At 38.4% G+C, this 138,450-nt stretch overlaps 4 protein-coding genes across 7 annotated transcripts; 2 read left to right on the top strand and 2 right to left on the bottom strand.

Moving 5' to 3' along the window:
* Positions 1–5,810: 5,810 nt before the first annotated feature.
* On the bottom strand, positions 5,811–8,569 carry LOC139734762 (uncharacterized). The gene is made up of 2 exons (XM_071645558.1): positions 8,077–8,569; positions 5,811–6,286 (listed from the first exon to the last, which is right to left on the bottom strand). Exons 1-2 carry the CDS (start codon positions 8,567–8,569, stop codon positions 6,072–6,074), a joined length of 708 nt encoding a protein of 235 aa, XP_071501659.1. The 3' UTR covers positions 5,811–6,071.
* Positions 8,570–12,290: 3,721 nt separating this feature from the next.
* On the top strand, positions 12,291–38,629 carry LOC139734740 (transcription factor MafK-like). 4 transcript variants are annotated; one of them, XM_071645535.1, is made up of 4 exons: positions 12,291–12,384; positions 21,751–22,097; positions 37,350–37,586; positions 38,044–38,629. In XM_071645535.1, the coding sequence occupies exons 2-4, from the start codon at positions 22,065–22,067 to the stop codon at positions 38,296–38,298; spliced, it is 525 nt and encodes a 174-aa protein (XP_071501636.1). In that variant the 5' UTR covers positions 12,291–12,384; positions 21,751–22,064; the 3' UTR covers positions 38,299–38,629. The 4 variants fall into 4 exon arrangements, with proteins under 4 accessions (XP_071501636.1, XP_071501635.1, XP_071501638.1 ...); XM_071645534.1 differs by lacking the exon at positions 12,291–12,384 and having other exon boundaries at positions 21,638–22,097; XM_071645537.1 differs by lacking the exons at positions 12,291–12,384; positions 21,751–22,097 and adding an exon at positions 27,579–27,724.
* Positions 38,630–62,736: 24,107 nt separating this feature from the next.
* Positions 62,737–110,224, bottom strand: LOC139734739 (TBC1 domain family member 16-like). Its single transcript, XM_071645533.1, has 10 exons — positions 110,144–110,224; positions 96,304–97,734; positions 93,368–93,547; positions 75,700–75,848; positions 74,140–74,274; positions 72,915–73,101; positions 70,746–70,840; positions 69,542–69,770; positions 67,184–67,344; positions 62,737–64,084 (listed from the first exon to the last, which is right to left on the bottom strand). Exons 2-10 carry the CDS (start codon positions 97,630–97,632, stop codon positions 64,042–64,044), a joined length of 2,508 nt encoding a protein of 835 aa, XP_071501634.1. The 5' UTR covers positions 97,633–97,734; positions 110,144–110,224; the 3' UTR covers positions 62,737–64,041.
* Positions 109,274–137,950, top strand: LOC139734761 (uncharacterized). The gene is made up of 11 exons (XM_071645557.1): positions 109,274–109,297; positions 112,946–113,221; positions 113,635–113,793; positions 125,829–126,113; positions 126,557–126,715; positions 127,676–127,767; positions 132,321–132,455; positions 133,059–133,382; positions 134,073–134,314; positions 135,063–135,207; positions 136,558–137,950. The coding sequence occupies exons 1-11, from the start codon at positions 109,274–109,276 to the stop codon at positions 136,688–136,690; spliced, it is 1,974 nt and encodes a 657-aa protein (XP_071501658.1). The 3' UTR covers positions 136,691–137,950.
* The last annotated feature ends 500 nt before the right edge of the window (positions 137,951–138,450 follow it).

Here is a 138,450-nt window from a genome sequence, read left to right as displayed (position 1 = left end):
CTAGTCCCCCAAGAGACTGCCAGCGCTGAAGTAGCACCCCCTCTCTCTCTTTGCCAAGGTGTCCCTGTGCAAGATTATTGATTATACTTGAGTGCAGTACCCAGCCTAAGCAGACTATGTAGTCAGTGGCGGACCAAGGGGGAGCGCAGCGGGTGCGCCCCTCCCTTTATTTATTTATTTTGTTGTTGTTAAAGCAAAAGAAATAACAAGAAAAATGAGGGGGGGGGGGGGCAGTGTGCCACCCCCTTATAATGTTGCATAGGAACCCCTCTTTACAGAATTCCTGGATCTGCCCCTTGTGGTTGTTGGGAACATGCTACTATAGAGTTTCAGGACATTACAAAACAAAATGTCACACCTTTTTCCAGTGCTGTATTTTAGTTGGGGATGCAGCAGGCAGCAATGTATAGAAAGCTACAACAAATAAAGTAAGGTGAAGCAGGCAAGTGTAAATTGATTACACATGTGCAGTGGAGGTACAATGTATCTACGTGTAGTACCATGTGTGCATTTTACATGTGTGCTTGTTGGATATTGAGTATGATCTATATGAGAATAATCTGCCAGTCCTAAAAACCTATTAACAGGGCAGTTTGCATGAATGATATAAGATCATTTCATCTTCAAGGTCGTGAAGATGTTACCAGCAGTTGGATCTATAAAGAGTGCAAATTTCGCAGCAACCCTTTTGTTCATCCAACTCAATAAGTCTGAGAGGTAGTTAGTACATCCACATGATACTTCTGTGAAAAGTGGAATGGCTGCCCTATAACAGAGGCATCGACTGAAATTAAATCTGTCATACACAAGAAATATATTGATCTCATCAGTTCTTATGACTGAAACACACCCAGATGGAACCCCCAAAGAAACAACTACGACAAAATGGAGGCAATATACACTCTTAATATCTTGCCTGTATTCTCGGTACAAACTTATCATGTGAGCAAAGTTCTTGGAATGAACTGTCTTCTGTCTCCGCACCTTTAAATGCCGCTAGGAGTGTATGCCAAGAAATCACTGCAGGTACCCACAGACTTAATGTAGAATGTGTTTACATTGTTGCAACAGCTTTGCAAAATCCCTCTTAAGTGATTGGAATGGTCAAGTGCTGTCACCAATTTAACTCACATTTGATATACACTGTATTCACCTCCAGCTTCAGAGCTATCAGCTATTATAGTCATTTCATCATGCAATGTATCAGGCTTTGAATGAAAAGTATTCTAAGGAGGAAACTGACAAGAATTCTCCTTGAATACTTCCAAGAATTTACTCAAAACAGATTTATTCAGGTGTTCATAGTATTTAAGCCGTTTGTTAAAGAAAAAGCCTTTTGATAACAACAGCAAAGCGCTTCATTGCACACAACATGACATTTGTATTTTTTGTTGCTTGGGTTTTTATATTTCAGTAAAAATAGAGATGAATGGGTGGTATATGTATCAATGTATCAACAAGCAAGGAGATACAAGGGATGATTGACTTTCATAACCAATTGATGTTGCAAAATTGAAATTGTTGGAAAAACATATCTGCATTATTTCTATATTTTGTTCAGTGATGAGGCATCACACAGCCGGGTGACATGATTTCTGCATAAAGCCTTTGCCACTCTCTTTATGCCAAATATTGTTAGCTTTGTTGGCTGATGTCTTTCTTGAATGAAATGAAATTAAACGTGGACAGAATTGCTGATCTATTTCATGTAAAATATTCTGAATTGTAATTTGTTATTTGTTTGTTATATTCGTGATGTGGAAAAGGGATGATCTGAATCAGACTTTGTAGTGGTGACTTCCAGACTTCCAGCAACAAGGAATTGTAAAAGGAAAGACATTATTTAGATATACATGTACATGTATTCTCACAATATTACGATTATACACGTAGGTTCATAAGTTCATTATTCCAAAGGATTGTTGATCGGAAAATGAAGAGTTTTACTGGTTTGAAGGTTTGTTAGTCCAGAAATGGAAAAAACACAACAAAAAACGTATATTACTTTGAAAGTTTCTTAATATGAAAACAAAAAAAGGTTTGTACTGTAATTCAAAAAATTTGTTCAGGATAGTACGCACTTTCTTTTTATTTTTGGATTAATAAACCTTTGGAAGTACAAACCTCATTTCATTTTTGGGATTAACAAACCTTTTTAACAATGAACCTTGTTTCATTTTCGGAATAACAAATCTTTGGGATAACAAACATCACCCCAAACTATAACACAAATTATTTTGAGAGTGTGGATAGACAAAAAGGAGTCCTTGCTCTGGTTGGTGTTCAGAAAGAGCTGATAGGATAAGGTAGATGCTTTTGGCACTACCTTTCTCTTAAAGGGGAAATCCAGTCCAGATATATTTAAGTTTGTCTGATAATGTAGAGTAAAATCTTACGAGTTCAACAGTAAAAATTTGACTGAAATCGGATGAAAAATAAGTAAAATAAAGATATAAAATAAAATATTTTTTGGGGGAAACAGTTCTTGAACAGTCAATATGAATATGCAAATTGCAAAGTGAGCATGTCATCCTCTCACAACTTGCCATATAGTTTTTGCATAAAATTGTGAAATTTCCAGTTTTTCATTCAAATGCAATTATGCCCAAGGCTCAAGTCCTCATATACGGTATCTAACAGATCACTATTCTGAAGTTATTCAACAAGAAATAGCATCACGTTTCAGACTTCAATAACAGAAAATTGAATTTTCGTCATTTTTTTTTTTTGTACACGATCGATGGAAAATTGTGAGGTTATGACACAGTTAGCTCACTCACTCATATCCACTGTACAAGAACTGTTTTTAAGAAATTAGCAGAACTTCAAAATGTCATAACTTCCTAATTTTCCTCCCATTCCGATCAAAATTATACCGCTGAACTTAACTGAACTCACAATACTTTACTCTTTCTTATCAGATTAACTTATATTTGGACTGGATTTCCCCTTTAACAATATAGTATTGTAGTCTGCACTTAGCCATGTGTTGAATAACACTCATAGATTGTGACCATGACTCCCCTCTCCGAATTTAAAATTAATGCTTCTGTCATTTCCTGCAAGCCATTAACATTCAAATTTCCAAGAGATACATGTACATGTATTCAGCGTTTTTCAATTGCAGAATGGTGTCATCATCTCATTAGCGTATGACACATCTTTCAGAAGGAAAAGATTTTTTTGTAGTACAGGAACAGTGTGTGTGGGTGTTGACTGGTAAGTTAGAAAAGAGCACTGAAAAATCAGAAGGGAAGCTATAAAATGTCGTTACAGGAAGGAAATTCAACAGTGGACTTTGGGACTCGTCATTTTCCAAAATTAGGTATTTTGACGCCTACCTCAGCTGACAGTTTCCAATACGGCATGCATTGCTTTGCATTACACACAGTGAAATGATAGCAACAGACAAAGGGGGAAAACTTAAGAAAATTGGATAGATTGCTTTTGAAAAGAAATTGGTTACTGGTACGAGGATAGCAGTCCAGTCGGCCAACATGACCCGGCAACTGCAAAGAGTTGTAAGAGTAACATTGGAAGATGACAAGCATAATGCTAAGTTTGATCATGAAATTCCACTTGGTGATGTAATCACATGAGAATTAATGACTATTCAGAAAGTGTGTTCCATTTAATTGACAAAAGGTTGTGCTCATAAGTTAACCTCAATCCTGTGTCACTGATTTTCTCATCAATGTTTAGTCATGGCGGTCTAGTCTACATTGGAGATAGCAGCTTTTCAAATCAACCCTCAAATCAACTCTCTAGGAGTGTGGAATGTGTTAACTCTTTATGTGCCATGGTGGACATCCACCGTGTGCCACATTATTCTGAGAAACCAACATTTTCATGTGTTGAGAACACATTCTGTTTTTAAAATCTATATAACTTTTATAGATTTATATCAAATTATAGACGAAGTGAGTAAAGTTGTAGAGAAAATGCTAAGCTTTGCATTGATGTAAATTCTATGACAAATCTATGATCGCTTTTCTTTCAAATGCCCAGTAGCTACATTACTGTAAATGTATGACTTTTGCACACGAAGCAGTGCAGAAACTTAGAATTTGCATGCAAATCCAGTATGAAACACTGTTTGTTAGTCAATCACCACATAAAATGCAAGCTATGGACGAGAGGAACGGAATCGCTATGGAAACGCTTTCATTGTATTGTGGCATTTGGCGATTTATCGATCGGTTTGGGCGAGTTTGTGCATTTGAGCGGAATATGTGAAGTTAAATACACATATGAACACACAGTGAACTCTCTCTAAGTGGACTTTGATGTGACTTGAGAGTAAGCTTCAATATAGGCTACATTAGATCCGAAAATAGTATAAGCACACTCATCAAATTTCCACACATGATAATATCCTGGAATTCTACTCTCACAGACTGCATAAACATAAGACAAGCATTTTGTGATCGTTCCTTTTCAGTCAAATTTTTAACTTTTTTAACTGTTCTCAATGACACAATAATCAGCTGGTACACTGTAGTGGGTTGACCACTTACACAGTGTACAAATCTATTGAGTTGCAGAAACAGCAAAATAGGGAAAAAAAACTTCAGTCAAGGCTTAATGAAGCAGCAGAGCTATACAAAAGAATGTTATCTCTTTTCCAACATGCACATCCTCTGTGATAAAGTTCTTTCTGTTTGCTACATAAAATGCTAGATAAATACTTGCATATTTCTGTACAACACAAAATGATACGATCTCAAATGTTAGAATACTAAAGGCCTATCATATTGCTGAAACAATAATGCACCAGTCAAAAAACGATATTTGAAGAAAAGAAAAAGGAATGTTGACATTTTGTGTGTCTGTTCCTCTGCCTACATACATGTTACTTTGTATTTTTATATGTCATGCACAAAAATACATGTTGATATCAAGAAAGACAGCTACTGGTACAGGCTTTTGCCCATTATCATTTACAGCTCTCTAACTCAACCTACACAATATGAACTCAACTTTTTCCCATGCATGCAAGACTGAAAATGTATTTCTATCATGGAAATATTTTATTGATTGACAAAAAATCTTGTACTTCTAAGATAACATCCCGCAAAATGAATTACTGTAAAACAAGGAATGTTCACAAGCATTTTAATTTTGCAGATTTCGCGAGGGCTAAGATTTGCGAAATTGCAATGCATGCGAAAGTTCTGGTCTACGCTACATGCACTGAATGCCAGTGGCAATTCACGTAAATTTCATGCCGCAAAAAAGGTCATCGGCTCCAATTCGCGAAAATTTCATCCTGCTAATACATGTACAATGTATATTATGTTTTACAGTAGTGATTTAATAGTCATCTTACAAGACTGGTATGACTTGAGTATTGTAACTTATCTTGAAATTTTCAGAATTCTCAGCTTTCAAATGATATATAATGAATTTGTCAAACATTATTTCATAGAACCTTCACACCAACAGTAAAAATCAGCCTACATGTAGAGACAATTTTGAGGAAATCAGAGTTGATGTTCACGAATACATACAGTCAAGTGCACTGTAGAGATTTGGCAAGTTACCAGAATAGGTAATTTCAAACACAGTTGATGGTCTTCAAGAAATATTGGGAGTGTGTAGTAAGGATCACTGTATACATGTGTATTTGTCTTTCCATACTGGAATGCTACATGAGGAATGCTTTGGATTTAGCACAAATTGTTTTACTGCTTGTTTAATACCATGTGGATTTTACAACACCAACAAAAAATGTGTCCATTGCCAATGCATGCTTATCTCCTAAATGTAGAAAGTTGTTAGCACTGGTATCTTCAATGCTGGTGATCTTTAAACAGCATCTTATCAATCCATTCCTCAAAAATACATCCTCACTCCAGCAGACGTATATGAAATAGGCACCATGGTAATACACACTTTGTAACTCTGTTTCACAGGAGCTTATTCTTCAGATTCACTTCTCGATGTATGCTTCCTTCCAAAAGTCAGCAATGCAGCATAATACGTGTATCATTTTTGTCTTGTCCCATATGAAATCCGCCTCATACCGGAGAGATGAAGGCAACCATACCAAGTCAATGCCACAAAGGCGATCATGCCACGGAATGGCCAAAGTCCTTCCAGAGGCGGTCAAACTCGTGGACGAATGGTTGCACTATGGCGGGGTTGTCCGTTATGATCATATTCTCGTTGTTTGCGGTCGAGGCGTGGCTGGTCCAATTGAAGGATCCTGAGAGAATTTTCTTTTTGTCAATCAGCAGAAATTTGTGATGCATGAGGTAGACCCGGTTGGTTCTGACCTGTATTCCTGGCAAAGAATTTCAGTCAAAAGATACAGATTTACACCAGAGAAAATTTGTTCGTATTCATTCTTTTTACTTTCTCACTGTGATTCCCTATACCAGATGCAAACAAAGAGACAATTCACACATCTTCATACCTCAAAGAACATGATTGGTTTCAGTTCTTCTCAAATAATGAGATTTGTGAGGCCCCGACACTACCCCCTCATCTTGATATACTGTAGTTGCTACTTATAGGGGCCTACACTGTTTCATAAAACACACTGCAAACTTTAGAATGTCACGACTTTCTCGGTTGTTGTTGTTTTTTGGGGGTTTTTTGGTGTTCAACTTTATTAAAACACTTTAATGTCCATTCAAACATGTTGTGGTATTGCAATGAAGAGTGTTTTATTTTATCTTCGTGGTCATCAGCGCAAGTTCCTGCTGAGCTCCATGAACAGGACTATTAGGCAGAGTAGGGAGAAAATTGAAACAGCCCTGCACTCCTACTAGCAGGAGTGCAGGACTGTTTCAACTTTCTCATTAGATGTGTAGGGTTATTTTCCCTTTCTCCCTGCTCTTGCTAATAATTATGGTCACATCCATGAATCACTCATATCCAGCCCCCCCCCCCCCACTCTTTTCCTTTCTTCATCCCTCTGTTGTTCCTCATCTTGTTTGATGTTGCCTCCCTATTCATCCTTATCCTTCAAAGGTTGCCCCCCATGGTCCTGAGGATCATCACTGACCCTCCTCTGCCTTTTGTCTGTCCACCCTCCTTTAATCCCCTTCCCTTTTGTATACCTGTTAGGCTCCTTGCCCATGACCTCCAACCTTCCCCTTTTGTTTTCTTTTTTTCTGTGTCCCTAGCCCTCCCCTGACTGTTCTTGTTGTGTGTAATCCTTATGTGATTGCTTTCCCTGCCCGTTTGTCATTTTGCCTTTGACAAAAATTCTGCCAGGATCGAAAGCTCAAGCCCCTTTTTTACTCCATCCATGAATCTTGATAGGAACCTGCTTCAAAGGTTGATTAGATTGTCTGCCCCTACATCAGCATTGGGACCATTGAAAAAGACTTACTTCAAGTATTCATGAGAAATTCAACATTTTAAGACCACTCCCTTGACTTTATACCAATTCTGTCACACCCCTTTCATAATTTTGTCTGTTCTAGCATAAATAAATTCTTTGTAAAAGCCCTCTTGTTGCAGTGATTTCAAGCACAGCAAAATGAGGGCAACCAAACCCAAAGAGAGGATCTTTGTCGACCTGTCCTTCCTTAAATTATGCATTTACTTCATTGTTTTTATCAGTATATATATGACTTTTGCGATCAGCTTTGATATCAGCCAATCAGCAAAGGTAAATTCATAGGTGCTTTTGAATACAAACTGAGTATGGAAAGGATAAAGGCTAATTTAACAGCTACATGACTTGAACTGGCTGATAATCTCATCATTAAAAGTGGTGGGTGCACACTCATGTTTCTCCTTAGATTATGGTAAATCTTTACTTTAGATACCGTACCTGATGGGTGAATATTTATCTTAACCCGTTGAGGACGAGTCCTGAGTATACTCGGGCAGGTGTCTATGGGAAATGCACGTTGTAGCTAAATCAAATCGTCCTCAATGGGTTAAAAGGCCTCTGCTCTGATGCTCATGACTGTTGATGGTGCATAAAAAGGCTGATGTTAATGTTGAAATTGGTTCATAGTCAAACACTGCTCATATCAACCATACATTGAGCCTTTGCCTGTTTCACAAAACTTCAAGACCATTTGTAAACCTTAACCCAGTCATAACAAAATTTACCATTGGCGCGGAATCTGCCGATCTGTGTCCCTGTGTAATTCGGGGCCTCTACATTGGTGATGACTCGAACCAGGACACCCTTGGCTCTCATGCGTAGCACAAAATCGACCAAGTCGGTGTCTGTAATGACGTAGACGCAGACATCAAGCGTCCTCTGAGCAGACAGTATGTGGGACAAGAAGATGCTCATGGAATTCTCCTCATGTGAAAATAAACAGTTCTCCCTCTGACATCCATTCCCCCAGAAGAAATACTTGCAGGCCCGCTTCTTGTCAGGATAGATGAGGACCTGGTAGAGGTAAGAATCCTCATAGCCACTCCCTTTTGTCGATGGAGCATCGTTTGCATCTTCTCCCGAATTTCCCATGGTGGCTCCCGAACTGTTGATGATGTTGCGTAAATGTGACAGCAGTTGCTTTCTCCAGATGAGGTATGCTGCCCTGCCCACCACTCCAGCTGCCAGAGTCATCCCAAGAATACGCTTCCAGTCCATGATGCTGCTTGCTTGTGCTCTTCCAGATGGTTGCAATGGCACCACCTGCAAATATTTGCAGAAAAACTTGAAATGTCTACCACATGGTCTATTGAACTCCTGACTTGGTTTGACCGAGGTCTACACACTATAGAACATGGCAATGATCCTGTCTTTTCAGTTAAAAGAAGCTGTGACTGCAAGTTTGCTCAACTAATGTTAGCATTTGTTTCATGATTGATCATTGATACCAAATTCTCTCTCCTTTTTTTTTAATACTTTTTATTTCTGTCAAATGCTACTCACCCTTTCAAAACATTTTTTTAAATATTGATACCATAACTTTATTAGTAATGTTTACCGTTGGCGTTGGTGGTACCTCAACAGTCAAAAGTACCAGTCCACACATCCACTGGTACAGGCACAAGTGAATTTTTACTCAGCATTTCTTCTTAATTTCCTTTTGGGCTTTAGAGTCTAACGTTAGTTCTGATAATTCAGTTGCCAGCCTACACTACAGCTAAGATTTGAGAAAACACATTGCGGCAGAAAATACATGAACTTACATCTATCTTGCACAAACTACACACTGCCCAGTCGCTGTATACAGCGACTGGGCTGTGTATAGTTAATCTTGCGTTGCACGTCTGCACTAGATACAGTGAGTAGCAGAACAGAGGGGATCACGTACGAGTAAATTACTTATACTTCCAGAAACGCAAGAACCTACACGTGGGACTGAATATAATATGGCAGCATAAGAATGTGTATTGGCTGCCGGCTACCTACCAAACGAAGTCCGACGGACGACTTACACCTGATAAGGCAGATTAAAATTCAGGCAAATGTAAAGCAAATTTATTTGGCTTCTGAAAAATTAATTCGTACAGAAATATCACAAAAAAAAGTATTCTACTACCTGGTCGTCAATTGCGTGAACCGGGGCCGAAATCGTAGCAGAAGACGAAGAGAGATCTGAACGAATCTCTCGTTGTAAGTGTAGAGGGCAGCAAACAGGTTTGTACCCACAGAACTTTTTTCTGCGCTTGTACCACTACCTGTGTCTGAGCACCAAAGAGATACAAGGGTATTAATTTCTCCTCACCACTCATTGTAGAACTAAGCTCTTTACATCTGCCACATTTAACTAATTCAATTCACACGTTTTCACAATATTTTGTCTATAATGTTACAACGTGTGTGGCAATGAATTATCATTTTGACTTCTGAAGATGTGTGCTTATTAGATTTAGTAAAAGTTCACTGTGTATTTTTGTAGCGGTAATTTATGTAATGACTAAATTAATTTCTAAAGTGAATTCATATAAAATGTTCGTTAAAATGAATATATTTCATCTTATGAGAAAAAAAACTTTTGTAAATTGCATGCTGCGTGAATATCAAAACAATATTGGTGGTCAAATATTTTGGTTAATGCATAATTATTATGATACTCATTTTGATAAACTCTTATCATCAATGTGATTAATTTACACGATATAGACTCTAGGTCTACTTCTTTCATATTTTTTATTCAACAACTCTTTTACACAATAACAATTTAAAATGATACGGGTAAGACTTTCTTCCTCTCCATAAAACATAGGCTGCACTCAATATCAAATTCTATCATGTCTAGCGACATAGATTCTTTCAAATTATTGAATTGCCTGATCTTATGGCATTTCACTCCTTTCATCAATATCTTCACAATGAAAATCTTCAGGATGTCAAGATTTACTGTCATTACCTTGCAATTAATGTATTTGATTTGATATCAGTTCTTGATATGAATTAAAATTTCTGGTTTTCATCAATTTTGCAAAATGAAAATAAGATCGTTCCACTTTTATTTCAATTACATCCAAGGTGTTCATTGAGTTCTTGGTTACGTATCTAAGGTTGTTTGGGATTTTATCAATCAGTAACATAGGTATCGCCTGTTTCAGTTTAGAAAAGGAAAACTAACAAGGATCTGTATTTTCCAATTGCTGACATAATAAGTCAATGGGCTTCCATTTTTTACCAAAAAAATAATTGCTGCACGTATACAAAAACATCATTCTAAAATACAAATCTTGGCAAAAAATAAAAAATAAAAAATAAAAAATTGATGTTATTGTTATCATATAGATCTCATTACCGATATCAGTCTTTTGCTTCAATGATATTTCATGCTATGCCATTAGATGTACGTATTATTATAAGGGAATCCATTTTGTTGATGTGCACAAAGATAAAAGAAATCTCTGTGTGGACACTTGAATCTAAAACACAAGGTATTACGGGCCTTTTTGCTCAACCAATGATTCATAAGGATGTCCGAGGTTCTTTACAATGTTTAATGGATCCATGATAACGTCAGCACTGACAAACTTTTGATTGTTAATCTGTACCATTTTTATGATTCCCAGTTTTCATACGAATTTATACATCATATATGTTTGACCTTTTCCCTTCTTGATACTCCAAAATATAAAAATCTATATATCCAGTAACATTATTCAATTTACCACCCCAACAACCTACGATTCTGTATATGATGACTTTTATTTTCCCGAAAAGTTTCACTGTTCCTCCCATTCCATAAATTTGTATTTTAACCAATTTCATGTCCCAATTCAAATACCCTATTTCAATTCCCCGTTACTAAAATAACTTCCATCGTATTTCATCTTTACTATTGTAGTCTGCTGACCATTATCAAATCATTCAAATTTTCAAAGTTTGATGAGGTATTGATGTTCCTTTTCTTTTTTTTTTCTATGTTCAATTCGGACCTTCCATATTATATCAAAATAACCACACTGCTTGGACAATATTACAATCAACAATATAATAGTATCATCTGCAATCGAGGAAACTGATAAGTAAAATAGAGAGGTAGTATACAAAAGTGTTTAGGACGCTCATTCATATTTTAATGAACAAATGTATTACATACCATGACCAAAGAGTTGATTATATTCACGAATCTGTACAAGATATCGACTACCCCATTATCTCATTTCATCTGTCATTTGATACCCGAGTGGTGATGTACTACTCGTACTTCATTGAACATTGTACTAGTACTCACGGTACCAGCTTCCTGCTCTTGCAGCATACTGTACATAATTAGCATATTAATTACTGCATATTCATGATCCTTCCACTCGAGAAAGCGCCCTGCAACATGTACTTAGTACGGGATACATATTTGTAAGTATCCTATATCTTTTTTGAATAAGTTTAATTTTATATAAATAGAAAAATAAAAAAATAATACTAACAAAAATTATTTTTAAGGGTGAAATAGACATAATAATATTTTATATAACAATTTTAGAAAAAGTATTTTTAATTTTACAGAAAGAGGATGTAAATTTTTGCTGATTCAGCATTTTTTCCGAAGCTATGATGTCAAGGGAAAGTCCAAGAAAATTCTGGATCTACGTTTTGTGACGAGCTGAAATCTACACGCCATCTCATTGTATTACCGGTGAGTATGCCCCCCTGTTTGCGGTATATGGTACTTTCATGTCATTTCTTTTCACAACTAAATACTGTAATCACTCTTGAAAGAGTCTGTTTATGCTGTTGTTGCTTGAACATGGCTTTCGCCCTTTGCAGTCATGCTGTTATACTGCACTGTATACTCGGTAGTTGCGACCGTCGCTCTCGTAGGTCCATGGTGCTCGCATGAACACGCAACTTGTACTTTATAGTCTATGCTTTGGATCGAGAGTGCTTAGTCATCGCACGGGAAACTTCCGGGTGAGAGAACCACCAGCGAATACGGAAGTGCGTCTGCGCATCAGCTGTATTTACATGGAAGATAACATGTAACACGACAGGTTAGTTCGGCATGACTATGTAAAGTGGAAGTGCAGCCAAGCAAATAATATATCCGGTTTTCATGATCAGAGAAAAGGTGACGTCGAAATTAATGAAAATTGTTCAGTTATTAATTTGCTAAATTAAACTGTGCTGTGGCTGTATCTGTCTGTCAACAAAGTAAGTAGAGTCTAGATCTAGTGAAGTTAAAATTTAGTGTCATCCTCAGTGTCACACTGTCAGAACTTTATAAGGTTGGTGGGTGGGTGGATCCGATGGGCCGAATGATGTCTGACTCTGAGTCTGAATCCTCTGATAAAACATCCTGATTCCTGGTGTCTGCCAAATACCGGTATCAGTCATATCCCTTCTTTGACTGGGAAGATAAAAATAAACATATAGAATACCTATTTATAATTAGACAGTCTATATCTTCTTTGAGTAATAAAATGAAGCCACATCAAAATGTCATCTTCATCATACTTACACAATTTGTTTTGCCAATTACATGTCATAGGTCTAACTTAAATTCTACTCTATCTTACTAGAGTAACTGCGGCAGTAAGCGGCCGTGCAGCCGTTCGCGGCAGGTACAACATACACGATACAATATACCGCTAAACACAGCATTGCACTGTTACATGCACACTACACATAGACTAACACACTAGCAATCAACAAAAACCAAGTGATAAAATGGGCACAATCTCTGACGAAAGTGAAATTTTCTCACCTAAATGACAACATATCGCATCCAAAATAGAATTTTCGGTACTTCTTAACATAACAATTAAGAAATAATGGTCCAAGAAACTTGATTTTTTGCCGTTTTCCCGATGCTCATGGATTTTGAAAACATATCCTCACATAAAATAGAACTTTCGCGAGCCGATGTGGGCCGCCATTTTTGTTCGGAAAGTGGATGTTACCATCGAAAAAATTCAGAAAAACACGAGATAGACATCAACAACATCGCCAGAATTGCGATCTTGTTTGCGGCCAATGCATGTGCGCCCGCTATTTTCACGTGCTTTCGCAATGGGAATTGGCGCGTACGCAATGTTCACGAGACATGTGAAGGCGTTCAGCTAAAGATCGAGGAGCACGCGCGTATTGCATAGGGATTGTACGTCGTGCCGCAAGCAGAAATAGTACGTCGCATATCGCCCTTATCGGCAAAAATTGTGCCGGGTTTTGCCCTGGTAAATCATGAAAACTGCGTTGGTCAATGGTAAATTTCTTTTATGAAAACAATCGCGTTAATGAATAATCCTGTCTATGATATATGAAATGGTTGAAAATAATTTGCCTGATTTGTTTACAAGTTGGAAAAACCCTTAACAATGCTTAAACTGCCGCAAACGGGATATTTTACTCTAGTACTACTAGTCTAGATCTAGAGTATCACCACCAGTTTTCTTCTACTCTATCCAGCCACTTATCACTAAATGAGAAGCCAGCAAATTCTATTGTCACAGCATCACATCATTTCATGGGTAATTTACAGAATACAGGCAACCAATCATGGATAGCGCAAATCGCTCTGAAAAGAGCATAATTAGGCTTGCCGATAGCAACCATCAAAAATATTAATCCAATTTGCGATATGGTCCGTGATTCGGCTGACGACGATGGCATTTGTTTATGTGTGTTTTCTTTGGTCTGTGTGGTGAAAGTGTGGTTTTCCTACGTGGTTTTCGGAGGTTTTGGGGGTGTCCCCCGATAGCGATGATAATGTAGTTCTAGATCCTGACAATGCTAGTCTAGACTAGCCGTTAAAATTTACCAGAATTTACGATGTAGTTCTATATACTCACGTTTTTAGGAGTTGAGGATAGTCCGTATCCTAGAAAGCGATAGAAATTTAGGTGAGACGAGAAAAACAATCACTTATCTAATTGCTGGTGCTAGCTTACAGTAGAGCTTTAATGCGCACTGTGTGGGTGCGCTTGACAGCCCACCATGTTGACTCTATGCAGTCAAAACAACAGTACACCTTATGCGGACGTGTGGCAGTGGTAGCGCGTATTGAGTCTGCAGAACGCGCGCATGTTTACTAGTACAGTGTACTGTATGTATGGCAGTTGAGCGCGCAATTGTCTCTTGACAATACGCGTCGGTATACACACTGCCTTGCTAAACTAGTGTAGTGTGATTGATCGTGAATGACTTGTGTTGAAAAGAGTGGAAGGAAGAAGGGCTGCCAGCTGTGATGACGTCATCACGTTTAAAATATTTCCATCAAAGTCGGCTTGATTTTCTTTATCGTCGATTTACTCGAGTTATCTTGATTTAGAGCAGTTTTCCTCCGAAACCACTCAATTTTCATTTAAAAAATGTGGTCAACCTACTTTTTGACAGCTGTTCCGTTCCCGGGCTTTTTGGGGGTAGATAACGGGAAAGACGAATTTCAGCCCTTTGGGCTGAAATGCATAATCTCTAAGGGAGAGCCGCTGGAGGCTCATATATATGCACCAATATGCTAATTTATATGAAGCAAAACCGGATTTCTGGAATTTCCCCCATTTCACTTACTGGCACTGTGGTTCACGACAGGAAAGTCGGTACTAAGTCACCTTCAACAATCCATCCAAAATCCCAAATTTTGCCATCAAAAATGCAGAATCGGTGCAAACTTTCCAAAGCGCGCTTAGTAAATCCAGTGTTAAGAATCAGGGTTTGCCGAATAAGTGCTAAAAATCGAGAAACATGCTGTTTTGTTGCGAGAATTTTTTTTTGCTGATCGCAAGCTCGGAGTATGATGGTATCCTCAAAAACACAAAAGAAAAATAAAATATGTGCCAATGCTGTGACTAAATGTAGCCTACAGGGGGTTGAATGCAAGTGCCGACTCTACAAAATTCAGACACCAATTTAGTTTATAGCACACATAAATTTAGAAAAAAAAATACATGTATATATACACTGTTAAGTATTGATATTACTCATATTTTCAGTTCTATATTCTAATTGCTCTATTAGACACTCGTGCAAAGCTAAAACACACAATTCTGTTCAGCAGTTTCCAGCCATATAGGCTCCATAGTGTAAGTGTCCAAAAGGTGTCGTGTAATGTTGAATGCCTAAAGAAATATAAACCATCTATCTATACGTACACCTGTACTTGTACCCAGTTCATTGTAAAATAAAGCAAGATTTAGAAAGTTAAGGAGTGAAAAGTTTACTTGCCTCACTCCGTATATAAAGTGTAAGTGTATGAAATAAAATCAGTACATCATGATATTTTGTCTATTAGATTGTTGACTGTATCAGTTTTCTTGTCTTTTATTTGTTGATGTACAAATTTGTGTGTGTGTGTGTTTTTTTTTTTCTGCTCTTAATGACACAGCACTTCTACGGTACATTGTGGGCTAGGTTACTTGATACAGCTTTTGTCTGCCTTTGTTTTAGATCGATGCAGGGTAAATAGCCAAAATGATTGACTAAAACCCTAAATTTAGATTTTTCAAATGAAACATAGTCATGATAGTGGCCTACCCAGATTGGAAGACACATCAAGCAGTATTGCATGAATCTACCGTAGGTAAGGGTCAAATTTAATCAGTGATCATTCATAGCTGAGGATGTTACCTGTATGACAAGGACACAGGAATTGGTACTCTCCTCACACGACATCCTTAGGGAATACCTCACAAGATATTGTTCCTCCAGTTAAAGTTCGTTTCATCCATTGAAATGTTTCAGCCCTCGGCCTCACCGTCTTCACAATTCTGTAAGTCTTTTTTAAAGATGTTTTATGCTTGAGCATGGCGTATCTGCCAGTGTAGTATTAATTTCATGACATTCCGGACAAGGACAGCAGAAATTAATTGTCTCTTTCTTAACACTCTACTCTCGGGGAATACCTCACCCGCTGACAAGACTGTACATAATGTTCTTTACACAGACAAAATAGTGGGATGTCAGTCGTGATCCAAGTGGTTTTAGTCTCACAATTAGTGGGACCCATTTAGTGGGACATTCAGACTGCAAATTAAGTTTTGTTAATTAAATGCAATTTTATTATTTTCATGTAGCCAAATATGTGTTCTGTCATAATTGAAATGTGAAAAGGTAGGTTAGGACCATCTTTTCTTTCTGTTGGACCTTGGATCACCATGTTCACAAAAGTGAAGGTACAACATGGACATTTTGTACAATGGAACTCTTCTGGATTTGGTTTTATAGCTGATTTTTTTTAGAATGCTGATTAGATTTCTGACACTTGAAATGTCCCATTTTCTATGCCTGTTTTACTGCCTAAATTGATGTTTGATGTGATATAACGAAATATCCGCCAACTGAATGAACTCAATGTTATCTATACTATCTCTTACACTTAGTTTAATCAAGAAAATATATAATATACACAAGGAAGCAAATCTGAAGAACTTTTAGTATCAGAGCTCAAATATCAATAGTCAAAAGGGGAATAGTTATTGTGGGATTGCTCAAATACCAAGTTTTTTTTGTGCAAGATCAAATGGACAAACTATCCCACTAATTGCCGATCGCAATTATTTGTCAACCAAACAGTGCATGCCTGAAATCTGCTGAAATGGCGACTCTTGCCCTTGTGATTAGTGCACTCTTGTTCGGTGTGTTTTGAGAATGACGGGATAAAAAAGTGTCGAGACTATTGTGCCCCAGCATTACCACACTTTCCATACTTAGAATTAATGTTTTTTTGTATTTCTCAAATTTTAAAAAATTCCTAAATAATCTCAAGATTTCTGTGGATTCGAATCTTGATACAAACCATGAGATTTGCATCCCGCTAATAAAACGTCAGAACACTATATATTATTTTTACACTCATTCCATTGCATTCCTCACATGGAAACATTAATAGATTAGTACACATCAGTCAAGTTAAAGGAAAGATATACCACTGTAGTATATTGAAGTAAAAGTAAAGCGTCGCATTTCAAGTCTTGGTAAAAGTATTCCATTGTATAGTAAAGTTTAACACATACCTACCTACGGCAGTACTCTTGGTATGAATTCTTTCTTGAAAATATGGCAATCTTTTAACCAGTAATATGATTGAATAGAATTTGTTTATGCACACCAGATGAAAATAATTGCAGTGAAACAAGAACAACACCTGTGAGAAATTGTTATGCTGTTTTAAAGACATTCACACTTCACATTTATTTTCAAGTGGATTAATGTGATACCCTTTATCATTGCACCAGTTGGCACTTAAAAGTCATATTTACATGATAACATCATTAAAGGGATCGCATAGTTTTGGTTGAGACCTAATTTCATGTTTCTATCATCTATTGGTGAGATAATGACCTCTTCTGAAATATGAAAGAGCATGTGATTCCATGAGGAATCCAACGTTTATTTGATGAAAATTGGTTTTGAAATGGATGAGATATCCAAAACATAGAGATTGTAATAAAGTGTGGGACCCACACTTTATTACGATCGCTTTGTTTTACTTTGTTTTTGGATGTTTCAATCATTCTAAACCCGATTTTCATCAAATAAACTTTGAATTACTCTTAAAATGGTATGCTCTGTATTATTTCATAAGTGTTTTCTTGGTATCTTGCAAAAACTTAAAAGCCCAATTCTCATCTCCACCAATACTGTACTATCCCTTTAATGTAAACTACATGCCATCTTTTAGTGTTGAGTGAGCTCTGTGAGAATCTTTGCTTCTCTCTTTCTCTGTGTAAAAAACACATAATTTGTAAAAGTGTTTCAGGTATTAATTTGAGTTCCTAGTCTTATTTTGTGCTGCTCCTTCAACTGAGATTTCGATGTAAGATTTCTTTGGAATGTTGCAGAAAATATGAAATAAGTCTTTCTGTTTAATTTCCAATCTACATTTAATGGTTAAAAGAATAATAAAGAACATGGTTAAAGAATAATGTCTCCCAACATTGAGTATGAAATCTCACAGTAATACGCCTCAGATTTTTTCCCTTTTTTAAAGAAAAGATTTACCAAGTCAACCCCCAGTCACTTAAGAATACACTCCCCTTTTGTATGGAGAATTGCAGTTTAATTTTTTTTTCAGGGGTTTTCGAATAAATTCACTGGAAATCTTAAGTTGTTTCCCCTTCCATCATAAAGAAGTTTCCAGTTGTATTTTTCTGAGGTAGGTCTGAATTACCTACCTCTGCAACATACCAGCTTTATGAAAGGAATCTTATTTTCAGGGTGGAAGAGGGACATACAAACTTTAAAGGGTGTGTACAGTTCTGGTTGAGGTGAGGATTTAGCTTTTAACGTTTTGCGAGATATTGAGAAACCACTCTATGAGATGTCAAAGAACATGCAATTTTAAGGGGTATCAAAAGTTTATTTGATGAAAATCGGTTTTGAAATGGCTGAGATATCCAACAACAAGGTGAAACAAAGAGATCCTAATAAAAGGTTTGGCCTGTCGCCTTTAATTATTATCACTTTTTTGGGTATCTCAGCCATTTGAAAACCAATTTTCATCAAATAAACGTTGAATCCTTTCTGAAATTACATGCTCAAAGATTCCATATTTCATTTAAGAGGTTTCTCATTATCTCACTTAGGAATGTTATAAACCTGAATCCCCGCCTTAACTACATGTGTAGTACTGTACAGTCCCTTTAAAGCTTCCTGTAATTTTAGCAACGCTTGCAAGTTTGAAGAGGGGATGATGTCATCATCCCTTAACTTGCCTATCAGTAGTTAGTACAAAAAAAAAAGAAGAAGATGGAAATAAAGTAGGACCTATGTCATTGCTAGATGGTTTAGCAAAGTTGGTAACCTCTTTTCCCTATAAGTCATCAGTGCTATTAAAATTATTGCATGACCACAATATCTTGATACAAAGTATACCAGTATGTGCGCTGTATACTACATATTGTTAGCTTGTTCTTATTTATTGTACATCAAAAATGAAAAGCTTGGGATGATTTGTGTACAATTCAATGTTAGTTCAATGAAATGATAACAATAGGTAGCTATAATTTAATCCTGGTCTTCGAGCTCTCGGTGTCTGTGGTTTACACAATTGTCTATATTTATTCACACCGAGTTTGGAGGGTACCGGTAGTCTATGTATAGAGGCACACACATGATTTTGCATCACGGAAGTGGTTGACATGCCTTACCAAGTTATAGCAAGTGTTGAGTAAAGTTCAGCATTGAGGCAAGAATTGCCTAGTCAGCATAAAATGGTTCCAATATGAGTAGTACCCATTTTTAGTAAGTACTCCAGAGCGAGCAAGACCTTACCAAACAAACAAACAAACAAACAAAACCTTTACCCCCCCCCCCCCTTTGCTTCTGTCACAATTAGAATCCTTCACAGTGAGGGTGTGATTGCAGCGGGAAAATTTTATCTTACTTTTTGCCTTGTTCTCCACAAACTTTCCCTCAAATTAAGCATGTATATATACCCACACACATACACACAACAGATACACATACAGATATATACAATGGCAATCACACAAAGATGAACAAACATCTTGAGTAGGCCCTATCATGTATCTCCAGTAGATGTGTCATGGTATGCACTATATCCTTGGCTGACTTCCCATGTTGTCTACTCCCCTCTACTTCCCCCCCACCCCCCCCCCCCCCCCCCCAACTACCCTGATATCTTCCTGTAAGCTCACACTTCTTCCTGGTCCATGCAGTCAGTCTTTTTTCCCTCTCTTCAATCCTCCATTTTGTCTCCTTTCATTCATTTATCACCCACCTTGTACATCAACGGAGTAGAGAAAGTACACACACACACACACACACACACACACACACACACACACACACACAGACACACACACACACACACACACACACACACACACACAACAAAAAATCAAGAAAAACTGTGTAGTACCTAGGGAGAGAGAGAGAAAAAAAACCTACAAAAAATAAAGGACGGCTTGAGCTCATGAAGAGATAAAACATTGGTGCGGAAGTTATTGATTGTTGTTCATGCAAAGTCGTACAGGAAGTGGGATCCCGAACGTACTTTCCCCAAATAAGGAAAGCAGTTTTGAACTCTCATTGGTCCATTGTTTGTCCCCTTTTCTGGTATGGAAGCAGTATTGCTTGTTCACCGATGAGGTAATAAAACTGTCACAGAACAAGTGGTAGGCTATGTGTGCATGTAAGTGTGTGTGTGTGTGTGTGTGTGCTCTGTTTTGTTCTTTTGATTAAGGGAGAAAGTTATCATATGTCAGAACTTGACGTCAGTTTTCTTTTCCCGTTGCAAGGCATTTTGTTGCATATGAAACTTAAAAAGACTATAAGAAGGCTGTAACATGATGAAGTTTCAGTGAAAGCTGTACACATATCCAAGGGGAGTTGAGTGGAGGTAGAGAAAAAGATAGTGAAAATTCCATCATGATTCTCACGGTGTCTGACATGAGTGATCTGTTAGGCAGACTTTGTAAGTATTCACACAATGTAGGTACAGTAACAGAAACTTTGTTTTTTTTTTCTAAAGTCAATTGAGTGATTTTGGGGGATAAATGCAAAACTTGTTTTTGAAATAGTTGTACATGCTAATTGTATTTTAGGAAAATGATCTTAAAAATTGTTTTTTTTTTTTAAAAGAAGTATTCTAACACCTCAAAATATGATGTACCCAAAGTATGTCATAATGCTTAGAATTGACAGAGATAAGAGCTTTTGAGGATTGATTTTAGTGAGGCAATATTTTAGCTTGAACTGTCATGACTCAAGTACGTGCATATTTTTGTGTGTAGAAGTTGTGTAATTGCTCTTCATCATTGCCTTTTAATAAAGGGAAAACTTTTTTTCTCTAATTCATCTGGTAATTTTTAAAGAAGTGCAGATTGAAATGTTGCTGTCTAAAAGCAGGTAATGCTGCCAGCTGCAGGATGAAGGAGTACAGACAATGTTGAATCAAAAGGTCTCACTCTTGATTTGATTTATTGTCAGAATATTTCTGATATAGACTGAACTGTAGCACTTTGTATAATCTTCCTCATTTACTTTATTGTGACTTAAGCCGCAAGCCAGAAGGACACAGACTGTTCACATAACTCAACCTTTGAACCAGAAGGCATGTTGGATCCTTGCACAGAATCCTGAAGAACATATTTTAACTCCATGCCTACAATTGCATGGCAGAGGCGTGAACACATTCAGTAAACAAGCCATTCGGCAGGCAGCCGCAGCAAGGCATAGAGTGGCTAAACAGTCTAGTCAGCACTTTTCAGCCTTGCCTGGCAGTCTGGCGGTCCTGTGTTGACACAATCCTTTCCATCAGATATCCTTCAGACTGCCGCTAATAGGCCGCCGCACAGCTCCCTCGTGTGTCACGTCTTTCCATTCCCTTTCCTTCACATGTTTCCCCTGTTCTCTCTCTCCCCCCTTCTCTCTCTCTACATCCTGAACTTCATTAACAGCTTGGCACGAGGAAGAGGAGCAGCCCCAGCCCCAGCCGCAGTTCCCGACAACACCGTTGCCATTTGTCACGAATAGTAGGAGTGCCCCTGTGAGGTTCCACCACTTTGGCCCCTTTGCCGATCAAGGGCCTACTAGTCTCCAGCCATTGTCATTGTCGTCGACGAGCCAGGGGCCCTGCCTCCCCTCCCAGTCCCAGGGTGTTCAGCAGGGGCTGCTACAGCAGCAGCAGCACCACCACCAGCAGCAGCAGCCGTTCTCATCACCGTGCCGTTTCTTCCCCCTGAGTCCTGTGCTGTTTGACGCCAATGCCACCATGGTGCGTAAGGCAGGTCCCACCAACCTCAAGGTAATGACCTTCACATCATAAACTTAGCTTCAGCATCATTCCTGTGAGACTCTCTCGTCAAGAGTTCTCACGCTGTTTGGGTTGTTAGCATTTTTTAGACATCGTCTGTGAAGAGATGGCTGGTCTAAGACTTGGTCAGGTTCTAATGAACAGTGATACTCACTTGGCAAAATATGCGGAGTGGAGCTTTGCTTATTTGATTCAAACCTTTTTTTTTAATCCCTTCATGACATTTAGAATATAATATTATCTCGATAATTGTCTGTTTTCAATAAATGCTAATATAATGTAATTTTAGCTTGTGAATCGTAGTAGCCTAACATGATATGCTGATACCAATGTGTTTACACGATATAAATTCTGTACCATTTGCAGAAGTTGTATAAAACAGCCAGTCTATACGGACCGTCTGAAATCTGATTCCATTTTTATCTCAAATTTTGTATTAAATGCTTGACAGAGAATAAGCATTTTCGCTTCGAAAATTCTGATGAATTTTTTGTGTCTACTGCAAGTAGATCACAGGAACAAGTTCAATACTTCATGAGTCATTTCCTAAAGTGTAATACGTTTTCTGTGCTTCCTCATATACTAGTAGTCTGAATTATTTCTGTATTCAATGGATCTAATTCTATATAACATTCTTTTGGTTAGATGGTGAAATTGCAGAGCAATCCATCAAAAGTGAAATACAAGAGTTTCCTGTAATAATACTCAGTAATTATACTGTGGAATCAGAAGAATGCTAACAGCCTGAACATGTTTAAACAAGATCATTCTATTTTTTACTTTCTTCAAATCTGTTTCATACAAAAAGCAACAACGAAAACTTTTTTGTTTTGTTTTGTTTGGCTTCGTATACCTTTGCGTATTTCCCAGAATGCAAGCACTGTATTGATTTTATTGTGAGCTGTTTTCAAACTATCAATGTAACATTAGCTATATTATCAATCAAACTTTTACAGAATGGCACGTACAAAGTAGTAGCAATTGTAAGCGCAAAAAGGTGAGTGAGGGGTAAATGTACCAGTACGTTGTATTTCAGAACAAGTCAAATGAATTGTGCTTTGTTGCAGGGATTAAGCTGTCTTAATGTCAATTCACGGTACATGATTGTAATTTTTTCATCCAGTGGCAATGTCATTGATCTTCATAACAATTCACATATTACATACATCCTTCCACCATGCCATGCATATATTTACATATTATTATGTGTCTAATGTTAGGTCTGTATGAAAGAAAAATATTATGAAACATATGTATCTCTCATGATGCCTGATGATAATGTATACCCATCTCTGATTTTCTGCCTGTAATGTCATTTATTGACTTACATCCATGCTTCTTGACAATCTATTGTTATCCAAAGTATGATTATCACAAGCTTAATTATCAGAATTTATTCCTGCCGTGTTTTCATGTCCACAACAGTAAATACATGTACTGTGAAAGTGCATACTTTCGCGCGACTAATTTTTAGCGCTCGGCCGGGTAAGAAGAGTTTAGCATGTTTTTTATTCCGCGGAATCAAGACATCAACTACTGGAACACACAGCAAGCAAAAATATTTGCATGCTTTTATTTTCGCGCTAGTTTCTGGTTGCGCGAAATGCGCGAAAATTTCCACTTTTACAGTAGATGATTTTGCTGCATGTACAGCATTCCCATTGTGAAACATACATTTATGTGTATTTCATGTGGCTGATATGAATGGATGACCATATTTCATACTAATTTCCTAAATCAGAGTCTGACTCATGAGCATGTAAAAATGTGTTCACATCACAGTACATACACAGTGGCTATCATTTTGAAGCTCAAACTTGCGTTCATTGTGCCTGTGTTCAAAATCTTATGGTATTTTTGAGTCAGTCCCTAAAAAGTGATCTACATTTGTGCAATTGAGCACTGTCTATATTTCATCATTTCCAATCCTGACTTTGATTCATCTAAAACTGCAAGAAGTGTCTCACCATGTCCATTGTGTTGAATGCAAGACATCCGTACATTGCATTACACTTGTTGCAAGCCGACGTGTTGTTTTTAAGTGATGTATAAAGCGACGTTCTGTGTGTACGATATTCGGTAATGAAACCCTGCAGTCATCCGCACAGAGCGGGCTAACGAGCGTCTCCCGATATCTGACACAAAGTGCTCCCCGGCCCAGTCAGTTTGTTTCCCCTGATATCCTCCACACAGCTGTGGCTCCCTCATTGCTGTGACAAACGGGAAATCAGTCAAATTTGCCTGCAATCCAATCCCTCCAGAGTGAGCATTATCCCCATTCCAGAGTCTTAATAGCAGACATTCTTTGCTACCGAAAAAAAGGGAGCACGCTGCCTTGATGAGGGTTGAATTAGAGCTTCCTCTACAGGCCATGGAGTGGAGAGAGTCAGGTACGTCTCATAGCTGGTGAGTTTAGGAGAGGGGTCCAGGGAAAATGGGGGGGGGGGGGGGGGAGAGGGAGGGATTTGGTAGGATGGGGATAGGGTCACATTTATGGGCCTTGTAATAATGATATTGATATGAGAATCGACAGGCTATCGGTCAACTATTAACTTTACACAGGTGTCATCAGTTGGCTCAACCCAATTATTTTGAATTTGGAGAATCTGCAAGAAAGGCATGTCCAGTTCAGACATGTTAATTATCTTCCTACCCACACTGAAATACCATAAATGTTTTCCAGAATGAATATTGTAATTTATAAATTATGCAAATAAGAGAGCACATTTCATCTTCCTCAGGAAAGTTTCATGATTCTGATATTTTGGATGTAAGTAAGAAATTTGTATTAGAGTTTTAAAATTTGTGATAAGTCTTCGTTATGACAGCAGGATTTGAAGTGGATTTATTAGGAAGGCTATTATAACTCAGTGAGGCATATCAGAGTCATTTCTCTTCAGAGAAATTGCGCATTGGTATGTGTAGAGATGCAGAGATTTCAGCTACTGTTATGCGTGATGGCACTATTTTCAGGCAGATTGTCTATGTGCACATGTTCATTTGATAACGTTTATTTTTGGCTGGGTGCTAAAGTGAGTCACTACTGATCAGCAGAAGCATGCAGGGTGGCTGGTTGAAGAATGATTCCAGTCTACAGTTGCCAATGCACTGCAAGGGGAGGTGAGCTTTTAAAAACAGAAGGAAAATGAAAACAAAGCAAAACAAAATATTCCATTAAGGCTGTCAAACACAGAAAAGAAAAACTTATCCTCAAACATGATCTGAGTGGGAAAAAATGGCCATCAGATCAACTTGGTGTTTTCTACAATTTCTCTTTCCGCAAAATGAAAAGTCAACAAGGGGCCTACAAAAGCTCAGAGCTCAGCACTTGCTATGTTTTAAACTCTCAGTGCACTGCAGAATCTGAATGTTGCTTTGTGAAATGCCGTACCCGTGAAGTAATTGTAACAGAAGCAAACAGAGTATTGTCACATGAGACAAGCCACTGACCAGAGTGTCTTAAGAAATAGAGACCTACATGTATCTGCGATTTTGGAGCTTAGCAGCCACAAATTATTGTATTATATGCTCCTAGTCTTAAGCAGCAAAAAAATGACAGCCGATCAACAGAAGCTGTATTCAATGAAGAATTTTTTAACAATAAGCATAGAACTGTAGACATAAATTTGCATTGATAGCTGTTGGGTGAATCTATCGTTTCCATTGTGACTAACCAATTTATTAAGTAACAATGGCTTGCTGGTTTAATAGACTTTTTCCAGGCCCATGAATAATAATTGCATTCACGGATCTAGAAGAAGAAGTAGAAAAAGAAGAAAAACCTTTTGCTGGTGCATCTCCCTCCTTCTCGCTTCGCTCATTATGAATTGTTTTCTCCGACAATGGCATTTGGGAATTTAAAAAAAGGCTAAATTCAGAGTAGAAGTACTAGAATGGGGATTGGGATCGGGGGAGGGGGAGGGGAGGAATTTGCCATTGGAACAGAGGGCGCTGTGAGCACATGCACTTCGCCAGCCAGCCACGTGGGTTTTCCTGCCGACCGAGGTCTTCCGGCTTTAATTAGCACTCTCTGGCGCTGATTTAAGGACTTCTGACAGCGAGTTGCGATGATATTGAAATGTTTTTTGAGCCCAAACTGGGGTTTGTCAAGCTGCGTCTGAAACTGCGCAAAGGAAGCTGCAATTATTTCTGTTGAAGCTGGAAATCTGGCAGTGTCTTGTGTCTGTATATTAAGCTTTACTCTTGGGAGGAAAATTCTATACCTCCATGCTGTTGTTTTGTGTTCTTTTTGTTTTCTTTAAGAATTACCCGTGATTGCTATTTTGATAACAATGTAATATTATGTGCCTGTATGGAGGAAAAAAAAAACTGGAGTGATTTGAAATACAATAAATCTTAATGCCCTGCCTTAACAGACAAATAAGAATGTGCATGCAAACCTGAAGGCAAAATTGTTCTTTTTTTCAGATAAAAAATATGCTACACAAGATTTTTGGATGGGGCTGCTATGAAATATAATGTACTTTTGTACTGCACACACACAAAATAATAATGATAATAATAATAAGATTAGGGTTCTTTGAACTGTAAAGCCTATTAGCTGCAATACCTTCCAATATGATAAGAAGCACCTCTAAGAAAAATTGCTTATCACTATACATTATAGCACACACACACACACACACACACACACACACACACACACACACATTTTTGGGATCAATAGTGGTAACATTAATTACTGCATACGCATACTTTGTGAGCATGAAATTTCATGAAGTGGGGCTTGTAAGACAATTTTCGGGAGTGGATTGAGTTGAGTGAGATACCAACAAGTCACGCACGTGAAAGATCCCACTTCATTCATTCATTGCAAACCCGGTGAAGTGGTCCCCCTACCTACCCACACAAGAAAACAGGCAAATGATGCCGATCCCTCGTGGTTCGCCCCAGGTGACTAGTAAAAGTCAGCAACAGTATCATCCCGGCACATATATCTCATTGTGCCATACACTTGAATGAATGAAGCCCGGCAGTTGTTTGCTTTTAAGCATTGAAATTGATTGAAATCAGTTAAAATCAAGTGGATTCAAACATGTATAGTGCTAATTCAAACCTAGATCATGTGAGGGAGTTTAACTAAAATTGTGCCTAGCAAAACTTGAAACATTGATTAGGGTTGGCAGTACATAATTGTACTCTTTGCTGAATTATGGGATGACAGTGAGAACAGAGTTAATGGCTTGAACGTGTGTATGCACTTGAATATTGATCAGTGCTTTTACAATCATGCTTTATGATGTGCAGAACCTGAAACTACATTGGTTTGTCATCAAAATACCTGAACAGCAATGCAAACAAAGAAAAAGGGGAGTGGAGGGGATATTGGTGGAGAACGTGCAGTCGTACAGGTATTTGAGAAACAGAAACTGATGACTCAGCAGAACACGTATCGCACCCAGATATTGGTCCTTGTCCTATGTGGGCATTTATTAGACCGCACAATGTCACCTCATGGTATTTGACGCCGTCCGTGTCAACACGTGCCGCAGCCTCCAGCGTAGGACAATCAGGTTTGCCCAATCAGCCTCTTCCATGCCAGCAGCTACATTGACATTGGCACTACAGGATCTACCCAAGCTAGCACATGAAGAGAGGTAATATGGGAGGGGGGGGGGGGGCTTTTAGGGTTGATGGTTCGGTTCATAGTCCACTCATTGTGTAACTGGTGGGTTGGCTGGCTGGCACAGTCCATACTTTCAACACGTGATTCAGTGGCATTGCTCAAATTCAGCTTGTTTCTGTTTAGGTGTGTAGTGCAGTATTCCAAAGGTATACCAGCTCTCATTGTTGTTTTTGTTATTTTTTTTATTTCGTTATGATTATGACTTCTGTTACAAGCATTATTTCTAGTATTCTTATAACCTTATTTTATTGTTATTATTGTTAGCATTCTTTATTATACTTTGTGATTAAACCTGGGATTACAGTGACACAGAGACCCACTTGCAAGCTTGCTTCATAATGTTGGTCTCTTTCTCAACACTGCACCGAGTACTCATGATTTTTGACACCTTATGTTGAAAATTAGCTTAAAAGCATGGAGCTACAGCTCCATGGCCAGAGTAAAGCCCAATGCCCACTGTGCGACCTGAGCCTGCGAGCTGGTGGCAAGCTGGTGCGAGCTGTATAGGGCGCCAAGTATGGCATGGCCTGTTTCATTACGAAATGACTGATTTCATAACGAAATAGGCCATGCGATACTTGGCGCCCCATACAGCTCGCACCAGCTTGCCACCAGCTCGCAGGCTCAGGTCGCACAGTGGGCATCGGGCTTTGGGATAGCATGCACACTAGCCAATAGAAAGTGAGCTTGTTAATGATTGGCATGTATGACATATAAAAAAGACACTTTAAAAGCAGATCTTGAAAGCAGACTTTGAGGAGATTTTAATTACACGGTATGTTGTGGAGCTGTCCATCGAAATGTGAAAAGGGCAAGGACATAGGTGACGGAAGTTGTCTTTCTACCCCATTGGAAGGGAGAAAGAGAATTTGTATTTGAATTCCCCATGAAAATGGGGAAGTGCAGCCGGGATAGAGCAATTATTGTAGTTTCTGAAGTCGAAATTAGATTAGGAGCTGGCTGAAAGTCAGGTTTGCGTCGCAGCCTCTCACAGGAATTGACTCACGGCTGAATGTTGTATGACAAATTTCGCCATCAGCCTGGGCTTCCTTCCATTTCAAGACGGCCCGGTTTGTATTTCCCCCCCAAGAGCTGCACAGCCGGTGAGTTTATCACTGTATGCTGACGTGCCGTATCTCCCCTGCACCCACTATGAAACTGGCTTTCTTGCCTTTAGAAGTCCTTCTGTTCCCACAGTCATCTTTATTGTGCAAAATGCGTGGGTCTGGAAATAGTATGTGAAGACTAGCTCTCGACTTTGTCCCCACCCCCTGTTTGGGAGGGGGGATAAAGAAATAGATACATTTACATGTAGGACCTACTTGCATGGAAGTGCCTTCCACTCTCTCTCCCCCTTCTTGCACTGATTTATGACTGTAAGCTTTTAAGACTATTTTTGAGACCATGTATGTGATCTACCGTGAGAGCAAATTGGGATGGATTTCAAAATGCGATGAGTTTGGATATAATTCAAACTAAGCTACAACTTCACGATTATGAGCTACAACTTTATGTGAATGTTCTGCAGGAAGAGATAGTCATACAAAAGGGTGCAAGGATGACAAACTGAGTTTCCAGGGGACACTGTATTAAAATCAGAAATGTAAATTGTTGAAGATCATTTTTTTTTCTTAATTTTATAATTTCTTGTGTGTTGCAGCATTATAGCACACCTTGAAATATTGCTAATAATTGACTGTTTTGAAAGAACACATTTTTGCTTTAATCTACTAAAAGAAATAAATTATGTGTGCTCATTTCATCTGTCATTTTTTTCTATTTCTCTCAGTAGAGTTACCAACTGTAAATTCTTTTACAGCTCTAATATATTTTTCCTCATAATAATATGAAAGTGATATTTTTTGTAGATTTTTGAACCTGGTTTTGTAAGTTGTAGTAATTATAAGCATGCTCAATCCATGCAAGTTTCTTACATATTCAACCAAAATATGGTTTTTGCCTTCAACTTTTTCTCTCATTATATTATCATTTGTTTGTTTGTTTGTTTGTTTTGGATCAGCAGAGTATGACAACCTAGTGTCAATTACTTTCACAATATGTCTCGTTTCCCAGGACCTTTCCTGTTGAGTCAAAAAGGGGCGTTCCCTGCAAGGGAAAAAGAGTAGGACCCGGAAGTTTGACGTCACAATAAAATCATCACCCTTCCCCCAGCGGCAATGGCCGAATAGGTTTAGGTTTTCACAGTCCCTGCGATTGATTATGAGATTATCTACTCTTCAACCAGAGTATATACTAGGTTTCTGTTTTTATGCCTCCGCCACGAAGTGGTGCCGGAGGCATTATGTTTTCGGCTTGTCCGTCCGTCCGTCCGTCCGTCCGTCCGTCCGTCCTTCCGTCCGTCCGTCCGTCCTTCCGTCCGTCCTTCCGTCCGTAATGAAATTTTGTGGACAAGGTAACTATCAAAACGTTTTGAGGTATCCTAATGAAACTTGGCATGTATGTGTATTAGGGGGTGAAGTTGTGCCTATCAACTTTTGGGTGCACATGCTCAAGGTCAAAGGTCAAAAGGTCATGGTCAAATACATAAAATCTCACTATTTCCATCATAACTATGCAATGCCTGAAGATATTTTCTTGAAACTTAGCGTATACATGTATTACCCAATTAAGATTCTCTTGTGAAAGTTTGGGTCATGAGGTCAAAGGTCAAAGGTCAAAAGGTCAAGTAAAAATATTAAAACTTCACCTTTTTTCTCTGTACCTTGGAAATTGTTCAAGGTCTCTTCATGGAACATAATATATATACATGTACTGACTGGCAGTCGTTATCTAGAGAATTAAGGGTTCATGGGGTCAAAGGTCAGGGGTCAAAGGTCAAGGGCAACACTTCAAAATTTTACTAAATATTTCCTCATGTTTGTGCAATGCCAGCAGGATTTTTTTTTTTTACACTAGGTGTATGCATGTTTAACCTAATAGAGATTCTCTGGAAAGTTTTTTTTTTCTTTTGTTTTTGCCTCAAAGGTCAAAAGGTCAAAGATCAAGTGAAAGTGCTGAACTAAGTTTTTCCTCCATATCTCTGAAGTGGCTCAAGTTATCTTGAAACGTACTACATATTTATGCATCTTCTGCCTGACAGTGATTATCTTATGAATTTTAGGGTCAAAGGCCAGATGAAAATGGTAACAATTTACTATTCAATACAGAAAGTGCACTTTTTCTCCATACCTTGAAAATTACTCAATGCATAAACATAATGGGTCAAAGTCAAGTTAAAGTCCGTAAATCCCAAATACATGCTCTCCTATTCATCCAATTACACCTAGGTCATGGAAGGTGAGCATTCAACACATTTGTGACAAACCTGTCATTTTAACATTTTGCCAATTTTGTGAAAATGTAATCTCACATTGTCCACATGTACTATTTAGACCTATTAGGAGAATCATGCATTATGGCGGAGGCATACCAGTCGCCATAGCGACATTTCTAGTTGTTTTTTGTTTTTCTGTGAAAGTTGAAAGACATTGACTGCTATTGGATGTCATATTCAGTTTATAGTAAGACGTAATGCTCATGTGTGGTTGAAAGTTTTGATACTCCCTGTTGTCAAGTAGTCCAATATCTCTGCTATATAACTTCTGATTCATATGATACTTGGGTGTATTTCTGTCTCCATTTTTGCAGAATTTTGAGGGAAGCTGGGGGCATCTTTAGTCACATCTGACATGTGCAAGTCTCCTGTGACATTGCCCATGCCATGGTGCAACCCATATATATTTCTCTGCATTGTTTATTTTTTCTCAGTTTTATTTGTCATATCCTGTCTCCCGTTCTGCTACGGTAGAGAAAGGAAAGGGGAGGGGGGCAAAAGCTGGGAAGAAAGGTGGAATGGGTAAAGGCCAGGATCGATAAGATCTCTTCCGACCCTGTTTGCTCCCATTCAGAAGGAGCTAGAGAAAGGACGGGTCGTTGGTTGTTTGAAGGGATTAGTGGACCAATTGCTCCCCAGTGGGCCCCCTGTCACCCGCTTCCCCCGGAGAAAAATTGTCTTTCAAGTTTTACAATCAGCATCCTTTTTCTCTCCTTCCTCATGCCTCAGAACATTAACCCGTTGAGGACAGGCTGATATTGCTACAACAGGCATTTCCCATAGACACCTGCCCAAATATTCTCAGGACTCGTCTTCATTGGGTTAAGACTTCAATTAAACAATTCTTGCAGTTCCATTCTGTTCTGCGTTCAATTCAATGAAATGAGCAACACACGTACAACATTAGTAAACAGTTCCAAGGGTTTATTTTCTTTGAGCGTGAAGAATTATAATTGATGTGAATTCCCTGCACAAGTCAGTGTGATATAACAAGACTGAATCACCAACTGCATGCATTAGGCTGTGATTACATAATATATCACAATCTTTTACATTCAAAATCTTTGATTAACCATGATTGATGTTGTACTGATTTTATTGCTTTGATTTGGTTAGCAGGAAACTTCAAGCAGAAAATATATAAGTATTTATTGCCTGATAGCCCTCATAATTTCACTAATATTTCCTGGCTGATATATACTTGCATCTAGGTCATCAAGTCATAATTTTGCTGCTGTTGCCCAAACCTTTCTTGTTTCCCTTTATTTTGAAACTAACAGTATTATCAGGACTGACAAGTCTTAACGTGCTTTGAAAATCTAAAAATTCTAATTCCAGTGCAACTCTGCATCCACCCCCAAAATAAATAAACTTCAAAAGAAAGAGAAAAAAAAAATATTCCCTATTAAGAATGATTCAAAAATGACAAAATTGGATAAGAAACCAGGAAGATATCCATTTTGAAATTTCACAATTTTTTGGAAAACATTTCTTGACCAGTCCTTATGAATATTCTAATGAGTGAGTCGGTGATGTCATACCATCACAGTTTTTCATGTATCGTGTTATATACATGTAGAAGTTTGAAAAAATTTGTTATTTGTAGCTGTTAAATAAAAGTAAAAGCATGTTCCCATACCAGGATATATCAGACTTATTTTTTTTTCTGGGTGGTTTTAAGATAAGTTTTATATTCATATAGCTGAAATAGATGAGATTATTTTTTTTCTTTTCTAACTGTATATGAAATGAATAAGAAATTGTGAGAGCATGACGTCGTCAACTCCATTGAAACCTATAATTGAATGATAAAGTCGTGCAATAAAGAAGCTTACAATGTTATCATTGTCCTTCATTGTTCGATAAAAAAAATGATGTCTTTATCCTTTGCTGTTCTGTGTTTGGTAATGTTCCACCAATGAATAGCATGCTTCATTACCACTAATTGTCGCTCAATCACCAAGCATTGGCTGAAGATGAAACAGATGTAATGTAGGCCCTACATACATGTACGAATGTGACCACAATATCTTGCATTTCACGCTTTGCTTTCTCAAATCAAGATCTACAGTAACACAGCTCAGAAGTATCTCATCAATTCATCCATCCCTCCATCACTTGTTGAAATCATCACCAAAATGTAGCTCATTTGCTGCTGCCCATCCCCACCCCACCCTCCATAAAATACTCCACCACCCCTTGTTCGCATGTCCAAACTTTGTCAATGATTATTGCACTACATGTTTTCATCTTTGCTCCACAGTATCAAAGAAGCTTTAAAAAAAATCAGAGTAGATGTTTGTTAAATCACTCTTTGTCCATATTAAGTCATAAGGAAGTTGTAAAGTGCCTTCTCTTTCCTCTCAAGGCATTGACGGAAATTAGGATGTGTTTTGCTGAGGTCTGTTGATAAAGAAAGGCAGAAAGAAAGATATAAACAGACATACTGACAGAGAGATACAAGTAGAACTGTTCATGTTACCTTTTGCAACTCTCGATATCAGGAAGTCAGAAGGGAAACTTGCTTATCCTTCCTGAATGTTCCAAGTGAAACTTTCACAGAAATGAACAATCATTGAATATATTGTACTATGTACTTGTATAGAGTAGCATTTGCAATGCATGTAAAAGGTTTTGCCTGAAACGTGGCAAATGTGACAATGATATGTGATTGTGGATCACAGTCTCTGTCACTTGAAACAAGCTGAAAGCTATCAAGAAGAGTTTCACATATCTTTTTCACGATAAGAAGATGAGTAAATAAAGGCTGGATTTCACTCTATTGAGGAGAATTCATTGCAGTGGGAAGTTTGTTTTGAGTGAAGGCAGTCATTTGTGGAGCAATATATTAGTGAAAATCTGATTTTGAATAAAGAAGGCAGGAATTTTTTTTTTTTTTTAAGAAATGACAACGTGAATGTCTATTTTTGTTTAAAAACATGACATCCTATAGGCTGATTACTACAGCAATCTTGAGAAATGTGAAATGTGTTGTATGGTTTTCTGCATTTACTTTGCACATTGATGAATAAGCTTTTTTGCTTTGATATTTGCTGTGCTGTTTACGTGTGTTTGGAAGAAGTAAAACAGATAGTCACATCAAATACACTGTATGCCTTGAGCTGAGAGATGAAATAATGTTCCATTCAAGAAAAAGAAAGATATGCAAGGTCTGATTTTACAAACCATACAGAAAGTATTTTAGGAAGGCCTTTGTCATGAGGCTGTGGTTTGCTACGGTTTTGATGTCGACATGAAAGAAAAAAAAAATGTTCTGAAGGCAATTTATCTGGCCATCATGTTATTTCTGTTATTTGTCCAACCCTGCTCAACTGTCTTGCTTGATTTGATATGCTGCTCACACTCAAAATAACATTGTCCCCCTGTTGATATCTCCCAACTGGGCAGCCATAGTTTTTTTTTAATGTGCAATTGTCTGACCAAATGTATTTTGACTACCAAATTAGTGATGATAAACGCTGATACTATTACGCAATAGGTGTGTCACCTTGCACTGCATGGTCATTGATCAGTGCAGTAGTAATCAAAAGTCTAATCAGAGGCAAGCCTCTGTTGAATTAAGGCAGACCGCAACAGTGCAAAGTCTGCCAGTGGTACCAGATTATCACCAACCCTGAGCTTACATACACGTAGTGTGTATGTAATATCTACAAATATCTCGACAACCTTCTGATGTTAAGATACTCAAAAGCAAATTACGTTCAGAGCTATGTTTGCACACCTAAAGGGTGCTTGATTATCTTGTGACCATTCCCCCAACCTTGTTCAAGAAGTTAAAGTGAAACTGAAGCAAAGAACCAAATTGCAAAATGTTGCAGGCTTGCAAGGGGACTTTTACAAAGGTTTTTACTTTCAGAAATGCATGGTGTGTAGTCCTAAGCAACCAACATGTGGTGGATTGCATCAACATTGAGTGTAGTCCCAAGTGAAATCCCCCCCTTATGGTTCACGGTGGAGCCCGTAGTGCTGTGCATGTATTTTGTTGAGAGCCTCTGACAAGTTTTGCAGTGGCAGATAGATACTGTGGGATATTTGATGAGGTAAATTGTTGTGGATTGGAGTCATAGCTGAAGCTTTCTCAGGTTACAAAGGAAATTTAATTGAGAATGGGAGTGTGAGATAGGTATACCTCAGCCAATTTTGTAGCGAGTGCCATTGACATAAACTGACGGGATGTGTGCATTGTATATTCAGTAATTTCCAACAGACCGACGACCGCTTGCGTTCGCCCCGCTCCCTGTCCCGCCCTTAACACCGGGATGGCATCTGGTTACTGTGGCAACGCAGACGACCACTGGGGTGAACGCAAACAACCAACGTACAAGTAAATTATGCGTATCTAAGTGTATTGTGCCCTTTCTCATTCTCAGTTAATGTCATGCTTGTAACCAGTAATCAAATGACAAGCGTGTAACACATGTTCTTTGAATTAGTGTTTCAAATCAAAACACTGTGTGTACAATGTGGGTTGCAACATCATCTGTATCAAGTTTAAAGTTCAGTGTATTTTCTTACTGAAATGAGTTTTTGCCGGTAACATAAAGTTTCACTGAGACATCTGCAGCTCAAATTTGAGGCTGTGCTGGAAATAAGTGCAGACGTTGCTCTTAACGACAATTTACACAGTTTTTACCAAACTCTTGTAATTGTACTTCATCACTTCATTTAAGCCAGAGTTTTTTTTTGCACAGTGATAGATAGGCAGTGTAAAATAATGGTATAACTTTTCTACAAGTATACAGTTTGATGTATGTGTATAACAGTGGCAGTGAGATGTTGTGAGATGCCTTGTAATATTAGAAATGCAGGCATTTTCTTTCCTTGTGAAACAGTATATTAATCATCTACTGTACAAGCTGTTATTTTCGTGCACAGATATTTTCGCAAATTAGGAGGTCACAGACGTTTTTGTGAGATGTTGTTTTCGCAATTTAACACCAACGATATCTTTAAATGCATTGTTGGGATACCCTTGTGCATGGCGACATTTTCGCGTGTTGTTACATTCATGATCCAACTGTGATGCACGAAATTTGCAAAAAAATTAAACCCCATGAAAATAACAGCTTATACAGTAATTAATCATGAACCACAGAGAAATTTATATATTTTGATACCTTGAGAGAAAATTGAGATGCAACGTGAGACCAGAGGAAATTTGAGCAAAAACTCTGACCAAGCAAAATTTATCACTGTTGAGATTTATAGTGTACGGTAACCTGTTTGTCTTCAAAATAAGCTTGCCAGTCATGAAAAAAAAAAAATTATTAATAATGAACTACAAATTTTATGCTGAGTCATCGATGCTGGCAAAGCATTACTGACAATTTGATTATCTCTACAAAGAGCGTCGCAAGCAATTAATTGAACAACCGACTACAGATGTACAATTTATCTCTCAATATAGTTTTTTGTTCCAAAGTCCTGTGAGAAAATGTTGACTGTTTTGCATATGGTTCATGGGAAAGAAAACCTCTGCATATACTGTGCTAGGCTGAGACGTCTCTATAGGGCGTGTCGCTATAGTTTGGATCGAACCAGCAGGTGCTGGTATCTGTTTGATACCTATATCATACAGCTGTCTGATTGCGTGATAGCGTTTTTACAGTTACTTGATATGGCTGCTTTCCTCAGTCAAGTGTACACTTGCAATTTGTAGGTGAACTTCTTGATGATGGTATGCAAGTATGAATGAGTGTGTGTGTGTGTGTGTGTGTGTGTGTGTGTGTCTGCCTGTGTGTTTGATGTTTACAAATGCCTACCAACCAAATGTGCACGTACATGGATAACCTTTTCCCGGGTTCTCTTCATATACGGGTACTGGTCATGTGATTCAATGTACATATGTATCATGTGACATTGTAGCCGTTGCTTCTTTTTCTACAAAATTTATCTAAATGTTCAATTTGTCAGACCCTTTGCCATGTCTTTAGTGGTTTTACAGCACAATCTCTTTTTTCTCCCTCCATATGATATATTCTCAAATGCTCTTGTCACCAATAGTCAGAAAAAGAAGGACATTTTTGTTTGTTTCCCCCTTGCACAGGTTGAGTATGATCACATTGTGCGATTGGGCATACTCATACAGTAACTAAAGTTTGCTTTCTCCTAGCTATCAAGTGAGGAACCAAATAATCTTATACGATATTAATGTAAAAGCAGAATGAGGAATCAAGCAGATGTTTGGATTTGAGTTGTAATGCACTGTTTCTTTTATGTAATGTCATTTCTCCCATCACAGATGCGTCAGGAGATCTCGCCCCAGCCCCCAGAGCAGGTCATCAATGATCGCGAGCTCATGAGCTTCTCGGTGCGTGAGCTGAACCGGCGGCTACGCGGCCTTCCCAAGGAGCAGATTCTCCAGCTGAAGCAGCGGCGACGCACGCTGAAGAACCGTGGCTATGCCGCCAACTGTCGCGAGAAGCGCGTGACGCAGAAGGAGTCGTTGGAAGGAGAACAGGAGAGGCTCAAGATGGAGGTGAGTAGAGGGAGGGGGATCTTTACCACTTGACTGATTGTGAATGGAGTCAAATCAAACAGAGAGAACATTTGCAGTGTCATTGAAATCAGACAAAAATTTGAGAACTTCGTCATCTTGCTCGTCAGGGACTGGGTTACTAAAGAGAGCCCATCTCTCCATTCCTGTGGTTTCGATGACGATTGAGGGTGATTTTAGGGTGTGATTATAGTAGAGATACAAACTCAATAATTCATGCAATAATTTGCTCTGCAAACACATGCAAGAACTAGAATCACTTGTTTGAATATAACCAGGGACCTTTGGAAGCGTTTGAATTTTTGCATACTTGTTCACAATTTGCTTATGATTCCCAATGTAGCAGCCAGCAAAACTTCTCATAGTTTTGAAGGCAAATAAGGCGATGTATTCAAGATTTAAACATGCAGACGTTCTCTGGGTGTGTTTGGCATGGCAGGTTGAAAAGCTGGCTTCGGAGAATGCCAAACAGCGAGAAGCTCTGGACGAACTCCACCGCCGCTACAAGTCCCTCCTCCAGTTCGCCACTAAAGTCAGTCCGGACAAGATCAAGATCCTCTCGGGCCCGCTGACCGCAACTGACCTCAACAAGGACAGCCCCGGCCTCAACCCTGGCCCCAGCCAGAGGCTGGAGGGAGCGGCGGCCAGTGTGGCAGTCAAGCAGGAAGCTTCTGACCAGAGACTGGGCGACTAAAGAGAACCAGTCTCTCTCCCTTCCTCTGGTTTCCATGACGATTGAGAGTGAATCCTGGGTGTGTTAGTAGAGAAAAGGACTCAAAACTAGGCAATAATTTGCTTATCACCCTGGGTAATGCTCTCAAGCTGAGATATACATGTAAGAGTTTGTAGCATCAAGTCACATTTCTACAAATCTTGTCATTTCTCTTCAGTTTTGAAGTCACTCAGTTCTTCCTGTGCAAATTGTCGAATTAAATGATGTACTTGTAGGTTTAGCGAGTTGCGGTCTGGATTGTTACATATGAGTTGTAAGATAGATGAGTTGTAAGTCCAAGACTGCAATAAGATCAAGCAGTCAGTGAGTTAAACTAAATAGAGATACAAACAATGAGGAGACCCTAGCATTTGCAAATAAATGTAAAATTTGGCCCAGAAGCAACACACATTTTTTTTTTTTCCTCCCGTAGCTCATTCCCATTTAGAATGCTCAGTAATTGTTCCTATTAAGCATTGGATGAATTACAAAGGGAAAAAACACAGATATTAGAACTATCCTTTGGAGATGATTCATGGACTTGTTTTGGTGTCGTTGCTTTTAACCCGAAGTTCTGTCTTGCACGTGCCAAATGTAAACCTTTTGTGTTAACTTTAAACACAGAAAAAAATCTTTGTCATTTCAACCATCCAGCTCGTATGAACAAGATCAGGTAGCATCCCATGCCTCCGTGATGTGTGTTTACACTCATCCATATCTGGGCAGTGTGTTGCTTTAAGATTGTTTAAAAGAAGACTTTCATATGTGGCTCTATATGTATATATCTGTTTTATGTAGCTTAGGAGGTTGTACATAAAGTGAAATGTCCACTTTGTTTTTCATAAAGTGTAGCCCAGGTGAGAACTTTTATCTCCTACATTTATACCTTTGGAAAATGCTACATTTTATTTTTCTCTTTGTTACATTAAAACATGATATTTTTTTTTAGCAAAATCAAGTTGGTGCCTAAGTATTTATCTTGATTTTTGAAATAGGGTACATTGGCAGAAGACACAAATGAATATATGATGATGTTACAAATGGTAAATATTCTCATCAATAACCAAAATAGCAAAAAAAAAAAAAAAGAGGGAAAAATAAAGAGGAGAGAGCGTAAAGCCAAGAATATGATATATTTAATTTAGTTGTATACAATTTACAGTAATTTTTGTGTGGAGATAAAATGAAGGTATATGGTTTATTTACATTCTTAACTTATGTTTCAGAGAATTTTTGATATACCGGTAGATTTATGGGTTTTGTTGTTGTGTGTCTGCTGAGGACTTAGTGTATGTTACCGTGTGACTGAATTGATGTTGTTGCTATGTGACATGGATTATTGCTGAACTGGTGTATGTTGACAAATGTGCATTTAGCTGTGACTCTTTAGTTGCATCAGGAGAAACCAAAGTGTTAGATAATAGCCGTTGACTAGCTATGTGTATTTTAGTTGATATTCTGTATGACAGTGAGTCTTTCCTGCTTTGAATGTTCGATTCAGGTGAGTGTATGTTGCTTGTGTTTGTTTGTTTGTGTGTGTGTATGTGATGATATGCATGTATGTATGTATGTATGTTTGTATGTAAGTGTATGTGTGTGTCTGTGTCTGTGTGTGTGTGTGTGTGTGTGTGTGTGTGTGTGTGTGTGTGTGTGTGTGTGTGTGTGTGTGTGTGTATTGAGGACATGGGTACCATCCCATGGGCATTTGTATTATGTGTTTTTTAGCTATTTATGAATGTGGTGTTTGACTGGTATCTGACACATGTTTTGTGATTTAAAGTAAGTAGAAAGAAGTAGTGTAGTATAAATGGCTTAGGGATAGGCAGGGCCTGACATTAACTATTAACTATTTGTCTGGTGGCCCATTCGGGCCACTAAATCTTTACATCTGAAATTTTGGTGGTCCGAAAAAGATGTGTAGTGGGCCAAAATAAAAGCAAACGTAACAATCCATTTTGAATTGTAGTTACCCAACAGGGCCACAAAAAGATAAATTTGGTGGCCCAACAACATTTTTTTACTTGCCCCGGGCCACCACCGAGCTCTTGTAGGGTTATGGGTTGGGTCATATCAGCATGAATGCATGTTGTTTGCTTGTGTTGAGTGTGTGCTGGAGTGTATGGTGAGACTGGAATTCTTTTTTTTTTTTTTTTTTTTTTTTTTTTTTTTTAAAGTCATGTCTTATTTGCTTCTGTGTACTCTAGATCAAAAAGGGTGCAGCCTCTAGTTCCAAATCATGGACGTCTTGTGTTTTCTCTGCTTTAATAGAATGCAATCTACCAACCTTACCTTCTGCATACAAACACATTATCATGCTATACTAGTTTGTTTAAGACCCAAGACATTTTTGTGTCTTAGGTGTCTTGTGTAAATGTCATATCATTGTGTAGTACTATCTATCTGGCCACTTCGGTTTTCCTTTCCTTTTTCTTGTCAGAAAGAAACGTTCAGTATTTGCGAAAATTTGATAACATACTGAAGACAGCAAGATTTGTTCTATCAGAGACTATACATAGGTATATTTGCAAAGATGATATTGATGCAAAGTTGTCTATTCTATCTAACAAATGGTGATGAGAGCTTTAATAGTGATGTGATGTTCAGTAGCAATTTTTTGTCAGGTGTCATGTATTTTGTTTTGGTAAAGGCTTACAGGGATCTTGCTCACGAGTATAGCCTGAAGTGAGTGACCCACATAGCTGGTATGTCAAGCTATTCATAGCTCTGCTTGCAGTAACCCAGCCCCAACCCAGAACGAATAGTACTCCTCTATTCTAATGACATGTGAGGCTTGCACCTGTGGTGGTTTGGGAGGGGGTGGTGGGGCAGAAAAGAGGCGCACACTTTGGAGCCAAAATAATGTGCTATACTAGAACAAATGTATGAGGTGGGATGGGGATTTAAGACTCAAAGCCATTTAGTATGGATAACAGTGCTTGTCCCACTTGGCCCTTCAGAAGTTGATACTAAAAAAGGGGAAAATCCAGTCCAAATAAAAGTTAGTCTGATAAAAAAGAGTAAAATCTTACAAGTTCAACAGTAAACATTTGACTGAAATCGGATGAAAAATAAGGAAGTTATGACATTTGAAGTTTTGCTAATTTCTGCAAATTAGTTTCCATACAGTGGATATGAATATGCAAATGAGTGACCTAACCACGTCATATCCTCACAATTTTCCATTGATCGTGTACAAAAAAAAAAAAAAAAAATTAAGAAAATTCAATATTTTTGTCATTGAAGTCTGAAACATGTTATTCTTTGTTGATTCAGAATAGTGTTCAGTTAGATACAAGGATTTGAGCCTCAGGCATAATTGCATTTGAATGAAAAACTGGAAATTTGCAAATTGTATGTACAAACTATATAGCAAGTTGTGAGGGTATGACATGCCCACTATTCCATTTGCATATTCATATTGACCGTTCAAGAACTGTTACTTGAAAAATTAGCGAAACTTCAAAATGTCATAACTTCCTTATATTTCATCCTATTTCTATCAAACTTTTACTGTTGAACTCGTAATATTTTACTCTTTCTTACCAGACTAACTTATATTTGGACTGGATTTCCCCTTTAACACCATTACCATGACAGAGTGCACTGAGGGGAAGTCCTTGGAAAATCCATTTGATACCAGTTTTTGATCCAGAAGAGTACTTTTCTCAATGTGCCAAGAATGTTAGTGCTTTAGATGCCGAAGGATAACGCCACACTTTTGAAATAGGTGGCTCTGTGTTTATGAAATTAAAGCATTCTCTGAGATTACAGCAAAACATCGATTGAAAAGCTTACAGGAACAAGGAATCAATATTGATCATGTATTAAAGGGATGGTACAGTATTGGTGGTGATGAGAATTTGGCTTTTAACTTTTTGCGAGATACCAAGAAAACACTTATGAAATAGTACAGAGCATACCATTTTAAGAGGAATTCAAAGTTTATTTGTTGAAAATCAGGTGTGGAATGACTGAAACATCCAAAAACAAAGTAAAACAAAGTGATCGTAATAATACTTTATTAGAATCGCTCTGTTTCGATATCTCGGCCATTTCAAAACCAATTTTCATCAATTAAACGTTGAATTCCTCATGGAATTACATGCTCTTTCATATTTCATAAGATGTTTCTTATTATCTCACCAAAAAAATGTCAGAAACCTGAAATTAGGTCTCAACCAAAACTATACGATCCCTTTACACAAGTTTGCCTCTTCGACTACAGCCGCATTTGGTACTTGTATGTGATGTTCAAGCTTGTTGATCACATATTTGACTGTAGTTTACCTTTGAAGACTGGTATATCTAGCCATGGACCTTGTCTGCTGTATTCAAATTGTACACTGTACCCATGTTTTTATCATTATGAGATCCCACTAACAACAAGGTCGCCCCAAGTCTTGCTGGACAAAACGTATCGACCAATATTAATTCTCGCATATATGAAAAAATGTTTAATAGTTTTTGGTGGATTGTTAAGTTGATTTGGACATTGATGGAGATGTAAACATGCATTTGCATTTAATGATGATAATGATAACAATAATGGAGATGAATAATAATGTAGTAGTGATAATAACAAGTATTTCACAATGCTATATTCACCTTAGCTACATTGTAGGTGCCCAGACTGCAAATTTATTTGTGAAAATTTTGCTTGATATTTAAAGATAAATACATGTATACCAAATTCCAATAAACAGTTTGCCTGTTGGCATATGTGCATGTAACACCTGCTGGCTGTAATGTTAGAACTTCACGTCATAGGGTTTCACAAATTCACTTAGAACAATCAAAAGTCAGTTGGGCATGTCAAATGTATGGGTGCTAAAATCTCTGTTAAAAGTATGGGGTCCTTGGAAGACATAATCTACTGTAAAAGTGGAAACTTTCGCACAATGAAATTTTCACATTCAGCCAGGTAAAGATGAATTTCACATGTTCAGCACTACTCCTTTGCCTAATGGTTAACTGTATTAAAAGGTAACTGTTTTGCATTATGACAGCAAATTAACTCAAGCTACAGGACTAGCTTACATGAAGAAAAACTAAAATTTACTTTAGCAGTAATTAATACCTCTTAAATGTATGTACCTACTTTGAAATACATTAAATAACTGCTTTAAATCAAAGATATGAAATGATATTGAATATAACAAGCAAAAAATAAGCACACTTTTATTTCGCACCAGCATATTATTGTATGAAATACATGAAAATTTCCATTGTTACAGACCCCGAGTCACATCATGAAGTTAAAGGTAGTGGAGAGTCAATCTTTGTTGCCATTTAATGTTTTGATCCAAGGTAAAATGCTGAAAACAGCATATATTACACCATACATTTCCTTTGTATGCATGCATGTCATCCAAAAGCAAAAACGGTTTCAATTCTATTTTATGTGATGTTCGTTTTTTGGCCAAAAACAGCTGGGAACTGTTCCAAGTGAAATATGCCGGACACTTCCGAGACCAACGCAAATCTGTTCACTCTGCGTGTCTTCATTGTCAAGAGAAAACAACAAATTAGTATGATATTGTTGTATCAGTTTTTTTCTATGAAATTTTACTCTTGTCATACATTTTCCTTTTTCATTTTAAACATGAATATTGTAGAACAAGATTCAAATATTTTGCTAAGAAAAATTCCTGTGTTCTTGAGTCTTCATTTCAGTATGTCAGTCAGATCATGATCGATTCGCAACTGTGAAGTGTCTTGCTTAGCTTGATATTGTCTTAAAAGTTACCGTTTTGCCAACATGAAAGTTACCAAATGGGAACTTCTAAGATAAGACAATGTATTGGGATTCAATGGTGAAATTGCATCTGACAATCACTGGAGGCTATGAAAAGTAAATACTTGTATAATCCATTTTCAAAAAAGCAAAGTCAGCAACTTTCTTACTATGCACATGATATACTGCACATTACATTTTTGTCGACTGGAGGCAATACATTGTCCTTGATTACTATCACTCAACTCCCCAAATTTACCTACTTAAAGACCTAATAAAATGGTTTAGGCATTTTTTTCTCAATGATGTAATAATATTAAATGTTAAATTCTAAGTAATTCTATGGTTGTGCGGGTTTTTTTACTGTTCTGAATTTTGTTCTATATTTGTTAGCATAATGGATGCGATTTCCTCGGTTTTGGAAAACTTTCTATACTTTCGCCGCATGCGGCGCACTATCACTTCTAAATTGTGATGACGTCTAAGAACGGAGTCGTCGATATTGATTGTCCGACCAGTCTAGCCGTAGCCAGCGAGCTGGCAAGGCTATGCTAGCGCAGCGCAGCGTTAACGACAGCCGGCCGGAGGCTGCACTGGCTAGCGCTGGCGGGGGAGCGAGCTAGCGAGCGCATAGCAGGTGCTGCGCTGCACTATTGTCATTGGCTAAGCCTTTAGACAAAAAAATATTTAATGAATTGTATCGGATTTAATACTGCCAATAATACAGATTACAACTGTGGTACGCTTGGATATCCATTATTTTCGGCAAACTCGTGAAATAGGCCCCACCACTGCGTGTCTGTACTTATTATAGTAATACTACGGCGACTCGCCTGTTTAAATACTCATGAATTCAGCCCCACCGTGTGGCGTTCATCGGTAGGTAAGCACGGGGGTGGGGCTGCCTTCCACAGTCAATACTCGTGAATGCGGCGAAAATGACTTCATAATATGGCCCTCGACTAATTTAACGGCCAATTTAACCATAAATACAACCCTACCTAACCCTAAACCCTAGGAGGACCTACCCTTGCTTGCTATAAACGCACGGGTACGGTGCACGCGCACTGCGGTGGGGCCTACTAAAGTATTTCACGATAGCCGGCCCCACCACCACTGCGTGTCTGTACTAATAATACTACGGCGACTCGCCTGCTTTATAGGCCTAGACCTACTCGTGAATCCAGCCCCACCGTGGCGTTCATCCGTAGATAAGCACGGCGTTTGGGCTCCCTTCCACAGTATGATTTTTACCACAAAACAAAAACTACTCGACCAAAATTGACGATCATTCTTGGTATCGTTTTTCTTAGAAAATGGCGCATCTAGATTACTGATAACAAATATTGCAGAAACTGACTATGGGAAACTGGTCAGGCCTTTTTTTTTTTTTTTTTTTGAGCCACGACCCACCATGTAACAACATATCAACCTAACCGTCAGGCGTTAGAGTGTAGCCTCTGTACTACTACCAAAGATTCTGCTATTACTACTTACTAGTCTACTAGACCTAGTGCCGTAGTGGTAATAGTACTACTACTAGTAGACTACTATAACTACTAGTAGACTGCTACTAGATCTACTACTAGACTACTACTAGTAGTTTAACTTGTAAGCGCCGGCCGACGGGCCAGCTAGGCCACGGCCGGGACGCTCCCGCTTGCTTGCTGCGGCCGGAGTAGCCTCTCACTTTGTGAGCGAGCTGGGTCTGTTCTTCTAATCTCGGTACTTACTAGACAAACAGTTACAACTTACAATGTCAATCATGTAGAATACAGTATATTTCTAACGTTAAACTATATGGGGGCATACCAGACATACCACTCTGTATTTCCCAGGCGATCGTTTCCGTGAGGTCTATTCTCGGGCTTGGTGCCATGTTCATACGCTCTTGCATTGGCAGCGGGGGAGATGCAGCTGGTTCATATCGGTAAGGTGCAACCCTGCGATAACGTTCTGGTTCATCCATCTGCTGCCTCTCCCTCCCCATCTTCCCCTTCAACTTCATGTGCCTCCTCTTCTTCTCCGCTATCGTCAGAGCTGCAGTCTTCATCATCATCATCAATGTCGAAGTTTACCCATATAGGGGAAGACATTATGCTCGAGGTAGCAGGTATCTGAGCAAGCTAACTTAGTGATAATGTACGTGGTAAATGCGTACATGTCGACAGTCAGTGGGTCGACCGGGAGCGCACATCCCGCGGGGCCCGGGCCTGGCCGGGCTAGCTATCGTGTACGCGCGTGTACCAAGCTAGTAATCTGAGTGCTTGTGCTGAGCGGCGTCTGCTAACTGAGCACAACTCCGTGCTTATACGTCATCAATCGGTTCAGGGGTGTTGGTCACGTGACTATCTTTTTCGCAAAAGCTGCAACGGGGTCCTCCAAAAATGTGATATTTGGGGGAGTTTCTAGAAGCGATAAAAACCGGAACGACACTGACAACATATTTACACTGATAATCATGACATATACTTCACATTTCTTTTGTATATCAAAACATTTTGCAAGCATTTTATTAGGTCTTTAAAACTATCACAAAAGGTTATGGGATATATACAACTTCTGTTTGGTCAGTCTATTTGTAGCATGTTCATGTGTAGCTCTGTACTAGGATTGTAACACACCAAATAACAGTCAATTTACCTCGCATCAAAACCTGTTGCACATGTGCAGTATCCAGATTTCTATCCCCATAGAATGGGTCTGTCCTATCGCTTTATTAACCCTTTGAGGACGAGTCCCGAGTAAACTCGGGCAAGTGTCTATGGGAAATGCGTGCTGTAGCAAAATGAGCCTATCCTCGACAGGTTAAGACTCATTTATCACCAGCAATGTAATCAAAGCTGCCCTGTCTCCTGCAACCCATTGAGGATGAACTGATTTTGCTATAATGCCCATTTCCCACAAGACACCTGCCCAAGTATTCACGGGACTAGTCTTCAACGGTTAAAACTGAATACATGTATCTCTTCATGTGTGAACAAGAAATAATGTAAATGTCTCCCTGAATTGGAAATAAGAATGTTATACACATGTGTCTCTCTGATTGCTCTTTCCTTTTATCTATCTATCTATCTATCTATCTACCTATCTACCTATCTACCTACCTATCTGTCTATCTATCTATCTGTCTGTCTGTTTATCTATCTGTCTATCTGCCTATCTATCTGTCTATCTATCTGTCTATCTATCTGTCTATCTATCTATCTATCTATCTGTCTATCTATCTATCTGTCTATCTATCAATCTATCTGTCTATGTATCTATCTGTCTCTCTATCTATATATCAATCTATCTATCTGTCTATCTATCTATTTATCTATCAATCTATCTATCTATCTGTCTATCTATCTGTCTATCTATCTGTCTGTCTATCTGTCTATCTATCAATCTATCTATCTATCAATCTATCTATCTGTCTGATGGTTCCATGACATTTGCTCCTGCGACAGTTGCTCCCGTGAAATATCTGCACAATAAGCCAAACATAAATTCTACCCACAGACATAACCCTAACCCTATGTCATACATATATATGAGCCATGACACAAGAAAAGGGCCTCAGCCCTGCCGCGCACAAATGCAACAAAATGGAGGGAAGTTGACAAAGCAATGCGTGCAAAGAAGGATCAACTAGGTAGCTGCGCGCGAATTCATATAGGCGCAACAATAAAGAAGCAACATTTGGGCAAAACATGCTTTTTTTAATGCAATAATAGAGGCATTTAGGACTGGAATTTCAGAAAACGGTTTGCATATGTAAATCAGAGTTCATTCTACAATATGGTGGAGAAAACTCATTTTCGGTGTTTTATGCCCTAAGGGCCCTTTTCTCGCATCACGGCCCATATCCCATGTATATATATATATATATATACACTCAGCAAAAAAAGAAAGTAAACACTTTTTCGAGGTCATATTTTTCATAGAAGATTTTTATGAAAATCAATGTATTATATACCATATTAACGGTAATCTAATTGGCTATTAAGCTCATGGGCTAATTAAAAAGAAAACTTTACGCATGAGTGAGCACATTCGTTTTTGTCCTCCAAGGCACAAAATCAAAAATTGCAAAAATTGACATGTTCTCTTTCATTTGCAAATGCCCTTCACGATAAAGCCCCCGTTCCACTATCACGATTTGGACCCCGATCTGTCCCGATCTAGCAGATCGGGAGAGAGCGGCAAAAGCGTACGGGGATCGGAAGCATCGTAGCAGCAGCGTGTGGAGGTCGGGGTTGGAGCGGGCAGTTTTTCAGATCGGGAAGAAATTTTGAACCGGTTCAAAATTTCTTCCCGATCTCCCCGATCAAAATTGACATATTTTTAATCGTACGGCAAGCGGGGAGAGCGTAGTGACAGCGTAAACGCAGCGGGGAGAGCGTAATGACGGCGTAAACGCAGCGGGATGAGCGTAACAAGGTCTTTCTGAGCGTAGTAACATCGGCACAAGAACGGGAAGTAATTTTAGCTGTAATTTTCGAAGAAGAAGAAGAGATGAAGAAAAAGAAGAGAAGAAAGCAGCGAAGCAGCTACCCAAAAGGCGAAGAAAGAGAGACTGCATGATGCTGAAAGAGGAGGAAGAGGGCATAGCAGAATTTTGAAGAATATGAAATCATCTACAACTGGAGGAAGACGGACTATAAAAGCAAGGACATCAAGAAAAATCCTTTGAAAAATCAGCACGTCTTTGTTTATACAATGCATTGCTGCAAAAGAACCGTGAGTTGAGGAGGCTCTTCAAGTTCAAGTTCAAGTTGATTTATTTCACTTCCAACAAACAAATAATAAAAAATACAAAGAAACGCTCATATACACAGACGTCATGAAATCAGTACCACAATGCGATGAACAGAATAACATTGTAAAAGAGATACAGGCAAATTATCAACAGAGATACAAATAACAGTTACGTCACTGTGGTAAATGCATACAAAATATTGCTGGAAATGGAGGGGACTGCTAAAAAGCAGAGCTTGTAGTATTAGAATGCAGTCCCCTCATAGAGAAAAATATATAATTGCAAAAAACAACAACAACAAATTTCCCTATGCGGTAGCAAAAAAAAAAGACAGAGTAATACACACATACATGCACACATACGGACGCACATTAACAAACACATGGCGGCTCTCTTGTAAGGAAAAAATTGATGAGAGGATAGAAAGATATAGTAGTGAAGAAGGTAGTAAGTCCGAGGTGGACAAGGGGGGGGGGGGGGGGGGGAGGAGGGGAGAGGAGAGGGAAATGGTGGGTCATAACCAGGGCACTGGAGGCACAGAAGCACGGGCTCGCTGATGAAGAAAGAGTAGTGAGAATAATGAAGCAACAACAACTTTGAAAATTAAAAGTAAAAAAAGAAGAATGAATCTTCGAGGTCCACAGTATATTTTTTCGGTTCTGCATGCTAATAAGTTGACTGACTGCTGACCCACAGTAGAATCGGGGTACATCGGGGCACATCGGGCACTTTTCAGCTCTCTGAACGGGGTAACAGCGTGATAAGATCGTATAGATCGTTCAGAGCGTAGATACAGCGTGCATTGATCGGATAACATCGGCAACATCGCACTAACAGCGTAGCTACATCGTTCTAAAGCGTACCGGCAGCGGCAGAGATCGCAATGTCTAATTCCCGATCATCGTAGTAAGAGCGTAGCAAGCACTTGGTAGTCGTAACTGCAGCGTACTTAGAGCGTTCTAACATCGTACTGTGTCCAGATCGGCTCAGGTTTTACCCGATCCTTCCCGACCTGAGAAAATTGTCAAATCGTAGCGAGAACGGCATAGTGGAACGGGGGCTTAACATTGACAACAAAAGACCAGTTGAACACAATGAGAAACATGAATGAAATAGGAAAAATAAGTTTTTGTTCTCTTTATCTCTTTATTACCTCTAAGAAAACAAAGTGGAAAACTAAAGGGGAGAAATAAGAATTTTCGATCAAGTCAAACTTCAAATGGCATAGGGAATAAAAAGCATAAAGATGGTTAAATAAGCAGAATTTCTTTATTTCCTTTAAACTAGTGATTTAAAAATCCATGTGACAATTTCAAGAACCAAACATTATTTACAATTTCCTAATTTGAAAGAAAAAGCTCAAATTTGTAACATTTTTGTTAATTATTACTTCTTCTTTCATTTCATTTGAATTTAGATTTGACATAAGATGCTTTATTTTCCTCCATTATTTTTAGCCTTCATTGGTCTTTTAGGCTTTAAAGATACCATAGAGATCAAAGGTTTGTTTTTGGAACTTAACTCATGTTTCTTTTTGTGTGAAATCTGTTGTTTGTTCTTATTGTTCTATGGAAGAGCACATACGCATGAATGACCACTTGTTCAGTTTTACAATTTTTACTTTTGTGCCCTCGAAGAGAAAAACAATGGTGTTCACTCATGCGTTAAGTTTCCCTTTTTGGTGACCTACCAGGTTGACAGCCAATTAAATCACCTTTAATATGGTATATAATACATTGGCTTTCAGCCAAATATTCAATGAGAAATCATAACTTGAAAAAGCGTTTACTTTCTTTTTTTGCTGAGTGTATATATATATATACATGTTATATATTGGCAGCAATATATATATTTATATATATGCTATATATAACCTCACTGAGCTGCCATCCTAGCACACACACAACACCTCACCTCAGCACGCCTAACTCCAACCACCACCACAAATGTTTCGGTTCCCCACAACCGGCTGCCAATTGACTGCCGGCATGTAACCAGGCTAAATGTGAACTGTGCTTCTCACATCTCTCGATAAAGGGCAGAGCTCGAAAGCTTGAAGTGAAATCAAATTGTGAGGATTCAAAAGCAACGTCTACTGCCTCTTCTTTACTCTCGTTATGCTATATATATATATATATATATATATATATATATACATATACATTCAATAGATAGATACATAGATAGACACTAATCTTGCACTGAAGTGTTGTTATAGAAGAAATGAAAATATTGGGGCCCTATGTGAATCACCCTAAACAATACCGAGATCAAATCAAGTGATATTATGAGCACATCAAATGAAGAGTTCAGTATTGCAAAATGAGCTAACTCCATTCTTGTTGAGATATTTGTGGTTATAGCTGCTGAAAAACAAAGAAAATACAGGATATCTTTATAACTTCAAGAATATTACTTGTTAAGTCACAAGTGAGGTATTACTGGAAAGGTTCAATTTTGCTCTATCTGATGATGGACTTCCTTTGAAATTTTTTTGACTACTATGAAATTTTTAAAAATGGCGCTTAGCTCATTTTTGCAAAAAAAAACTTTTCAACATAAACCCATGCTAATAAACTGATTCTATGAGGGATCTTGTGATAAATATCTCTGTAAGGAGCTCATAGGAAAAGAAAAAAAAAATGTCTCTAAGTGGTAGCTTGTAGAACATAACAAATTAAATCACTTACCGGTCTCCACATGGGGGTGCTTAAAATACTTATTTCAATCGCATCACACAAACATGAATACCCAACACATGGCCATGCGTGTCCACACCATAATATATAAACACATACACACAATTACTGTAAAAACCAGTGTTTTTGTGTGCATTTTGATTTTGCGAGAGCCAAGATTCATGAAATTAGAATGCTTGAGAAAGTTGTCTACACTAAATGCATTGAATGCCAGTGGCAATTCGCAAAAATTTCATACTGCAAAAAAGGTCGTTGGCTCGAAACTAGAAAATTTCAAGTCGCGAATATTTCTGGTTTTACAGTAGTCTCTCTATCCGAAATGTTCTGTAGCAGCAAAACCGTAACAAACCACACATGACACACAATGGATGATAATAGACATTTCAGTTTAATCTATGGATTGATATATCACCAAAATTTACATCGAGTATTGGCTTGTAATTGCTACATGTATACACAGATCCATCCTTCAAAACGAAGAATCCCGTAAATCAAGACAAGACCAACATGATAATGACTCCGGTACTTCTTCTTTCTGGCTGTTACTGTATAAGCTGTTATTTTCGTGAGGGTTTTACTTTCACGAATTTTGCAAATCATTTTTGGACCAAAAATTTAACAATATGTGAAAATATCTTAATCTATCTGACCAGCATTAGTACACTTATGATCGCCCCATTGTCAATATCACAAAACAAAATTTCACAAAAATTTCTGTGACCTCATTTGCAAAATCATCTGTATGCAAAAATAACAGCTTATACAGTAATCCTGGAAACATTCCAGGAACTGTCAATTGGTCTTCTCAATTCTTTGAATGCAGCCTTCACTACATCTATCTCTTTGTAGACACCACATGATAAATACACTCTATATTTCATTTTGCACTTTGCCCCGAGTCACTTCTTTTATAACAGATTTTTGAGCCTGAACACAGGGACAAAATCAGGCAGTTGAAAGTCATATACTCACAAAAAAAAAAGTTACCAGTAAGCACATACATGTATTTGTACGCTCCTGTCTGTGAAATCTTGTTTTCTAACAGTTGCAGTTTTAGAATATGCAAATCTTTTCTTCTCCTTTCTGTATGAATGACAATGAGTACATAATCCCTATGACAATGACACATCACTATCTGTATGCATGTATGAAAATTTTAGGCATTTACATAGTACAGAGTACAATCGATAGTAATACTGGTTTGCCCTATAGGCTACTGTTCCCCGATTAAGGCCTATAGATGAAACATACTGACAGATGTACAATTTTGGCAATGTACAAATTGCTGACGAAATCAACATCTTGAAACAGCTGAAAATAACATGCCACGCGTACACTACAGTGGTTGTATTTCACTTCAACTCATTTCTAGCCAAGTAAGAGAAGAATCGTCATCATTTGTAGCTAATCTCTTCTATCTTGACTTGCATGGCAGTTGAAAAATTAACAAACAAGATGAAACACTTAGTAGCAAAAGGTTTAAGGTGCACCACATATTCATTCTTGGATATAAACACCCAAGAAAGAATATGCGGTGCACCATTTAAGCCTTCTACTACTAAATGCTACACCACCACAAAAACCTTCAAAGATTATAAGATGAAAAAGAGAGACATCTTGTAATAGAATGGATGTATTCTTCTGCATGGTCAGTCAAAGTTTACAAGCCTCCTGAGCAATGACAGGTGACATTTTTAGCATATGAACACTGATCACAGTGATTCAATTTACCATACATCACAGAGTGAAAGTAATTCATGTACTAATATCACAAAATAGTTCAAGTTTAAACAGCCATCACCAAACTCAAAGCTGCCATGCAGGAAAAATGGTTTTGAACCATCCCCTCTTTCCAATAAGATGTACCAGATAATTCCATTTTCTTTTACAACACATGTACCATGTTTATGTAACAGTAAACATGGCTTTGTTTATACTGCCAATGTGGATAGAGAAATGATGAATTCTATAATGTCCCCAATAGGCAGACATAACAACTTCCATTGATGATATACACAATCCAACCAACCTTTTCTAATGTGTTTTGAAGAAAACAAATGTAAAGAGACTGAATATTATCTGTACTGATTACACACATATTGCATTTAATGTACATAAGCACGGTCATCAAATCATATGAAAGAGATGAATGAAATAGACAATATTTGGGCAGTGTTGGAATCTGAGAATATTGCCAGCACAGGGCTAGAAGTACACCATTATTCTGGTCTGTAATAATAAATAGTGAGCTTATACACTTATCATTCCTCCATAATGCAAATGTTTGTCTTATCTGAGTTGCTTTAAAGAGAAATTTACCCCAAACATATACAGATTCAGTTTATGCAGATAAGGCTACATCATTCTATGATGTCACAGTACAGGGACAACACAAAGGAAATAAAGAGGATTCAACAAAATTTCATTTTTTTTTTCTTAATGAATAGTATACATACCCTCAACTTGTACTCAGTAACTGGCATAACATGTAAAGGGCAATATTATTCCCCGTCTCCTGAAGGAGGTAAGTTGTGAGCTTTTTCTCTTTACTAGAAAAATGAAATTTTCTTTTAACAGCTCTGAAAGTGATATTCTTCTCTTTTTTTTGCAGGGGGGGGGGGGGGAGGGTAGTGGAAATTACAGACTAAATCAGATGTGATTTTTTTTTTTTATCCTTAGGCCTAATCAGTGAAGAGTTTATTGTTTGTCGCTGTAACATTTTGACACCACAGGTGAATATATCATATCGACAGCCAGCAAATTCTGTGGAATGAATGGCTTTCAGCTGCTGTCATACAATGTCAAAGGGAAAAAAAATGGTGACGTATTAGAAATCACCAACACTTGTCATATTATTCACTGTCTAATTAAACCAGATATATGTGACTTAGTTTACACATTATGCCTCACATCTTTTGGAAGGAAAGTATTGACGATAATCATTCACCCTCAAAGGGCAAGGACCTTTCCTGACAGTTATCTCCTGCCGACATCCGACATCGTAAATACCACATGCATTGTTTGACAGGATTTTTACCAAGATGTGGCAGATGCAGAAAAAAAAGGAGAGATAAAAGAGAAGAGCAGAGAGCACGAATATATACTAGTCTTCCAATACAGTCATTGCTTGCAAATGCACTGAAGGGTTGTGGAATTCTTTCTGTAATATACATTTGACAATCCCCCACAGAATCAGCCAATCAGCATTCAGCACACATAGGCTCATAACAAGGTGATCTTGTTGGAATCCACATGTGGGACTTGTGGCAGGTTGCAAGATTGCTCTCACGAAAGTCGAACAAAGACAAAACAAACAAACACAGAAATATGTGTACGACGGATGAGATAAGACTCCACTCAAGGAGTTCGTTCACACAAGATTCTTCTTCACCGAGTGCCAAGGTCCACTGTAAGTCCAAAGTGGACTCCTCGTGACCTCTATATGGGCAAATCAATCAAATATTGAGAGTGCATTGACCCTAGAAAGATGGAGTGTGAAGAATAACTTGCAAAGGTCGGCAAATCTCCAACTTCCAAACTTTGCACTTAATTTTCAGGTGGGCAAAGTGTACCATAGCTTTGGACCCACTTTTTGATTGATGAGCAAATAAAAAAACAAAAAACAAATAAATGCAAATTTAAAAAAAAAAAAAAAATCCAGGTCACAACTTGTTTTTCCAATGTGTACTTTTTCAGAATAATATTTATCTGCTTTAATAAGCCCTCAATTTCTCTTCAGCACCCTATACAAATATTCACAAAATAACAGCTCACTCCTTTAAAGGAAGAGTGAACAGATGAAATATATCTTTCATAATATTTTGCAGACTTTAAAAGATAAATGTTACGTATTTGTGCACTTTTTAATTGTCAGTCAATAAATCCTTAGAAGTCGGAAAATGATTTCAAACAAATTTGAAATTAAATCAGTGTAAAGCAAAAATGCACAGGTTGTTCCATGGTGTAACATGACAGCTATGGAAAAGACTATTTTGTTTGCTGTTGTACACACTGAAGATGATTAATTGATTGTCTAATATTAGCACCTGAAAGTCAACGTTCTGCTCAGCCCTGGAGAGCATCATTCCTAGATGGCCTGATACCACGAGTCCAGCCAGTAGTCTACTCCTCTTCCTTGTAAGGATGATAGGATGACGACTCCCGATCTTCCAAATCTGCCCAAGAGTTTGGTGTTGTTTTTCAAGCATCAGACAATGAACAATAGAGTACCAAAGTGATGATGTGGTATAGCACAGTCTTTTGTTCTAGCTTGAGTTGGAACCAGGTGCAAGCATGGTTACTAACAATAGAGTACCAGGTGATGATAAGGGATGAACCAGGTGTAAGCATGGTTAGAAACAACAGTGTTCACAGACCTGGCCAGGTGGGGTTGTTTAGAACCAGTTTCCATGACAATGAATGGCCATGACATCACACTTTGGTACTCTAGATGACATTCTTTGATACCATGACTCCATAGAGAATGCAACACTTCATGTAAATTACAACACAGGAGAGAAAGGCATTCCAAGTTGAGAGTTATTATGAGCTGACCAACTTTTAAGGCCAATCAAGCCAAAGAGGGGATAAAAAGCATGTTTCCTTTGGTTTTTAGTTTATTTGTTTTTTTGGGGGGGTTCTTTTTGAAATGCAATATATGCAATCATTAATGTGCAGTTCATTTATTTCTTTTAAAAAGCTTGTGTAGGTATACAGCAATAGATCTTCATTGTCAGAAGGAAGGCATATGACTACACAGTGGGTATAACCTCATTCATTTGGCAACAATATAATTTTCAGTTTTGGGGCCCAGTGCATTATTTTCCTAATACTTTGTTCAATGACGCTCAAAGTTTGGCTGATGCTGCTATGATTCTATCCTTTGCTTTGGGAAAGACATGTATATTAAAAGTATTTCCTACTCTAAAATGTTGCTGCACTACCTATAGCCAAAAGGGAGCAAGTCACAAAGTGTTAAGATGAAATGAATGGACTGAATGTATCTGTTTCTTTGTCTGTTTAATAGCAAAATTAGGGATTTTTTTATTTATTTATTTATTTATCTTTCTTTCTTTTTTAGGAGAGGATGTTCTTGGTTAAAGATCAAGTGATTTGTGGTGGTGGTGACCTGGATCATGTTCCGGATCCAGGACTTGTTTTTTTTTTAGTTCTTTGGCATTAGTAACCTTTTGGCTTTGGCCGGAAGTTTGCATTCTCTGAGTTTACATTGATGTCAGTGTAATGTTACAGTATCCTGACTTGATATCTCTCAGTAGGATTAGGGATTCTACCAAAAACAAAGGTTGGACATCCACATAGTCCAATGCAGGAATAATTCATAAGTGAGATATGGTTGCATTGTTGTCACTTGCTTCCTTTTGCTACTACATATTGAGTCTCATTCCAAAAATTTTCAATATCCATCATGCACAAATAATGCTCTATGCAGGCAGTCAATGACCACCCCCCCCCCCCCCCCCCCCCAAAAAAAAAAAGTACACAGGTTGACAATCTTTCTGATCTTTGGTCCATTAACAATGTAGAGGCAAACATGCCAACAATTCAACTGCAGACTATCAGTTTGCCAGGGTCATAAAATATTCCTGTTTAATTAATGTCCCTTTCACCTAGTTTGCTTACTATTGTGATTGTAGGCAGGCGCAGACAGGTAGCTCCCCATGTCAGACCAGCATGCAGAACAACAGTTGTAAGTGTACCCCATCCCCTCTCAAACCGCCCTCTTAAAATATTAGAGATAACATATCTACATTGAGTATGTATTCGAACATGTTTCACAGTAATTTTCCATGCAAGTGTTAGACGAGACAGACAAAGGATATGAATACCACTTTTGAACCCTAGTAACCGGACGATAAATCACATTCAAGTAGGACACCTTCCAGAAAAGCTGACACAGTAAAATCATATCAAAATATCACTGGATCCCAGACATAGAATAGCATTAGCTATTAGGTGCAGCACACTTTGACTGTTAGTACCAAAACTTGGTAGGAGCCAAACACAGGCTGGTACGAAGTAGTTGTATTCATGCATATTAATGAGCAACCAAGAGTGCGTGTGTCTTCCGTGTAATATAGTGTTACATACATCCTCTCAACTGTTGCTGGATACATCACTGGTCCTAAATCAACAACAGCAATGAATACTTAAAAATTGCACCAACTACCCAATTTTCCAGGGGTTTCTTTTTTATCTTGTACTCTTTTTCCATATTTCACTAAATTTTATACAGTGTATGTAGATATTACAGTCATATCATTGATGATAAACAGTTTCATTGGTTTTGTTTAAAACAAACTTAAGATGAAAACAAAAGACAAAATGAAATTTGAACTTTACTTCCTCAGATATTTGAGACAATGATTTATGCTAATGTCAGCCTTGGAATAACACAAAAATGCAATTGAAGTCACATGACATTAGGACAGATGACGCAGGTCACATGACTGACACTGAATCCAACTATGTGTAAACATCACGGACAGTTTACTGCACTATAAAGAAGCTTGAATCACACACCTATGATACTCTCCTGTTAAAGACAGCTGATGTTAAAAGTTTTGTTGATGAATGTTGCTCCTTTACAGGACGACTCATACCAAATAAATGCATGTTTACAGTAAGCATTTCACAAACTTTAAGGTGAGCACTACCGGTGACAATGAGGATTCAACTTTCTGATTAATATTCACAAAAAGATGACATCATTATGACAGCGATTAAGAAGTCGACATTTTGCACGACAAATTTAACATTGCATCAAAAAAGTCGGTATCACACATGCACACCACGAGGGCATGGCTTTTCTGATCAATTGATTGCTTTACTTTGGACAACATTTGATTCTCCTGTGTTTACGAGGGTACGCAAACAACTGCTATCGACAGATTATGTTCAGTGTTATTGACACTAGCAGCATAAAGCAGTGATAGATGTTACCGCCATTGTTTGCCCACACCATTTCAGTAAATCATTTCACATAACAGTATGTCCCCCCCCCCCCCCATAAAAAGGAAGCCAAAACATCAACACTGATCACAAAGCCTGGCAGCGGCTTGCCAACATCAGTAAAACAAAGAGATTTGCTGCAGCTTTGTACAGTGGTATGTAGATAGTTTCAGGTAATTACACATTTGGACCACTCTTTGAGTACCAGGTACTCTGATATTACCCTTTGACTGAGAAATACTGTCCACTCTAGCACTTTGACTAAGGGGCTATTGAAATCCATGAAGTGTCATGTTACTGTGCGGAATGGGGAGTGGGGGTGGATGACCAACGGCATGTCAGTTTTCTATTTTTCTCATATCTGTACATTTTCAGTTCTTTGCACAATGTGCAAGAAGCAGAAACTCATAATTAGACATTTAATCGTTTACATGTCCAGACTCTTAGCTGAACCTTGCCCTGGTTTTCATCAACCCTTTACATGCCCACACTCTACTAGCTTAAGCTTGCCCTGGTTTTCATCGACATTCACTTCACACCTCCATACCTGACCTAGCTGCAAGTAAGCAAACCTTCTCAGGTGTAACAATGTGCCCCTGTCCAACAGGATGGGCAGAAGGGGATTAGATGATCTCTATTTATTGGTAATCTCTATTCATTGCCAATTAGTTTCCAGACATACGTGCCACTCAGCGCCAAAAGTACTCCAGTGGACATGCCTATAAGTGGCCATAGCACAGTAATGGTTCATTTGATGTTTCACTTGTAGAATATCTTGAAGATTCCCCTAAATAGGAGTCATACAGCTTTGTCTGCCTTCTACTGCTAAATCACGCTTCTTGCCCTTGCATTTTCACCCCTTTTTGAATAAATCATGTATTCATTCTAAGAAATGCTGTATTCCTTCTTAACCCCAAACCACATCCTAATAATGTTTGTTTGTTTGTTTCTTCCTTGTTCAAAGCAGTGAAGAAGGGTGCAAGGAGTGCTAGACAGGAATGTGGAAATCAATGTCTGCTAGATCCAAAATTTTACTGGGAATTTTGCCAATTTTGAAGGATATGAAAAGAAAGAACAGGGGGCACCACATACTGTACTCTATGTAAACATTGATATCAGAGATAATAAATCAAATTAGGGAGTACATACACAAGGTGCACCATTCCGCTAAAGGACTTTGCAGCATCCTGGAGAAAGCAGCAACAACACACCCATATCACCGAGGGGTAATTTTATGAGTTTTATCAAATTTTGTTACAATTTGATGTGCACCAAAGGGGGAGCCAACCAATAAGACTACATCACAACAGCCCAAGTTACCCTGGCACCATCTTGCTACAGTAAAGTCATAACCACATTCAGTGACTTCTGTGGCATGTACACAATGTTCAGTCACATATCAATGTTTGCTTTCTAGGGGTACAGACGTTATTTGCACACAATAGCATTCGGTGCAATTTCGAAGTGCAGCGTCGGCAGTTCTTGCAAAATACCTTTGAGTGGTGCCGGTGAATTCTCTTACTACAGCAATAGATAAAATGTTTCCCTGAGATATCAGAGGCCATCTGGAGGTCATGTCGTTGTTGTTGTTTCCTTGTATTAAATGCACTGCCACATCTCTCTTGTTTCAGGAAATGGGGAGGGGAGACTCAGAAAAACACGAACAATGGAATGGCTCACTTTGAAGTCATGTCATATTTTGGGTAAACAGTTGTAAATATCATCCATAAAATACTGCCCTCTTTTTGAGATTCTCGGACAAAAAAAAAAATCAATAAAATATGTATGTAGGTAGAAGGTTCAGAAGATACTAAATAAAACAGACCTTATTCAACAATAGGCTGCTAGGATATCTTGCACAAACAAGGGTACTCGCTATCTTATCAGGTTTGTGTAAATCTGTTGATTCTCATATAATTTGCCAATTCCATTAATTGGTGGTTGCTCATTCAATAGTCTGTTTAGCTCTCTAGCAATAAAGGGCGCCAGCCTAATCTGCATCAGGTGTTAAAAGAGTTGTTTTTATTTTCCCTCATTTTAAAATCACCGTGCAAAGGGGATGGGCAGAGGGTTCTTGCATAATAATGGATGCATGACGGCAGTGTCCAAGCTTTAAATGAAAAGGGTCTTGAGTGAAGACTATCATACTAAGTTCATTCCTCTTAATGATACCATAGATAATTCTTTGTCTTGGTAAAATGGAAGATCTTCACTGTTTTACATACAGGAGTACATTTGAATCAGTGCTGGTCATGGTACCCATTATAGTCAAAATCAATGATTATTGACACATGATTGTCCTGCCAGCACAGTTTTCATGGAATCGGTGATTTATCACGTGCCAATAAAGAGTGATTTTTACTCTAATAGCTACCTTGATCAGCAGTGATTAAAATGCACTTACACAATGACCAAGCCTACAAAATAAAAGTTAAAAAGGAAAAAAAAAGAGAAGTATACTAGAACATTCCTCAGTGTCATCAGAAGTCCAAGTGACATTTACGTGGTGGTTGCTCAGCCATTCACTAACCAATATTGGCCTGGAAATTAAACTAAACCTTTTCAGCCATGAGACCTGGGCTGGGCAACTTGTAATAGTACCAACAAACACCACCAACCACACCCAGAGGAAACTGGTGGACACATTTTCGGAATTTGATGAAGATAATGAGAAAATCCAGAGATTAATTATTGTGATTTCTAATCATGGAGCCAAAGTGATCTGAGGACTGATGTGGGTCATACGGATACCACATGCCTCCAGCTGATAAAATTTGAATGAAAATCACAAAAGGTGGAGGGGAGGGAGGGGGCAGTGGGGAAGGGATGAAGAGAGGAATGGGGTGGGGGATGGGGATGGGGAGGGGTAGGGTGGGGTGGGGTAGCAAATGAAATCCACCACCGGCAGTGATATCTACTGATTCCTATGAGGGCTACAATACAATCTGCCACAGAAAGACCTTTATATTGGTCATAATACAATTGACTGACAAAACGAAATGAATAGATAACATACCAATGGCGACCTGTACATCCCATGCCAATTTCTGCTTTGCATGTGGAATGTTAAGCTTTCCAATCAAAGGAAAAGAAATGTAAAGGCATCCTGTTTCGTGTCCTGGTAGTACTGGTTTATGAGAACAGACTGATGCCAGGCTCGATATGGGGTGGTATTCTGAAATCTTCCCAAGTTTCGTCTTAAGTCAGAAAGTTAGGAAGTGCTTAGGAAAGACAGAATTGGTATTCTGAAATTTCTTCCTAGGGACTTCTTAATGCAAATTAGGCCACCCCTATTCCCACCCACGTCCTTTCTAAAGCCAATACGAAATGCCATATCATAAGGAACCAACCAATGACAATCGCATATTATTATGACGTAGGAAGACACTTAGGAAGAAACTTGGGAAGATTTTCAAAATATCACTTTGGAAAAAATCCTGACTTAGGAAAAAATTTCTTCCTAGGAAGGATTTCAGAATGACACCCATAAATATTAGAATGAATGTACTACATCATCAACCTGCTTCTGACAGCTACTTGGTGAGTCCATAACCAATTCTATGGGGGAGTTCTAAATCTGGGGGGAACAGGTTAACGCAAAAGTTAGGTAAGTTAGAACTTGACAGGGAAAGGGAAACATGAGGATGATGGCCTTTAGGAGTAACTCTCATCCCGACACCTTTTCAGGTTTAGGATCCACTTTATGAGACTCATCATTACAAAAGCCCGCCAAAATCACCAAAGAACAACTTTAGAAGTGTGGGATATGGGGGGATTCTTCAGACTCTTCTGCTTTTTGACAATATATAAGCTTTTCTACTTTATTTCTGCAAATCTACAATAGAAACTGTAAGAAAGCCAGCCACCATACTAAGATAGTACGTCTGTTTTAAAGAAAGATTTGAAATGAAGATGCACGCAAGACAAGGTATCTACTCTCAACAAGTCTATTCAAAACAGCACACCGACATTTTCATAGAAACTGGTAAGTTCTAAATTGTAAAACATTCGAAACCTTTGATATGTGGACAGTTCTGAAGGTAATTCCTATAATATACAATACTTCTGATTTCTTTTTTAAAGGAAAAATAATTCAGTTTTCTACAAAATTATCTTATTTTTGCAGTTTTCTTGACTGCAATATGAGCAGCATTTTGATAGTAGTGTGGTGGCGGGTCATACACAGGATGTGCGAGTGAATGAGTGAGTGTGCGTGTGTGTGCATGTGTGGGTGTGTGTGTGGGTGTGGGTGCGGGTGTGTGTGTGTGTGTGTGTGTGTGCACGTACAGGAGAGGGGCACAGGGGTTAAAGTTGAGAACACATCAGATTCAAGGGGGTAACAAGTTACTTGTAACTCAACTTTTAAGTCAATTAGGGTTTCTCAATATTTGACAGACAAAATAAAATAATAAGAAAAAAAACAAGGATGTACACTGGAGACGCAAGAATGTTCTGGTGGACATACTATTAGAAACATAAAATTACCTATCTGGAAAATGGCTTGACAAGAATATCCAGTCTAAACCCCTGTGTTTAAACTTTACAGCCCATAGTGAACATGTTTTTCACTGTGACAGAATGCAGCTTACTGAGATACTGCTCTTGTTACATTGTCGCGCAAAAATATGATTTTTCATTCTGTCAAGACATCAACCTGTCTGATTTTATAACACTAAAACGTTGAGAGGTTGAGTCAATTCAACAGATACTAGTTCATTACAAGTGCAGGTTTGAATTGCATTAATAAACATGCAAGGTTATCGGTCACAGAGCGTGTGAAGAAGTCTGCACTACAAAACACAGTAGTGACCACAAATTGTTAGAATTCAGTCAAGAGAACAAGTCAATATAGCTCTGTTACCTTACAAACATAGTGACAAAAAATATAGTGAGAAATTAATCAATCAAAAACCAAAATGTTACATTACTTTAAAGCAATACTCAGATGTTAATTGGAATCAAATAGACATAAATTTTTTGATAAAACAGAAATTATCATAGATGACAAAGGGTACAAAACATCCATTTATATGAAGTTTCAAGACATCCACATTGAGATCCACAAACAATTGATTACTTCTCTGCAGTGATGCTGACCAAATTACCACAAATTTTCATCAGAGTGAGTTGATAAGATTTCACTCTAAGTGAACTGAATCCTTGCACACTGTTGACTTACGTGACACTGCTGTAAACAATCATTCCTATCAAATTCATTTTGTTTTTCTTTCTCTGACGTCATGTCTACAACTTGAAATATTGCAGCATGACACACGAGTTTGTGCAGGGACATGTTTCCCACTTGTCAAATCTAACCCCATTTTAGTTGAAGCACCCAAGACAGGGGTTACCTGAGATGGATAATTTACTGTCACAAGAGAAAGAAATGGAGGTTAGAGGTCAATTTCATGAGGTCAAGGAGTTCCCAATCGAGAAAGGGTGCACAGGTATGGTGACTTTGTCAAGAACAAAAACCGAGAAATAAATAATGTACAGGATGGTGTGTTGACATGAATCACAGAGTCCACTTGAGGTACATGGTTTATTTGTGCTGTACTTGTGTTTGAAGAAAAAGTGGTTTACCTTGGAAATATTTGGAACCTTTTCTTCCTGTGTGAGCTACTGAAGGCAGGAAATTTGATGGAAAGAGGAATACAAAGTTCAAAATGATTTGTTATAGAACAAACAGAAGACAAAGAATACAATTCAGTTTAATACAGGTTTGTACTTGTGTTACATCAGTATCACAAGCGACTACTTCCGTGGGTACATTTGAACAGCCAATAGCATCGTGAAACCAATAAAGAAATCAGAAAGTTTAGCCACACGTAGTGCTTTTGTATTCATAAATGAGATATGAAGCATATTTTTTCATGAATTTGCAGGTCAATAATATTCAACTAACGAGGAATCCCAAATGAATAATTGAAGTACACGGATGCAGCACTTCCTAGGCAGTTACAGAGCACCTTGCATTTGCGAGAATCATAAAACTCACTTTGCAAGATTCCAAAGCGCTGGCCTACTCTGGAATGATTTCCCATGCTTGTTCTGAGGCATATCAACAATCTCGCTTACATAAAATATTTACAGAATGTTCAGAGTTTGCATTAATTGTGCTTGAGATATATCAGCCAAGAAGATATTGCACTCTTTTTTTTTCTTAAATCAAGAAATCAGGAAGCATAAACTTGTGCAAAATATACAGAGCCAGGAGATCATCAAATCAGTTCCACCATCATAAAGCAAGTTTAGAGCACCATTACTTCTACCAACACTATGTAACCTGGACTATTAAACTTGGCATGCACGCTGTGTCATGTCTGCAAATATGACTGGAACTTTTCGGCAAGGTAAATCAGTACTTTTGGAAACAGAGAATCAACATTTGAAGTCAGTTCAGAACACATTTACTTGTTTCTGAAAACCATGTACTTAATGATGCCAATGTACATACTGAAAACAAGCAATTTCAACATTAGTTCTAATTGCTAGGCATGATGAAAGTCACAGAAATCAGTACTAATGAGCCTACTAAATGTCAGAAAACTGACTGGGCGATACAGAGTGAAATCAAATGATACAAACTTACAAGTTTTCAAACAACTCATTGTGATAATGTGCTCTGTCTTGACAGAAATGAAATTATAATGTAAGCTTATTACAGAAATGACAAAAAGTAGAGATCTAAGTAAAGATAATAGAAAATTTGATCTTTATTTCAGCTTTGTAAGATGAATGTGAACAGAAAAAAAAAAACCAATGTATGTTGTGTACTGAATAATAGGAAGGAATGACCTAAGTATTTGTAATTTTCAAAGTCAAGAGTAATTCACCCTAGAATCATAAGTGTTCTGATATATGATTTTGAAGAAAGACCCACTTGAGCTATACCATGTAAAGCAGAGAATAGAAAAGAGAGAAAATGTGAGATTGTAAGAAATGGTTCCCTGTGTAAATTTCACATTATAATAAACCAAAAGAGAGAAATAGTAAATTCTCTGTACTACCTAGATGCAAAGTACAGACTTTACAAATAAACACAATTTTTTAGCTGATGTACATTTTGAAGAGACCATTTCATCTAAAAATCTCTTTTGCTTGTGGTATAAGGTAATACCGATACAAAGTAATCCACTACATTTCAGTATGTAGCAGCACGAAAAGTACTTCTCTAATGCAGACCAGGCAGAATCTCAGTTATGCTGAATTAACTGAAGATGCTTTTGTCTATTTGTAAACTTATGGTTTCCTTTGGTATTCAATGATGACCCCACAGGGTCTCCATTACTGTCCTATCAGAACATCACATTATCATTTATCACTCAAGCACTAAACATCGTATCCTCTTGTAAGGAGTTACTGGAAAACCAGAAATGTTTGTGCGTGCGCATGAAACTTTTACCCCATGATTCATGAAAGTAAAATGCACATGACATTTTCGTCTAAACAATCCAGTACATGCAGTATACTCATAATTTTTTGATGGGCAGTAAGTCACAAAAGTTTCATGTCGCCAAAAAAGGCTATCTGCTCCAATTCGCAAAAGATTCATGTCACAAACGTTTCCGCTTTTACAGCATCCTAGCTGGATACTGTTCCCATATGTGACCGTGCATCACGAAACGAACATAAAGTCGCACAACCTGATTTTGCGTGAGGACTGAAAATAAGTGAAATGGGTCAACCTAGCCAATCTTGACTTTTTCATATTTTCTGAAAGAGCAAGTCTTCTTTTACATTATGCTAAAATTTGGGATCATATAACGGGCGGGAAAGTGTGTTTTTTTAGCAGTTTATCTTGAACATTTTTGGTAGAATAGTGTGATTAGGTGTGTCTTTAGAGTCCCTTTTTCATTTCTGAAAAACCTTGTACACACTCTTCACTTTCAACTCTAATAACTTTTGAAAGGATAGTGCTACTGCTTTGAAAGTTGGCATGAATTATGGACAGAATGTGTTAATGAGGCATGCTTAATTTCAATTTAATCTGATAATCCCTTCATTGTTGTTACTCATGTGGTTTACTTCCTGTTTTTTGTCCCATTCATCACACAGCTAGCACGGTTTGGTAAAGATTAAGCACTTTAATAGACACTGTACTTCAGGGCCGCTTTTCTCAGTTCACACTTTTCCTGAGTTTGTGCTTTCTTTCCAATATTTAGATAGGTTAGGAGAGTCCATTTGATTTTAGTTATACATCATTTTAAAGCTTGTAGTCTGCTCTTTCAGAATATGGTCTTAACTAAAATTTCATGTCTGGCGACTTTTTGTTTGTTTTGTTTTGCAGGGTCACATATGAACTCCAGGATGAGAGCTCCTTTGATGCTTTAACATCGCCAAATGTTCACTTCGCATGAATGTACTCACACGTAATCATAGCAATAGCAGAACAAAGCACCCTTTTGTTTCATTACCGCACCCTTTGCTTGAGTGAGAGAATTTCATCAATCCCCCAGACAATTCTAACACACTACTAAAGCATTATCTTACGAGTAAAAATCACAGGAAATCGTGGTACATGACTACACCTGTGGGCATACACAACTGCCACAGTATATCATATGTGAGCTTGACAGCTATCTGTAAATGTTGTCATCAAAACAGCAAGTCTTGGCAATAGTAACAGTTTGGAGTTGTTTTGATGGTAGATGTTGGCGTCTGTGTCTGCTAGGTTTTGTTTTGTTTTCTCATCTTTTTGCTCTTGTTATTTTGTTTCACCTGATATGGGGGCAGCTGTAGCCGGGGTCGTGGATCCCGACACACTCGACCTCCGGGGAGTGCCCGCTATCCCACATGCCCTGCTCACAGGTGCGGCATAGCTTGTCCAAGGTGCAGGGGATCCGAACCAGAGTGCGAAAGTGGTGTAGAAGGCTGCGGGCCTGTTGGGCGGGAAATTTGACAAAATTTGGAAAGAAAACAAGTTGAAAAAAACAACAACAACAACAAATCAAAACATACCATAATGCAATAAACACAGCATTACATATGCATAATTTTTAATATACTATCTACATGTACATTAATGAAACTCTATCTAGCAGTATGCGTGATGAGTACTATATGTTGTTCACTTGCTTAATTACAAAGAACATTTTTGATTCATTCTTCATACTTTTAGCTACTGTTTTTTCCCTTTTTTTTACTATTTGATAAAGTTTTGTTAAATTTGTTCAAAACATTCTGGGTCCTAATACATAAAAGTTGGGATCAAACGTAAATCAGACAAGGAAAAGTAGAAATTACGCGGTGCGTAATACATGTCCCCGCCGGAAGTAGCATTTAGTAGCAAAATGTACAATATAGGTAAAAAGATCAAGGTCAAAGGTCAAAATTCTATGTAGAAGTTTTGAAGCCCTCACCTAGTGCCATCACATAAAGCAAACGGAATCAAAATCGGGTTAGAAATGGCGAAGGAGTAGCATTTTGTAGCCAATGTACAATATAGGTAAAAAATCAAGGTCAAAGGTCAAAGAAGTCAAAGGTCAAAATTCTGTGTAGAAGTTTTGAAGCCCTTAGCTAGTGCCATCACATAAAGCAAACGGAATCGAAATCGGGTTAGAAACGGCGAAGGAGTAGCATTTGGTAGCAAAATATACAATACAGGTCAAAAATCATGGTCAGAGGTCAAAGAAGTCAAAGGTCAAAATTCTGTGTAGAAGTTTTGAAGCCCTCACCTAGTGCCATCACTTAAAGCAAATGGAATTGAAATCAGGTTACAAATGGCGAAGGAGTAGCATTTTGAAGCAAAATGTACAATATAGGTCAAAAATCAAGGTCAAAGGTCAAAGAAGTCAAAGGTCAAAATTCTGTGTAGAAGTTTTGAAGCCCTCACCTAGTGCCATCACATAAAGCAAACGGAATCGAAATCGGGTTAGAAATGGCGAAGGAGTAGCATTTTGTAGCCAATGTACAATATAGGTAAAAAATCAAGGTCAAAGGTCAAAGAAGTCAAAGGTCAAAATTCTGTGTAGAAGTTTTGAAGCCCTCACCTAGTGCCATCATATAAAGCAAACGGAATCAAAATCGGGTTAGAAATGGCGAAGGAGTAGCATTTTGAAGCAAAATGTACAATATAGGTCAAAGGTCAAGGTCAAAGGTCACAACTGAAATTCTGTATAGAAGTTTCAAAGTTCCCATGTAGTGCTATCATATAAAGCAAACAGAATCAAAATCGGGTTAGAAATGGCGAAGGAGTAGCATTTTGAACATTTTGATCACACACGGACGCACGGACGGACAGACGGACAGACGGACAGACGGACACACACACGTACGGAGCCCGTTTCATGGTCCCCTGCTCGAACTCATTCGGCGGGGACAAAAATCAAACACAAGTCTCTGAATACTCCATTCTGATTAGCTGATGCCTGACTTACACTTGTATACTTGATTTTTGGACTTATGTTTGATTACCGGTACGTCTTTTTATGCAATGTGGCCCTGGTGCTTTTGAGTTGCCCATGTAAATTCATACTGTCACTAATTATACTTTTTGCAACAGCCACCCAGAACTGATTCGCATCACCCTAGGAATCCGGGTCCATGTCACCCTAGGACACTGGAGTCTGCGTCACCCTAGCACTAGGACACCGGAGTCTGCATCACCCTTGGACACCGGAGTCCGCAGCACCCTGATTAGGACCTCACACTAATTTTCTACCAATCTACACTACCCGACCCTTGCTAGCTTACGCACGGATTCATTGTTATGACAGGAATAGAGTATAAAAACTGTAATCTTAATTCACATGGTATATTATTGCTATCTACATCTCTCCAGGCTGTTTGTATATGATTTTTTTTTTTTTTTTTAAATTGGGTGGCTGTCTCAAAAGGAAGTCAAAAGGTGACAGTTGGCAAAATTACAAGCACATGAATTCCTTCTCAAAAGACCAACAAGAAAACTTAACCATACACACAATCAACACACTCTTAACCCGTCGAGGACAAACTGATTTTGCTACAACACACATTTCCCATAGACACCTGCCCAAGTATACTCGGGACTTGTCCTCAACGGGTTAAAAGCACTACACAATTCTTAAATTTGAAACTGTCTTTTTTCCCCCCGAGTACCTTCTTGAGGACGATGTCCCCGTTCATCTGCATGGACAGGTTGCTGAAGTGGAGCAGCATGTCGTCGGCCGGGAGACTCTGCTGCACGACGTCGTCGCCGTAGACAGCGATGATGCCCAGGCAGATGAAGAGGTGGAAGTAGTCAGTCTGGTAGTGGGCCCAGCAGGATTCCCACATGCGCAGTGCCTCCGCCTCGCAGAACTCGCGCTTGAAGCATAGCAGGATCCACCTAGAGCGGCACAACATGAGCAGAACCATAAAACATATCAAATAGCGCAAAGACAGTCTTTTACATCATTATGCACTACATTAATACAAATCATTATTATCATGAATGTTTTCCACAAGGTAAGAGGATAGCACTGCAGAAATATGGGGGATGAAAAGTTAATTGGTACATAACAAATTATTGGCAACAAGGATTCATACGGGGAAGAAAGAAAACATTAAGATAGAGTCATGTACAAACTAAGAAAGTTTGCAATGGACCTGTTGTGTTTCACTTCCCGAAGGCGAACAGCGGAACAGTTGTGTTGTAGTGTTTGTCAGCTACTCTTTATATCACATCACAAATTCACACACATATATATATTTTTTTCCTGTCTGTGTTTACTTCCTTCTAGCTACATTCACCGAGCCACAGGTAACTAACGGTATTATTGTGTGTCTCAATCTTTCCTTGCTGCCACTCTCAAAAAAAAAGAAAAAAAAAAAAAATTATACAGTATATCTTCAAATCACTTACAGACTATCAATTAGGCTGATTTGCATGGTACAGCAGCACATAAAGGGGCTTGCATATGAAAACAACCATGAACACCAATCCAGGGCTTCCAACCACTGATGCCTACTTGAAATATGGCTTGAAGGGAAAATCATGTTCGGGCTCAAAATGTTGCACGTACTGAGCATGCTTAATCAAATTAAAAAATACAAAATACAAAACACATTTTTTCACTTCAAAAACAAACTGATTTCTTAATTACAAAACACACACACACACAAAACATCATAAGATATATCCATTGGCAGCTTTATTAATCAAGTAGCATGGGCAAATCACACACACTTACACAAAATCACAATATATTGCAAATATTACCACATAATTTAATGGAATTCTACCATGTGCCACCATCTGCCTATAAAGTCTAATACCACCACTCTACAGGAGTTTGAATTGGTGTCATCCACTGGTTCTTACCTATGGCAGAAGAGGAGTTCCATGGCATCATCAATCTGGACGAGGTGGTTCCAGAACTCTGGAAGCATCAACTTGATGAGTTGTAAGAGATAATTCTGACAAAGAGATGAAAAGATAAGAGATTTCAGAAACTAATTACACTGGCCAAATTTGTTCATTTATTTTCCACTCATCACAACAACACTATCTTGCAGGAATGCAGTAGCAAAAGCCATATTACGAACTCTTACCCAGACTATATAGGACTAAGTAAAATTTCATCTTGACATAGTTCAGAATTCAATGTCATCAAACAAATGATTTCTGTAAGACCAGAAATTTTCGCTTGCATGAAACTTCATTACAAATTTTGCAATGAGCCACAATTCACAAAAGTAAAATGCACACTAAATATTTTTGTCTGCACAATCCAGTACATGCATGACACTCATGAGTTTGTTTTTTCATGGTCAGCATTTTGTGAAAGTCTCATGCTGCCAAAAAAGGCCATCTGCTTCAATTGAGGAAAGTTTCATGCCACAATTGTTTATCTGTTTTTTACAGTATTCCACAACTACTACAAACAGACACAAAAGCTTTGCAAAATATATCAGTTACCAATTACCACACCATAACATTATCATGTTTTCATCACTGACAAGCTGACACAATAGACAATTCCCTTTTATATTCACAACCGAAAACCATGACCAAGCCATCTCATGTGACCATCACATGCTTCTGACAGATTACTAGGATTGCAGGATAAAATGAATCACACTTTCCGATTAGCTGTCACATTTGCTCCAACGAACAGGTTTGGAGAGAACTGTCTACTTTTTTTTTTTTGGTTGTTGTTGTTATCAACATCGCGGAAAATTTTCATCCCACACCTTCCAATTTTGTCACAGACTTCGTACAAGAGTATGGAGGGAGTGTGAAATATCAGCCATGGCGATTATACAGCTGTCAATTGTATTTCAGTTCTAATTGCATCACTTATTTAGGCTGCAAAATATACCTGGCCCTGGAAGAATATAATACTGTATGGCCATTTTGAAACCTATCTGGAGAATCTCTAAGCATATGTGACCCGCTACAACAAAAGGATACGAAAGTCGGGGTGGTCGATTTTCTGAAAATGACATGACATTATTTCCCTACTCTTCCACTTTAATTTCATATATAACTCAACTCATAAAAGTACTCGGTTGTGGAGATATCGATAATTTTATAAGAACATGTCGAGTGGTCTAGAAAATCAGCGTTTCAAGAAAACCGCCTTCAAAGTTTTCCTTCCGACACAATCGCGATCAAGGGGAGGTAAGACAGTTTTCGCCTCCAGACAATAAAAGGTATGCTCTTAGCAACCTCCGCGATGTTCATTCAAGCTTAGCGCCAGCGATCTACGCACAACCAATCAGTAACCAGGATGCCACACACTGACCAATAAGATAACTCCCTCGTTGCTAGGGGCGGAGTCTATCTGCGGCGCTAAATCCAAATCTTCGGACACATTTCTGTTTCGTTGAAAGTCGGAAAATCATGGCCCAGAAAAATGCTATTTTTTTGCCTTTCCCTTCATCATTTAGCTTCAAAATTTCAGCAGATGATAGACAAAACATAATACTACAAAATTATGCGGAAAACAGAAACTCGATGGTTTTGAATGATTTTGATTATCTGACTTCAAACTTGATTTTCTCAGCTCAGCCGTCAGCGACTTTCGGATCCTTTCGTCATGGCGGGTCACATATAAGGAGTAACCTGGTTTTGATGCAGAAATCTTGCAATAGCAACCCTCTCCTTTAGTTAGTCAGATTGCATAGTGCACTAAGTATTGCAATGGATAATAAAACAAGACAAAAAATACAAAACCAGACCAGGGGCTTGTTTCATAAAGATTATGCGCAAATTGCAATCAATCATAAATTCCGTTTTATAACCAACTTTGCGATTGATCGCAAGTAACACTCAATCTACTGAAAGTTCCGCTTGATTTCTCTCGAAACCAAGGGTACTTGTCTTACAGGACTTACGCTCAATATTAAACTTACCCCTGATTCACTGAGTTACGCTCAATGAAACGAGCGTAAGATCAATTGCAACTCTTTATGAAACATGCCCCAGAATATACAAAATGAGACAAAACAGAGCAGAATTTTCCAAAACAGACAAGCGAGGGCTCACTAGCTGCAGCTCCATGTCTTCGTCCTTGGGTGAGCTGACAAAGATAACGTTCTGCATGAGACTGTCAAAGCACCAGAATGCATCCGACTCATCCTGTAGCTCAGCTAGGATGGGAGCCAGGAGGTCTGACATGCCCTGGCTGTAGCCGGTCACAGGGTGGTACACAGCAAAGTTCAGCAGGATGTTCCTACATGTGATGAGGGAAAGGAGAGAGTGTGTGATGATAGGAAACCAATATTGACTGCTTGCTTCATTCATATGTGAGGCATGATGTGAATCTTACCTTTATGAATTTCACTAGTAAACCAATATTTGCAAAATTAACACCTTGCAAAAATACTGCCTCCAAAACATAAGTGCATTGTATATTATCAATGAAGTGGAAAAATGTTTCTCTTACATAATAGACAAAACTTCAAACTCATTCTGATCTGTAAGCATGGTTCCCCATCACAAAAACAATCACTCGTGAAATTGTACAAGTCCCAACTTACAAAATATAAGATATATAAAGTTTATAGCTGATCACTTTAGGTAAACCACATGCAGCATTTGTTAATTCTGTGGTCTCTGCATGTGAGACAGACCACTTTTCCCTGTTTGTTATACATGACCATTGTTTGTGGCAATGTAACAAAAAGACACATTTTACAGGAAAGAACAATTTAAGGTCATAAATTATGCATTGTAACAAAATCCACACTCTCTTATGGCAGGCACTAGTTCCATGAATTTAAATTGCTATATGAGAGAACTGTATGAATTTGAATTGTAGAAATATGATATTGTTTTTTCCTTTAGGCATGACAATGTAATTGAACATCTGTCCTTGGAGCCAGTTGATATTACAGAGACCCAAAGTGATGACGTGGCAGTGCTTTTGTTATAGCTTGGGATGGAACCAGGTGTGCACATAAACACTGTGGCCTGGTGAGGTTGTTCAGAGCCAGTTGCTGTGACAATGAATGGCTATGACATTACACTTTGCTACTCTACTACCATTAACATTGTCTTCACTGTTATGTGAGGATAATCAATGTTGATGATAGGTATCAACATTTGAATGATTCTCTGTACCCCTGTTTGTATCACCACTGTCATTACTATCATTCTAGTTTAATTGCCATGATTACCATCAGTAAAATATGAGGAAAAGAAATGAATAATGGAAGAGAGAGTAGGCATGTGATACTTTATGATGGCAGTAGATATACCTCTAGCTTACCTCATAGTCTCAACATGGGGGTTGTTCTCGCCCTTGAAGTACGGGTGACTCCGATCCGTTCTGACGACGTCCTTGTCCACGGTGCTCTGCACGCGACGGTAGAATATCTTCATGTCTTCCGTTGTCATGGACATCCTACCAGCAGAGGTTATTGGCAGAAGTAATTTGGCAATATGATATTAAAGGGAAGGTTCATCCTGATATAATCGTGCTTTTGATGAAAAACAAAAATATGTGCTAATTTGAGGACAAAATCAGACACGCACACAAATATCATGCAATGTTAATAGAGAGTACTGACTAGACAAATTGGCAACTCTGAGTGACAAAGTTCTTCATTTAGTTTGTACACAAGAAGTCATCAATTTTAATTTTTCTCACGAGAACAATTTTCATCAGACCTGTTCTTGTTACGTAATAAGAGTAATATGTTTTTGCATATTCTAATCAGCACATAATTTTTTTCTGTGCCCATATATTTGAGAAAGATAACATTAATTTTTTTAGTAAGATTTTGTCTACAAAACAATGGCGAGCTGCTCAATGACTATGTTACAGTTGCCAATTTGTCTAAGTAAATCTATGCTTTAACAGTTTGATTTTTTTTAAATTGTTTTTCTGGATTTTTTTCAAAAAAAAAATATTTTCACTGATCAACTTCAGATTTTTTGTGGTTTCATACAAAGCAAACTAATATCAGGATGGAATTTCTCTTTAACTGCAAGATGCATCTACACAGAAAATGAGGTGACAGAGTGGATATCATTACTTTGGACTGTGGATCACTGGGCATCAATCTACACCAGCTAATTCTTTCTCTTCTCTCTACCCCCCCCCCCCCCCCCCCCCCAGCATCCCCTCATATACAGCTACCATCACCACTCAATCATCATGACTCATGAAGAAGACCTTTGTCCAAATTACTGTAAAACGAGAAATGTTCGCGTGCATTTTAATTTCGCGAATTTCGCGAGCCCCAAGATTCGTGAAATTAAAATGCACGCGAAATTTCTTATCTACACTATATGCATTGAACGCAAGAGGCAATTCGCGAAAATTTCTTGCCACAAAAAAGGCCGTCGGCTCCAATTCGCGAAAATTCCGTGCTGCGAATATATCATGTTTTTACAGTAAGCAACTGTCCCAGTAACATCTGTATAAGAGGTCTGAAATTTAACCATTTGTGTAATACATCGTGTATAGTGTAAGAAATTGGACCATACAGCACAAACTTGAACACACCTGAATAATATGTTGATACTTCTATGGCCCTATAATATGAAATTAACGTAATTGATCATAAAACATCACAAAGCAACCATGATCAGGTATGCTCTAATCAGAATGCAATACTTCGGCATACCTTTTTTGGGGGGTAATTTTATGCATTGTCATCATTACCCAAATGAAATTGTGTTATCACAGCATAATTTTACACATTTCCTAAGCTATGTCTCCATGTTAGAGCAAAAGTCAAGAGTTTTTGTAGTCATATGGAAACCATACTGTACCTTTAATGCCATTATGCCTTAACATACTTTCAAGAATGCTCCTACCCACCTCTTTTTCTGTATGTCCTCATATTCAAGTCTTTTCTGACCCCTGAGGGCGTTTCTCTCCTCCATGGTGGAGTCAAATGCGTAGAATCCAAGAAGGAACGGCCACACACTCTTCCTCAGGTACTCATCCACGCCACCAAAAAACACCATCTGTTAAATAACCAAAACAGGCATTTAGGAATTTATTACGTCACTTACCAACAAGTATACTGCATATTATCATGACATCTTTATGTTTACAGGCACACTAATGCTATTGGAACATATCCAATGTAGCTACATGGCCTTGATACCATATTTAATGTAACAATACTTTACTCAGGCAACTTTGTTCATCAAAAAAGAACAAACATGTAACCTTGTGAGACTAACAATAGCAAAACAAAATAATTTATTGTTAATTGTAATACTGAGACATGGATGTCTTGTTATGTTGTTGTCATTTCAGTGTCAAACTGTATGTTGCCCAACCAACCTACTGCCATCATGGTCATAGCTTCTTCTTTAACCCGTTGAGGACGGACTGATTTTGCTACAACACGCATTTCCCATAGACACTTGCCCGAGTATACTCGGGACTCGTTCTCAACGGGTTAGAGGATGATATAGGTGATAATTCTAGAGTGCGATGAGTTCTTTGATATGTATCTATACACATAAACATGAAAATTACAATCCTTAGTTGATGAATGAAATAACAAATACCTGTACGTTACAAACTAAATCATCACATAATTTTGTGACTAGTTAATAACAATGAAGATGTTGCCTCAAATGGACATCACGTGTCATCAATATCCCTGAAGTGTTACTTCAGTGTTACAAAATATACCTGAACGAAAAAAACAAAACAAAACAAAACAAAAAAAACTAGAAAAGCACTCTTAGAGCGCAAACCTCCGCTAAGCAGCTAATTTCCACCGATGTCTTCCCAAAGAGATTATCTCCTCTCCACCACTGGGGAAAAGCTCTTTGACCTCTTTCATAGGGATCAGAGATTTCCACAGTACAGTATGCATGCTGAAAAATTCCCAATATAGAAGCCTTTGTTATGTCATAAACCCTCAGCTTCATGGCGCGCCTCGCCCCAGCAGAAACTAGAGCACGCACTTTAGTGCGCGCATGCAAACCTCAAATACGCGCAGCCTGAACTCCCAAGTTCATTGACCCTTATACCTGCCAAAATATCAAAATCATTCATAAATTCGCCCAAAATTCTCGGATCACTACCAAAAGTTAATCGTTTGTTACTCGTGTCATTCGATCTCAACCTTTCCTGCAAGTTTCATCCTAATCCGTTGACTACTTTTTTAGTTATTTTGCACACGGACAAACGAACGAACGAACTAACAAACAAACCAACGGTAACGAAAACATAACCTCCCCCCTTGGCGGACGTAAAAATAGCTTGTCATTCTCTTTAATATTGCACGTCAGCGATTTTACCCATCATTTCTCCACCACACAATGGATCATTCCAGGAAACTGTGTGGCTTCTCACACATACATACACAGGCGGATACAAGGCATCCTGCTAAAATATGCATGCCCCATAAATACTAAATTAGCTAATGGGTACATGAGCATCATGCGCAGTGCTCAGCATCCTGTTCTGTCCGCCGTCAAATCCGCGAGATGGCATTCCATTGAGATGGCAGTAATCAGGCAAACAAGATGTGCATTTGATCGCAAAATGCATTCTAGCTTAAATCAACACAGAGCTACTCGTATGATGTGGAATAATTTGCAAATTTACATCCGTGGGGGGTTACTAGGGGTGAACATTTCCTTTACAGTGCATTGGTATTTTCCATCAATTCTCGCTCTCTCAGCTCTCTTTCTCTCTCTTTTCTTCTTCTTCTTCTTCTTCTTCACTGATGATTTAAAAGTGTATGCTACTCTCTCCCAATTGCCACTTGAGAGCCAGAAGGGTGCTATTGCATTCTAAGACCTGAGCATAAATAAAAATGAAACAACCAATTTTCATGAAATAAAAAGTTTATCTAATCAAACGTGCATAGATTTATATTAAGCGTCTTTTCAAATATAGGGTAAAAATGGTGCTTTTGTTTTCAATTCTTAACATTTTACTGAAAATGAAAAAAAAAAAGCAAAATTGACACCATGATGCAGAAGAGATCAAGCTCAACAATGTAATACCAATAACTCAATATGCCCCAAAATTGCAATAAAGCCCTTCTGGCTCTCAGCTGACACAATGTTTAATGCAGTGATACACTACTTCAGTCCTCTGTACATTTCAGCATCAATGTCTACCAGAGGGTATCTTCAATTTACTCCAATATTGTCACTTTCCTGGAGGGGAGGAGGTTATTACTATCTGACATGGCTCGAATTTGGTATCGAGGAGTAAAGGCCAACATACGGCATTCGGCAAGTTCTGAACTGAACGTGTTCATTTCCTTTTCCTTGCTTCTTCCTGCCTTTGCTCTCATCTGTCCATTCCCCCTCCCTAATATGTTAAAACCGTAGATGGCATTTTTCCAATCTCCTACAGTATGTAGTGCTATGCCAGCTTGAGAACATAAAGCAGAAAAAAAAAAAAACATGAGTGCATCTGTTTCATACTGGACAGCATCACGGAACATGATTTGCTCTTTCTTTATGTAGAAAAAAGCACTACAGTCTCTATTCTCGTCAGCTCTAATATATGTTGTGTAATTTGTGCACGGGCATTTCTAATTACACCAACATACGGCACACTTTAATGAAAATTTCTGCGTAAAGCAGACAAGATTTAATTGGTTCAGACACAACCATTAACACACTACATGCACACACATAATGATCACCTGTGTATGCACACACACACAAACACACAAACACACCCTAACATTCCAGAAAAAAACAAACACACAAAAGCATGAATTTTAAATTCTAACAACTTATAATACTGAACTGTTCGCCAAGCCCTCATGCCATCTGATGAATAATACATGATACCGTCAGAAATCCAATGTCCCTACAAAATGTAATAGAGCCTATCTATATGCAGCATATTTGATATTTGAAATTAAAGCTGTATAGCCACTTCCAAACATGTGACATAAACATCACACCATGCATTATATCTGCCAAGCTTGATAACTCTCTCAAGTTTAGAGGAATACAACTTCAAGAGGATCTAGAGGGGTTTCCCACTTCATAGACAGACCTCATTTGCAAACACGTTGAGAAACATGTTTGATACACTAAATATATAACTTATTTCCACATCTGAAAGTAAATTGAGTGTCAAACATTTTTTTTTTTTTCAAATCTCTTCTGGCTAATCATAGTCCAGAGGGGTTATCATATCATGCTTTGATTATTATGGGTATGCATATTTGCAATCAGAATAGTTTGACCTCAAAGACAAGTTTGCTAAGCTGCAGCCATAAAGAAGAATGAAACACAAATATACATGTACATGGATTGAGTGAATGCAGCAATATCAGTAGAACACATCAGTGACAGTTTGAGGGAAATTGGACAATCTATTCAAAAGTTATGAATTTGTACAGTTTTGGTGCAGCCATTGCTGGATGGGAAGACTGTGCTATTTTGTGACATCACATATATGGACAATGATATAAAGGAATACAATGAAAGTTCAACATATTTTCACTTTTCTAGCATAATGATAGAGTGCTTGACATACCTCTTTCAGGAAGCAGGGGAAATAATGTTACCCTTAACACACATCAGTAACAAGTTCAGGAAATGTGTATTTTTCATTAAAAAAAATTAGTTCTGCAGAATTTTCTTATTTTCTTATCAATATCTTTGTCCATACATAAATATCTTTGACATCAAGAAACGTACATGCAGTTAGTTTTCTCACCTAGTCATGGCTGTACTGAAACTGAAACTTAAGATTTAAACTTTTGTACACATTGTCCAAATTTCCTCAAACTTATTAAACAGGAACAATGTATGTGTTCCACTATGCTGTAGTATCACTGCATTCCCTCAATTTGCATATAATATACAATGTATATTGGGGTTACATTCTTCTTGAAAAAATCTAGTCACTTCTACCAAGGTGTGTACATTGATATTTGTACTCTCGGGGTTAAGCATACGATTGACAGGCTAATCAAGTTTGTGACACAGTATGGGAGTGTCACATGCATACTCAGCAGTCTGTGCAAAAGGAGATTAATTTCAACTTCTTCACGCTCCATAACTCAAAGACGGTTTGGAAGCGAATTTATAAAATGTGATAACAAAGAAGTCCTTCGTAAGCTTGAAACTCATCAAAGTCGTATCTACTGCCCAAGGAGAGAGGCTTCTTCAAATTTCAGCCGTAAAATGGTGTCTTACCTTGAACAGAGTAAATAACAAGCATTCTGCCAAATCTGTTGAATAGTCGGCGCATTGGCAAACAGTATTCTTTTTCTTTTTTGCATACTTTTGTAATACAGATTTTCCCTGATATGCAGAAAACTACCTGAAAGCAAACATACTCATTTCTTTTCTTCTTTTTTTCTTTTGCACTTGTACTTTATGTCTATAACAAAATTGCTCAAGGCTAGCCTGACAAGCTTTGCATAATGCATATGTACTTGACTCGAAGTATTGAGATGAATTTTATAGGAACGCTCATGTGTAGCAGCTTGTTACTGGAGGTCCTCAGGGAAAGATGGCTATCAAACTGAATACATGTACCTGGATACGCAAGCTCATTCTGCATCAATCCTACATTGCAGCATGAATAATTAACATCAGCTAGCCCTGATAGTGATACACTGTACTCCTGCACACTCATGTATAAGAAAGATACATTTCACAAATTACTAATGTACAAATGCTTTTGTACAGATCTAGCCATACAAGCTGGTGTACAAATGTAGGCAACACGCATTGAAATTTGCATGTACTTAATACTGCCAAGTGTAAATGATTGGGTTATTTACTCTCTGACAAGAATACCGACCTCTATGAAGTGGCAGGAATTACAGCTGAACTGTGCAGGTACTTGTACAGTGGTTGGGACAAAATCTAGACTTATAAAACATACATGTATGCCCTACCCCGCCCCCTAAGCTCCCTACTAATCTGAGTAATACAAAAATGAAATGAACAGACTGACAACAAAACAAATACTTTTAAAAGTTCCTTTTGATGTTAAAGGACAAGTCCACCTTCATATAAGGATTGAGAGAATGCAGCAATCTCTAGAACATTATCAGTGAAAGTTTGAGGAAAATTGGACAATCCGTTCAAAAGTTACGAATATTTTAAGTAACTGCGCAGTCACTACTGGAAGAGAAGACTACTACAGTGTGTGATGTCACATGCATACAACTATAAAAAGGAAAATAAAAAGAGAATTTCACAAAACTTTCCTTTTTGAATTAAGTGCACAGTTCTTCGACTTGCTACTGATGTATGTTAAGGGTAATATTATTCCCCCTGCCTTCTGAAAGAGAGAAGTTGAGTGTTCTTTTGTTATGTGAGAAAAATGGAAATATGTTGAATTTTCTTTATTCTTTCTTTATATCATTGTACTCATGTGACATCACAAGTTATAGCAGTCTTTTCATCCAGCCGTGACTGAGCAGAAACTTCAAAAATTCATAACTTTTTAACGGATTGTCCGATTTTGCTCAAACTCTCACTGATGTATTCTACTAATATTGCTGCATTCACTCAACTCACATGTCTAGATGAAGGTGAACTTGTCCTTTAAAAACATTGTTTACCATTTGCAGATCAAACAAAACCCAGCTTTAGTGCTTCAAAATAGTTCTAAAATGTGAGTTACACATGTAGGGATCTACGGCCAATGTAAAAATTTTAATCAGTAAAATCAATGTTAAGTATTGTTGAATGTATATAAAAAATTTGAATAATAGTTATAATAAATGTTTCTAGAATAAACCATAGATATTTATGGTTTATTGATAAAAATAGTGATATTTCTTTATAGTCTAGGCTTTACTGCGAAATTTTTATATGGTGGGATTTTTGTGATATAACTGACCTACACATATGCATCAAATGTAATAAGTCAAACTTTTTTTTTTAATTAACTTCTCCCAATGGTAAACAGTATGCATTAACTGCAAGTTTTACTTTTATTGTCTTTAAAACCTGATGTAAGGAGACCAGAGTTTATCCTCACTTATGTTTATTTCAATACCCTTCAAACAACATGAAACTTTAGTGTGTTGCACATTTCAAATGAACAAAATGCCAGTGACCTATATCTTCATAATCATAAAAACAGAGTTCTGGTGCAGTACCAAATGTGTTCATTACAAAGAGGTTTTAGCCTGTCTTCAAGACCAAAAGCCACTTTTCCTCCATCTTTACACATCTCATCATCAAATCAGTCTACAGAAAGTTTAACCCCTATACTGTAAACACAATAATTTCACGGCATGAATTTTTTGCGAGTTGCTTCTAACATTCAATGCATATAGTATAAACAAGAACTTTCGCATGCATTTTGATTTTGCAAAATTCATGAAATTGAATTGCAGGTGAACATTCCTCGTTTTACAGTAAATCAAAACTTCACAAGTTATGGCATGCTGATGTCATAAAACATAATGTGAGATGAAAATACTGAGGCAGCCTCCTGAAACTGGCTCCTTGTCCCCCCCCCCCCCCCCCCAAAAAAAAAGAGAAATAAAAAAGAAAAACAGAAATTGCTACAAGCAAAGGCATTGAAACACATTGAAACACACACACACACCAAAAAAAAAAAAAAAAAAAAAAAAAACAAGTCGCTATATGGCGACTGGTATGCCTCCGCCATAATGCATGGTTCTCCCAATAGGTCTATAGTACATGTGGACAATGTGTGATTACATTTTCACAAAATTGGCAAAATATTACAATGACAAGTTTGTCACAAATGTGTTGAATGTTCACCTTCCTTGACCTAGGTTTAATTGTATGAATAGGAGAGCATGTATTTGGAGATTTAACCCTCACCAGTACCTGCCTTTAACACACACACACATATGGGGCCCCCATTGACTGTACACAGACATCCTGTGTGATCCTGTCGAAACAGTGTTGCAACTGAACATTGATTTATTTGGTATCAGTTTTCAAGGTCTTACCCAGCTCCGATTGAGCTAAACCAAAGACAGGCAGAGAGAGCACACTTATAGTGATACAGTGATACAGTGAATTTCATTTCTTGAACGGCCCCTTCAGGGGCATGGAAGAAATACAAATGAGTATCAACAATCTTTACTTTACAACAAATATAAAAATACATAAGAAAGAAGGAAAAAAATATATGTATAAATATAAGCTCTAACAGTGCTCAAGCAAGTAAAGGCAAGAATTGTTTGAAATTAAACACATGTATATGGACTAATAACAAAACATACTCTTTAGAAAAAAAAATGAAGTCTTAGCTACCATGTATGTACATAAGTTTACAATTAACAAAAAAGAAATTACTTGAACTTTGACATGATGATTTTACAAAATGTTGAAAGATTCTTCAGTTGCATATTATAGACTAAACATTAAATACCGGTAATAGCCTGCGGTAATAGTAACTTCAAATGTTCTTCTTACCAAATTTCAACATAGATGGCACTAGTCAAGCATCCCCCTAGGCCTTTGAACAAGATGCATACAGTGCACTAGTGCTGCATGGAATTTGCTAAGAGCCTGGTTGCAGTGCTGCTTGCTGGTGTGTGCTGACAGTTGGTGTGAATTGTGATCTGAAAATCTTCTGAATACTACCAAAATGGCTTCAAAGAATCTTTCTGATAGTGAAATCTTTTCAGAAAGTGAATGTTCTACGGATTCAAGTGATTCTGTTGATGCATTTTCACAAAGTTTGTCAGAATCCGATACTGATCTCTCCAGTGACAACAATCTGGCTGATAGTAGTCCCACTCATAGTAATTCAAGTGAGTGGGAACCATCATCTCAAAAAAAGACCAAAAGGTGAGTCAACATTGAAATTTAGTCCTTCCTGTTGTGATTTTCATTTCATTTATGTGGAAGAAATGTAAGAATTCCAGTTCTTTTCACTGACTGGGTGCTAATAATGCAGTACTCCAACCCTATCCTGTATAATATGCCTAGCCATTAATGATAGTTAGCCATGAATAGGTGAGCTGAGCTGAGGTATGTATGAAACTCAACTAGGATCTAGAGCTTGTTCAGAAGTAGGTCTAACGGATGCCTGAAAAAAAAAAAAACACACACACACATAACAGGCCTACTATACTTATGTGCATATGGCTGGTATGAAAACTTTCTGCCAAGATGTTTTGTCCAGTAAAAGGAAACATGCACTCTAAACAAACACAGAGCTACAAGCAACATTCACTGCATAAGCTCTGCAACTACGCATGTTCTTACACCGAAGTAGGAAGGTATGAAAACATGTTGGGCTCTTGTCAGCACAAGACATTTATCTCACAGTGTAAGATAAAGTTACAGAGGTAGATTTACTGGAGTAAATGGAACTTGCCCTTTTACTTCTAGGAAGAAAACTCCAAAGCATGGCCATGGGACAACAGCTTCGAAGAAAATGAAATCTGGGAGTGGAGATGCTTGTGCAAGGTGAGAATCTTCAGCAACACCACAAAGCACATGACATATTATTAACTTTGTATTCTTGTCAAATTCTCACTTAGATGTTTCAAATAAATTGATCTAGATCATTTATTTTCTGTTTCCTTTTCATTCAAAGTCCAACCAACTTCAATACATACAACACTGCAGATGATGGCCAGCCGAGACAACCACAGTTTGTGTCTGCCAAGTGCAATGGACCAAACCTTCCATCCATATTGACCCGAACTGGAGCAAGAAGTTTTACTTCTGCCTTTAGTTTTTTTCAGCTGTACTTTTCTGTAGCTATTGTAACTGAAATATGTAATTTCACAAATACCTATGCCAACTCCCACATGCATGAAAAAAAATCCTACAATTGGGAACCCCTGACACCAGATGAATTCTATCACTACATCAGTCTCATCATATACATTGGCCTCGTTCGTGTTTCTCGTCTCCCTAACCTCTGGTCCCGAAATCCTATTTACAATTTTCCTTTTCCACGATCAGTCATGTCCCTCAAAAGATTCAAAGCCATCAGTGCTTTCCTACATATTGTAGACCCCAACACTGAAGGTGACAAGAAAAATAGATTACGAAAAGTAGACTTTCTTGTCAGTCATTTTAAAACTTTATGTAGAGAATCCTATGTTCCTTCCCAAAATGTGTCTGTAGATGAACGAATGGTGAAGTCAAAGGGAAGATCAGGAATCCGACAATATATAAAGAATAAACCAGTTAAATATGGGATTAAAGTTTGGGTGCTGGCAGAGTCGTCAACTGGGTATACAATTGACTTTGATATTCATACTGGGGGGAAGGGGAAGAAGAAAAAGACAGAGCGTGGAAAGGGATTGGGTTATCAAGTTGTTATGAAACTTTGTGAATCACTAAGGAATGATGGATACCATGTGTATTTTGATAATTTTTTTACAACAGGCCCTCTTATTGATGACTTATTTGAAAAAGGATATTTAGCATGTGGCACCACACAAAAAGGAAGGCTTGGCTATCCAGTACAGTTCAAAACAACAGACAAGCAATGGAACAAAATATCTAAAAGAGGGGATATGAGGTGGTTTCGGGATGGAAATAAGCTAATACTACAATGGAAAGATAAGAGACTTGTAACAGTAATGACATCAATCCATAATGCTAATGATTTTGACTTTGTTGACAGAAAAGTAATAATTAATGGAAAATTTGAAACTCAAAATGTTAAACGACCTGTAGCTGTTACAGATTATAATAAATATATGGGAGGTGTTGATCTATCTGATCAACTTATAGGTAAATATAATGTTCTTCGTAAAGTAAACAGGTGGTGGAAGACAATTTTTTTTCATCTTATTGATATCGCTGTGATAAATTCCTATATAATGTTCACATCCTGTGCAAAACAACAAACTGCCGAAGGCTTGCAACGTAAGAGTACCTATGGTCATTTGGATTTTCGAGAAGAATTAGTTGCACAGCTAGCACAGTTTGGAAAGGAAGATACATGTAATTCAGGTTTGGAGGAGGAAGAGGAAGGGCATCATTCATACATCTTGAATAACAAGAGTGAAGCCAGAAATTGTGGATGGTGTTACCACACAGAGCAGTCAGCAAGAGGGCGGGGGAAGGAAAGGAAAGTGAGGACATTCTGTTCTATATGTGACAAACATTTTTGTCACAATTTCAAGCGGGACTGTATTACCATTGCACATGAAAAGAAAAATTTTCCAATTCTGCAGGTTATTCTGTCAAAGAGGAAAGATAAATGATTTCCTTGATTTTTGTTGGGTAGAGGGAGGGGAGGGGGAGGGGGACAGGGAATATCACCTTGAAAATCATAGGAAGATTACGCTGTACGTGTTTTATGACTGACCCAAGTTGATGTTTGTCAGCTCCCATTCGAGATTCACTATTCATTCATCAACATACTGAGTAATGTTTTATCTTGTTATTTCAATATTTGTGAACTGTCATGCTACATTCTGTCTAATCTAACATAGACTGCATTCACAGCTACATGTACTTCCTAACATGCATGCTAAAATGTCATTTATTTCACATATTGGGCCGGATGCATAAACGCTAGCAATTGCTTGCGCTAGCCTTTTACTCGAATCCGTATGCATAAAATCCAGCAATTGCTTGCGAGCAGAAGCTTTTGCTAGCAAGCACAAGCAATTGCTTGCTGCCCGCAAGCAATTGCTGAGAGACCAAGCATTTACTTAAAAACATAGATGCATAAAACATACCTTTTGCTTGTTCTTTCTAGCAATTGCTTACTATTTTCCAAGCTCTGCAAAATGAGCTTGAGCTTTTGCTTAATTGGGATGTTCCCTTTAAAGTATCATTTTCACATTCATAAAAGAAAGACCACACTTGTGCAGGAGTGGTATACATCTAAATCTCCGAGAAATTACTCGAGAAACCTTTTCGTTTCAACAACGGGAATGTCCAATGATTAGCACGCAAAATGTAATTAAAAACAGATAGGATGTCTGACTTTGGTGGAGAGCAAGGAGACCTCTCTCCACGTGCGATCTGGCAGATCCGGGCTAACTATAAACAGTGATAGGAATCAGCCAGTATGTATGTGTGTATAGATGTGTGTGTGTGCGTCTGTGTGTGCATTTATGAGTGCCATTTCATAGCTCTTCTGCTATGTCAGGAAATGTTTCCGCACACACATGCCCGTTCAAATACATGCTGTCACACTCGCCTTTGTTCTTCTGTTCGCACAGGCGTGACGTTCCTTTTGTTGAAAACGCAAGCAATTGCTTGTGCGGGACAAGCAATAGGTATGAGCACAAGCAAAAGGTTATACATATATGGATTTTAGCAATTGCTTGAGCTAGACCTTTTGCTGGAGGAGCTTGTGCTTGTGCTTGAAGCAATTGCTTACAAGCAATTACTTGTTTTATGCATTCAGCCCATTATATATTACAGATTCGTCATGACTGCATGCAATGCGAACCGTCGAATGCCTGCATGCATCCCTCCTGTGCAATCAACGTGTATCCTTAGCCATTATTTGATATGAAAGATACTTGAATAGCCTATATGATTCAATGTGGATACTCTCTGAAACCATTTGGTAGTCAAAGTACCATAGACTTCAGCTCATTGCATGGTTGTGAGAAATAGAATTTATGATGCTCGGAACTTACAGGCAGTTTCAAATTGTGTTCCTTGGCTTTACTGCAATATGTATGAAATAGATTTGTTTATACTCTTGAGAAATGGAATGTGTTTCAAATTTATTGTGACAAAGATGAAAGTAGCACAGAGTTTTTTATAGTTCACATTTGTTTTCAAAGGCAATTAATGCTGTTTCCTGTCAGATACCAGGTATGCATTCTGTATTGTCCAGCTCACATGACATCTATTACAGTATTTTATGTAATCTTTATGTTTCTTTTTGAACTTTTTTTATTTGACATGGATGTACACATTAAAATGTACAGTTACAAATAAAACTCATTCAGTCTGAGATGAAACACAGAATTTACTCTCAAGATTGCCTTATTCGTGCCTAATGCTGAACTGAATTGTTGAGGTATGGCTGAAGATGTGTTGCGCTGTGGAATTGCTGTCTGAAAGTGTGCTAACTTTGGAAATATGTTAAAAATATAAGATTTACTCATATCCCCCTCATATTATCACTGAATATTTCCTATACATGGTGGCCCAAAAAGAACGGAACGCCTAAGATTTTTATTTTTAGCAATATTTTTCCTAATATGTCATTATTTTGTATACTATTGGAAAGGCCATTCTTTTTCCAAAAGAATGACACCAAGTTCTTTAATTTTGGTTAATGCATCATGGTTTTAGGACCATTTTTGTCAACCCTTGCAATTTTCAAAATGTGATCATTTTGCACTCTCAGAGACACCGAAATCAGCGAGAATTCGGCTTGCCATAGAAGCAGTAACGTTCACAATGTGTGGAATGTGGCTGTCATTGTCCGTTACCATTGTGAATGAGACGACCTGACGACAATAACACTGTCCGCCCCACATTCCGCACATTGCGAACGCTACTGGTTCTACGGTAAGCCGAATTCTCACTGGTTTCTGTATCTCTAAGAGTGCAAAATGATCATATTTTGAAAATTGCAAGGGTTGACAAAAATGGGCCTAAAATCGTAACGCATTAACTGAAATTAAAAAGCTTGGTGTCATTCTATTGGAAAAAGAATGGCCTTTCTAATAGTATGCAACATGATGACATATTTGTAACGATATTGCTGAAATTAAAGATCTTAGGCATTCCGTTCTTTTTGGGCCACCCTGTATAGTGCTAAAAAGAATGAAATATAATTAAATGCTATATCCCCAAGTTTTCTACCAGATTTTACAAAAATTCTGAAAATTTTGTTTTTGTTTTTTTTTTCCTCATGAATATTAATGAGGTTGGGGATGTCATCTGACCTTGAGTTGACCTCTTGACCTGTTTTGCATAAAGTACAATTATTGTCTTTCACAATGATATATAAAACATGGGGGTATGCTGTTTCAAATTGATATGAATTTGCATTACATTTGAACATGTCAGAAAACACATGAAAACACAGCAGTGGATGAGGGTTTGTTTAAGGACTTTAACTTGACTTTGACCCATTCATAATTTTATGCATTGAGTACTTTTCAAGGTATGGAGAAAAAGTGCAATTTCTGTATTGAATAGTAAATTGTTGCCATTTTCATCTGGCCTTTGACCCTAAAATTCATATGATAATCACTGTCAGGCAGAACATGCATAAATATGTAGTAAGTTTCAAGATAACTCGAGCCACTTCCCAGATATGGAGGAAAAAGTTAGTTCAGCACTTCACTTGATCTTTGATCTTTTGACCTTTGAGGCCAAAAAAAAAAAAAGAAAAAGAAAAAACCTTCCCAGAGAATCTCTATACTCCTCTCACCTCCCTGGTTATACATACATACACTTAGTGTAAAAAACAAATAATCCTGCTGGCATTGCATGAATATGAGGGAAATAGTAAAATTTTGAAGTGTTGCCCTTGACCTTTGACCCCTGACCTTCGACCCCATGAACCCTAAATTCTCTAGATAATCATTGCCAGTCAATACATATACTATGTTACATGAAGATACCTTGAACAATATCCAAGGTACAGAGAAAAAAGTGAAATTTTAATATTTTTACTTGACCTTTTGACCTTTGACCTCATGACCCCAAACTTTCACCAGAGAATCTTAATTGGGTAAAACATGTATACAATAAGTTTCAAGAAAATATCTTCACGCAATGCATAGTACTATGGAGAAAATAGTGAAATTTTAGGATATATATTTGACCTTGACCTTTTGACCTTTGACCTTGAGCATGTGCACTCAAAAGTTGATAGGCACAACTTCACTCCCTAATACACATGATATGCCAAGTTTCATCAGGATACCTCAAAAGGTTTTTTAGTTACGCTGTCTACAAAATTTATTACGGATGGATGGATGGACGGACAACCCGAAAACATAATGCCTCCGGCACCACTTCATGGCGGAGGCATAAAAACAGTCTAGAGCCTGAAATCTATAGACTACCAATCATATACCAACTTCCAGGGATATTTTCTAAACTCATTTATTCGACACACCTGCCTGACCATCTGTGTCGTGGCCCCCTGTAATGCAGCCTATGTCATCATGAACTAACTTAATTTTCCTACCAGACTCTTTTCCTTAGTCTGTCAGTTCCGACCTTCCAATCATCCTCACAAGGTCTCAATTTCTTTCCCCATCACTACATTTCTCCAGATATCACTACGGGAAAAAAAGAAAAAATCATTATAAATCTGAATTGAGAGAAAGTGGGGGAGGAAAATCTTTATTGAAATGGTTGATTATGTGTGGCAGATTGAACATCGAAGTGCATTATGAAGATGTTGACGTCGATGAAAGGCGAATGAGATGAAACAAATATCCTGAGAGGAGGCTGATATGAAGACTTCATAGATGACAAAAATGTCCACATATTTCAGTACTCTCATTTCAGTTTCATCATCCAGTCTGGAGTCTTAACAAAGGAAGTCTTGTATTAAAAAGCAGCTACCTCTCTGGTGTGTATGTGTGCATGTACAGTGGCAGATCCAGAGGGGGCGCACCGGTGCGCGCCCCCTCTTTATTTTTTGTCAAAACAAAAGAAGTAAAAAGAAAAATGGGGGGGGGGGGGCCTGCGCCCCCTTTAATTTTGTAAAGGCGCCTCCCCTTTATGGAATATCTGGATCCGCCTGTGCATGTATGTGTGATTGATCAAGATATGTCCGATCACAATTTACTGTTTCAAGCTCTTCTGGTTTACAGAGTTATGAGAAGCCAATATGTCAATGGTGGTGGTACAGATACAGATAACTTCTACAACCAAAAAAAAAAAAAAAAGAGGAAAAATCTTTGGCTAATAACCCCAGTAAAAGGCACATGATTTCATGTGAAATCACACAGAACTTTGGATATTTTTCTATTATTTCTTTTTTCTTTTTCTTTTTCTTTTTTTTTTTTGGGGGGGGGGGTAGGAGGTTGAGATAAGGTACAAAGTTGTAAGAGGCTATCAATTCTGCCCCCTCTATTTTCTCTTTATTTTCCTGCAGGGGATTAGCGTTGAATCAAGACTGAGGGAATGGCAATATTAAACTGGGCAGGCATTTGGGAGGGGAAACTACACCAGCCACAGCTCAGAAGCCAAGATTCTATAAGACCAGCCATCAATCTCCCACATGTGTGATCCATCTCAGAGAGTTTTACTGCAATGACAAGCCTCGTGTGATGTTCGCTACGCTCGGCAGTCTTCTCCTCTGCTCCATCAAGGATCTCATCTTGTCTAGGGTTTAATTAAGCATCCATCTAATCACAGATAATTTAATCAGTGTCATGTAGGCATCCTATTTACCTTCAACCACTTTCTCTTCCCCCCGTGCACGCTTCATGAGCACATACACACACACACACATAAATTATACAGAAATTGAATGCAAAAGTGCAGATTTTTGCTTTTCACATACAGAGCAACCAATATTCTCAGACAATATTCTTGAAAGAAGAGATCACATTGAGTAAGCATATACATACTTATATGATAATGTAATTCTTAAATTCTGAGGAAAATGGGCTATCTGTATCTAGATCTTATTTTAATAATAGCTCAAATTTACACTAGACACAAAATATGTGACACATGTAATGGCTATGATTTTATTAGCAATGGACTAATTCTGGGTTCAAATTCACTCTTTAAGTGTATCTCACTACTGATGCATGGGATTCACATGTAATTCATTCAGTGATGTTTATAGTTTTGACAATGGGATTTCATTTCCACGGATCCTAACTTAATCCCACTTTATGTCCATGTACTAGATGATACACATCTGTTCGAATGTGTACAATGTGAGCTGATACAGGTTTTCGCTGTTTCCCTGCCTCACACACTGTGTTCTCACTGCTTAAACAAAATGTTCGGCTGACATTTCACAGCCGGGCTGCCATGCATGCCATGTGACCAGGAGAAAAAAAAAAACACAGCACGCATCAGTGCGAGATTCTGTAATCTCCTTGAAACAATCAAGCACAAAGAAATTTGCCATGCATCAACCAATCATGCTCTCAGTATGGGCTTTAATATAACTTGAACTATGCTCTTTGAAGTAGGCTCAATTTAGTCTACAAGACTGTCACTCCCCAGGAGATTCCTTCCACATCAAATTCCCTCCAAATTTTACCAGGCGATCTGAAGTAAAGGTCAGCTGACTGACGTGTTCTTTAAAATAATGTGTAATACTACAATGACCGATACTTTCCCTCCACAACATTTCCCCACCCCCCCCCCCCCCCACATCCACACACACACACACACACACACACACACACACATACACAAACACCACAAGGCAACACTTCTGGCCTCTTGCAAAAAGCCCTTGGGTAACCTTTATATCATACGTTTAAATAGTCCCTAACTCTGGGTAAGGTAAGAAATGCCCATATCAAACATTCCATTATATTGCTTCACTACTAGGCAGCATCACAGAAGGTTTGTGAAAAAAAAAAAGACAAGAAAAATAAACACCAAGTGATTAGACTTCCCAGCTTGCTCTGCCCTGTGTCATTACAAGGAGCCTGCAAATGTTCAAATGGCAAAATTTGACATTTTCTCACTTTCCCCAAACTGAGGCACTATCAAAGGAGGCCTTCAAAAGCCTCAGGGTAGGTTTTTCATTTTGCTATATTTTACCACTTCATGGAGACAGAGGTAAAAGGAGCCCTAGACAGACTTTATGATTTGATCTATTCTTATATTCTCAAGGCAGCACTGCAGAACGTATACTGAAACTCTTGAATAAATTGTTGTTAAATGCCTCTATTTCAGGGCAAATTTACCTGGGGTTTGTTAATGGCCTTAGGCAGGTTTTGCACCATACTAAATTCTCTCTAATTCCAGGCAACATTCTCCAAGGGACCCAGAAAAAACAGAGAGTCCTCAATTTTTCACAACCGCTCTTGGGGTCCTACTTGGCATAATTACACAGAAATGTCACACTCAAACTGCTCTTCATCAGATTCAAGTGAGATGCACACCTAGAAAGGTGAAAGGTCAGTAATAGCCTTTGGTACCAGTCAGGTGCTTGTGACTAATGTAATAATCACACAGCAAGCACCATATGGTCTTCATCAAGTTCACAACACACTACCTGCAATAGTTACAGTCATCATGTGATCAATTCCTTTGTGGTATCAGCTTCCATCATAGTTAAGTGCAAAATTACAAGTGCCAAAATTGGGATTTTTCTGCCTGCCAGTCTTTCTTTCTTTGAGACAAAGCAAGAAAGAGTAAGAGATAGAATGAGAGAACATTATGATCGAATGAAGAGACAATGTTTAGCCAATTATTATTCTTTGAGCAACATGCATACAAGACAGCTACAAAGCATGACACATGATACTAATCTTGCTTGCTTCTCTAGGAGATACCTTTACATGACCTGCATAATCTTAATTCCTAATATGCACACGATGTTTTGCCAGTGGGGGCTAACAATTGTTTTGTTGTTGTTGTTGTTCTGTTGTTTTGTTTTTTAAATTGAAGGAAAATGTCTTAAATTGGAAATGAAAACTCACTTTCCGCAAGCCAAAGACATCATCGATGCGCCCCTTGTCATCCACGTAAGACCACCAGACCTCTTCGGTCAACTCTTGGAATAGACCCTCTTCTGGATGGCAGTCCTCAGCGGTCATGCTGGACTGGATGATGTTAAACTTCCTCAGGAGCTGACCACTGTCATTGTCCAGATCTAGCGACTAAGGAGAACACAGCAGGAGTGCATAATTGACCAGGTCAAATGTCATGCTTGACCACTATTCCAATTAATAGTTGACCACATTACATGCATTATGCACGGTAGTACAATGTACTTTCTGTATGATTCTATCTGCATCTTTAAGGTGAATTTACTGCCAAAATTTATTGTCAAAATCAAACAAGGCTTTGGAAAATCTTTACTTGCTTTCAAAAAACCCATTCTTATGCCTAACCTGTAATTTAAAAGGGATGGCTAGTAACCGAACAGTGGGAATCAGTGGGAATGCTGAGGGATGATTGTTCCAATCCTTGTGGGATTCATTTAAGAGTACATTGTATATCTACTGTCGTGTGAAAATTATTTGCTTCAGAACGGTCTCATATTCAAGTAATGTGCAGATTAATGCCCCGTCACTGACCAGGCACGCTAACCTTGAAACATTAAACTGCACATTACTTGAATATGAGACCATTCTGAAGCAAATAATTTTCACACAACAATAGATATATAATGTACTCTTAAATGAATCCCACAAGGATTGGAACAATCATCCTCCAGCATTCCCACTGATTCCCACTGATCAGTTACTAGCCATCCCCTTTAAGCCAACGCCACATTTTTTTTTTCTTCCTACAGCATGCTTTTGCCCTGTATGATCAATGACAATAATAATGAAATGAAATCTAGGCTGCAGAATACAGACATCAATTTCGAAAATCACAACTGCTTATCACATCAAATATCTAGGCATCGCTTTATTGAAATTCCCTGCACAGCCTGTTTCCGTGGTAATATTCTGGATGCCGCGGCTCTGAGAAAGCGGCTTACATCGTAATCTAATACCAGTGAGTGATGGGCAACTCTGACATTTGCACTGCAGCGAGAAATATAATCTGCAGCTTGTTGCAGCAGAATTCATCCCCATGGCATGAGAATACATTGTGATTCAGGACAGCTTGCTAAAGCATCAAATCTTAACTCACTGTATGATGAAACGGCTTTATATGAGTTATCATGTACTGCACATACACCTCCTCACAAGTGTGTCAATCAAATCATGTAGCCTACATTCTTAAAGAACAACTAAAATCAAATTTTATGCAATACAAATTGAACAAGTCTGCAATATATCCTTCTCATTCGGCTTCTGTAATTCTCCAACCATTGTGTAATTTACTATTTTGAGGAATTACAATGAGTTTTCATACTTCCTATATTCTTTCCCTTCCCTCCTTTCATTCTCTTGAATTCTCTTTCATTACCTAAACATGAAGACACTTCCATCTTGTACTGAAGCATGTCAAAAGCTTATACCATTTGAATCACAGCTAAAATTCAAGCTAAAGTGTGATACCTCAAGTACATACGTAGATCACAATAAAAATGAATACGAAAATAATATAGCTCTGGGAAGGCTTTCCATTTTAACCTGGGATGTAATTCCCTGCTATTGATCTACATTACAGTTTAAATGGAAAGATTTTTGATATGAACGAAGTTTTTCTCGCTGTTTTCATGTACACATATATAAACAACATTTTGCCAGGTTTTCTTGATACTTCCTTCATCCAAAATAAGAATAATTACAATACTAGACACATGAATAGATTGTATATCCCAAATTTTAAATATTGCATTTCAAGATACACTTTCAAATATACGGGACCTGTTCTATGGAACGACTTGCCAAAATGTGATAAAGCTGTCTAATAGACTTTCAATATTTAAAAGAAGATACAAATCATTTCTTGTTCATAAAGATATATTATAAATTTGAAGTTTTATGCAGTGTACAAGCACCACACTTTGATTACTCTTGCCTTCTTGTATAGTGCACTTTCTGTAGTATAGTTTTTCTTGTGTGTATTGCATCAATGTAACTATTCTTTGCTGTAACATTTGGGATCAGCCATAGAAAGACCAACGGTCTATGTTGATCCCCCCACAAACTGAAATAACTGCTTTTATGTTGTGTTTGTCAGTTGTAAAATTCCTGTAAGTTGGACTTATTTTTCTTGTATTGTTCCAATATCCTACTGTGTATGTATCGTTCCTGTATTTTTTGTAAATGCTTTTTATCAGGATGTGGAAAATAAATGAAATGAAATTATATTTGTACAGCTCCTGTAACTCACTTTAACATGTAGATCATATCAGAAGATGATTCATGTCATAAACCAAGCTGCTCCTCTGCCTCATTTTTTTCAAACAATTGCTAAAATGTTAATTAGGAAACCTGAGAACTAGCAAATGTGATCTTGCATCTAAAAAACAGTAAAAAAAAGTTCTGACATACTTAGTCTAGGTCAGATTTTGAAGTAAGGGATTTGCATGTAAAGACTTATATTGCATGTTACTTGTCAAAAAACAGAGTGGAGTGACTTCAGACTGAAGAGATGTAAAGCATACGTGTACAAAAACTATGAAAATATTAATTTTACTTAATTCCACGCTTTCAAACCTAGGATCTAGATACTCCTTCATGAGGAAATGCCAAAACTTGAAAATGAATATTGTAGACCTAACATACATGTTTGGGGTTTTTTCTTTCCTTTAAAAGAAAAAAAAACTGACCTGTGTGAGCTTCATGACGCAAAATCACCACAACCAGATCACTGCATTACTTCCACGACGAAAAGACTGCAAGTAAAACTTGTGACTAACATATTTCAGGTAATAGCTAACTGTGTTGGACTCTATCTATGCAGTCATTGACTGTGATGATCTAATGTCGCCTGATATCCTTGTGCTTACCTTGTTGTGGAGTTTGACACAGTACTTCCAGTGGTCAAAGACTTCTGTCAGCCTGTCCAGCCCACCATGGTGGAAGTGCAGGACTTTGTACTGGCTCTCACGGCTGGCGATGACCATCTGGCCACAGGTGCAGGACTCGTCAGAGAAAAAGACCCGCAGTGACCGCATCTGACACAGGTCAACGGAGAACACACCGCAGACCTGATCCCTGGCCGGAGCACTGGCCGGGGAGCCAGGGTAGACAACCTTGCCCCTGTAGCAGACAGAGTTCTCTGGGAAGGTCAAGTTGTAGGAGACCACAGGTGATGGGTGGGTGATCTCTGGGCTGCAGGTGCTACTGCTGTGCAGACTGTAGAAGGGGGCGAAGGGGTCGTAGTTAGCATCTGGGCTAGGGGTGGAAGGCAGGGACTCTTCATCACGATTCGAAGTTGTCGGGGTCGTTGAGCTCGACCGGCGAGACAGCCGGTGCCGCTCGGGAACGTCGCTGGAGAGTTGCTCCAGCATCCTGTTGAAGGACTCGGAATCATCAGAGTCCGAGCTGCTGATGCTCAGCTTGTCATCATCGTCACGGACAAGTTCCTCCTTTCTGCTCTTTGACTGTAGCTCCAGATTCACCGGTCTATCCATGCCCCTTTCTTCGTTCACTTCGCTGCTGTTGAGCAGGGCAGCTAATCTCTGCTCCTCAGACACACCGTCACTCTCTGACAACACACTCTCCACTCTTCCTTGCATCAGCTTCTTCTTGGGAAGACCCTGTCTGGTCTCTTGTGAGTCTATTTTCCTGGGGGCATCACTATCTCCATCACCTGCCAGTGCAACATCCCCAACAATCTTGGATCGGTCACCTTCACCAATACCGGAATCTTGTAAACTGTGAATAGATCCCTGGGGGCTTTCATTCTGGCCTTTACCCACATCCCTCTCAACACCTGACGTATATATATTTCCTTCATCATCCTTGGACAGGATGCTAAAACTGTCTCCACTTATGTTGTCTGCATGGCTCTCGGTCTTCGAAAACGTCTGCTTCCGAATGTCTGTGGAAGATGGCCTCGCTGGACTGTTAGTGGCGCTAGACCTCTTCCTTTTGTTCAGAGAAGAATTGGGGATCCAGGTCAGCACTAGAGATGTCTGGGTGGGGTCCACCTTCTGAGCCCGGATTGTCAGGTAACCTGGATGGTGCTCCACATTGGTGGACAGCATGGATGGGGGATGGACGCACACATTGTTCTTGCAGAAGATGATCTCCCCATCAAGAGGGGGTGCCCTGACGTACTCGGGATCTGAAATACCCAGGAAGTCACTGAACTTTTTGAGAAATGTGGTCATCTTGAAAAGGGTACAGTTCAGCTAAACTCCACAGTGCAACATCAGCACGTCACAAATCATTCTTTATGCTGGAAGTCTGGCAATGTCCGAACTTCTTTCACACTGCAAGAGAACACAATAAATAAACCCAAGATTAATGTGAAATATGAGTAGAATTTCAAGTGATACAAACAAATAAGAATAATAAAAATACTGCACAAGTTGAAGTTCATTCTAATGGATCGGTTTCCTGAAATACTAATTTACAAGTATGATGTACCCATTTATAATGTATGGCTGTTCATGACAGCTAAAAAGCTTGCCCAAGGCCTGCTGAAAAGAGTAATTTACCTAATACACACAAACTTTATTATGGTAATGAAATGAACACTGTATTACAGAGAAAAAGTTAGATTGAGTGGTTCATTACTGGGTTTCCATGAAATATTGATAAACCAACATGTTGCACGCTTTTTTATTTACAAATTTTAGAGTGCACCTAATAACTTCCGAAGTTGATAATTATAAAGGCTTTTGTTGTTTTTTAGTTATGGTACAAATAATAAAAGTGACATGTGATTAAAAGACATGACTGGTTTTCATCAAGGTTTAGGTAATAATATGCATACTGCAAGAATGATACAAGTTTGAGGCCCCATCCTGCATGGGGTGGCAAACCAGTTTGGGTGTGGTCAGTTTTGGTGACAGAGATTATGTAATAAGACACAACTGCACATCTTTTGTTTTGTTTTGGCTTTGTTGTAAAATTCATTTTTACCATCTATCATTTCACATTTTCTGGGATTGATTCTTCCTCAGTCTGCAAGTCAGAGTTGCTTGCAAATCTGCCTTTTCTGATACTTAAGTATCTTTCCAGATTAAAAATATAAGAGCAAATGGGAGCACTTTTTTCAATACTATCACTAGCAATATAGAGTATGATACCGGTACTTGTTCTTGTTCAAATGCTGTGCTGAAGACTGCCCATATGAATACACCAAATGAACTTGTACATCATGCCTAACAAACTGTTTCTGTATCCTCAAGGTATGTGCAATGGACAATGTCACTTTGATATAAATTTGACTGTTGTTATTTGTACACATTCAAGATGATTGTGTAAGAACATCAGTTGCAGCTTGGTGGTAACCAGAGAGTTGTGGCTATATACATAAATATTGAAATACAAGAAATCACAGAATTCTCTTTCCCTCCCTCTCTTCCTCCTCTTAAGTCTCTACTATGATCTCTCCCCCTCTCACTCGCTCTCTCTCTCTCTCTCTATCTCTCTTTGTCTGTCTCGGAGATATTTCCTGTCAGAACACAGACAATTACCGCGTACGATTTTCAAACTTTGTCTATATTTAGAATTTTGCGGCAGGCAGGTGGTTGTTTGTGACCTGTTCAATTTCTGTCAAACCACCGACCTACTCTCGCATGGCCGTTCCTTACTCGTTAATGAATTCATGCACCTGTTTCTGTAAGAAGTGTCACAAAAATATTTTAAACATGCTTTCCTGCTTTGATTTCATCAACACCACCAACAGCCAACCTGGATAAAAAAAGGCGGACTTTGCGATATCTAAAAACTACAGCAGTATCCAGTACATGCATGCGCAGAACACAATAAAAGTTGTCATGTTTTGAGGTCTGCTGCTCCCATCATTAGTTTCCATTCAGAGACAGCCGAGTCTAAAAAGGCACTTGTATCAGCCAAATAAGACTTTAAATGAGGGAAATGATTCTTTTGTCAGTGAAGATCCATGATTACACAATTGCCATTGTCCAAACATCTGAGCGACCTCACTATAAGCATGCACATAATCAAGTGGCGGTGGGGATAATGGGATCAAAGAAAGATCTCCGTTATTACAATCCATGTACTGTAGTAGGTCCATGGTCAAACCTTCACCTGTTTCTTTGAATTACTAGCGAATGTTTCTCAAAATGCTTACAAAACAGAAATTCCTGTATTGCATGTCACCTATACATGTAGGCTGATTTACAAGACACACATGAAGACAATACACATTGTATACAGGAAGTGGTGCCTGTTATCACTGTGGTGAGGTCAAAGGACTTGAGTCAATGCTCATTTCCCAAAACACTACCTATGACCACTGATAGTGCTGTGATAGATTCAATACTGGAAATGATTGGTATCACACTTTTTATGATCTTACTTTACAATAAACACATGTATGGATATGGTCATCTTGCTAATTAACAGCAATGTGCTTTTTAGCACCTAGAATTACCTGGTGATAGTATTCTCTCCCTTTAACAGAAAAAGAAGAAAAATAATACATTCAGGTGTATTTATACGCACATGAAATAGTAAATCTTGTGCAATCAAACAAATCAACAAATCACTCAAGCAGAATATTTTGCTTATAGGATTCCTTACAAATTCCTTTGCATTTTGTATTCTGAAAACAAACAAACAAACAAACAAATTACACTGAAAAAAGATGATGGCATAGGAGGCTCAAATATTCCAGTAATGTAGCAATGAAATCCAACCATACCACTTGCTTTTTAAAGCAACTTCACCGCCATAGAATTTATGCATACTTCTTCTTTTGCTCTGTTTCCTTGAGCAAATAATCATGCATTCTTATGTGAAGCTGTCATGACATCATCATAATTAATTGTGATTTTTTTTTTATTGAGTTTTGAAAACATTCTTTTTTCCTCATTGCACTCACTATATTTTCTGGAACTCTGTATCTACAAAGTCTGAAAATCATCCAGAAGTCTCCTTTTCTTGCCTTATGTAATCAACAGGATTTTCACAGCAAAATGCATCCTGAAATTTAGGACATAAGGAATGCCTAATAATTGGTGGTGTGCTTCAATTCTCTGCAACACAGACATACATCCATGCATCAACATGTTGCACAAAACACACGGTATGCACTCTAAAACACACACTCACACTCAAAAACACACACTCACACTCAAAATAATCTGCACATGTATCCTTTTTATCACACTGTACTTCAAACAACATACCCCATGGAAAATAAAGCACAGGTCTGGCAAACATTTACACAGACTACCTGGTATATATCCAAAAAGACTTCCAGTATTGCTCCCTCATTTAGCAATGGGTCGATAAAATCCATGAAAGAGGCGAATCATCTTGTCACACAAATCCGGCAAATCCAATTACGAGCAATAACAATCGCCCATCAATGTCGTGGCTTGGCATTGTCCGGCACACCACCTGATGAGCGCGCCAAATATTGGCAATTTTACCATCCCAGCTCACGCACTACGCAGGAGGGAAGTGGAGTGTTTGTGGGTCAATAAAGGACTAGCTAACTCAGGGAGATGTGAACTGACCCCATGTAGAGGTTGATTTGAGCCAAGAGTGGTTATGGTAGAAGATGGTCCCCAAGCATGGCAATCAAGTAAAAGGGATAGAAGATTGCATTGAATATACACCTGCTACATCATCCACTTGAATCGCAAGCATACTTAGATGCTTGTAGTGTGTGTGTGTGTGTGTTATGTGTGTGTATTGTATGTGTGTATTGTATGAGTGTGTGTGTGTGTGTGTGTGTGTGTCATCAGCTGCATTTCATATCAGAATTGTGGGGCATTATACACACAATGTGCATTTTATACACATACACACAAACATACACACTGAGCAATCTCAGAGACAGGTGCCTGTACATTTAGTATGCACCAAAGTCTGTGTGTGCGCTCTGGCTGTGTGTTTGTGCGTGTGTCAGCCACAGATATGTATTACTCTGTATGACATCCCAATACAGCATCTCTGCCCTTGTGTGTCACTGTGTGAGAGGGGTAACCATACGAAATGGATGGTATTGCACAGCTCATACTGAATTACGGTAGTCTGGGAATACAGACTCACTCTGGACATTGCAAGGTGTCATGTGATCGCAGTTAAATACTGTGCGCTGTAGAATGTTGCTGCTTTTGGCCTTAATAATTTTCTAATTAATAAAACCACAATATCTTTTGAAATGACATTTACAGTTGGTACAATCAGGTCACCAGTGGTTAAAGGTTAAAATGAATGAAGTTCAGTATTTAGCAACAGGGTGACCAAGCATTCCTAGCCTTATGGCATCAACATAATGATGAAAGCTGTATCTGTTTGAATGTTGCTAAAATGAATATAATTTTTCAAGAAGTAGAATGCTATAAATCCACTTGGATGCTTGCCCAAGACAATGAAATCTCAAGGTGAAGCTCATGATAGGCATGTGCCTGTGAAAAGTATGACGCCCGAATGCTCGTTTGGGAAAGTGAAGATAGATGTCTCTAATACCCTGCACAAAATTCAAAGGGCAGATTTATTTTTTTTTTTTTAAAGTTCTATGTATATCTGATATCTGTTTGCCACATGAAACTAATATGAATCATGTACATTTGTATTTGCCTACATTTGTGTTGTATCTATACCATCACCACTATTTCATTGTCTGAAATTTATACATGTAGCATTCTTATGATTCTTCTAAAAGCATCACTTCAGAATTTAATCATGGACATGCTCTAAAAAAAAAAAAAGTTTTGCGCTACTTGTGCTTGTGAGCAATTAATACGCATCATGTACAATCTATAATGAACAAAATGGTTCTTCTACAGTTTCAACTTCACTGATTGAAAAAAAAAAGGACTTTCTCTGGTAAGTAAATTTTACATTATAATTGTCCTCTCAACATCCTTGAAATCTTTGTGCATCTGCAAGGATATCTCCTCTTCTGCATGTCTCCTCTGATCAATGATTTATTGTGAAATAAAACATAATCTATCTAACACTGAGCAAACAGACACAGTTGTACATGTACATAGAATCTTATTCAGTTTTCACTCTTTTCTTTCATGGTAGTTGGTACTGGATTGAAATTGAATTCAAGCCAGATTAGTATGACAGCTTGAGCAGGAGAGCTACCACAAAAAACACAAGACATTAAACCACTCCTTCTAAACTAATTAGACCAACACATAGGGACAGTGATTTTCCGCGATTGCGGAAAACGGACGGAAAACGCGGAAACAGCCTTTTGAAACGGAAAAAAATATTCCACACGGAAAATCACTTTTTAACAAAATAAAACACATAAAAGTAAAAATAAATCCAACAGAAGCTGTGAATTAATCATTATTACATGTCCACGATATTCACAGACTGCGGAAACTGAGTTTCTAAGCCAAGTTGTGTTAGTTGCAAGTTCTAGCGATGTCTAACGGCGTTAGATCTAGCGATGTCACGATTTCAATAACTGTTGAACACTTACTCAGTTTGATCCAACACCAACAATCATAACCATAGAAGAAAGTCCATTTATATTCCAAAACACAACGTGTGTCTCGCCGAATAATGTGTGATGATAAAGCCAGTATTTTGGCAGTAAAAGTAGCGGCAACAGAAGAAACTGTCTAACTGTCTAACTGTTTTCTGCTCGCGGTAAGCTGTCAGCAGGTGAGTGGAGTGGTGACTTGCTATGCCTGCCTAGCCTGCTATGTCGTGTGTAGAGCTAGCACAGCGCACAATGCATTATTCAGGAGAGAAGAGTGATCGAACTCCCAAGTTCACGCAGAAAAAAGAAAAATCCCACGATGCCAAGGTGCCATGCCAGACTGGCATGGGTGGGGTGGAGAGAGAGAGACCAATCAACAGAAGAAACCGCGCGTACTGGCGCATTCTTGGAGGTCATGAACTGTCTGGGGTGTTGGAGATGAACAGGGAAAGGGGCTGTTCCCAGGCCCTCTCTCCAGTCAAGAAATTGACACGCGCGTGCAAATTCTTCTGCCAACCAGCCAGCTGTTGCAATGTGCTTTGAAGTTTATGGCAGCCTGGCCTGGCTGGCATGAATGGGTGTTGAGTTTCAATCAATATCTACTGTTGTTTTATTTTTGTATTTGAACATGTCGTTTCACCTGACAGAAACACGGAAATCGGGAAGGTGTAGGGGAGAGGTTTTTGTTGTGTTGCAATGTGTGTGTGTTTTCCTCGTTTTTTTTTGTTTGTTTTTTTTGGGGGTGGGGGGGGGGGGGGACCGAGGCCAGAATGGGGAAAGATCAGAGTGAGATGAGTGCTAGTTTCTTGTCTGGATTATTGACTGAAGAAAGATAAATTGATTGTTCCTTTAGTGCTGAAATTTTTCATCTGTTTAGACCTTCTGAAGGAATATAAAGACTTGACTAGACAGTAGTACACTGTAAGTCACTTGGCTAGCAAGTCAAGAAAGAGGACATTCATAATGATAGTTGTTGATACTGCAGGCCAGGCTTTGATAGTGATACACAAATATGTACTGTCCCACGGCATGATTAACTGGATTACAATGTATTGACTGAAGAAAGATTCAGGTAGATTGATCGTTCTTTTAGTGCTGAAGTTTTTATCAACACTGCTTATTAAACTGATTATCATGTATTCTGTTTGCAGCTTCTAATCAAAGGAATAAAAACACTTGACTAGCATAAAGTCACTAGCTGAGACTCAGAGACTTATTTTACTTTGTATATTTTTTTCTAATTTGTAGACAGCAGTGTAAACAGTCGTGTAAACAGCAGTGTAAACAGCCCTCTTTATCATCGCCATAATTAATCTTGCAGATTTACACATTATGCAATACTCTTCGAACATTATCACTGTGGCAACCTATTTGTTAAACCGCCATTTGGCAACCTAAAAAACTCTATAGGTTGCCCGGCTGGCAACCAAGGAAAAAAGTTAAGTGAAAGCCCTGTGCATGTTTTGACAGTCGAAATAAATAAATTGTCATACTGATGTTTCATTTCATTTGTCTTCATGGGTGTGTGGTATGTACAGAGGTTGGAAATCATCAGGTATACACTATGCATAACATGTATGAATGTATACACAATTACACAGGTACACAAACTTCAAATAGCAATCTTTTAATTTTTGTTCATTTTTGCATGCAAATACATGTAAACGGAATTTGCATTTTTTGTATGTACAATTCATATGGGAAAACGGAATTTCCGTTTTTTCACCATGTTGAAACGGAATTCATGATTTTCTGAAACGGAAAAGGCAATTTTTTGAAACGGAAAATCACTGCCCCTAAACACATAGATTCTCAAGATAATTATAACACCATTACTTCAAACTGTTTCCATGACTGTAGACAGGACAGATGTATTTAAGTACAATTATCTGGCTCATGAGAAAAATTAAATCTTATCATATCAAAATTCTCTCCAACATGGAAACACATAACGACTGAAATTCAGTGCATCTTTAATTTTTGGCTCTCACAAATATTTACATTTTATCATTAATTCTCAATGCTATCCTAACAACGCACAAGAAGCATTTAGGATCTACATCACATCACGATGATAAACTTGTTTTTTCATTTTAATTCTATTCTATGACAATATGATGCAATTAGTCCTTTGATAAAAATCATCCACACATGGTGAATTGAAAAGCCCAACAAGGGAAGGAGAGGGGGTTCTAGCAAATTCCTTAACTTTGCTACACATTGCAACAACAACAACAAAATAAAAATAAAATGACTCTTTGATGCCCCATACTTGTGTATCCCGAACAATATCTTTGCAGGGGGCAGCGTGCTGCATACTTTTTTCCTTTTTTTTTCAAACTTAAAGTGTAGATGCATCAAATTTCTATTACGCATTTGAACAGACTGGTATCTAATGGCAATGAATCTTTGTAACAATGGTAAACCTGAAAACCTGCTCAAGGTTTGTCCATGGAACAACAACTTAAGTATGCAAATTCTTCCAAGACCTTATTTTTGAGGTACATGTTTTACAGAATAACTCATTACACTGCACTATGTCAGCATAAAAGAAACAGCCAGAAATTTGAATGAGTTTATAGTAAACCAGTCTATAGTCGAAACAACACTGTTTGTTTGTCAATACCATTTTGTTTTTGTCATACATGTACAGAATAAATGTTAAATGCTTGCTAGTCACATAAAAATTTTCCAAGTGTCATGGGGCCACTGAAATTTTAATATGATTACGAATGTCATCATGTACGGGAACGTGTTAAACCAGGCAGCCGCCTGATGAAAGTTTGATAAAAATCAGTAAAGAGAAATGTGCCGCAAAAACAGGCAGACACATAGCAACTGCTTGTTTAATTAGGATGAAAGTTGCAGCAGTGCATAACAAGATTAAATCCCATCATCACATTTTGTGCATGTTTAAGGCAACATATAGATGATTAAAAGTAATGATTTCGAACAGCATTATACTTGCTTACTGGTAATAGCACCAGCTGCTCTCTCGTGTTTATCATTGGAGACCCAAGTCATCTACTAAGGTTTTGTTTTGTTTTGTGTTTTTTTTTTCATCCAAACATACAATTATTTGCTATACTCTTGAAGGAGGCTCATTTCCCTCCTCTAAGCAAATTCAGAATCTTAACATTGTACTAAAAAAAAAAAAAATACACATTTTTAAGAGCAATATTTGACATATTAGCTTTGAATGATGGTACATGTACCTTCCATCAGACTGATTTTGAATAGAGGGTACACAGCTGTGTATACATCACAACTGAGATCTAACTGAAAGCCACTGAGAAAAAAAAAAAATCCCCCAAAACTTACACACTTTATCTCTTGTACAGCAACAATGTTACAGTTTGGCTTTACCCTATGTCTTCAATATTGGTGTGCAAACAAGGTGTGCAATTCATTCCTTCCATCTTTGACAAGGCAATCACATGCTTTATTAAAGGGGGTACTGAAAATTTGCCATACAAATTAAAAACAGAAAATGCCTCTTGCAACAAAAGGAAACATAATTTGTCATTGTGCACAATACACACATTTGTAATGGCTGTGAACATCAATTCATCTGAAACACATCTTGGGTTGCTCGTTACAGAGCAAATACTGTACACGCGGATTATTTCGTGAGGTTTTTATTTTCATGAATTTCGCAAGGTTTTTATTTTCGCGAATTTCGCGAGTCAGCTGCTATTCACGAAATTAAAAACACACGAAAATATTGACTCTAATGCCATTATGAATGTGATGTATGCGTTTACATTTCTCCATTCAGTACAGGACTCCACGATGGTGAATTTAACCACTCGGGAAATTGTCGGAAGTCCCGATTCGCAAAAATTTAGACTCGCGAAGTACATGGTGTTTGCAGTACTGATAAACACAAAACTGGACAGTCCTTGGGATAGGGCCATGAGATATTTAAATGGGGCAATCTGTTCAAACACAAACTACATGTGCTCACTACTGACTGAATTTCTGGACAAGAATTCAGTGGACAACAGGAGATTTGAAAATAAAAAGGCATGCATAGGCTGCGCACTAACATGTAGAATATTCTTTTTTTTTTGTAATGTTCAGGAAAGAGACAGATGTAATGTACAAACAAACAAATAATTAATGATAATAATGCTTGCTTCCAGTTGTATTTATTGCAACTTATTGACAAATTGCCCTTCATCGACGTAAATAAGTACTGAATGTTCAGTCTTCGAGCAAAAAGCAATAATGATGAAAAAGGACAAATTATGGACAGCCTTACATACTTGGATGGGAATTGAACCCATGGCCTCCTGATTGACAGACAGGCATCACACTCACTAGATTTGATACCAAGTTTCCATCTGAGAGCCAGTGTTGAATAGCAATTTGTCAATCAGTTGACACAAAAAATGACTTGAAGCAAGAATTATAAATCCACATTATATGCAGAACATGCTATGGGATTAAAACCAAAACTGGCTATCAAGTGGAAGCTCTGTGGTATGTAGTTGATATGGCACCTGTCTAGCAATCAAGAACTGGAATGGGTTCTAGTCCCACTTGAATATTCCCACTATATTTTATGTCTACCACTGAAACACTTTTTATTCGGTGTTTATATACGTTGATGAAGGGCAAGTTGTCAATTAGTTAGAATAATAATGCTGCAGCATTGAAAAATCCAAATCAGAAAATTGACTGACAATGCCTAGATACATCATGTTATGTATCTTATTCTATTATAATTGAGTCAACTTTCATATCCTTGACCTGCAGAATATAATCAAATTCATGTTTTCTACATCGAATCAGTATGTTTGAAAACTACCCTTTCATAAGATAGTCTGGGTTACTGAAAAAGAAATATACATGTAGGTTTAGCATTCTATGTTGACATGCTTTCTACTCGAGAAATATGCTGAGACAAACCATTTCATCAAAGGAACATGCCAAGTTTGGCGCAATGATTGTACATTACTTAAAAAATATCAAACTTTAACCGTGGTTCTGATCTTAACCTTCTTTGATTCACTTTCCAAGATGTGATCATATAGTTCTGTAGATGCCATGATAACCAACAGATATACTTGGTGTTATGAAAATCTGACCAATTAATTTTATTTTACATTTGATCTAATCAATTAATTTCATTTTTTTTCTTTGTATACCGTATACGATCCAGATATCTTTATTTACATAAGATGGCCAAATAAGATGATTATTGATTATAAATAAGATGATTATTTACATGGATGTAATGTAACTGTACGAACAGCTTTATGAAACAGGTCCCACTGGATGTATGTACCCGTACGACCTGAACCACACTTCCTGGTAAGATAAACATTTAGACAAAGAATTCATTTCAGAATTTTGAAAATTAAAGTTCAGTATTATATTGCTCAATTATTTGCACCCATGGCTGTTTGTTTGTTTGTTTGTTTTTTAACAAAACCGCATAAAATTACTTTGTGCCTGCAAATGACAGCAAGACATTGATGCCCCATATAAGTGTAGTGTCTACCCTCCAATATTAATTACTAAAAAATTTACAAACTACTTTTCAGATCATATTTTTGCATGTAGGAAGATTTACTGTGAAATTTAAAGTGATTAATAGCATATTTCCCTGCTAATGAAGACTAAAAAATATATTAAATGATGATGAGAGTCCACATGAAGAAACTTTATAATGCAAGAGACTCTTTCAGTGATGTGACTGATTATTACTGAAAGCACCCACTTGACCTGGAATCTCAAAATGGTGCAAATCCTTAACTCTTGCAACTGACTTATGACAGTAAGTCCTTATACTTGTAATTCATGTTTATATTAATACCATTTCTATCAAAAATGACAGAACAATAAAAAAAGAAAATGTGGTATCAAATTATACTGTTATTGCAACACTTCTCACTTTTATTTATCTAAATCCTTTAATTACTTGGGTTCCAACAGCTGGGGGCTACCCATGAAATTTCTATAACATCTATTTTGTGTAATAGACACTCTTTTCAAACTGTAAATAACAATATAAATTGGTACATATTTTGGCAACCTTTCTTTTTGTTATCTCCAATACTTACATCACATTATTTTCTTTTCCATGTATTTTCTTCGCCTTTATTTTTTTTTCCAATTGTTCAACTATTCAAAATACAAACCAGGTAGTATCTTGGCATGTATATCAATGAAATTTAAAAGTGACCATGAATAATATTTGACAGAAATAGTATTTTCTTCTGGAAATGAGTACCGTACTGCTTTGCAATTTAAAAAAAAAAAAATGTCTACAATGACGCTTTGACGGACATGTATTTCATTATCATGGCATGTCCAACTCCCACAAATGTGCCTAAAAATGCACCTAAAATATCAGAGGAAGGTCAAGAAAGATGAACCCCATAGCCACGGCCAATGTAAGGCAGTAAATTAATATAGCCATGTTGTCAGTCCTATTCTACACTGGTCTACGCAGGTCTAACCCAATTTTGTCCATATTGGTGTACCATTTGCTGTAATATTCACGCTGTGTCTGTATATGACATTTTTTGCTCAGTAAATTTGAGTTACATGTACTCAAATAACATATTGGTGCTTTCAATTTCAATCTGACATGACATTTTTGACCGCCTTAGTTTAACTGAATGATGTAAATTTGAATTGAATGATATACCTGGTGGTAAACTTGGACAAGTTTCACTAAAACAAAGAAGGCATATTAAAGTTTACAAACACTGGTCACTAGACTAGGTAGACCCCTATTGCCCACTAAATTTAGCAATCCGTGGCCATGGGCCCGGCCAGGATATTGTGGCAACACACGATAATGCTTGATATTTATACTATAGTGGGTGTTTTTTTTTTTGTTTTTGTTTATTTTTTGTCACAGAATGGTAAAATATGGTCAACTGTTTCAGCTCCAATTGCCCACGATTTATTCAGGGCGCTCCCACGGTGTAGATCAGTGCAGTGGAGCGCCCCAGGGTTCTAGGCCCTATAAACTAGGAGAGTCGGCTGTCGGGCTGGCGCTGGGGTGCGGCCGCCGAAGTTTGTTGTTGTGCGAATGTTAGGAGCCGGATGGCGCGGATCGGAGTTCAATAATGCGTGGGACTGCACTGTGAATCAACAGTGGCAGTGCAGTGGGGTGAAGGTATCTGTCCGTTTCTTCTCTCCTTCTTCTTCCTTGTGTTTCTTTGTATTGAAAAGCACAAACCAATCAATGTACAAATTCAATATGTTTAATGAAAAAATAATATACTTACCACGAAAGTGACGCTGGTCGAGTTTCCGTGCCAAAAATTTAGCTCGCAATCGTACTGACCACAAAACAAGTGTGCTGCTGGTATTTTCTCACGGTCAACAATCCAACCGATGGTGGCGCCTGGCATATTGGCAGCGAGCGCCTAGCATCAAAGAGATTTTCGGAGATTTTCCCCAGTGGTGGGCAGCAGAAAAATCTCTTTGCCTAGCATGCACTTCACTCATTTCAGTCACCCTGGCTGTGTACTCATAAAAGATAGTCAATCTCTTTGGTACTGATAATAATAATAATAATACCCACCCTTTACGGTAACAGTCCAGTAATGCAGAGCAAAAACGACAACAACAACAATAACGATAACAAAATGATGAAGGATTAGAGATTAAATGAGTTCATGTGCACATAAAAAGTATAGTAAACTCACATACGTAGATTAGATAATAAAAGAAGTGGATACATACAATTAAATTCTGTAATTATACTGTACAGAACAATTCTTTATGTACATGTCCCCACGAGGGGGTTTGTTTGTGTGATAAGGGTATGTGAATGTTTCGTGAAATAAATAAATTGAATTTGATTGAATTGAATAGATTTGCATATTATGGTCAGATGGATGAGGATGTAAAAAGTGATCAAATTTATCCCAGGTTTCATAAACCATTGATCGTGTGGATTCTGTTCATATGGGTGAGGCGTTTTACACACGTGCTCTTCTCATATATACCTATAAATGGAAGATATTGAATGCAGGCTTTACAGCCCTGTTTCAGGTCCATAATATCATGTTGGAAAGAAAGGAAATAATGAGTAGGCCTACTCAATACTAGTATTGAGTAGGCCTATACAAGCATAATTGGGGGATCGTACTTTTTCATACATGGGCCCTAAACTTTGGAATAGCCTGCCAAAATCTCTTCGACAAGCATCTTATATTGATGGTTTTAAAAAGAACCTCAAGATCTACCTTTTTAATCTAAATTGACAATTGATTACCTGTATGTATATATGTACGTATATTGTTTGTTTATTGTTCTGTGATATACTGTTGTAACGTGATACATTATACTCTGTTCTATAGCGCCATGAGTATCTTTTCAGGTAGAATGAGCGCTTTATGAGAGTCTCTCTATTATTATCATTATTATTATGATCATTATTATTATCATTATCATCATTATCATTTCGGGCATGACATGAACTGTTACTAATTGATAACACTTAAGCATAGCAATCAAGGAAGTTCTTTAACGACGTTTACTTTTAAAAAGTTCTTTCATGAAATGAATGACCCCAAGGATATGAAACATATAGACCTAACGACAGATCATATTCTACTCAATTAACTGTTTTCCTTTTTTGTGTTAAGTTAGGTTGTTGTAATATAATGTTTCATGCTATGCCTAAATATTTATAATGCATTCCTGTCTTTTTTCAGATCTTCATTTCGTCACACTCAAAAAGAGTATCCTATCGCCGCTCATGATGGACGGACATGAAGAAAGAACAGCCGTGCTGGCTGAATCATGTGCCGTTCTGGAATGAATAAATGAAATGAATCGCTATCACTTTCACTATCAAAGTAAACTATCATTGTCTGACTTCACCAATTCCCAATATATTTCATTAGCGGAAACCCTGCTCTCGGGAAAGGGAAAGAGGAAAATTACATGGTCATACTCATCGTGTATCCAGAGCCAAAAGCGTAGATATGGCAAGTCGGGTTTCGATCCCCGTACAGATAATTTATTGCAAGAGTATAATAAATAGGGAGTGTCTACCATCCCATACAAAGTACTATTCACTAAAAAGGGGTACATGTAAAATTAGTTCCTTATGCTGACACTGACATTCCATCAAAATGTGACGTTTATAGCATATACCAAGAGAGAGAGAGACAGACAGAGAGACAGAGAGACAGAGACAGATGTGGGGGGGGGGGCGTGCAAGACATCGACAATCGACTGCTATCTCATCACTATGATTCCTGACCTGGCACTGTTGAGGCAACACACGCAATAGAAAGAGAACGACTATGAATAGTATTTCTTGATCAGTTCTATATATCTATAGTAAAAATGAAATCGAATATTCTTCACTTTTCTTTTAAACTCGGATGCGCCTAATTCGTTGTTGCCGTCATTCAAATGGACTCGATATCCATTCTTTCAAATGTGTATGCAAAAACTGCTCCTGAAAAAAAGTGAAGTTCTTGTCGAAATTACTTAAAATCGAAACTTGGACGTCTGCTGAACGTTGATCTAAACCAATCTAGTTTCGTCCATTGTCCGTATAGGCACTGGATTATCATAATTTCCATCTGCGCACGAACGTCTGTGACGTTTTTGTAATTTGTTGCGCGCAGAGCAGTGGCTTATGATTATGTCGTCATCAGCGCGCATACAAATATGCGCACTTAGCAACAAGTGCAGTTACTACAATAAAACCAGCTTGCGGCTCTCCCCTCCCATCACTTTCGTGAAATCTTTTGCTTCTTGCAAGTGATTATCTCGATTCGACCATTCGAAAATGCTCGTTGGTTTGACTACCATTCTGTCAATCATGCGAATCAAATTTTCTGAGGCTGAAGAAAATTTGAACAAGGTAAATATGCAAAGGTGATATTGTATATAGTTCTGTAGTGAGTTAAATCGTTTCCGCAATTTATAAAACAACATAATCAAGATCCTGGCCGTATTCATATTTCATAATACAAGACTATGTCACTTTCTGAAAGGTTTTCGTGATTGGTCGCACCTTCTTATTCATTGTTTACATCAGCTTTGTGATTACTTTTTAACAGAGTGTTGCTGCCACCAAACACTCTGATGTGCAGAGAGTCAGAGCCGTAGACCACTCTGCAAAGTCGGATGAGCAGCGGGTTAATGAAGACGATTCCGCTGAAGAGTTGTGGGAGGATGCGATGCAGGAGATCGATGAAGAGGAGGAGGAGGAGGAGGACGTTTGGGAGGATGCTCTCGATGAAGAAATAATGATGGGAAATGAAGATTTTCTTGTCTCCAGCAAATCTCAATCCACGTCGACGGTCTGCTCCTGGATTACGAATGAGATAGAAAAGGTGAACACTTCATCCAAATGTAATGATAAGCAATGTCACATTGCAGTATGAAAGAAATGTAGAACATATTCCTTTTGGACACTTTATCCGTTCTTTTTCTTTACTCTTTGCTTAATTTGTAAAACTTATGATAGATATATCTCTGCTGGCCAGTTGGTTGTGGACTTCCAAATTCACTATGGTTTACAAGTTTTTAGCTTCATATTTTGATATTGCAGTATGACTTGAAAGATTACGATGAACACTATAGTTGTAGTGTAATTCATCGTGTGATGATGCATGTGACCAACGATGCATTAATATTCAACTAGACCTATATGTTTGTTATATTTAATGCTATATTCAGGGATAAACTCTGGACAGCCTCATGATTTTCCCTCTAAATGTGTAATCCGGTATACTTTTTGTTTCAGAAACCTCGATTCAATAGTAAAATGGTCAGACAGCCGAGGTACACAGTGCCAGCAGACATCGAAAATCTGTTGAACATCGGTGGTCGTCATGACGATATCCTCACTGAGGAGAAGGTGGAAACCCGAAGCTGGGTCGAGAGTGATGGGTGTGCCTTTAAGGTATCTAGTGTCTATTTCATCGCTGTTAGAATGTGAATGCTTTACCTCCATTTTCATAATTTTCGTTGGTTGTTGGTATGGCGTGAATGTTTGGTCGTTTTGTAAATAATGGATTATACATTTCAATTAATCACTTGCCTGATTCCAATGTTAGGTCCAAACAATATACTCGGTAACTTTGACTTAGTGTTATATGTATGTATGAAAAAGAAATGCAGAAATAACATCAATCAATATTAAACGATGTAGATTGAATAATGAATTCGCAGTATTTAAGTTTATAGTAACTTATTTCCCTGTGAATTTCCTTTCCCAGGTGGGTAATCTCCCTCTACGCTCAAAACCTGTTCACGAACATTGCCGAGTACAAGTTCGGGGACGAGTCAGCCTGTTACGAGCTTTAGTCAAAAACGCACCGGGTAAAAGAGAAGGACGATATTTCATCACTCCATCTCGTCCAGTGATCCATGATTTCCCCAAACGGCTTCCTCGTAAGGTGAATAAACCTATGTAGGCCTACTAACAATTAACACTCCAAAAGTGCAATTGAATCTCAACTTGAAATTCTAAAAGCCTCGTGAATTCATTATGTGATGAAAATTCAGTTACAAATGAAGTCATGATCATTTTCTAGAATATCAACCCTTAATTGCTTTCAAAGAAAGGTAAATTTCTACTTTCATTTTCATATTGCAAATCAGCTGCCTGTAATGACATTATAATTATCTCCATTATGTTCCTTCCGTTATGCTCCCGATTATATTTAAGCATTTAATAATGAATACACATAATAGCTGTTACGACCAAAATCACTCTGAGAATGATCGCACAAAAGAAACAATCAACTGATGTTCAGGCGGTTTATTAACAGTGATATTGTGGGTACAGACTGATAATCGGCGTCATATCAGTACAACAATGATCAATAGAAACAATTACAAATCGGTAATGGAATCACTTACATGCATCCAAACTATCACAAAGTCGCTACAGTTCCCTGGCAGTGTCCAGATATGATGTTCGATGCACAAATGAATGATCCGCGATGCACCGATGAATGATTCCTGCGACGTAAATCCAGAGGCACAGGTTACAATAGTCCGCGTTATAAATCCAGGGTATGTCCACAATAGATCCACGGTATAATGTTCACAGCGAAATGTGCAGAATCCAACGACCACGTCCAGTCGATGCGTTGAATGATGATTCACTTTATATTGTCCAGCTAGGAATCCAGCCCGTCACAGCTTTGCCGTAGCAATGTCCATTGACATTAAAATATGGAGTCCAATGAAGGCACATTAATTCTCTGCAGGCAAAATGTCTCCCAGGCCTTATCTCCACAAACATAACAGGTCAGCAGGTAACACAGGACTGACTATAACAAGTCGCTTCAGAGCCAGAAGTGACGTAACTCTCAGAGCAGAGGTGTTGGGTACTCTGCCTACTGCAGAATTTCTCTGGCTTATATACTATCCATTCAACCCCTTCTAGCACATTCTATAACTCTCTCCAACCTACTAGCCAGTCCAAGTTCCAGGAAACCTGGATGACTCACTGCCTAACTATGTACAAAACATCATTACCAAGAATAACTACCAATCACATTGGGCTACAGGGACAGTGCCTCACTCAGCCAAATATGTTAGCACTTCCCAGAACTTTCTGGAAATGGGTGAAATCATTCTAGATTGAGTGAGCTATAATGTTTTTCCTATTCCATGCATGTACTGTATAGCTACATTGTATACCACCTAGAAAATTCTCCACTGATCTGGTCAGCCTGTATGTACTATATGTATACCACATAGAATGTTCTCCATTAATCTGGTCCACCTGTGTACATACACATTAAAACAGCCAGGCATACAGTACATCATACATGTACGTGTACATAACTACTAGTGTGTACATTTGTGACACCATCCCCCATGGGAAAAAGAAAGCCTTGCCGTAGCAAGGGTTTCTTTTACCTTCACAATATCTCATTATTTATAATGAATGTGAGGTAAAATCCAAATCAAGCTACAATAATCACATACTATCACATGCCTTTTGGATAGCTGTATTAATTCCATGTTGTCTTTTCATGGATACCATTTACAATGATATTGCTTGGATTCTCGGAGCTTATGTAATCATATCAAACTGTTTTGCACACATTAATGAATATGCTAAACACATACACTGGAAATAATATGCGGTGAAAACTTTTCACCTTTGATACTCTCTTCATGTTACACTCTTGACAGAGCGTCGGCAATTACATTGTTTTTGCCTGCCACATGTTTGATTTTTAGTGCATATGGCTGCGTCATCATGCTCCATCTGAACAACCTGTTGTTCTTCATTTTGAACCGGTCTAAAAAGACCAAGGGGTTGTGGTCAGTATAGACCGTGATCTCCCCTTTGCTATTTGTCAAGTACACTTCGTATTGCTGGAGGGCAAGGATGAGACTGAGAGCCTCCTTCTCAATGGTGGAGTACTTCTTCTGGTATGTGTTCAATTTTTTGGAGAAGTAGCTAACTGGTCGTTCAGTGCCTTCTTCATCTTCTTGGAGCAAAACCGCTCCCACTCCTACATCGCTAGCATCTATTGCCACCTTGAATGGCTTTGCGAAGTCAGGAGCTGCCAAAACAGGCTCATTAGCAAGGACTGCCTTTAGTTTCTCGAAGGCTCTTTGACACTCATCAGTCCACGTGTACTTCGCCTTGCCCTTCAGCAGGTTTGTTAGGGGGGTGACTACAGTGCTGAAATTTGGTACAAATTTCCTGTAGAAACCAGCCATGCCCAGAAATCTGAGCAACTCCTTCTTGGATTGGGGGATGGGAAAGCCTAGTATAGCCTCTACCTTGGCTTCTCTTGGCAATACTTGTCCCTGACCGACTACATGCCCGAGATACACCACTTTGGCCTTTGCAAATTCACTCTTTGCCAGATTAATCACCAATCCGGCCTCCTTGAGTCGATCAAAAAGTTGCCGCAAGTGTGTAATGTGCTCCTCCCACGTGTCACTATACACAAGGATGTCATCAATGTATACTACACAGTGGTCAAGTCCGGCAATGATTTGGTTTGTCAGCCGTTGGAAGGTGGCCGGAGCATTTTTCATGCCGAATGGCATTACTTTGCATTGGAACAAGCCATCTGGTGTAGCAAAGGCAGAAATCTCTCTGGCTTTGTCGGTCAAGGGCACCTGCCAGTATCCCTTTAGAAGGTCTATTTTACTGACATATGCAGAATTTCCGACCCTGTCAATGCAGTCTTCTAGTCTGGGAATGGGGAAAGAATCTGTTTTCGTCACGGCATTCACCTTTCGGTAATCTATACAGAATCTTTGAGACCCATCCGGCTTGGGCACCATGACGATTGGGGAGCTCCAACTGCTTTTACTCGGTTCTATTATGTCATTGTCTAGCATGTATTGAACCTCTTCCCTTACTTTTTGCAGTTTGCTCGGGTTTAACCTGTAAGGGTTTTGCTTGATAGGGTCAGCATCTCCTACATCAACATCATGTACAGCCAGAGGGGTGCAGCCTGGTTTGTCTTTACACAGTTCTTTGTACTCATGTAACAGACTAGTCACATCTTTCCTCTGATTTTCAGGTAGGTAGTTCAGTGCCTCATCTACTTTCCCTAACATCTCTGAGTTAGACAACCTGGCACTAGAGGGCTTACTTCCATTCTCATCTTGAGCTTCTCCCTCTTCATCTACTTCTTCTACTACCACCTGAGCTACGCCTACCGGCTGACTAGCCTTTCTCTCATAGTACTCTTTCAGCATGTTTATGTGACACACCCTCTGATCTTTTCGTCTGTCTGGCGTACTGATCACATAGTTCACATCATTGAGTTTCTTTTTGACACAGTATGGGCCACTGAACTTGGCTTTCAGTGGTTCACCTTGTATGGGCAGCAGTACAAGAACTTTGTCACCTGGGTTGAAAGTTCGGGCTTTGGCATTTTTGTCTGCCTTTCTCTTCATAGAGTCTTGTGACACTTTCAAGTGTTCCCTAGCTACCTCACAAGCCTTTGAAAGCCTTTCACGAAACTTTGACACATAGTCAAGTAGGTGGACCTCATCATCCTCAGTCATGAATTTCTCTTTGATGAGCTTCAGTGGGCCCCTAACTTCATGACCGTACACCAACTCAAATGGGCTGAAACCCGTTGACTCATTTGGGGAGTCCCTCGTTGCAAACAGCAGGAAAGGGATGCCCTTATCCCAATCCTCGGGATACTCCTCACAGAACGCCCTAATCATTGTCTTTAGGGTCTGGTGGTAGCGCTCCAACGCACCTTGGGACTGGGGATGATAAGCTGACGACTTCAGCTGCTTCACACCCAAACGATACATCACCTCTTGAAATATGCCTGACATGAAATTTGACCCTTGGTCAGACTGCACTTCCTTGGGCAACCCATACCTAGTGAAAAACTGCACTAGAGCATCTACCACAGTCTTAGCAGTGATATTTCGCAATGGGATAGCCTCTGGAAACCGTGTAGACATATCCATGATTGTCAAGAGGTACTTGTGACCCGACCTAGTCCTAGGCAAAGGTCCAACACAGTCGACTAAAACCCGACTGAACGGTTCTTCAAACGCAGGTATCGGAATCAATGGCGCCGGCTTCACTGAATGCTGTGGTTTACCAGCCACCTGACATGTGTGACAAGTCTTGCAAAACTCAGCCACATCCACATTCAGCCCTGGCCAATAGAAATGCCTCATGATCCGATCCTTTGTCTTTCTGACGCCTAAATGGCCGCCAACAGGTAACTCGTGAGCAATCCTCAAGATCTCACCGCGGTAACTAGGAGGGACAACAACTTGACGGACCACCGTCCAATCCTCATCAGCTGGCCTATGGGGAGGTCTCCACTTCCTCATCAAAATGCCATCTTTGACATAATAGCACTCAGGGACCTTTTCAGCCTCAGCCTCAGAACACGCCGTCTGAGACAAGCCTTTCAACTCAGAGTCTGCCTGCTGTGCTTCAACCAAGGAAGACTTGCTAAACAGCCCATCACTGTTAGCCTCGGAGCCTAATACAGCAACCCCATCATTCAAATCCTTGAAAAAGGTTTCTGCCAACCAAACACCGGAATTCTCCTCCACATCAACAGAATCCGCATCATCTTGAACAGCTCTACGAGCCTGAGACCTAGTCACAACACAATCTGGGAAAATCCCAGGAAACTCCTCCTGCAACTGCTCAGTTTCAGCAACCACCACTGGTTTCTCCGAAACAACTGGAGACGCAACCACCTTGTCCCCAGCCAAGTCATTCCCCAACAAGAAGTCAATGCCTGCCATGGGCAACTCAGGAACAACTCCAACAGTAACAGGACCAGAAACTAGGTCACACTTCAAATCCACTCTATACAGTGGCACTGACATATAACTGCCATCAACAGTCTGAATCAAGACTTTTGCATTCACTGCACTATCTGGTGGAAAAGTCATACCACCATCCACCATCAATGACTGAGAGGCCCCCGTATCCCGCAGGATGACCACTGGCTTACCTGCCTCACCAGAAGTACATGGGGTCACCTCACCATGAAACAAAAAGCTATGATAGCTCTCATCCACCTGCTTCATCCTATCTTTGAATTTGGGAGATTGACTTTCAATGGCCTGTGTTTCACTGAACGGGACACTGTTTTCGGGTAGGACACTTTTTGACATGACAAATCCCAAGTCCTTCTTTGTTTTGTTTTGCAACTTCCAACACTGTGACTTTACATGCCCTGTCTTGTTACAGTGAAAACATTTAATGACATTTGCACTTGTACTGGACCCTTTGTCAGATTGAGGCTTTGGTGCCGATGAAGTTTCAGAACTCGTGCCTTTTTCAGGACCAGCATTCTTTGGATTGCTCGAATGAATTTTGTCTCTCTTATTTCCAGAGAAATTCCTGAAAGGTGGTCTGTTGTCATTTCTTTGGGTCAGCTCATACTCATCAGCCATCAAGGCTGCTTTATGCAAATTTGTCACTTTGTGATCATCCAAATGCGACCTCACACTGAAAGCAACACTCTTTTTGAATTCTTCCAAGAGAACTACCTCACGTAGGTTATCAAAGTCCTGATCCACTTTCAGGGACCTGTACCACCTATCAAACATCATTTCTTTTTCACGAGCAAACTCAACATGTGTCTGGCCTGGTCTGCGGTACGAATTTCTGAACTTGTGTCTATATGCCTCTGGCACCAACTCATAAGCATTCAACACTGCTTTCTTGACTGTAGCATAGTCACGTGATTGCTCTTCAGAGAGAGATGAGTACACATCGGCTGCTTTGCCGACAAACACACTTTGAAGGAGCAAGGGCCAAAATTCCTGTGGCCAGTTCAAACTGTTAGCCACCTTCTCAAATGACACAAAATATGCATCAACTCTGTTTTCTTCAAACTTGGGCACCAATCGAATGTTCTTTGCCAAATCAAAATCAGAAGGAGCCCTTTCACGATTTCCAACAGCGTGTGCATGAGTCAATTCCATCTCACGCAATTTCATTTGCTGCTCCATTTCGAATTTCTTCATTTCCATTTCTCTTTGTTTTTCCCTTTCCAGCATTTCCATTTCCCTAGCCTTTTGCTCTCTTTCCGATCTCATCTTCTCTTTCTCTATTTCCAATCTAGCTAGCTCAAGCCGTGTTTGATCTGAAATGTGAGCTTGATCTGAAGTGTCAATTTCTTCTTTGAGCTCCATGTGACCAGCTACTAAGTCAAGAATCTCTGCCTTTCTAGCACCTTGTGGAACATCAACATTTAAATGCTGTGCAACAGCAGTCAAATCACATTTGCGTAACCTTTGCAAATCTTTGAGGGACAAATCTGTCCTCTGAACAAATGCCTGAACATCCATTGTACTGATTGACATTGTCACAATGTATTACACACAATATACAATTGAACAATCAACTCAACTGGTATTTTGTCTGTACCAATATTCTGGATTCCGGAACGTTCTAAATTCTAAGTTTTGGCTTCAATTCATTTCCCGGACAAGCCCCCAATTTTGTTACGACCAAAATCACTCTGAGAATGATCGCACAAAAGAAACAATCAACTGATGTTCAGGCGGTTTATTAACAGTGATATTGTGGGTACAGACTGATAATCGGCGTCATATCAGTACAACAATGATCAATAGAAACAATTACAAATCGGTAATGGAATCACTTACATGCATCCAAACTATCACAAAGTCGCTACAGTTCCCTGGCAGTGTCCAGATATGATGTTCGATGCACAAATGAATGATCCGCGATGCACCGATGAATGATTCCTGCGACGTAAATCCAGAGGCACAGGTTACAATAGTCCGCGTTATAAATCCAGGGTATGTCCACAATAGATCCACGGTATAATGTTCACAGCGAAATGTGCAGAATCCAACGACCACGTCCAGTCGATGCGTTGAATGATGATTCACTTTATATTGTCCAGCTAGGAATCCAGCCCGTCACAGCTTTGCCGTAGCAATGTCCATTGACATTAAAATATGGAGTCCAATGAAGGCACATTAATTCTCTGCAGGCAAAATGTCTCCCAGGCCTTATCTCCACAAACATAACAGGTCAGCAGGTAACACAGGACTGACTATAACAAGTCGCTTCAGAGCCAGAAGTGACGTAACTCTCAGAGCAGAGGTGTTGGGTACTCTGCCTACTGCAGAATTTCTCTGGCTTATATACTATCCATTCAACCCCTTCTAGCACATTCTATAACTCTCTCCAACCTACTAGCCAGTCCAAGTTCCAGGAAACCTGGATGACTCACTGCCTAACTATGTACAAAACATCATTACCAAGAATAACTACCAATCACATTGGGCTACAGGGACAGTGCCTCACTCAGCCAAATATGTTAGCACTTCCCAGAACTTTCTGGAAATGGGTGAAATCATTCTAGATTGAGTGAGCTATAATGTTTTCCTATTCCATGCATGTACTGTATAGCTACATTGTATACCACCTAGAAAATTCTCCACTGATCTGGTCAGCCTGTATGTACTATATGTATACCACATAGAATGTTCTCCATTAATCTGGTCCACCTGTGTACATACACATTAAAACAGCCAGGCATACAGTACATCATACATGTACGTGTACATAACTACTAGTGTGTACATTTGTGACATAGCCCTCAAAGTATTTTCAGCACGCATTTGGTGTTTAGTATCCAATTTTGTTCATTGTTTATTTGTCTTTCATTATTTCTTTACAGAAGCGAATGAAGAAGCCTCGATACGAAAAAGAAACCGAGTTAAGACAGATCGCTCTCTGGAACTCGTGGAGGGAAAAGTGGAGACGACAGGTGTAAAGGCGCCTGCGGAAGAGAAATTTAGCAAAGCACCACCTCAGAAAGAATTTGGGATGAATAAATACATAAAAAACACACACCTTTTCATCTTCGTGCTTTTTTGAGCTGTGGATGTGATACAGAGAAGTTTTCTTATTATTTTTAGATCCATAAAAAACATAAAATATAAACAGAAGTAACTTTGCACATTTCTTCTCGTATGTAAAAGTGATGTGTCCAATGGAACTGTATAGAATGGGAATTTATTACACTAAAGTAGCGTAATCCTGTGCGTACGACGGTGTGTATGTGTGTGTGTGTGTGTGTGTGTGTGTACATGACTGCGTGTGATTGTATGTGTGTGTGCGTCCGTAAATACGGGTGAAAGTGTGTGTGTATCTGCCCGTGTAATGATGTGTAAGGGATGACTTCCCAAGGTTCTTCCCACTGAATGTTTGTGTGTGTGTGTGGGGGGGGGGGGGTTGGAGGTCTCAGTGAAATTTGAAAGAATTTTGGGGAAAAAATACAAGAACATCCCCATTTCCACGATTGTCGGGATTTTCCCCCGAATTGAGTACGTTTTATCGAGTAGTCTCAAAGTTGGTGGACTAATCAGGTGCGCAATATGGTTGCGTGTCAGCAATATTTTAGTATTAGGTCAAAATGTAATACAGCCTTAATTCAAAAGATTCCCCGTTATGCAAATCACGCTAAGTTCACATCTTGATCCGATCGCTGAACCTGTTGGGCCATTTTATCAAGACGATGCTGCTGTCAGGGAGATGGAATCCATCGGTGATTTCCAGGCGACCCTCCCTGCGTGTAAAAGGCAATCTGTTTATTATATTGCCAATTTCATTCGGACAATATTCAGTTGAGTCCATGCATGGCTTTCTCGTTCACGGTGTTTTGTTTGTTTTCATTTTTCTTTTGGCACAAGTCAACACGGCTGGGTAATCAAATTACTTCAGCTGCACTAATGTCAAAGTTCAGTTTATATTCTTTGGGGACCAGTACTCTTTAAATTGTGCCGACCACTTCACCTAGTTAATGTGAACTCTGCTCTGTGTGATCAACGAATAATGAAGTAGAGTCTTTGACTTCGTGTTTGGGTTGTGACACTCCCACATACTGGACCTCTTTTTAATGTCCTATCCGAGTGACAAAGTGTTTTACCTCATACTATAGAGGAGACGTCAAGATAACAAGCAACATTGCTCAGTGAGACTCACTGGGCTTTCATTATCACGATCACAACATCACTATTACTATCACTATCACCATCACCATCACCATCATCATCACTATCACTATCACTATCACTATCATTATCATTATCACTATCATTATCATTATCACTATCACTATCACTATCACTATCACTATCACTATCACTATCACTATCACTATCGTTATCACTGTATCACTATATACCACTATATCACTATCGCTATATCGCTATCGCTATCACTGTCACTGTCACTGTTACTATCACAGTAAACTGTCACTATAGATCAACATTTATCAAGACTTTTATGTCATTTTCACCTCATCAGTGCACGGACATGAGAAAGAACAGCCGTGTTGGATGAATCATGTGCCGTGCTGAAATAAATAAATGAAATGAAATGAATCACTATCACTATCACTATCACTATCACTATCATTATCAAATTAAACCATCATTGTCTGCCTTCACAAATTCCCAATATATTTCATTTGCCTAAACCCAGCTCGCGGGAAAGGCAAAGAGGGAAATAACAATCAAAATTGTCATACTCATCGTCCATTCAAAGCCAAAAGCGTAGGTAGGACAAGTTACGCTTCGATCCCTGTACAGATAATTTATTGCAGGTCCGGAGTATAGGGAGTGTCTACCATTCCATACATTCAGGCATACTAAGTACTATTCACTAAAAAAGGGTGTATTATAAAGTTAGCTCCTTATGCTGACAGTGACATTAAAATACGTGACGTTTAGCACACCAAGAGAGAGAGAGAGAGAGAGAGAGAGAGAGAGAAACAGACACACAGACAGACAGACAGAGACAGATAGTGAGGGAGAGAGTGAGAGAGAGAGAGCGTGCAAGACATTGACTATCGGCTGCTCACCTCTTCACTGTGATTCATGGCCTGGCAGTGTTGAGGCAGCACACGCGATAGTAAGTAAATAATCAACGTTGGTGAAGGTGATGGGACAAACTATCACTTCCGAGGCGATCTGGATGTAGCTATCTTTCCGAAGAGCAGCTGAGGAAAGATAGCGTACACATTCAGATCGCCGAGGAAGTGATAGTTTGTCTCATTGCCTGAAACTAAAAGTTGATTATTTGCTTTATATTCCACATCTAGGGTCCTAGAAATTCCCATTTTATTCCACATCTGAAACCGTTTTAGCTGTCTTTAGGTTTCCTTAGGGCTTAGGCTACGTGTGCGCGTAGATGACAAAACAATGAATTTGCTGCGCGCACCGCGCGGCACTGAAGTGAAAGTGCGTTGCACTGTGTACTATCAAGTGACCTAGGTCATATGATAGTCCACAGTGCAACGCACTTTTATTTCGCGCGTACTCATCTTGCGTTAGGACTGTGTGGACTGTGTGGAGATCAGCGAAACAAAAGGGACTATCAACATAGAGTATAACGAACTTTTCTTCTCATGTGATGTGATGGGCAAAACTACGCTTCATCACGTGATCAGCTCTGGACCAATCCTATTGCAACATTGTTAGTATGTGGAATATAAAAGGAAATAACAACAATGAAAAGTATTTCTTGCTTAATATACTCTATATTGAATATTCTTCACTTTTCCTTTAAATCATTCAAATGTACTCTTATATCAATCCTTTCAAATGTGTAATCTGAAGTTGATCCTGAATGGGAAAAAAAGTAGGCCCTAAAGTTCTTGTTGATATGATTTGAAATCCAAACCAGGACGTCTTCTGTTGGTGAGTTTTAAGTCACTTTCTTCAACCCTGTAATTATGGTCGCACGTGTGCAATGACAAGTACTTCAAGTGGCTATCTATTGCAACTTCATATAGATTTCTTGGTGGGAATTCAGTTGCGTATTTGAAATTGCTTTGTGAAATATCATTTGATATGCTGAGTGACTACATACTGCCCGTATATTGGCATTGTGATGTCATGATTTCCATCTGCGCACGAGTGAACGCCTGTGACATTTGTGTGTGTGTGTGTGTGTGTGTGTGTGTTTTTTTTTTTTTTTTTTTACGCGCAGAGGAGTAGCGCAGAGGAGTAGCTCTGATTATGTCGTCATCGGCGCGCACATGATGCGCACTTAGCAACAAGTGCACTAACAACAATAAAACCAGCTTGCAGCTCTCCCATGTTATCACTTTCGTGAATCTTTTGCTTCTTGCAAGTGATTTTCTCAATTCGACCATTCGAAAATGCTCGTTGGTTTGACTACCATTCTGTCAATCATGCGAATCAAATTTTCTGAGGCTGAAGGAAATTTGAATAAGGTAAAGCTTACAAACTGTTATGTGTAATTGTGTAATCTACCTCAAACTATGAGCAGAAAGTTTACTTTTAGAGCAAAAAAAGTGAAAACCATTAAATGTTTATAACAGGCCAGCTGGACGTAATAATTGTTACAAGTCATCAAATTTTCATGCTAACTACTTACATCGCACGATTTCTAATACATTACTTTGTATTAATGTTCAACTTCATTATTCGTACTTTCAGAGTGTCGCTAACACGACGCTCCACGTGCAGAGAGTCAGAGCCGTAGAACACTCTGCAAAGTCTGATGAGCAGCGGGTTAATGAAGACGATCCCGCTGAAGAGGTGTGGGAGGATGCGATGCAGGAAATCGATGAGGAGAAGGAGGAGGAGGAGGAGGAGGAGGAAGACAGTTGGGAGGATGCTCTAGATGAAGAAGTAGTGATTGGAGATGAAGATTTTCTTGTCTCCAGCAAGTCTCAATCCACGTCGACGGTCTCCTCCTGGATTACAAATGAGATAGAAAAGGTAAACACTATTCATCCAAGTATGAAGCAATGTCGCACTGCAGTATGAAAGGAATGTAAAACACATTCATTTTGGACGCTTTATCCGTTACTATATTCTTTGCTTAATTTGTAAAACTTATGATAAATATATCTCTGCAGGACAGTTGGTTGTGTACTTGCAAACTCAATATGGTTTTTAAGTTTTTAGCTTCACATACTTTGATCTTGGTATGACTTGACGGATTACGATGAGCACTAACTATAGTTTGGAGTGAAATCCATCGTTTGATGATGCAGGTGGGCAACGATGCTTTCACTCTGTGAAATGCACCTAAAGCAGGTACTTCTTATTATCTTTAATATTCAACTATACTTTTGGTATCAAATGCTATATAGAGAGAAACTCTGGACAGCCTCATATTTTTCTTTCTAAATTTGTATATCCGGTATTTCTTGTTTCAGAAATCTCAATTCAAGAGTAAAAAAGTCAGACAACTGAGGTACACAGTGCCAGCAGACATCGAAAATCAGTTGAACATCAGTGGTCGTCATGACGATCTCGGCACTGAGAAGGTGGAAACCCGAAGCTGGGTCGAGGGTGAAGGACGTGTCTTTAGACAGGTATGCCAGTGCCCGTGTCATGCGCTGTTCAAATGTGATTGCTTTACCTCAATCTTCGTTGGTTGTTGTATGGCATGAATGTTTGGTCGTTTTGTATGATCATGGATTTATGTCGTACATTTTCAGTTTATCACTTACCTGATTCAACTGTTAGGTCCAAACAATGCTCAATAACTTGACTTTGTGTTATGTACGTATAAAAAGAAATGCAGAAATAACATCAGTCAGTCATTTTAATCCGATATTGAATGAACATATTAAGGATGCTACTGAATAATGAATTAACAGTATATAAGTGGAAATTTATTTCCCCGTGAATTCACTTTCCCAGGTGGGCAATCTCCCTCTACGGGCAAGGCCCGCACACGAACAGCACCGAGTACAAGTTCGGGGACGAGTCAGCCTACGATCGACTTCCGTAAAAAACGCACCGGGCAAAAGAGAGGGACGATATTTCATCACCCCTTCTCGTCCAGTGATCCAAGATTTCCCTAAACGGCTTCCTCGTAAGGTGACTAAACCAATATACCAACAAATAAATAAACACTCCCAAAACTGCATGCAAGTTGATCTCCCGCGTTCAACCTGAAATTCTAAAAGCCTCATGAATTCATTATGATTGTTATGAATAATAGTCACTATAAAGTCATGATCAATTTTTAAAATATCAACCTTAGCTTTCAAAGAAAGGTAAAGTTTAACTTTTATTTTCAGACCGCAAATTAGCTGCCTGTAATGACATCATATGCTTTATCTTTAAATACTTGTTTGATAATTAAGAAGCAGGTAGAGCATGAAGACTAATAGTTCAATTTTTTTTTCTTCAGTTATGCTCCCGACTGAGCATTTCACAGTAAATACACAAATATACACAGCCCTCAAAGTATTTTAGCACGCTTTTGGTGTTTATAGTTTCCAATTTTGTTCATTACTTATTTGTCTTTCATTATTTCTTTACAGAAGCGAATGAAGAAGCCTCGATACGAAAAAGAAACCGAGTTAAGGCAGATCGCTCTCTGGAACTCGTGGAGGGGAAAGTGGAGACGACAGGTGTAGGGGCCTGTGGAAGAGACATAGCAAAGCGCCACCTCAGAAAGAATTGGGGATGAATAAATACATTGGAAAAAACACACACCTTTTTCACCTTTGTGCTTTTTTGAGCTGTGTTATGATACAGAAAAGTTTTCTTATTATAGATCGATGCAGAGGAAAAATTTGATATAAACAGAAATAACTTTGCACATTTCTAAAAGTGATGTGTACGATGGAACCGTATCAAATCATTTATTACAATATATACGGTGCGTACGACGGTGTATGTGGTATGTGTATATGTACATGCAACTTGACTGTGTGTGATTGTGTGTGTGTGTGTGCGTCCGTAAAAATGAGTCAAAGTGTGTGTATCTGTGTGATAATGTGTAAGGGCATGACTTCCCAAGGTTCTTCCCATTGAATGGTTTGTTTGTGTGTGTGTGTGTGTGGGGGGGGGTGCATGGCTCTGAAATTTGAAAGCACTTTGGGAAAATAATACCAGAAGACTCCCGTTTCCACGATTTTCGGGATTTTTCCCCGAATTGTTTACGTTTTGTTGAATAGTCTCTGAGTTAATTGTTGGACTAATCAGGTGTGCAATATCCAGTTGCGTGTGAGCGGTATTTATTATGTCAATGTATGTAATTTAAAAGATTCCCCATTAAGTAAATAACGTTAAGTTCACATCTTGATCCGACCACTGAACCCGTTGGACCACTTTATCAAGACGATGCCGCTGACACGTGGGTAGAACGCGCACGTCACTGGACATAGTAGGCACCTACTCTCTAAAAAAAATCGAGTGAAAATATTCACTCTTAAAGGAGTGAATTCAAAAAAGAGTGAATCGAGAGTGAAATTGGAGTGAATTTTGAGTGAAAATGTTCATTTTCACTCGTTTTAGAGTGACGTCAGGGATCACTCCAAAATCTTCGAGTGATCCTTGAGGTCACTCCAAAATGAGTGAAAATGAATATTTTCACTCAAAATTCACTCTTTTTTGAATTCACTCCTTTAAGAGTGATTTTTTTCACTCGATTTTTTTTTTTTTTTTAGAGAGTAAATGGTTTTACCAAATCATTCTGAGCCAAAATGAGCAGGGCTAGAAACACCTAGAATCTGTCCTAAAATAAGTAAACAAAACTGCAGTTTTGTTTAAATTCGAAAGTTCATATTTCGACGGATGAAAGATCACTTACATATAGCCGCACCTTAAAGTTGAAAATTCAAAAATCTCCAAATGTGAGATAATAGGTACGTGATTCTAATTTCACACTTTCGTTTACAAACTCCAGTGATGTCTTTTTAACACAAGTCGTTGAAAATTCATATGACTTGCATGAGAAGTTCTCCATCTTGGATCCCTAAAGTTTAAAGCCTATTCTTGAAGCTCCAACTGCCCCCTCAGTCAGTTTCATACCAGAAGCCATGCATGGCCATGTATTCATAATAATTATTATATTCCACTCGCCAGCTAAATCTTGTTTCACATGCCTCGTACACACGTGCAATGACTCTCACACAAGTTCAACATGAAATATCGTTATTCAAATTAATAGAATTTACGTCGTAAATTTACCTTTACGTCGATGTAGGGCAATTTGTCAATCAGTTGCAATATTATTTTACATTCACTTACATTTATAGGTTCATTTTGGGACCATATATTCAACTATAACAAATTGTAAGGGCCTATGTAGTTCTGGTTGAGATGTGGATTCAGGTTTTAACTTTTAGTGAGATAATTACAAACCACTTATATGAAATATTAAAGAGCATACAATAATATGAGCAATTACAAGTTTATTTGTTAAATGTTGGTTTTAAAATGGCCGAGATAGGAAAAAAAAGTAAATCAAAGTGGTCTTAATTAAAGGTGGGATCCACCTTTTATTAGGACCACTTTTTGGATATCTCAGCCATTTCAAAACCGATTTTCATCAAATAAAGTTTGAATTGCTCTTATATCATAGTCCCATGCTATTTAATATTTCATACAAGTTTTTTTTTTTTTGTGCGTGCGTGTGTGTTTTAATCTCACAACCATGCAGAACTATCATCCATTTATAATGTTTTTATAGGTTCCTCAATGCATGAACTTGTTGTAATTTTGTTAGCTTAAATACATTCGCAATAGATGCTCCTACTTTATGACAGGGTAATTGCTGACTTCATGTGAATGCTTATGGAAATGACCTAAATCTATAAAGATTTTTATACAAGTGTAATAAATTCATACTGCCGATCGAACGCCGGCAGGCCGAACGTCAAACCTACCGTACAAAATTTCAGCTTACTAAGTACATAGAATCATGTACTAGTATCCTCTTTCCTTTGTACGTATACCATACGTTCCCTGGTAGTGCTATCGCTACGCAGTGTACTAGTATCGCCGCCAATAATCACATACTGTACGCCAGCCGCCACTGCTCAGCAAGCCCGCCGCGACCTGCGTACGTAGCTTTATAATGAGAACAGTACACACATACACACGTCCCACCGGCGGTGTTTTTTCATGTACACTGCTTACACTTACACATATCGCAACTTATTGATGCTGTGGAGATAAGGAAAATGTGAGTCAAATCCATTTGTTATTTTTACATCGGTCCAAAAAAGACATATTTAAAAGTTATTCTAGAAAGAAAACATTTCCTCTCATACAAAATGCTACGCATTTACCTATTTGTTCTCTTTATTACTTCGATTTTTAGGCGTATTTTCAACAATGCCTCATACGCGTTTGCCAGGATTCAATGCGAAAACTGCTTCAAGCACACGTAGATATCAACGTGTGGGACTGATGTGTTTTCGCATCGGCAATAAATGGTTGTATTGTTTTTAGAATTATGCGAAAAAATCTTGACTTAGCTTGATGATACAGTTATCTATTGCCTGAGCTGAGCTGAGGTGGGTATTCAGCTCAGCCACCAGCAGAACTTATCTAATTTACCCAAAATCTACCTCTTCTCAGTCTTGCCTCATCTTGAATCACGGACTTGATAAAGCTTAAAAATATGAGTAAATTTAACGTTAGCTTGGCCAGGTGGGGTGCCTTGGCTTGAAGACTTGTATCACTATCAGTTTAGACCAAAATTTGCCTCTCTGGTTGAGTGCAGTAGCGTCTTGTTAACTGTGCTGTCCATTACACAGTCGGTCCTTCACAAAGTACATCTTCCATCTCTCCATTCACTCTGCTGTGTGGACTCGCACGCCTCACAACAGCAAGTAGGACTAGGAAATGGGGTAGAATTCCCCTTTTTCCACTAAAACTACAAGAAATCACAAAGCTTGGCATTCATAGCTTAAAAAAAACCCACACCAAGGTTCAACATCCAATGCCAAAATTTGACCGCAAATGCATAGGGATGTACGATGTAGCGTTACACGTAGACTCTAGTCGGCGGTCAAATTTTGGACGGCATTATTTTTGAATTATGGGCAGCTTGCTTTTTTAGACTATTTTAATTACAAAGTAGATCTAAAGAAACTGCACCAAGTCCAAGGTTGGTCCTCCAATGCCAAAATTTGACTGCGATCGAAATCGTAAAATTTTACATGTACATGTAGCCTGTGTTCAAATTGTGGATGGCCGTCTGATTGAATTATGGGGGGGGGGGGGGGAGGGGGGCTTGCTTTATACTCGAGGAATGAGTTACTGTATACGCTATAATTTTCGCGTACATAAATTTTCGCGAATTACCGCTGTCACACATTTTCGCGAGTGGTTTAAATTCGCGATTGGGGGACCAGAGAAAATATGAAGTGGCAAAGAAAGTGTGAATTTTCAATTTACGGGCAAATAAGAATGATACTAGATACATGGTGTAGTTATACACTTCCTGAAAAGAACTTACCAAACTCTGCTAACTAGTAAGTTAGAATTCAACATTTTTGAAGTGGTTACTGTAAGTCCATCGCGCTAGATTTCTGACGAGTGGTCCCCTTGCGATAATGGATTGGCTCTCTACAGTATTCGTAAGTAGACGTGGACGTGCTATATGTACGTAAACAAGCTTAGCCAGTACAGTATATGGTCTGTTCGGTAAGCCATGACATAGTATACTACTAGTACTGAAATTTTTGTATCATCAAGGCAAGGGATTCATTTTGGAAGGTAATATTTTCGCGTGTTGTTAAATTCGCGAATAGCTCTCGACTCGCAAAATTCGCGAAAATAAAACCCCAGCGAAATATATAGCGTATACAGTAAGTTCACCAATTTCATGATTTATTCCTGATACCATTTTGCTTGAATTCTGCTTGCCTCCTCCAAGATGCAAGATAGACCTACTAGTACTAACTAGTACTATGGCGTTGGTTTGGTGTGTAAGTACACTTGTACTGAAGTAATATTAATGTGTGATTCCTGTAAATGAAACTCACTGTCCTTTAAATTTGCTACTATGCAGAGCTTATGAAAAATTTCCTTTTTTTTGCTCTCTTCTTCCTGGAAAAAAAAAGTAGAGTGATCTGGGCTGGAGGATGAATGATAATTTCTCCATGCTGAGTGATATGTGCTTTAACTTTATTATTGAACTCTTCATGTGCATTCTTTGTTTCTCTTCAGGCCCCGAAGTCGCACCAGAAGTAGGAGCCGTAGTGGTGGAAGAGGCGAGCGGCGTAGCCGTGGGCGAGACAAGAAGAGACGGAGTAAGTCCGTCTCATCAAGGAGCTCTTCAGGATCAGGCAGTAGTACAGGAAGGTGAGCACTCTACACCCAGTAGGCCAAGCAGAAAGAATATTATAAGTGTCTTGTCCTAACTTTTTGACCAAAGGAGGATGAGAGCACTTCTTTTTTTTCTTCTTCTTCTTCTTTTTTTTTTTTTTCTTGCCTTAACACCATTTTCCAGTCTAATTTAGTCAAATTTCCAGTCGTTTCTAGGCATATTACGATATGTAATTTGTGAATGTGTGAGGTTCAACAGCTGGAAACAACAAAAATCAATAGAAATTTCATCTTTTTATTGCTGTAATTTTTAAGCCATGGCAAATAACGATGCAGGTAGGGACGAGAAACTACTATTTTTTTTTTTTTGTTCTTTTTTGCTTGGCCTTACATGCAATGAAGACTGCAGTGCAGTAGATATCTGTTGTGAAAAGGGAATTTCTATGGGGAGGAGGACTTAAAAACCAGACAAATTATGAGTTAAGTATTGAGTACAGTAATGCTGCACTATCGTAGGCTTTTTAAACAGCCTTTGAAAACAGAGATTTGGTTAGACTGCAGTGAATTGGGAGTGAGATTGATGGGTTGAATAAGTTCTGAATAATGTCCCAACTTTTCCTTGTCCTCGTACGTTTTCAGTTCTAGTCGATCCCGGAGCCGCTCCAGCTCAACGGGGAGCAGCTCGGGGAGCTCGAGATCCCGCTCGAGGTCGTCGAGGTCAAGCAGCCGATCCAGCTCGGGCAGCTCCAGTGGATCGGGCAGCGGGTCGGGCAGTGACTCTGGGAGCAGCAGGAGCCGCAGCCGTAGCCGCAGCAAGAGTAGGAGCAGGAGTGCGTCCAAGGGACGAGGAGGGGCGGGGACTGGAGACAAGGAGAAAGGAGCTGAGAAGGAGGTGGTCAAGAAGACTGAGGAGAAGAAGAAAGAAGTCAAAGAGAAGCCAAAGCCAAAAAGGAGTAGATCTAGGTGAGTCCAAAGAACCATAGGTAACATCTTCCCGTGTACATGGCTTGTTTACTGGATAAGCACTCCCTCATACTGTTTAGTTGATGGCATGGTGAAGATGTCAGCAACATAATACACAAGTGTGTAGATGTGGGGGTTGTTGAATAATCATTTCCCCCCCCCCCCCCCCCCCCACAACTTCAGCTGTTCCACTTTATTGTCTTCAGTGATATCCATTACTTATGATGTCACAACACATTTGCATTTTTTGTGATGGAAATAGATTTATATGTCTTGCTTTGTTACTTTTAAATAAATGTAAAAATCAATCCTTGCTATAACTTTGAGCAAAAAAAAATGTTTTGCAAGAAATTTCAAGTCTTTGGAAGATTTCTTTTGTTTGGACTTCAGCTGCACACAGGCTCCATCATGTCAACCTTATAATGGTCATTTGAGAACAATATTCCTCTGTGTGATTTCTGCTTACAATAATCAGTCTTTAGAGTGAACATAAGTTGTGATGATGGATCATAATTATATTTTTTCTTGTTTGGTACAAGAAATGTGGATTACAGTATAGAAAAACTTTCTGGACTATTGACACGTGTTTATCCATGTGTGTATGAGTATAATAGAGGAAAGTTAGGAGATTTAATTCAGCCAACAAACCTTGTGTGGAAGACCTGACTGTGATTGTGTGTTTTGCCTCAGGTCGAGGAGCCCGCCTCGTCGCAAGCGTACACCATCCCCGAAGTCTTCGAGACTTCATGTTGGCCGGCTGACCCGCAATGTCAATAAAGAACACCTGATGGAGATTTTCTCCATCTACGGGGCAGTGAAGAGCATTGAGCTGCCCAACGACCGTGTGCACCAACACATGTCCCGAGGCTTTGCTTACATTGACTACGTGTCATCGAACGATGCTGAGAAGGCCTTGAAGCATATGGATGGAGGTAATGAGGGAATCTTGTAAATCTCTGAATTTTAAAAGCACCCTCTTTACTTCTTTTCACCCATGCCGTACAACAACTAAAGTGCAGTTTAGTTTCACAAATATCACGAGAACCAAGATTCGCAAAATTGAAATGTATGTAAAAGTTCTTGTTTACACTATATCCATTGAATGTCAGTGGCAATTCACGAAAATTTCATGCTGCAAAAATGTCTGTCGTCTACAATTCGTGAAAATGTCATAACGCAAATAGTTCTTGCTTTACAGTACATTGTTCAGTGTCATATGGAAAGTCACGTGAATGGATACTTGTACACTGATGAGGCATATCCCAAACACAAACATCCGTTGCAGCCATCACCTGTACCACTATGAATTTATGGCAAGATTGTGTGGGCAGTACATCTGTTCATTTAATGCATGTTTTTGCCATGTGCTAAATCCCATTAGAGCTCCCAGAGATCCAACTCAGAGCTGTTAAATTCTGAAGATAGAATATTACTGCTTCACTTTCTTTCTTTTTTTTTGCCTGGGAGCAGTTTGTCAGTTTTACATGTTTTGATACACCATCAAACACATTATCAAATATCTTCTGCTTTGCAGTTTTTATACTGATGCAGAGTGCTCCCCCAGTTTTCTTAATGGGTTCTTTCATTATTCACTACTAACATTTTGCCTGTTTTCAGTAAAGGTAGCATTTTTATTTACCCATGTAACATTGTCCCTTTTCAAATGCTTGTCACCCCCAGGTCAGATTGATGGACAGGAAATCACAGCAGCTTTTGTCCTGGCCCCCGTTCCAAGGGCCAGACCCCCGCCACCACCGAGACGCAGTCCCCCCAGAAGGGGGCCTGGCTGGAGACGTACCCCGCCCAGATTCAGGGACAGAAGAAGGTAAAATGTGTACATTTAAAAATACAAAAAACAAAAAGAAACATGCATAAATGATCATGAAGTATTTGTTTTACTCTGCTGGCTTGCTACTGTTGGATGAGCAGGTTTCAGCAGCTTTTTCTTCTGCAAGCACTTTTTTTGAAAAGATCAGTAAAAGATTCAGGGAGAAGTTCTTACCAATTGTCAAAACCTCCAGTGCCCAGTAAAGCAAATGTTTAAAGAGAGGCACACTGTAGCTCATAGCAAAGGAGACCTTTGAAATGTTAAAGGTTTCAGAGATTTAAAAATTTTCAAGATATGACATTTAATGCATATATGCAGGTCTGTTGTGCCACAAAACATCCTATCATATAAAATTTTCACGATAAAGCCTAAAATGAAAGGAGATATCTGTATTTTTCTCAACAAACCGTAACCGTAGACGGTTTAGTCTGGAAACATTTTTATTATAACTGTTAACGTTTTGTATATTTAACAATACTAAACATCGATTTTACGGATTCAAATATTTACAGTGGTTGTTCCCTAACTCACATTTTAGAACTATTTTAAAACACTAATGCTAGGTTTTTGTTTCATCTGCAAATGGGAAGTTATGCCTTTAATGCAACCGAAAGACTGAATGTTAATGCTGATATTCTTTTACGGAGTAGGAAGATGGGAGTGATGATCAAATGGTGTTTATGTCTGACATACAGAAGTTATATAAAGAAATTAGTGAGAATCTATAGATGCTGATATCAATATTGGGTAACATATTGCATACAAGTAGCATAAAGTAATTCAGCTAGGTAGAAGTCTGATTGACCAACACAGAGATATTGTATTTGGCTACTAATGTTTGCTTCTCACTTTCTTTATGAAAGTGTTCATTTCAACACACAGGAACAGACAAGACTTTGGATGATTCTTGTCTCTTTTACGACAATTCATTTCTGTACAAAATGGCCCTGATATACCTATGTAGTCTTAAAAGAAATGAATGATATATTTGATCCCAAATTCCTGTTTTCTTACAGTGGACTCCCGTTATAACGAAGTCCTTGGGACAGGCAGTTTTCTTTCATTGTATCGAAATTTCGTTATAACAGAACAAATAAACAATAAAAGTATATAGAGTGGATAATGTATTTTAATATAATTTTGTGATAATGAATTTTACTTCGTTGTAACCGGAGTTTCGTTATAACCTTGTTCATTGCAACGGGAGCGCACTGTATATGGATTCATTGTACTTTTCTTCAACTTTAGAACGAAATATAGTTCATTTCTTTGTGCGGTATTTGTCATGCAGTGTCTATTTGATAATAAAATTCTATGCTTTCCACCATTCTGTCTTCCCCCTTTAAGGTCACCACCGCCCAGGAGAAGATCTCCAGGCAACAGATCTCGATCCCGTTCCAGATCCAGGTCCAGGTCACGTTCCAGGTCACCCGCCAGGCGTCGCAGATACAGCCGCTCCAGCTCAAGCTCTTCAAGATAGGATCATCAAATCTATGTATTTTCTACTCTGTGGTTATCCATTTTGTACATTACTAATACTTTGTTGCAACAGTATGGTAGTTTAGTGCTGATGATATTTCTCGTGTATTCTTGATTGAAGTGTAGAAAGGATAGAAAAATTATGTTGACATCAGTGACAATATTACGGAGCGTGAAGTCATTGACTGCACCGACCCTCGATGTAGTAGAACGTCATTTTGTACAGAGTAATTTCACAAAAACATTAGAAGTACTGGCTTTGTTCATTAATGGCACTGCTGTAGAATTAATGCTAGGGATATGGTGGGAGTCATTATAACCCTTGTTTGCAAAAGCAGTCAGGGATGTTGAAGACACATGTGCTACTGTCAAATTTTCAACCCCGTCGCTCTTTGGTTGGGATATGGATGAAATGTATAATATTCTGCAGCCTTAGGTTTACATACCTTTTTGTGTCTTCTGTTCTTTTAAGCAAACAAACAGAAATTTTGCTAATATTTCTAGAAGTGATGTTTTTGTTTTTTCTTTTTTTATTGCTGTGTTCCAATGCCCAACTCCCCACAAGAGGCCCCATATAATCGTGTAATTACATTCAATCACAAGCTATGCTTTAGATTGATCCTCTGTTTAGGTCCACATTGGGGATGAAAGAAACCCTGATATAATGGGAATAATATAATCTGCATACATGTGTACAAAGGAGCTTCATGTGATCTTGACTTTTCCTTCTGGCGAATGCTTTGAAGGTATGTTCACTCCATCTGGGAAAAGTGTGTCTTATTGTTGGTTTGTTTGGATGGTCATAATTGTGTTTGTACAAGTATTGGCAATGTGCATCTTCAGTAGATGGTCGATTTCATTAAATTGTTTTGACTGTGTAAATTTCTGCTATGTGACTGGACAACCCAAGTTCCAATGATTTGAGGTTTTCAGTGGCACATGAGAGTAAAGAAATAATGATGAGTCAATGCTGCAATGTGTCTTTACTTCAAGGAAGGTAATTTCTCAAAAGGCCACTTTGAAAATGGTTTGCGATCTGGGATGAGAAGTGATGCAAGGCGTGGGTGTGAGACTATATTGATTTGTATGTATGCATCTGCAGTTTTTACGACTACATTTGTACATAACAATACTGTGTCAAGTGTTTTATAAATGTGGAGTGAAATATAACCGCACATAAAGTAAGCACAGGAGTGATAAGTTTGCTCATGAATAAGTGACAAAGTTTATCTCAGTACCATCTACGTATGTTGTGCCCTTGTTATACTGGGAATGCTTGGTATCTTACTAGCTGCAGAGAGAAAAATATATGATTTTGTAAAGCTCGATTCTTTAGCAGGCCACCATCACTAGTGTAATGTTACCAATGTTAACTTTGCTGCCAAGAAAAGGCAAAGTCTCTCACTAGGGATATTCACAACTTTTACACACCTGACACTGTTCAAAGTCAGTGATACTGTAAAACTTGATATTTTCGCAGCATGAAATTTTTTTGTGAATTGGAGCCGATGGCCTTTTTCACGGCATGGAATTTTCGCGAGTTGTCTCTAACATTCAGTGCACATAGGGTAGATGAGAACTTTTGCGTGCATTTTAATTTTGCAAATCTTGGCTCTCGCGAAATGTGCGAAATTAAAATGCACGTGCACATTCCTCGTTTTACAGTAGTCCGTCCGTGTCAAGTTAACTCTTTGTGTGCCACATATGCACACCTGACTCAGTCGACGACTTGCCAACTTTGCATGTTTCGCTGAAGTGCAC

This window comes from Diadema antillarum, unplaced genomic scaffold (assembly GCF_040938485.1).
Source record: "Diadema antillarum isolate AM-2024a unplaced genomic scaffold, OU_Dant_1.0 seq00000546_RagTag, whole genome shotgun sequence".
In the NCBI taxonomy this organism is placed as follows: Eukaryota; Metazoa; Echinodermata; class Echinoidea; order Diadematoida; family Diadematidae; genus Diadema; species Diadema antillarum.
The sequence above is the reverse complement of the archived record's forward strand: the minus strand, read 5'-3'. Positions and strand labels throughout refer to the sequence as shown.

Coding starts and splice junctions, on each gene's coding strand:
- LOC139734762 (XM_071645558.1), bottom strand. CDS start 8,569: ATGGACTGGAAGCGTATTCTTGGGATGACTCTGGCAGCTGGAGTGGTG. Junction 6,287..8,076: donor CGGCAGATTCCGCGCCAATG/GTAAATTTTGTT, acceptor ATTCTTTGCCAG/GAATACAGGTCAGAACCAAC.
- LOC139734740 (XM_071645535.1), top strand. CDS start 22,065: ATGGTGCGTAAGGCAGGTCCCACCAACCTCAAG. Junction 22,098..37,349: donor CAGGTCCCACCAACCTCAAG/GTAATGACCTTC, acceptor CTCCCATCACAG/ATGCGTCAGGAGATCTCGCC. Junction 37,587..38,043: donor AGGAGAGGCTCAAGATGGAG/GTGAGTAGAGGG, acceptor TTGGCATGGCAG/GTTGAAAAGCTGGCTTCGGA.
- LOC139734739 (XM_071645533.1), bottom strand. CDS start 97,632: ATGACCACATTTCTCAAAAAGTTCAGTGACTTCCTGGGTATTTCAGAT. Junction 74,275..75,699: donor GAGGACATACAGAAAAAGAG/GTGGGTAGGAGC, acceptor CTCTGCTGGTAG/GATGTCCATGACAACGGAAG. Junction 64,085..67,183: donor TACAGCTGCCCCCATATCAG/GTGAAACAAAAT, acceptor TCCTGCCTTCAG/TAGCTCACACAGGAAGAAAA.
- LOC139734761 (XM_071645557.1), top strand. CDS start 109,274: ATGAACCCCATAGCCACGGCCAAT. Junction 109,298..112,945: donor ACCCCATAGCCACGGCCAAT/GTAAGGCAGTAA, acceptor ACTTTTTAACAG/AGTGTTGCTGCCACCAAACA. Junction 113,222..113,634: donor TTACGAATGAGATAGAAAAG/GTGAACACTTCA, acceptor TTTTTGTTTCAG/AAACCTCGATTCAATAGTAA.